This window comes from Anomalospiza imberbis, chromosome 1 (genome assembly GCF_031753505.1).
Source record: "Anomalospiza imberbis isolate Cuckoo-Finch-1a 21T00152 chromosome 1, ASM3175350v1, whole genome shotgun sequence".
Lineage (NCBI taxonomy): Eukaryota > Metazoa > Chordata > Aves > Passeriformes > Viduidae > Anomalospiza > Anomalospiza imberbis.
The window spans coordinates 18,303,881-18,448,059 of record NC_089681.1 but is presented as its reverse complement, the minus strand read 5'-3'; the positions used below and the strand labels follow the sequence as shown (position 1 = coordinate 18,448,059).

Here is a 144,179-nt window from a genome sequence, read left to right as displayed (position 1 = left end):
AATATTTACAAGAAGGTGCCAGTGAATTAAGACTACACACAGATTTTCATTAAAATTTTCTGTGTTTTTTCTGGCCTATAAAATAAATAAGCTCTTCTTCAACTGGTGAAGAAAATCATGATCATTATGAATAAGAGTGCATCATCCATCCAAGTTTATCTTTAACAGTACCCTTGTCTCTCTATATAAGGCTACAGTCATTGTTTTATGAAAATTCCCACTCTTAAATGTTTGTACTGAAAATGTACTGAAAATATTTTGTTTCTTTCAAAACAGATCTTAATAATGAAATTTAATTTCAAAATCATTTTTTAACAATGACAGGATTACAAATGCAAAGCCTGAAATAGAAGTTTTTACAGGTAAAGGCATAATTTCGGTGCAACCAGAACTGTGCAGCAGAAGCCTCAGGCTCCAGCTTAGATCGCAGACTAGCAAAGCACTGTCACCGTCAGTCACAGCTCTCAGGGCTACAGCCAGAGTAGCCCCCATGGACATTCAAGGCAAGAGAGATGGAGCAACTGGGGAAAAGGACAGTCAGATCCCTGTTAGCACTGGGGGTTGGGGTAGGAGTAAGGAGCAGAAGCTGATTGTGCAAAAAGTTATCACATAGCATAGTGCCATTTTATGTCACACTGGATCTCAATTCAAGGCAGTCACCACTAAGATATATGGCTCAGAAATTGAGCAAAACAGGGTTTATATGTTTAGAAACAAGACCTGCATCCATAGCTGACAGCAGGCAAGGCAGGCTGAACTTAAATAAGTTGTGCTAAAATCAGCCAGACAGAGCAGCTACTAATTTCCCATCAGAAAAATGGTGACAGTAATACACAATATGGACAAGAGTGCTAGAGTCTCAGTTAGAAAAGCAAAGTGGCACAACAACAGATTAGCTGTGATCAGACCAGCTTTGCTGGTTTACAGCAGTTCAAACTCCATGATGTTTTGTAGCGCTATGCCAAAAATCTTTGGAATAGCTTGATTTAAATACAGTTTTAAAGTGGGTGGAAAAACTCTTGGTGGTCATAATGACTGCACCTTCAACAAATGAAAGCAAAAAGTTATTTTAATCTGTAATGTTAATCCCTCACTAAAGTTTGCTTTCTTTCTAGGTATAATTGTTTTAACACTTGTGCCAATGGAAGCCTTGCCAATATTTTCACAAAATATTGATAGGTTTTGCCAATATTATATTAAGAAGGACATCTAAGAAATGCAAACATTTAGCAGACTTTTATGAAAAGTGATGTCTGTCCAGTATCTCATACCATTGGATAAAGAAAGAAAACAAACCAAGAACTAAACCTCTGGAGTATATTCAGATTTCATATGACAAAGAGGCTCACTTTTTTATCCTATGAAATAATGAATACAAAATATCATTATTTGCTCTCAGTCACCCAAATATCCTCACATAATCTCTTCATGATGTCCTTATCATGAAGCCCTAGCAGACTACAAGACAAGCACTAAAGAGACATGAACATACAGAAAAGAAGTAAAGGAAGGAAAAAAAAAGGGTGATGATACTGAATTCTAGGAAACCAGGTCAGTAATCACAGTGAGTTCATAACTTTTTCCTTCTCTTTACTCTCTTGTTTGTTGCACGACTGTGTTCTAATTTAGAAGTGGTATGTTCTGAAATGTTTTTCCAGAGAAACAAAGACTGTTACACATAAACACTTACAATGTTCTCAGAAATACGCTGAAAGAGGTAATGCAAGTCAACAAAGAACTAAAATGTAGTGCAATTCTGATGCAGAGTGAATCCCTGAATTTCAGTTTCTCCGTGAAGAGAAAAAGGGTCTTGGTCTGCAAGCCAAGGTTACCACAATCCACTTAGAGGAGCGGGGTGTCGTGATGATTTGTTAACTGATCCCAAAAGTGCAAAAAGGCAAACGGCAGAGGTCTATCAGTTTAATCATAACAAATGTACCTTTATTTAGCAAATGTGATAGAGGGGACAGAAAAGGAAACAAATTATAGAGAGAAAACGGAAGTGGGGATTATAGCTACCACCATCTGAGACAAGGTCCTCAATGGTCCAGCCACATGGATTCGTTGTTGTCCATCGGGGTTTGTTGCATTGCGGTTTGGGGTTCAGGTTAGGGGTTCTGATCTATTAGCTAGCTGTGTTCTGTGTACCCCCGCGCACCCCCTGTGTCTCTTCCCCCCCCACCGTGGCTGTTCGCTCCAGGTCCCTGACTGCTGGAGATTCTGCTGTCACTCCTGTGACCACTCCCCATCCTGCCTGGAGGGTTCAGTGCCCGTCATTCTGATCTCCCAACCCCTGTCCACCCCAGAGCCCGGGGTCTGCCCCAGTCGTGTCCCCGTTGGGTGCCGTGGTCCGCATCATCACCATGGCACCTGCCCCCATTGGGCAGGAGGGCCCCTGTTCTCCTCACCCCGCCCCCGATATAATCCCACACCTCAGAGTGCTCGCGGCCGTTTTCCTCATGCGCCAGCTGGGAGCAGGTCGTGGCACCTCAGTGCAGCTCCCTGCAACAATAAAGGACTTTCAGCCTTCCATGCGTGGGGAATCCAGATGTTCCCTCACTCTTTACTGGTGTCTCTCGCCCGTGGTGGCAAGAATCCATGGCCAACCCCACCCGGACATCGTCACAGAGCCAAGTCCGGAAACACGCAGTGATCCCAGGTCCCAGAGAGATGCGGTAGCGCTCTAGGTGCCAGAGCTGCCTGGCGACCAGGAAAACACCACAAGACGCCACGGGGGTTCACCAAAGTCTTCTCAGAAAGTTACAGTTGATATAGTCTTTAGCCAAAGTGAGTGGCATCTGGCTAGAAAGTGGGGAAGATTGATGGGCCATTGTGTAGAGCCCATTGCTCTGTGAAGCAGGTGCTGGTATGCAGGTACAAGCCACTGCTTGTCACAACCTGCTCGAATGTAGCGTTCTGTAGAAGCACAGAGAGCACACCTGCTAACAGTCGCTTGGCAAGCATCCGCATCCACCTCGGCCAGGCCACAACTCCTGCCAGGGGTCTTCAGGGTCCTTGCAAAGGTCGTGAGGCAAATGAAGGAAACTTTGGACCATCTCTTGCAAAGGTGAATGGCAGAGCTTGGGATCCCTTGAAACTGCGAAGGCTCAGCCTCAAAACCAAGGCAAAGGAATGGAAGAACTTCATCCAACTCTTGCCCATGTTCTACTAACTCCTCACTCAGGATAGAGTACCTGGACATAATGACTTTATTTTTATGATGAAGCCAATTCTGATGAAAATTAATCATGCTTTGAAAAAGAATTTTAAAAAACAGTGTTAAAATGTGAAGTTTAAGGTTTAATACCTCCTCCAAGACTTTTTATGAGCATTAACAACCACTAATGATTCTAAGTGGACAGTTAACTTCTAATATTTAGAGCAAATGGCATAAAATATCCTTGGCTTAAAAATATGTAGCAATGGGTTGATGAGGGGAGACACTGGCAAAAAAGACATGAGTTCAGAAGCTCAGCATTACTGAAGAGATAGTAAGGGTTGCAAAATGTTCCCTGCTATGGAAGACAGACAGTTTGTCTTTTGTTGCTGGGAAAAAAGAAAGCTCTACAATATGAAGGTGTGGAATGTATTAGGGAACAAGTTCTGCACATCAACACCATCTTAAATGGATATAAACCAAATGTTTCAAAGCTGTGAGAGTTAAAACTCAATATTTGTTTTCACATGGATGAAAAGAGATGATTCTTCACTGAAATGGAACCTGAAGCTCTAGAAAGAAGGTTGAGGTTAGCACAATCTCCATCTTGCAGGTCCAGGAAGGACAGTGATGACATCATGCAAATGTAAAAAGAAAACCAAAGAGGAATGGTTAAATTTTTTTTGGGGCATTCTGAGCTTGTTCTGGTATTGAGTAGCACTGAGAATGCTGGAAAAGAATTTTAATTTAACTTTGAGTGAAGAACTATACCCATGAGTCATTGGCATCATATCCTAGCTGGAATTTTTTTGCAAAGATCCACAGGAGGAGAAAGTAGGATTAAGGGATGAGTCCTGTGAGGAGCCTGGGAGGAAGGCATGCAAGGTCCCAAGGGAAACAATACCAGCAAATGTTCTTTGCACATATTACTGCAACATGTTTGAAAATTCAAAGCTTTCCTTAAGGAAATGTACTGAAATACAGATGACTATAAATAAGCTATAATATAGTGGTAAGAAGATGATTTCCAAGATCTAAAGGACGGCTTTTACATAAATTTTCTGCAGTATTTGGATCAGGCTATATGCAACAACCCAACTACTGCTGTCAAGCACTCATGATATTTAACATTACATAGGTTCTTTTCTCTTGGGGTCTTTTTTCATGTTTTCTGGTGTCTCACTGTCTCTAAATTTAATCTAGCCTAATAACACTTTCAAGTAAGTTTAGACAAAGGTTGTACAAGTCCCTTAAACCAAGTATGGTATTTCAAGAACTTTAATTAGAAAGAAATACAGAATTTTTACTCAGGTCTGTAGAAATAGACATAGTATTATAGGTCGGTAAATGTCTACTAAAATCTATAATAGCTTTATAAATTACACTGGTTTATTCTTTTTTAACTTAAGAATATTTCAGTAAGGTTTTTTTGCTTTCCATGGTGGCATTTCCCCATCTCTTATACACAGCTCTTCCACCTACTTGAAAAAATGTATTCTGCAAATGACAGACTATGCTAAGCATGAGACCACATAGTCAGTTGATGTAGAATGAAATGTCAGTCTGCTCTGAAAAATACTACAAATTTGGTATAGTCACAATCAATACTGGATGCTGTAGTTATTTGACATGTATTTAATATACCATTAAGTGGTAACAACCTTTAAACTGCAGTATTTCCAGCATCTTAAGCTGTAGGAATAGTTGGAATAGTCATTCTCAGGTTGCCCTCTGCTGTTTAAGTTTAAAAAGACAAGGCATAGTTTATAGAGCTGTAAAAAGTAGTTCAGTGTAGGGAGGTACACCCGGGACTAGGACAGAAAAAAATTAAACTTGCACAGAGGATTTGTATCTTTTATATAAAGTCCATCCATTATGAAAGGAATCCTGAGCGCCTTATGAAGGGTTCATGAAGGAGAAAATGTAGAAAATTAAGAAATGTAACTTTATTTCAGTGACTGAAAATTTTCTACTTTCCCTGGAGAATCATCAGCTATAGGAACAAATCCTGCAGTTGTAAAACAATTTCCCATCAAAGTCAATGCCACAAATCTAATTCTTAGCAGTTTGAGCACTCAGATGAAATTCCTGGCTAGAAGTATTTGACCTGAGAATGTGGCAAGAAACACAGACTTCTTTTACATCTACTTTATAGGTGTACTATAATTTGGTACAATATGTATCAATTTGTAAAATCCAAGGGCTGCACTACCTAAATAACTGAAGTGAACCCAGGAGCTTCTTGAGCCTCAGCAAAATCCAGTGGTCTATTCAGAGAGGTTTTATACTTGCCCAAAGCATCAACTGGTCTTTAACATTGTAACCAAGGGGAAATCAAATTTATTTGGTCCAGAATGAAGAAGAGAGGCTGGATGTGCCACGTTTAACTGGAACAGAAGTCTAGGGAGGTCCATTGGTTGGAAGTGGCTGCCAGATGTGCGATAGACCCATTTGCTGGCCCAGCACAGTGACTGTGGACATTCAGAACATGCTACAATGTCTTCCTTCTGGGGAGAAGAAGGTCCCAAATGAAGGAGGTTTTGTATTCAGTAATGCTCACAGGAGAACGCAATGCTGTTTTTTTCAAGTGCTTTATCTGGACATGCTGATTTTCTGATTGTATTGTTTGTTTCTTTCATCAGTGAAAATATAAACCTATCAAAGATTGTTTTTTATTCAGGGAGAAAGTAACAAGAGAAGGTTTGGTGTTCATTGGCAATGGAGCACTAGTGGGAAAAAACTTTGGGTGATTTTGGGTGATTCAGGTCTGCTGGATGAAATAACTAAAGGAAACATATTTCTTTAAAAGAGTTTAATTATATTTAGGCTGCTATGAAAAAATCAAACTACTGCCACATGGCATCACTAAAAAAATAGAGAGGCAGGAGGAGGCTTGAATGTCTCTTTTGTGCATTTTCTTCATCAAACTCATTTAGGTTTCTTACACAGCTCTTTTTCTTGTATTTGTTCTGCATGCCCTTTGAATATCTTTATTACTTCAAATTATAGCTACATCTTGTGACCTTAACTTGAGCTTAGCATAGTTTTTGTCTAAGACTGTGTATGCTTAAGGCCACTGCCAATTAACTTCAATATAACATTGAATTCACATCATAAATTCAAGAGAATGTAGTATGTTAAAAGCTCTCATTGCCTCTAAAAAAACATTCTGAACTGACCCAGATGTGCAAGAACAATACTTACTGACTACACAGAACAGGTTCTAGGGTCCTTTGATCTTAGCCTCCCCCTTTCTTTTCTAAACATCTTCAAAAGGCTGCCTTTCTGAAATGAGAAATTCACCCATCCTTATTTGCTGACAGACTGAACAGGAAGGGCACATGGAAGCTCTTCTTTTTTTATTGTGTGATTTGTTTAAAAAGCAAAGGCAAAAGGTCTGACATGTGTTACACTGGGATTCAAGACTCTTGGACATACAGCTCAGTTCTCTATCATGGCGAACTCAGAGGAGTAAATAGCTACAGTTACACACAACAATTATATAAGTGACTTACAGTGCAAAAGTTAATGTTTTTTTCATTTACACTCTAGTAGTCTAACACAATAAAATTCCAACGTGATTAAATCTTGTCTGAATTGTCCTTGTCACTTATAAAAACATGAAATAGACATAGGTCTTGGAATATAGAGAAGTTCTTGTTTATTGGAAGTGGCAATATCTCTAGGTTTTATTCAAGCTATTGGAAAATCTGAAGGTAAAAGTGTAAGTACTTGACTTCTATAGTATTACTCTTAGACTAGCTGATACAGACCTCTTGAGAAACACTGCAAATATTCCTTAAGTCTATCAAGGAAATTAGAAAACAATTACTTTAGACAATTCCTGCAAAACCAACAGAGACTAAAATATGATGTAGGACCTGACCCTTCACAATCATTCTATGTACTTTTTTATAACAGTTCAAAGTGGATATGGTCATAGTCCTACATTGTAAGGTAGTTCAGAGAGTCTTTCATGAATACTTTAAAGTGTATTTATTTCTGCCACACCAGCATCCTTGAAATGTTAGAGTCATTATTTCAACAGATGTTCTACATTTCCAATCATTTTACAAATGAGAAGAGAACCACTTTTCCATCTTCCAAGATGAGAACAGAGTCAATCAGGCAGCTTCTAAGCATGCCTTGCAGATATTAAAAAAACTATTAAAGCCATTTAACAATGTTACTCTTCTGACTCCAGGAAAATAAACCAGATATCGTGATAAAGGTAGCTCTCAGATATAATGTTGTCGGAAATTATGCTTCATAGAAGAGAAAATACATTGATTTATGAAGTTTCAAAATATTGCAACTTCTGAAATGGAACCTTTACACCTAAACACACACTAAAGTACATGTCCTTACCAACTCCAAGAGTTGTGAGATCACATCTGGAGTACTGTGTCTGGTGGGAGGCTCCTCAGCACAAGAAGGACAGTGACACTCAGGAGCAAGTCCAGTGAGGGCACTGAGCCAATAGGGCAGACAGCAGAGTCCATGAGCAGAGGCTGAGAAACTGAGCAGGGCCTGCTCAGCCTTAAAACAAGGCTAAGGGAGGATCTTATTGCTGTCTTCAAGTTCCTGAGTAGAGGATAAGACTACCATGAAGACACACTCTTGCAAATGCACAGTGAGAGTCAAGAGAAACAAATTAGGAACACAGAAAGGTCTGCTTAGATATTAGAAACTTGTTTTTCTATTAAATATTGGGAAAGGTCATCCAGAAAGATTGTAGAGTCTCCAGCTTGGAGGTGTTCTGAATACAGCCCTGAGAAATCTGGTCTAAATAGAAATGCTTTGAGCAAGGGCTCAGACTGGATGACCTCTGGAGGTCCCTAACACCATAAATTGTGTGATTAAGTGGGTGATGTTCTTCGCCCACTATTGTTGCCATAGTCTGAAAACCTGGGTATATTTCTGCGGATTTGAATCCTAGCAGGTTGGAAAAGCATATTGATTTTAAGAATCCCACATTCCAGCAAGAGCTCCAAGTGGTTCAGTATTACAGTCAAGAAACACAGCCTCTACTGTTCTAGATAATAAAGGATTAGTTAATTGTGATGTACAGTCCCAGGAGACACCTTTGCTTTATGATAGCTAAATGGGCAAAATACCTATCCACAGCCTTTATAAAAGTCTGTGCAAGTTCTAAAAATCAATGGTTACTCGAGATTTCTTGACTATCCTTTAGATCTTTTAAATTCTCCAGTGCTTTACATGAGGATGTAGGTTGGTTCTGGATTTCATTTACCATTCTTGGGACTGACCTCCACAGAGACTGGATATGGACTCAATGGCCCTTTTGTGGCTCTTCCAACTCAGGATATTCTATGAATGAATTTACCTTCTTTGTTTGAGAGCTGTTATTATGGAACAAACATACAACTCTTCACATTGTTTATTTACTAGAAATTCTCCTGGCAGTATTTTTTTTTTCATGCAGAAAAGCTATCAAACACCTCAGAATGGTATGAGAATAGCATAGGGTATAGAAAAAGGAACATTTAGCTATTTGGATGTAAATTGTGGCCTGACGTTCTCTAGTGTCCTTTTTGAATTGACTCTTAGACTCTCAGCTCCTTTCATGGATATAGTTTGTCATCATACAAACTATTTACTCATACAAAAAGGAGGAAAACTTGATTGAGTACCTTTTAAGTTCTACTTATACTTCATCCATGCCTGTCCTTAGGACTTAAAAGAAACTGGTCAAACACTCTGAGGATACTACACCAATGGAAAATGCCATTGCAGACTAGTTACACCATATGAATGTTAGAAAGGTGCCAGTGCAGTGACCGCTGCAGCCAACAGAAAGGTTCATATTGACACTGCCAGACACACTGAATTAATTAAAAAAAAAGAAAGTGGAAGGTACAAACTAACTAAACATATAAATGGAAGTCAAGAAAGAAAATGCAGGAATACTGAAAAGAGTGAAAATACTGAAACCATGCAGCTAGCTAACGAAGTTGTCAAAGGCACAGGAGCTGAAATTCCTCAAAAAAACTTTAGTTAAGAGCCAAAGAATGTGTATTTATTTCACTCATGATGACAAGTTCAAGGCATCTACACAAAAGTAAGACTAGTGCCGAAAGATGAACTGACACAGGCTGTGCATTTCATCTGAGAAGTGTGGGTGCTGTTCTTAGAGGAGAGAATCATTCAGAGCACAGAGTTATTAAAGGCAGAACAATCACTGCTCTAATGAAATTATGTACAACTGGTTAGAGGCATACAAAAGCTGTTTCTTTTGGGAAGATAATGAAAGGCTTTTTCTGTTTCAGAGCTGATAATAAAATTGTCTGCATTGAAAAACAGCTGAGAATCCCCAAGCACATATTGCTGTGTACTTTATCAGTTCCTTCCCTCTGAAAGAGGGGAATGCTACAAATAGATACAAGTAGTTCCCATTGCACAAGTTTATTTTCAACATGACTTAACACTCAACATTGTCTTCCTCACTGTATATAGCTGGTGACAATCTTTCTGTATTTACAAACTATATTAGTTGAGTTCACTAGGGGACTGAAGTGTTTGAATTGGAGGCATAGGAAATTCCAGGAATTCAAGATAAAAGTAAGCACTATTATACACTAAACGTTCATTTATAAACTGCTGGATGGCCTCAGCATTCCATCTGGCCCTCCAAACCAGGGTCTGCTATGGGACATTTGGACAGAGACTAGAAAAAATAATGTTTCGATGGGAATAGGAGAGAGTTCTACTTGTCAACAAGAACTTTGGCTTTCATTTTGCAGATAAAAATGAAACTGTATCTGGAAATATTCTAAATATTTAAAAGTACATAAGAAGCCATAGGGAATTACAATTATTAAAGAACCCTCTAAACTAAAGCTACCGGGGTGTACATGGATTTAATAAAGACCTAGTTCTTTCAGGCAAATTGCACTGGTTTATTAAAATGGGATGTTAAAAGACAACTTTAGCACTATCATTTTTATTGTGAGAATAATTATTTTTGCTTTAAATTCAGATTATTCTTCAACTTTAAATTAAACTAATTTTTAATTGAGGCAGGTTTAAGTGCTATAAACTCTTAAGAAATTTTTAAATTTACATTAGTTATATTTTTATGCAGTATTTCCACAAAGCATGACTTATTTTACAATTTCTACTCAACTCTGTCTCCCAGCAACATCTATTTATAAACATTCACTAAAGATTTTGATATGAAAACTACAGATATACAGGTTAAAGAGACAATCTAAAAAGGAATATTCAACTAGTATCTTTCTTCTGGCATATTTGAATTCTGAAAAGGTATCTTGTCATCTTGAAGAATATTCTAGTCCTTCATTGATGAGGCTGGGGATGGATCAAGGGCAAAAGACTTCCAATATTCTGCTCACCAATTCTATGAAATCTTATCGTATGTCAGATCTTTAATGTTACTTTTCATTTCATATTTTTCAACTCATTCACATACTATGGAGGAATATAAGAAGGACTTCAGATAGATACACGGGGAAAAAAAAGACAATATTCCAATGCAGTTTATCTATCTATCTATCTCATGAACCATCTGAGAGCTTGCCTAGATTTCATCTTTAAAGACTAAATTTATACCCAGAGGGTGACAGTCACAAACTTGGCCTATGTTGAATACTATAGAGAGGAGCCTATGCATTAAAGGCCTTTTGCACATAGGATGTAAATCCAAGCTAAAGTTTAGAGTTATATTTATGATTTTATTTTTTTCCCTTCATAAAAAAATAAAGCCCATTTAACTGAAAGAGCCATAACAGCCACTTCCCACTTCAGGGAAGTGTATTCCTGTAATTAGTAGGAGGAAAATCTGGTACTTAAGGGTAATTTGCAAGATACGGAAGTTCATGTATAGGGAATCTCTCTTCCTTTGATACTAACTGAACAGAGTTACCCATTCTGTTGAGAGACAATAAAGCTATTTTGGAATTTTATATTAATGTAATAATAAATACATTGAAAACAAACATAAAAAATATTTTATTTCATGATCAGGAACAAGTTGTGAGACTAAGAGAACACACGTATTAAATTAACATAGAAAAATACCATTTCAAAAGTATTTAGTAAGTGCATAGGTATTGAGACACAAATAATGAAATCAGTAAATCTCATGTGCTCTACTACTTTAACAAAAAAATGCCAAACTTTCTTGTTTTTTAACAAATGAAAGCTGAGGCTCTGAAATCATCCCATGCTGAGCAAAACAAAGGTGATTTTTAAAGATACCATGGAACTTTAAAAAAATTCCAAAGACAGAAAGAACATCTAGGCAATATATACACTCATTAACTGCTTAAGCAGCTACTTGCAAAGCAGGTTTAAATCTTTTGGAGCAGGATCTTAAATCTTTTAAATCTACTGGCAAAATATGCAAAATATTACTATTAGAAGATGTTAAAACAGATGTTCCACAACAATTTGTCACAAAATTTTAAAATATTTTATTAAGTTCATTTCTTTTTTGAACAGTCTTTGAAGTACAGAACAACATTTTTTAAAAGCTGTGATTAATAGGCATACTGTTTTATTTGGATTGTTTTGTAAATCATGTGAGGCTTTTTTCTGTTCCTGTAATGTGACAACTTAACTCCTCTCTTATGTCAGAGCAAACTGAAAAAAAATATCCATAAAAAAAGAAAACTCTCTTTGGACTTGTAAATCACAAAGGATATGTTGGCATGATGCACATCAGAAAAAAACTGTAGGTGCTTTCTGTTCCAAAGCCTGGTGACTGGAATTATATTACTTCATTGGAAGTAAGGATCTTACACCTAGTTTACACAAAACCTATATTTTAAATATTGAAATGTGATGATGCTGGACATATCTAACTGAATGTGATACATTGTGAATTCATCACCACCTTGTCCTGTGTTGGCCATGGGCATTTCCTGAGCAATTAACCAACTTTCAGTGGTTTATTAAGTTTGGGGAGCCGTTCCTCCTGCCATGTCTGAGTCCAGAGGCAGCAGGAGTTCTCTGAACCAGCCACTGGTATCTTGCTGCCCCATCCATCTGGACATGTTTATAATTCTGGAAACAAATTCCTTCCTCTTGATCATTTCCCATGTTGGTGAACACCAATATGGAATAGCCATTAGCACTAGAATTAGATAAGTTTTTATTTCATAGATTTCCTGATGCCAAGAAGAAAAGTTACTTGTCTCATACAGGAACTGAAGGGAAAGTGCTTCAAAAAAGCCATTTATTGTTAATTTTTAAAATAAGTGCCTTGGTTTTCCTTTTTTTTTTTTTTAACCATCCAAACTGGCTTTAACTGTTGAAAAACACCACAATTTTTTTTGCAAAGTACTGAGTTTTCAAATTAAACTTTTATATCAATTTACAGTTGAACTCAGTATGTCTCAAAATTGTCATATATTGTCCCCAAACATGACATAAGCATGACATTTATTCCCAGAGCACTAGCTAACAAGGAGTTAAACAGATACAATGAATTATGTATATTAATTACACTAATTACCAGTATTACTAACACCTGTGGTAAATCTAGTGACTTTTCCCTCCCCAGTTCCCTTAATTTGTAAAAGAGCAAATATTTCTTTTCATCAGTAACATAAAACAGCTTAGCCATATCTTAACAAAATTACTTGAGAGTTTTCTTATCCTTTTGTGAGTCCACTTTGCAATACTTTCCCTAAAGTGTCTGAATAGCATACTGACTCTTCTATTGGAAGGTCCCTGTGAGAGTGGAGCAGCAAGTTAGGCTGAAAAATGGCCAAAGTATTTCGCATTTGCATTCTTTTTGTCAGCAGAAATCCTGAGTCCTGAAAAGTTATAATAAATCAAAATCTTTGTCTGGTCCTCTGCAAACAGAGTAAAGAGAACAATGCTTTTAATGACCTACTGGTAAGTTAGTTGAGGTCACAATATTAATTAACAAGACAGTTAACACCTGTGAGTGGCTAACACAATGACCAGGAATACAGAAAAGCCTGAAAATCTTTATTTCCAGAAATATTCACATAGCTGTAGAAATCTTATTTCTTTAGGCAGGCTCCTACTAAACTATTAATTATTCAAAATTTGGAAAGTTGTGAGAGGGAAAAAGCTTCCAAGTGCATGTGATGCTCATGCACTGCTATGAATTCAGAATGCACTAATCTGGAAAACACATCCAAAAACCCAAAGGGGTGTCTGCCTCTCTGTGAAAGTTCGCTGATATTATGACGGAACATAAGACCCAGAACGTGCTTAGATGCTGTATTGTTCAGCATCCAGTGTAAGTTTTAAGGGTGCCCCAATACAGGCATAAAAAGGGTTGACTTTACTCTTTCAAGTACCTATTATAAAGTACCTATACTGGGATCCCAAGCCAACTGCTGACACATTATACCCTGGAAACTGAGATGCTTAAATATTGAAACCATTTAGGTGATTTTATGAGTAATGATAAAACTGTTGCTGTGTTTTCCTTCTTTAGTTCTACATTTATTTTTACTATTATTGCATAAAGGATATTTAAAGTATATACATTGATGAAAAGTACCACTAATAAAGATCTTCCCCTGTGTCAATGTAAAATGTATTCTAAATTTTATTCTTTTTTGAGAAGGACTAGTTGCCTTCTAAAATACACTTCTCTAAAAATTCTCTAAGTGTTTTAAATGAGTATTTGCATGCTTCAGTTTATTCTGCACATCTGGGATCCCTTTAATCAGTCATTTTTTTGTGAGACCATGTGGAGAAATGATAGTCTTGTTCACACAATATTACATTAAAAAGAATGTGTATGGTTGCTTCATGAAAGGAATTAAAAGAGCCTAGGGATGCTGCAGTTGACTTCATAGTCTGGTTACTTGAGGTTTAACAATTCTTGCTATTCACAGCTGTCAGTGTTGCATGTAAGTGTTATATTCCCCATTGTTTCCCAACTCTTTGTACCTTTTGTAAGATTAATACTTTTTAAAGGATTTTGTAAGACATGCAGCTGGTAATCAACTATGATTAAAGAAGTTTTAAAAGGCACAGGATCCCTTTAATTCTTCATTTGCACAAAAATTTGTTTTTATATTTTCCCTAGGAAGTTTAAAATTGTAATATAAAAAAAGGAGAAAGTTTCATTTCCTAATTAAAAATTTCCATTCACTTCAGTAGTAAATCTGAGCCTGGAACAACAAGAAGTAGCTGTTGCTTGGGGAGTGAGGAAACTGCCCAGACAACTCCAACAACTGTAGCTTCAAAATATGGTCCAGCCTGGAAAAAGTGTTGCAGTTTCCTAACCCTGAACATCAGCATCACCACTCTATTTCCAAAGACCCAAGAGGAAAGGTGAAGATAGAGAGAGGGATGTGTATGAGGAGAGACTAGAGCTTGACAGAAACTTCAGCATTTTTTCTCTCAGTATCAGTTTTAGGGCAAAAGGGAATTAATAGAAATTTCAGCCAGCATTCACCAGCAGACTTCCTCCTCCAAACTGTTAAATCCCATCCTGGGATGGATGAAAGGATAGATGAATGAGTGGATGGATGAATAGATTTTTTTTTCCAGCAGAAATTTCTGATAAAAATATCAAAAATCTAGTTAAGCAAGTTGAGAAGTGACAACAACTAATTTCCTCTCTTGTCTGATATGAAATTCTGACAATGAGTTTGAATTGTAGGATAATAAGTTTTGAAACTATGGACTCCTTTTTAGTGTTCCATATTATGCTTGAGAAGAACAATAGTTTTGCTTTTTAAAAAATAGATTTTTACTCATGTAATGGGGAAGATCATTGCATTTTGACATCAGATTCATGTTTCAAATGCTATAACTGCCAATGTTTGTGGAGCCTAAACCATGTGCCTTTTCCCATTTGGGTATTAAGTCATTCACAAAACTCAGCAAAGAAGCCCTTTGTAGCAAAATAATAGCATGTTTTTATATTTTCTCCTAGAACTAGCAAGAAGTAGGAGGGAAAATTGTGTAACTGTTCCTTTAACCAATGTGCCAAAATTAAAATGCTTTCCATTTAACATGTGATATTTCCAGCTTTTTCCACTGTTGAATTACCTAGGAAAAAAAGATTTCCTATGAGTAATATCTCATTAAATCGAGATGTCCTCAGAAAGTTCTGCAGGCTTTTACAAATGAGGAAAAAAATTAAAAAAAAAAAAAAAAAAAAAAAAAAGTGAGAAAATTTCCAGAGCTGAAGAAAATCCCAGCAGATCAGCAAGAGATTTGAATTCTGAAAATCATCACACCAACAAGGACTTACAAATATTCTCACGTGGAGCACTCAGAGTACACTGCTGGAAATGAATCTTACATCACTCATGCAAGAGCTATATTAAATCAACAGCATTTGCAGTGAGGCTGGAACACTAGAATGCTTTCGTTCATTTGGTGTCCACTCTAACATCACCAATTCTCCAGTAATGTTGTAAGTACAATATTGTTTATGTAAAAATCTGTTTCTCTAACAAGTATTCTGTTGTAGATTCACAGAACAGTCTGAGTTGGAAGGGACCCACAAGAATGATCAAATCCAACTCTTAAATGAATGACTTATGCAGGGAGCAAACCCACAGCCTTGGTGTTATTAGCACCATGCTCTAAACAGCTGAGCTAATCTCAGGATGTAACTAGAGTAGCTCTTAGTATCATGAACAGCTATTGAAGAGCATATTTTGTGTTTTTTCATTTACTCCTGTAAACACAAAAATTAGAGCCAGCTGCCAGATTAGTTGAATTAAAAGGATGCATATCACTTTTATGTTACAAATGAAACCAGATTATTTTTTAAAGAAAGAAAGAAGCAGCAAGTTATTCCTTGAAGACTTTGTGGAAGATTTATTGCAAATACACAAACCACATACATTTAATGCAACCACAGCTAAGATGCAGTATATATTGTTTCATTTCTCATACAGATAGTTCTGGCAGATACTAATTATCCACCCCAAAACTACAAGTGTCTTTAATTATCTCTTTGTCTCTAAAGCTGACATCATTGCCAGTAATTAAACTCAAACTAAAACTTTTTAAATATATGTCATTATTATTAGTAGGTACAATACAATTTTCCTTACCTTGTGTTTAAAATACAATTCTACTATTCTTACAAATTATTCTGAGATTTTTCCTTTCTTTTCTTGATTTTTCTCTTAAGAAAAGCCCAGCTTGGTAATGTTTTGTGAGACTAGATGCACTTCTAACATTAAAACAATGACTTGCAAAGCTGAATTAAATCATTGAAGACAAAATTAAACAAAACAAGTGCAGCTGGATTCAGCTGCCTTGGCTTGGATGCTGTCACCTCTGCATGTAGCTGCCTCATCGAGAAAATATTTGCCAGTATAATGTGGTAACAGCAGCAGAGTACACACCAGCACTAGCTGTATTCTAGCAATGAGGTAATTTCTTCAAAGCACTGATCTTCAAGCTGTCAATGAGGCTATGCCTGCAGCGGTGCCTTCCTTCCCTGGCTTTGTGAAGGTTCTCTAGCCATCTGCACTCTGGAGTTTTCTCATGTTCCTCTTTCAACCACCTTAAATAATCGTACTCTCACCACACGACGTGTCTTTCTCCTGGTGCCTTCCAGCAGTGTGTTCTTTTGTCCCCAGCAGGTGTTTGTCCCTGCCCGGGCTGGCGGTGCCTGCCCCGGATGCCGGCGTGGAGGGGCTCCCTGGAGGCGCGTCCTGGCAAGTCTCGGAGAACCGTCTGTGCAAGGGAGGGTGAAACGCAGTCCCCAATGGCCTACGAGCCTGCCTGTGATTTTATGACCAGTTTGCAAGAAAGAGTTGGCTCACTTCCCAAACTGTTAGGATCGCACCATAATTCTGGTGAGCAACAGGAGCTTCGGATTTTTGATTCCTTTCTCTGATGACTTGGGACAAAAGTTTAGCCTTTAGTACAAAGAGTTTGCAGGACACTTACTTTCTGTCCACCTCCAGCAGTTAGAGTAAGATTGTATTTCCCACGGCTATCCCATGAAGTTTGTCCCTTGTATTCCCAACAGTATCATAGGAAAAAAAGATCCTGATTCCTGCAATGCATGTCCTCTGCAGGCTCAGTGCTCTGAGACATTCACCTGTCACTAACCAATACAAAGCTATTACTTCAGAGTCCAACCTATCTCTCATCTGCCCAGCCACACTTACAAATGAGATAGGAAGCATTTATCTTATCAATCCATAGGAAATAATAAAAAGTGTGAAGAGATGGCCATAGCTGTACTTTCTAATGGGGAGATGGGTTAAGGGCTCTTTTCTTAGTCCAGTTCCTTGAGATGATGCTAGCCAGTATATCTACAGATTTTTGCTTGACATGAGATGTGGAGCAAAATATGCAGAAAACAGACTTTCCATCTTTCAGAATGCTTTCTCTTGTGATGAAATGAGGGATAACAAATGTCCTTTGATTTTACGTCTTGGTGCTATCCACCTGCCAACTGTTTCTCTCTGGAAACATTACTATCCATGAACTGTATAGCTGTAAGTATTTCCAAATTTGAACAGTATCATCTCACTAGGTTATATCTAAGCTTGTCCCTGAAGTAGACAGAGTATTTTGAATATTTGATTTGTCATGGCTGGAGTAATAACATTTAAGTTTGTTGTCCTTCTCTTGATGCCTGCCAAAGATTTTCTCTTGCTTAGAACCAGGCTTTCTGTTTCTTCTCACATTGTTACTGGCCTGCTGCTTCCCATCTCTTTTGCTCTTTCACACCTCTGTGGGAAATTTCTATAGCTCTGGAAAACTTATTGATTTTCTGTTACTCTCTTAACAATTTCCTTGGCAAGGTGCTCTGAAACTCCTTATCTCCCTGGGCTCTGGCTTTTGATTATTTCTGGCATGGGATTGGAGGAATGACATTCTCTCCTCAGTTTTGCCTAGGAATTTTGAAAAGGAAAATACAAAAGAAACATGCTTAAACAAAGCTTTTTTCGGTGTTTGATGTTAGACATTTTTCCCCCTGTTGACTTTCATGTCCTTGACATTGAAAAAGGGAGATGAAAGAAAGAGATTTAACTTTCCTCTAGCCCTTTTCTATTTCCTCGAGCACATTTCTACATTAAAATTTCATTTTTCCTGTTACCTGCTGGTGTATACTTAATGGCACAATTATTGTTAAATACTTAGAGCAGCCAATGTCCCTGCCCTGAAGACAAGCTTTTCTGATATAGATATATATATGTGTGTCACCTGTGCACTCACCCTGTGTTACCAGAATGAACAAAGCTGTGGTAAAAATTAAGAGGACAGAAAGTGAGGAAAAAGCATCAGCTTCTGTAACGAGCCCCTTGGACCTTGGTCCTGCAAGGAAGCCCACTGCTGGCCGGTCCTCAGGAGCCCAGATAGTCTGAAATCCAACCCTACAAATGACGGGAGGACATTCGGAGCGCTTCTGTTCTCGTGGGTTTATTGCAGGTACAGCGAGGGAAGGGGGAGGCAGGAAAGGTGCAGGGAGACAACCTCACGAGAGGAGAGCTGACTCTGAGAGCCCCGTCCAGGGGAGGGGTCAGGGATTATAACCAAGGGAGGAAAGGCGGGGTCAGGGTACAAAAGAACCAATGGGATAGGATGGGGTGATCGGGGAAAACCAGTGGGAGAGGAGGAGAGGTGTGGCTTCAGCCAGAGAACCAATAACAGCACATAGAACGGGGAACTCTGTAGAACTGGGGATGGTACAGCTGGATGATAGACATTAACAGGGGAGGGTACAGCTAATGATAGGCATGGGGGAAGGCGGGAACCCTAGGGCAATGCTTTCCCTTACACTGCTGTAGTATCCCAGGGCATCCCTGTTGGATCTTCCCCTGGACCACCTTCCACATCTCCCCCCTTTTTATTAATTAAATAAACGTTCCCCAAAGTTTTATTGATGGCTCTCTGGAAGCATTTCAAAGCTGTTGTTACAATGAGGATAATTATGAGAACCCACAGCAGTCCTTTTATGATCGATGCAGCCCATCCTGAGATGCCCCATTTCACCAGCAGTTGGTTGGGAGGATCCGCAGCCGCACTTTCCACTTGGAGGGTCTTAACTTAGTCTTGGATCCGTTGGATGTTTGTCTGAATTGACACACTCCTTGATGACAAGTTGAACCAGCACATTCCGGTGAAGTCCTCACAGCCATGGACATGGGCAAGCAGTAGAAAGTCAATGGCTGCCCAGTTTTGAAGTGTTGCATGCCTAGTGGTTTCCTCATCCGCCAGCAGGTCGGAAAGTGCAGTGGACATGGCATTGGCCTGCTTACTCAGCCAACCCCCCAGGTGAGAAATCTCACCAAGGGCCTTGGCTGCTGCGTACCAAGGTAGGAAGATAGATGCAGCGACCCTCTTAGCTTTATTCCAATTATAAATTTGGGAATCACAATTTGGGTCAAATTCAGCATAGGACCTTTTTTGGCAGGCCAATTGGTTCTCTTTCCTCCAATTCATAATTTGGGTTTTGTTGGGGGTTAGTGTAGTAAGCTGGCCAAGGCTGCAGGGACCCCCTTTGATCTTGGATGGGATCCCTGCCCACACGCTGTCAAGGCAGATAAGAAAGACCCCCCAAGGGAGCACCCTGGGAATCGAGGAGGACTTGGATATAGTGTTGCTAATGTAGTTGCACCAATTTACTGCATTGTATCTCTTGTCATGCGGAGATACATCCTTCCTAGTGATTTCGTGGGAGCCAACCAGGTGGGATTTAGTTATCTCTGCCCAATCTTGCTGTGTGGGTTGGTAGAGGAACCTCACACAGAATATGGCTTGCGAGGAGCCCAGTAGGTCCAGTTCCTGAGGCTCCTGTGGTGCATGTGGTAAAATCCTTGTCCACTCGTCCCAAGTGTCCCCAGGGTTGGGTTTCTACCTGCATAAGGGTAGTGTTTGGGTGAGAGGGGTACCCCCACCAGGCAAATGGACAGCGGGTCATCGACACTTCCCATGGCCAGGCAAAAGTTGTCTTGTTGTAAGAACTTCACCAGCGTGACCCAGACATCCTCGCGTGGCTGTGGCACAATCCATCCTGTGGCTACTTGGATAGCAATAAAGATGGTAATGGTAGTCATCAGGGGAATCCCTCTGGGCACTGCTGGGGTTGTTATAGGTGATTCCATTCTGTTTTTTTAGGGGTGGAAATGACATACATTACAAAATGCACTAATATGCTTCAAGATGTCACCTTTTTCCTCCCTTATCTCCTCACCCTTTCTTCTCCTCCCCCTTCTTTACTCCCCCTTCTTTAATAAAATAGGGGCAACAAAGGAAAAGGTAAGTAGGGAAACTAAGTTTGGTATTATGGGGCTAAAGGTTAAGGGGTTTTAGGGAAGAAGTAAAAGGGAAAAGATGGAGGAATCCAGGGTGAGGGAACAAAGGGATTCGGGTCCTGGTAGGGTGGTGGGAAATATCTTCTCGTGATTAGAACCCTGGCAACGAGGTTAGGTGTATTCTTTTTCCTTCTCCGCCAGGCCACCGCATCGTCTGAAATATTCTGCGTAGTCGTGGTAGGTGGTGCAGCCGTAGGTACTTGTTCTTCTGATGGTGTATCCAGATATGGCTTTACCCATTTGCTGGGGATCCATCTTGGGCCAGTCTCTGTTGAAATACAACCATACCCTCTTCCCCAAGTTATTAAAGGGTATGGCCCTTTTATTTCCTTTGACTCGGGGTCCCTGAATAACACTGCTTTCCCTTACACTATTGCAGTATCCCAGGGCATCCCTGTTGGATCTTCCCCTGGACCGCCTCCCACAAGCTTCAGCTTTCTGTAGACAGTTCTGAGTGTCAGGCTGCCAAAAGTACACTCAGCACTTTAAGGAGAAAGGCAAATATTTTTTTGATTTACATCTGTGTTTAGGTTATGCTTTTCAAAATGGAATTGAGATTTAAGTAAGAGGAACGTAACAATTATGTAAAAGGCTTTTCCTTCATCCATCATTTACATGAATGTAATTTTTTATCTTAATTAAAGAAGTGTAGAAGTCTCATTAGCTAGTACTAAGGTAGTTGGATCATAGATGAATCACAGGTCTCAAAATAGACAAATCTGACCAAAAAAAAAAGGAAGTATTATTATTTTGATACCATATATGTATGCAGTAACCAGCATGAGATACATCTACACTTTGTTCCAAGTACATTTGTTTGCATAGGAGAAAGATCAAGGTAGAGAGCACAATTACACAATATAATATAATATGATCATAGCCTTTAACTTCAGGAGAGTGGACTTTGGCTTCTTCAGGGATCTGCTTGGAGAAATAACATGTGATACTGTCCTGGAGAGAAGAGCAGTCCAGGAGAGCTGGTTGATTTTTGAGGATCACCTCTCCCAGCCTCAAGGATGGATCATCCTTATGTGCAGGAAATCAAGCAAAGGCATTTTGCAGGACTCCTGCATGGATGAACAAGAACATCCTGACAAAATAAAAGTATATCATAGAGGAGGTGGAAGCAAGAACAGATTAAACAGGTGGAAAATAAAAACAGTCTGAGCATGCAAAGATGGGCAAGACAAACATTTCTAGAGTTAAATCTGGTGAGCTGTGTAAAGATCAGGGAGAAAAGCTTCTACCAATTTATTGGTATCAAAATGAAGATATGAGTAGGAGAAACACAGACCCACTTCTGAATGGAATAGGGGTCCTGGTGACAAAGGGCATGGGATCAAGTTGCCTAACACCTTATTTACCTTGGACTACATTGGTAAGCCCAGCCTTCAGGAATCCAGGGCCCTGAGGCATATAAGAAAGTCTGGAGCAAGGAAAACCTACCCATGGAGGAGGAACAGGTTAAGCAACATTTGGTCTATATGCAAGTATATGCATATATATATGAAAGTCCATGGGAGGTGATGGGATGCACTGATAGATTAAAGTGGGGGAAGACCAGAAGAAAGTACATGTCAGCCCTGGAAGAAAGTAAATGTCACTCCTCTCTTAAAGAACTGTGAGAAGATGTATCTTATAGCTTATTCAGACTTACCTCAGTTACTGAGAAGGTGATGGAGCAAATAAACCCTATAACTGCTGCCAAACATTTTAAGGACATAAAGGGAAGAAGTTAACATGGGTTTATGAAGTGAAAATCATGCTTGAACAACCTGACACCTTTCCACAATGAGTGGTTCTATGGACAAAAAGATAGCAATGGATGTTTTTTGTCTTGACTTTAGTTAGGGTGGTAAACTTGTTGAACAGGAGTCAGTAACAGGCCTTTGCACCAAAGGATGTCAACAGCATCATGTTCTATCTCAGGAAAAGAATCAACAACTGATTGCCAGAGGTGACTCTGCCCCTCTACCCAGCACTTATGAGTCATGTCCTGAGCACTGGACTTCCATGCAAAGGAGCAAATTAACATACAGGTGTGAGTCCAGTGAAAGGACATTTATAGGAATATAAATATGTGATTTGAAGGGTTGTCCTGTGTAGGCCAGGGGTTGGACTTGATATCCATTTGTGTCCCTTCAAGCTCAGTATATTCTATGATCCTATGACTATCAGGATATTCTATGATCCTATGAAGTATCTGTTGTACAAGGAGAGGCTGAGAGAGCTTGTACTGTTTAGCCTGTAGAAGAGAAGACTCAGAAGGATCTTGTAAATATATGTAAATATCCAATAAGAGGGAATAAAAATTACATAGCCAGAATCTTGAGGGTTGTGTATTGAAAGGACAAGAAGCAGCAAGAACAAACAGAAATAAAGAAATTCCATTTAGACTTAAAAAAAGGGTAGGGGTTTTTGGTGGGTTTTTTTTTGGTTTTTTTTTTTTTTTTTTAATTGTAAATGTACTTGAACAATTTTAAGAACCCATTCCAATAGAGGTTCTTTGATTGTGTTCTTTGATTCTATGGTTCTACGATTCTGTTCATAAGCCTATGTCCCTGCTTTTGCAAATGAAAATTTTAAATCTTTCAGTCCATTTTAATCTTGGAAATGTAAAAGATTTCTAGTACTCTCACAAAACTAAAAATTCATGGCCAGCCGAGAGTAACTAGTGATAAAAACGGTAGAACTGTAAAGTAAATGTTCTCACCAGCACTTCTAACTGGGATATGCTTCTCTTCTTTAAATACGTATCTGGCAAATGTGAGATCCCAGATACCCTGGAAGCAGTATAAGCAATATTTCTTTAAGCACACATGATGGAAACTTATATTAAACCCTCAAAGCTGAGCAGTTAAAGAAAGGAAACTATGCTATATTTAATTTATATTTGATTTTTGCAAACATATTGGTTTTAGCTGTAGGGCTTTCTTTCTCATGTAGACCAGGCAATAAAATATTAAGTGGCAAAAAAAAAAAATCCAAGTTAGAATTTATTTAGGATCTCCTTAAATTGAATCTTAACTGAAATTTTTAAAAAGCATATTAAGTACCATATTCCTTAACATTAAACCAGTTTATCTTGCAAAGAATATTCAGCTCAGTTTAGTAAGAATAGACTAGAGTAGAACAGAATAGAATACGCTAATTCAGCTGGAAGAGACCTACAACAATATTCAAGTCTAAATGTCTATATTTTTTGAAAAATAATGAAATCTATTTACTGATCTGATGACTATTTCAATTAAAAGAATACACATTCTCTACAAAATAGGAATGATAATGTAGGAGGATATATGCCCACATTCAGACATAGAAAACAAAAAATGCTTCAATAGAGAAATATTGCTCAATTAAAATTTCCCAGCATTTTCTGCGGGGGTATAAAAAAATATTAATCACACAGAGTATGAAAAATTTCCTCATGTGAAATATAACATCCTTTCAGGATTACATTCTTCCTTTGTAAAGAACCATATGTAGATGCAACTTTTAGGGACATGGCTTAGTGTAGATGAGGCACTTAGGGACATGGTTTAATGGTGGATTTGGCAGTGTTAGGTATATGGTTGGACTCAACGACCTTGAAGGTGTTTTCCAGCCTAAATAGTTTTATGATTTAGATTTTCTCATAGATGTGTATTGTCAGCTATTTATCATCAGTTTGTAGAAGTATTTCCACACATATTTTACATTATTCAACTAAGAATGGAAATACAATTTGGAAACAAGGTTCAACATCTAACTTATTAAATTTTTATTAACTTAGGTGGGGCGCAGAGAGATACTTGTAAATGTAGATTGTGAGGATCTTGTAGCAGATATTTTGTCACTTTGAAGTTTCTCTTGTGCTACTAAGTTTGGAAAGCAAGAGTTTGAAAATCAGAGAGCCAGAGTTTTTGGAAGATAATTGTTTTTCTTCTGATGTGAAGTATTTCACATTTAATTTAAAAATTATTAACCTGCTTATGTTGCCTTAAACTGCTGTAAAGGCCCTTTTCCCTAGCCTGCAGAAGCACAAAATTGCAGGACTGGTTTCTTCTGTGCCTGATTAGATGGAGAGACATGAAAAGTTTAAAACCCACAACCTTTTTGCATCACCCACACAAAGCAAATGCAAGGGTCCTAAGGGGTGGAAAGACCTCCATAAATCTGTGCTCCTATGGGAGATGCGCACAACAGGACAGCCCAGCCTATGCAGGAGTGCTCCTGCGGCAGGGTGGCAGGACCGGCACCAGTACCAGCAGCAGCAGCTTTAGAACCAGCAGCAGGAGCAACTGCAGAAGCTGGAGCAGGGCCAGGAGCAGCAGCAGCAGCAAAACTAGGAGCAGCAGAAGCAGCAGAAGAACCAGGAGCAGCAGAAGCAGCAGAAGCAGCACCAGCAGCACCAGCAGAATTGGGAGCAGGAGCAGCAGCAGCAGCAGAACTGGGAACAGGAGCAGGAACAGCAGCAGCAGCAGCAGAACTGGGAACAGGAGCAGCAGCAGCAGCAGAACTGGGAACAGGAGCAGGAACAGGAACAGGAGCAGCAGCAGCAGCAGCAGCAGCAGAACTGGGAACAGGAGCAGGAACAGGAGCAGGAGCAGCAGCAGCAGCAGCAGCAGCAGCAGCAGCAGCAGTAGCAGAACTGGGAACAGGAGCAGCAGCAGCAGCAGCAGCAGCAGCAGCAGCAGTAGCAGAACTGGGAACAGGAGCAGCAGCAGCAGCAGCAGCAGCAGCAGAACTGGGAACAGGAGCAGGAGCAGCAGCAGCAGCAGCAGCAGCAGTAGCAGAACTGGGAACAGGAGCAGGAACAGGAGCAGGAGCAGCAGCAGAACTGGGAACAGGAGCAGGAACAGGAGCAGCAGCAGCAGCAGCAGCAGCAGCAGCAGTAGCAGAACTGGGAACAGGAGCAGCAGCAGCAGCAGCAGCAGCAGCAGAACTGGGAACAGGAGCAGGAGCAGGAGCAGGAGCAGCAGCAGCAGCAGCAGAACTGGGAACAGGAGCAGGAACAGGAGCAGGAGCAGCAGCAGCAGCAGCAGCAGCAGCAGCAGAACTGGGAACAGGAGCAGGAACAGGAGCAGCAGCAGCAGCAGCAGCAGCAGCAGTAGCAGAACTGGGAACAGGAGCAGCAGCAGCAGCAGCAGCAGCAGCAGAACTGGGAACAGGAGCAGGAGCAGCAGCAGCAGCAGCAGCAGCAGTAGCAGAACTGGGAACAGGAGCAGGAACAGGAGCAGGAGCAGCAGCAGAACTGGGAACAGGAGCAGGAACAGGAGCAGCAGCAGCAGCAGCAGCAGCAGCAGCAGTAGCAGAACTGGGAACAGGAGCAGCAGCAGCAGCAGCAGCAGCAGCAGAACTGGGAACAGGAGCAGGAGCAGGAGCAGGAGCAGCAGCAGCAGCAGCAGAACTGGGAACAGGAGCAGGAACAGGAGCAGGAGCAGCAGCAGCAGCAGCAGCAGCAGCAGCAGAACTGGGAACAGGAGCAGGAACAGGAGCAGCAGCAGCAGCAGCAGCAGCAGCAGTAGCAGAACTGGGAACAGGAGCAGGAACAGGAGCAGCAGCAGCAGCAGCAGCAGTAGCAGAACTGGGAACAGGAGCAGCAGCAGCAGCAGCAGCAGCAGCAGAACTGGGAACAGGAGCAGGAGCAGGAGCAGGAGCAGCAGCAGCAGAACTGGGAACAGGAGCAGGAACAGGAGCAGGAGCAGCAGCAGCAGCAGCAGCAGCAGGCGCCCCGCTCCCCCGTGGCCTCGGGGCGGCACTCGCGCTCCGCTGCCGGTCGCTCCCAAGATTTGCGTCTCTGTCATTCCCACCCTGCAGGGCCATTTCCCATCAGAAATGAATCCTATTTTCAAAGCAGAATGTTTCTTAGAACTATCACCGGAAAACTAATGGAAAACAAAAGAGCTGCGCAATATCTATGCAGTAACTCTTATGCTTGGTCTGGCCGAGATGGAAGGGCCAAGAGAACAGCATCCCATAGTAACTCAGATTTTCTAATTCTGCGCAAGAATATTAAAATAAAATACATGCATATACACATATTACTATTATGATCTTTTTCCGAGATAAATCTGAAGGGTCAGTCTTCTTAAAAATGCTCTTACTCTAATACACAGGAGTGGGGACTGGGGGGGGGGGGGAAGGGGGGGAAAATTAGCACATTATTATGCATTTTAATTTCTTGGAAAAAATCCTCAGAGAAGGTTTCCTAGATTTTTTTTTTTCAGTTTATATTTGTGTATGTATGTATGTATTCTATTCGGGCAAAACCCCCAAATCTGGTAAGATTTCTTTGAGAATTTTTCTGGATTTAACAGATCTGACTCTTCTGCATCAGAGTGGTTTTGTAAATGAGACACTGTTTTTTTACTAAAAGCTATGACGGAAAAATCACTCACCTCTATTTAAGATGCAGACAATTTTTCTTCAGTTAAATAATACTTGATTTGCTAAGTAATGTATAATATGAGGGAAGTAGAAATTGTGCTTTATTTTGTGCATAAACTGAATCTGAATTCACAAGAATTCTGAAGTCCAAACCAACTTTGGCATGTGCAACTGCTGTCTTTACCATATTTTTATAATGTGATGAATGAGGAATAAAGTGTTCTTTCCTTATTATTATTTGCACAAGAAGGGCTTTTTTACAATACGAATTTAGACAGAATGAATTCAAATTCTTTATTAATAGATAGATTTTAATTTAAAATATCAAGCAACCTTGCTGCCTCTAGAAGATGTCTTGTACTCACAAATTTTCATTTGATTACTATCAAAGGAAGCAGTGGTCAATTTTGATCAACTGCCTTATTTTCAAAAAGTGTTTATTGTGATCTTGTTCCTTTGAGAAGATCTTTTGAAGGTTTGTGTGATGTGGGTTCTTAGTGAAAATTAATCTGTTAAACTTCTAATGTAAAACTGTTAAACTGTTAGCAAGAAGTCATACCTGAACATAGTACCTGTTAGATAATAATGTTCTATTATACCCTGCTGAAGAGTGACAGGCTGTTTAGAGATTACAGATGGGATGAAGATGAAGACTCCTTTTGACTAAGTATGAAAAACTAGTAGTAACCTTCTCCAGAGTGCTGAGAGTCCTGATGTCTTCCTGTGGAAAATGACAGCAAATCAGTGTAGTGAAGCTGGACAGCAGCTCATCCAGAAAAGTGTATGATGATTAGAAAAGCAGGTCTGGTAACTGAAAATTAACTGGACAGGATTAGATCTTACAGCGGGACACCTCAAGAGCAACTCAGAGCTGGCATTAGAGCCCAAAGGCTTCACAAACCACAGACCAGAAGCTTTAGGCAACCTTGATGATATTCCAGGATAAGAAAGGTTGGTAAGCTGTGCCCCTCAGCAAGCTCCCACAAGTACATGAATCACAGTGTGCAGAAGACAGTTAATCATTATATCTTCATTAATGTGTAGATGATAACATTATTAAAATTTAATACATTTCTAATTAAGAACCTTGTATGATAGATGAATGCAGTGGTATTTTTTCATAAGACTTGAGACTAAGGAAGAAGGAATCTCAGGCAATCAAAAAAAGCTCTAAGGATTTTTATTCCTACCTGAACAAAAATTGCTGAGTAAGGAACATGCTGAATGGGGATCTGCTTATTCAAACTAAAAAATAATAATAAAATATTGATATTTTCAAACAACCCTTTCAGAAATAGAATTCTATTGCATTAATAAAAAACAGGCATATTATTCTTGAAACGTAAGAGTGACAATTAAATAAATGATAAAAATTAAAATCAGGAGAACAGACAAAGGGGTAGTCAGGAAATCTTAGGAGGTGATGAAATAGTCCCTATCTCTGTCTCTTGAAGGCAGTAAGAGAGAATGTTGTAGAAAAGACTGTTATTAAAAAGGAATAATTTTCACACTTCTTGAAGACAGTATTTGACATCTATAACAGAAGGGGCTCCAACACAGCTCTTTGCTGCTGCTCTATCTGCATCATGTCCCTCTCCAATAATATGATCCACAGAAGTCCCTAAACACTCCGTGGCTTTCTGCAGGGATGGAGATGAAGCCTGTGTTCCCTTCTCAGTTTTCTTTGAGGACTTGCCAGGCCTTCTCTGGGTAATAGGTCTCTTCTTCATATGGGCTGTAGGTCTGTAGTTTCTAAGGGACATTATGATAATAAGCTGAAGAACATGCTGGGCATAGTTTTCATGTTAACAAGGTTGAAAATGTTTCTGCTCAGAGTTTTGGAATGTTGTTGCCCTCCTTCTCCTCTGGGGTGGCTTTTTTTTCACAAGTGTCTTATCCAGAAGGGTCTGGACAGACTAGAAGAAATGAAGTGCTGCTATTCTCTTGGCAACACTTGTTACAGGCATGGAGGGCAAACAAGAGTCAGTCAAGCCCTCTGAGTTCTGTGTTGTTTTCCAGTTTACATAACAAAGCAAAACATCTTTTTTTTTATTCCTATTCAGCTTTATGATACAGAGAAATCTGCATAAAGTTGAATGCAAATTTCACCATTCACATTGCAGAATTCTGTTCAACAAAACACTCCATACTTCCTCAAAGCTTTACACAATTTGAGCCATCTATGTCTTGATTTAAATATTTACCTCTTGAAGGTTCAGCTTTATTTAATATTGCATTTATTAATGCATCTTTGAGCTAATACATCTTTCCTATTGTTTTAGTTAAAGTCTTGGTATCTTCCATTATTATAAATATTTTTGTTGTGCAATGTCTGAATATTTCCACTTATTTTGTGCAGAGAGCCTGAATTAAAGGACAGGGGTAGGAGAATTTCGTGACCAGATAGCAAGTCAGGGAAAATGCAGGAGAGCAAGCACCATGAGCCATGACTGAGGATTTCATATGGAAACTGAAGATTTTGAAAATACTAAATTCTTCAAATTTGACAGCTGCTTGAGTGTGCAGCATTAACCTTAAGTAAAGATCACAGCTTTCCTAAGTATTGCAGCAGACAATCAATTGCAGCTGATATCCAGAAGAGCACAATTTTGTGTATCATGCAAAAGGGAAGTGAACCACCACTTTCAGGGTGGCCAAACTCCTCCTTCACAGTGTGTGCAGCAGTGATGCTCAAACTGCAGTCTGCTTAAACAGGCCTGGTTGTTTTGGTAAGTCTTGACCTTCCCAGATCTCCAGATCTCATGGATGAGAGAGTTAGAGGCTCAGTTATGCAAAGTATACTGTCTGCAACACTTCAATGACCACCCATGTCCTCTTCACAGACATGGACAGATTAACTCCCAGTTATTGTAGTCTGGGCACCATGACCAGAGCTTTTGGTTTTTTCTCATGAAGGTATTTCTGCCACTGACCATTTAATTTGTTTTTGCTTTGGGGACAAACTCCTTTCTCTTTTTAAGGTCATGACAAAAACGTATCATGTAGATATGGCATTCTCTGACAATTCTCCAGCTGGAGCTGAACATGTCTCTCTCTCTCAAAGGCCCAGGATCTCCAGAGGGCTCCCTAAAGAAGTAGCAGAAAGCAGCAGAATGGCTGCACCACTAGTTGTGTGCTGTTACTATTTCTTAAAATCAAGAAGAGAAATTCCTCTCTTATCACTATTTTTTATAAGAAGAATAATCTGATCTAGTCAAAGTGATCTATACACAGATGTCTAGTGAGCAAGAAGAGTGTTAGAGAACATTGCTTGGGGCACAGATGCATGAATCTTTTGCCCCTTTTTTTTTTTTTTTTTTTTGGTCTTTTTGCAAAATCTGACCCACAAATCTGAGGAAGAAACCAAAACATGAAAATCTTCTTGATGGGAAAACCACTTTCCCTCATACATTTCCCTCTACCATCATGCCTCTCTCTGACTGCTTTCCAACACAGACTGATGGGTTGAACTGCAGCTCTGCACAAACACGTTTCCTTGCAGAACACCGGACTCAACACTTACCTGAGTGACTGATTCTGGAGAAGAGGATTAGCACTGCAATACCACACAGCTGGGACAAGTTACAGTAGTTCCTACTTGTTGAGCCAGCAAACCTGCAGCACCATCTCATGTCTTCAAGCACTGTCTTGTGGACTTTGGGAGCCATGGTTTGCACTGGCTCTGCTAAGGCATGTGCCTCAAGGACTGCATGTTCAGCCAAGACACCCTTAAAAACAGGCTTATAGTTGAATGGATTTGAATTTAATCTTACCAAAGAGACAGAAGGGTATCATCAGAGATCCTGTAACACAGGAACATTTAAAAACTTCAATTTTTGTGAAATGAAGCATCTGTTTCTGTTCTAGGTTGCCATTAAACTCTGAAAAAAATATTACTAGCTACCAGCTGACACAAATTTTGAGATAAAGAAACACCAAATAAGTTCCTTATTAGAAGTAGTTTCATTATTTTCTTTTTAAATGCTATTTTTCTATTTCTAATCAAATATTGGAACTCATTGGTTTCTGCAATACTCTTGCCAAATGCTTCCTTTTAGACAATATATGACCTGGAAATATTTGCACACAACCTCAGATAAAATTTCAAGGAAGCAAAGAACCAAAATAAATGTTAAGCTGCCAACAAAACCAATACAGTTGATTTCCTTTACTGCCTCCTTATAAGGGTAGCTTTATGATTTTTTTCAGTTTGGAAAAAAAAATTGTTGTCTAAAGTCCTAATCTGTTCAGGACCTTTTTATTACTTCTTTAATCTGAATGTTGTCAGCAGTTTCCTCATCTTGGCACTATTTGTCATGTCAAGCATCTGAGGGTTTGGAGAGTTTTGAAATTAAAACTGCAGCTGTGCTCATTTGAAATATGACTAAAACAGTCTGCCACTATTCTCTACAGCATCATATGTTAGCTCAACATGTTTTTTTTTTTCTACTGCTACAAACTTTTTGATATATATCTCTGTTTCTTTGTCCCTAAGTAAGAGACCATGAACATCAGGACCAGTCCTGAAAACTCTCTCAGGCTGGCACAACTCCACAAGCCAGAGGTTTATGAATCACTTTTCATCTGATGCATGTTAATTTTTCTTTGTAGGCTGCCTTCAGCATTTCTCAACAAATTTTAAAAATAATTTTCAGGAATATTGCAAAACAAACACATACAGAAAAAATAATTTTCCTTGCAAAATTGGGACCTCAGGCCTATCAATTCTATCAGTCTATTTCAACCTGCATGGTTGTGGGCAAAGTACAGATTTGGGGAATTTTGCTGGAGTGCCAATGAACACAAATATCTGCTTACCAAGTCTGGTGTTGAGAAAAAGAACACACATGCACAAAAAATCCTTCATAAAAACCCCTACTCCACTCTTTTCCTAGTCTCTATTTTCCTTCCTTCTGCTATGGATTATATTAAATCCAACAAAATCCATCCAGTGAGATGATGAGCCACAGCTCTTCACAGGTACCTGCACCAGTCTGAGCTGCTTACAGGATTTACTGTGTCCATACCCCCTTCAGCACAGAATATTTCCTACTCCAAGAGTGCATTTCTGGTCCCCAGGAGCTGTAGATGTCCTTCTAAAATATTTTTGAATGGCAGCACCCGAGGGCTTCTGGGTTAACTAAAGTTTTGATCACGGGTGGGTTTTACCGCTGTTGACAACACTTCTTTCAGAGTCAGCTGGAAGAAGCTGTGAACATCATAGTGTAGTTCATGGTCTCCTCACACAGGTCACTACATCCCTCTGAAACCTAAAACCTGCAACTTATGTCGACTAACATGCCAACAATAAATTCAGAATAAATTAGTATGTGTTGAATAATAAAATGGTAACTTTTGACAAAATATTGTGAATTGTTACCAGCTCTGATATTTATGTCATACCCTTATGCTTCACACTGCCAAATATTTCTCATCAAAAGAATCCTTTAAACTTGTTATTTATATAAACTAGACATTTACATTCGGAGGGTTTATTTAAAAAGTACTTTTGCCAATTAACAGATATCAATCTTAATTCTGGTTAACAATTTGCAATCAAGTATCTTTGAATCATTAACTGAAATAAAGAACTCCAGGTAGAAATAGTATTTTCTTCCTTTTTTTTTCAAACCAAAAAAAGCACAAAAATTAAAAACCTTGCATTTTCTTTAAAAAGCTAAGTAACAATTATGAAGCTCTCAGCCTTCTAAGCAGCAATTTGCATAATTGGCATTGAAATGGCTTTGAATATGTAAGATATTGAGTCCAAGCCGGTGGCTTCCAATGCTGCTGAGAAGTTCATGTTTGCACACATGCTTTCTATCTCCCCCATGATCCTGAAATCCAGGACTGGTTGGAATAATACTTTTGGAAAAAAATGTGGTGATTTTCAGAAAGTCAGGGGCTTATTAAGCTTATACTAGTTTTTGAGTTGTTGTTGTCACCCACTAATGAAAAACTGCTCTTACAACTATTCCTTTTCATGAAGTCAGGAAAAAGGACTTATTCCCCAAGAAGGCAACAGGTTTACCTACACACACCAAACGGGAAGTAAAGGAGAGCTCACCTAAAAGGTCTGGTTTTAAAAATAAAATCTTGGTGTTCACATTTACAAAGAAAATACTGCCCATATTCATCCAGGTGTCTAATCTCCAACTAATTATCTAAATGTGTCATATGCTTCCCTGTATGGCATATAACTGAGCAGCCCTACAGACACAGCTAGGCATAGCCTGTGAGATATCCTCCTTTCCTCTCAACCTCTGTGTCCTGTGCAACTGCCATTTTTTAGTTCAATGCATACACCATATCATGTCTTACTGCTGCTGTTAAACAGTTGTTGAAGATATAAGTAAAACACACATTTTAGATGTGCTTTGGTCTAGGGTCTAAAGTTAAATAGTATCTACCCATGGAGAGGCTTCACTGACTAACAGTGCTTGTGAGCCTGTGCCTCTGATTACATCTGATAACTTCCAAGTGGGTTAAGGGTAGGATTCTTGCTACCTTAAGATGATATCGTTCTTCAGCTTGGGATGAAAATTTTGGACTATGTCTGGTTTTATCTTTATCTGCATCTGACTACCATTATGAATTTTCTCAAAAAAATGGGATAATATCTTAGGATACCAGACGAGACTATTTTTACAGATTTGTGCCTGCTCAAACTCATGGTAATTCACTAAAGTTTCTATGTGCCTCCTGGGAGCTCACCATCCAGTGAACAAAGTGCAGTCTGATAGCTTCACCTCAGCAAGATCTACAAATTCAGCTGCAAAATCTAACAAAGCACCTGCACTTAGATGTCAGTTCGACTCCTAAGATTGATGCAATGTAGCAGTACACGACATGGTAAGCATTTGTTTCTGAGGTGCTGTCATTTATAAACTGCTGAACACAGATGCATTTCCATCCATTTCATTTCAGTGACTACACATGGATGACAGTGAGCACAGCTGTGGACAAGGGCTGGTGACAATTGCTGAGGAGCACGTGCAGTGCCGGTAGCTCGGGGTGCAGTCGGTGCCAGCTGCAGGTTGAGCTCTGTGTGGTGACAGTCCCAGACAATAGGCCAAGAACTGCTGACCCTTTACACAACAAATGCCATGGGGACTGCAGCCTGGCCAGGGCACCAGACACTCAGAGACTCAGCAGGCGCCAGTGACCCCCAGGTTTTTGTGGACTTGGACTATGAGCGTATAAAAGCTCAGGGGTGTTTTTCTTCAAGGTCCCTTCTGGGGGGCAACAGCTAAAGCTGTTATTTTGTTATTTAATTGTTCCACCATGATTAAATTATTTAAAGGATCCCCACATCTTATCTTCTGTTCTGGGGAACACGGAGTCCAGCTGGTCAGTGTGAGTGACTGTGTGAGTGTGGGGTGTGTAGCCATGAAGGGGCCTTGGTTCCAGCTCAGGTGGTGTGATGTGACAGTGACTGCCAGAGTGGGTCCTGGATGGTTAAAGAGGGAAGTTTCCTTAATAGTGATGATCCCTGGAATCTGTGGAGTAGGTGGGTGGGAACTCCAAAGCATCTGGTTACCACAGTTAAGTCAGAGAAGGCTTGTGACTCAGTCCTCAGCCATGCTTTCTCAACTGTAAAGACACATTTATACCAGAAATAAAAATTGCCAGCTGTGCACTGACCTTCTTTCTGGCCATATGCACACCTAGTCGTTCAGGATGTTACAGAACAAGCTGTATTTCTTTAAAAAGGCATCTATGCAACAGTGGGGGAAGACCTTGGAAAATTCTTTTAACCTTAACAAAATAGTGTTTCATCCCTTGCCATGATTAATGCTTAGTTTTGTACTGTACATTGCACAGTAAATGATATAACTTTTCTAATAACTTTTATAATTAATTGTTTTTATTAACTTTCTAGTTAATTGCTTTAAATAATAATAAGCAGTGCAATTATCCACTCTGTCACATCCCACTGTAGCCATCATTTAGCAGGGTTTATGATAAGCTGCTATTGTGGGAACACAGTTTGGGAATATTAATGAAACTCTAAGCTTTTCTAAAGCAATTGTAATCAACCTTGACATGCTTCAGGATCTAGAAGGAGGTTAACAAAGCCTTGGGAGAGAGCTGTATTGCTGAAATTTGGCACAAGAAATGCAGAATTCATGGGCCACAAGGACATTTTTCAGAGCCATGAGCTAAAAAAGAAACTAAATAGGACAATTCAGCAATTGTCCTGAAACCCAGTCTGTGCAGATAATTAGCATGAGAAGTGAGAAATCAATAAACAGTAGGAGACAGAATACTAATTAATGAAGCAAATTATGTAAGTTATAGCCAATGAACATTAATTTGTTTGCTAAAATGTATAAATAATGAAAAGTTTTGAAAGTTTTGCTTATGTTAGGTGGAACTATCCCCATGCACCCGCAATACTGAATAAAATAGTGCTGACTTTCTAGCCTATCAAACTGGTTGGAGAGTTTATTTCTAAAGATCTAGATGATCTTTAAGATTCCTTCCAACCCAAACCATTTTATGATTCCATGATATTGCACTAAAGAAATAAAAATTGGCCTGCTCTATGTTTCAAGTCCTATTCCTGATCTTAAAAAATCAATCATAGGATTCAAGACTGGTCTTGAATAATGCCTTGGTGGTACAGTAGTCCAGGCTGAAATGCACACATTTTCTTCATTGTTACCAAAGAGTCCATGAGCCGTAAATGGTCTTTATTTGCTCAAGAAGTCTTCATCTATATTTTTATCAGTTTTTTGCCATTTTAATAGGGCAAAGGTAATTTTATGCTCAGGTTATTTGTGGCATGTGGCATTTTTCTTAAAACTACACTAATATTTTTCAATTCTAGTATGGTAAAAAATCATTACTTTTCTAAGAAGTGGATTTGTAAGTTTCCCAGAAAATATATCTCCTCTTTCTTCTTGCATCACACCTAAAAAAATGAAACAGACCAGGGAAAGAATAAGAATTAATATACTTATCTAGAATGCATGTGCTACCTACTTTCTTAGAAAAACATCTGGATTTTCTTCAGAGTGTGCAGCTGTGTCACTTGAAAATACATGCCAAAACATATCCAAGTCAGCTGCATATTACAAAGCATCTGCAGCTTTGGGCTTGTGGGAATCCCTTGAATTATGGCAGAGCACCAGGGAGCAGGAAGAGAGAGGAAGAAAGAGTAGGAAAAAACCCCAAATCCTTGTGCTGCACTGTTAACATGAAAGAAACAAATTAATCCAAAATTAGTGTAGAAATGAAAATATATTCCCTCATTCAAACAATCAGCATTGCAGAACTAGAGTTACTTACATACAGAAGAAACACAATTTTGTTCATCTCATTACAGGTCTTTAAAATGCTATCATTCAGCCTTTACACATATTTATCATTAGTGCATGTAAAATTAGGAATAAGAATATTTATTCTACATCTTTCTTCCTGTTGCCAAACAAGCTATCACCTTGTCATTAACTGTCACAGTTTCAGTTCAAAGTCAAATATACCTTTAGGGGATAAAAACCTTTTACCTTCCCTGCTAAGATCACTGACTGCCTTCATTAACAGTCCTAAGAGAACTGATCAAAGATTTTTATTTTAAACAATCCCACTGAACAGGGATCAAACTGATTTGAATTTTTAAGTTCATTATAAACCAAAAAAGGGGCAGAAAACAAATTATCTAAACTGTCTCAGCAGAGTAGCAAACACAACATACTTTTCCATCAAAACCTAAAAGAGAAGCTCTAACAAGTCAAACCAATAGTTTCATGTTCTGTCTCCAAAAGTGGCAATGGGCAATACTGTGTAATACCTGAGCCATTATCTGCTGTCCATTCATCTCATACTCCCTGAGCATCTGCAATCACTGGATCAGGGATGGTCATTATATTTACCTATACACTTACCTATTCATGTGTGATTATACCTGTGAGAGGTTACATACATGCCTCTCATCATGTGTTTATAGACGTTTAGTCCTTGATTTTCCCTTTTATTCTCTCCAGAGAGAAAATATCTGACCACAAAATAAATTACTAGGATCAGTCTTAGAGTTAGAAATCACATGCCCTAGCCAAAAGACTATGCAGACTAGAAGACATTTATGGCAGAAAAACTGTTTGCTGCTCCTGCTGAAGCCAGGCTGCAGCACAACAAGGAGCATGAGGCCAAAAGGAGAACACCAGGCCATGACAGAGAAAACCTGTGGCTGCATTCCATGTCCCTGAGACTTTTCATGTACCTTCCACAAGACAATTGAATAGAAGACTGAAACAATTCTGGAGCAAATATCAGGAGCCCCATTGCAGTTGTGGCCCTTAGCTTCTGTAGATAGCAACCAGGTCCACTCAGAAACAGCAAACAGAAAGTCTCACTGCAGTTTCTGACCAAAAAAAAATTTATAATAAAATAAAAATAATAAATAAAATTTTAAAAAAAAGATATCGGGGAAAAAATGAAACCAGACAACCCCAACTAACGCCCCAAAACTATTATCCTTCTCATAAAACCCCCTTAAAGTCTGAAAGGAAGCTAAGAAACAGTTGCAAGTCAAGATATATCTTCTAACAGCTACTGTTTGCTTTCTTGGTCTGAATTTCTATTTTGAAAAAGCACAGGAGTAGAACAAACCAGCCTAATTTTTAGTGTTTATCCATTTGTGGTCTATGAACTGTTAGTTAGCTTCATCAGTATTGCCCAATTGAAATAAGTATTACACGAGTGTCACTGAAGACACTATTTGAAAACAAGGAGGCTGGGAGCATTTTTGCAGCTGCACAACCACAGATACATTATTGGCTCTTCAAGTAAGTATACAGCTTCACTGAGGTTGAAGACATATGCTTATTAGACATAAACAGAACTAGTTTGCATTAAAAAAAATCAGTTGAAGTCTGGAAGAGTTTGGCAATGGACTAAAGGCTGGGCTCACTTCGGAGGCTCTCTCTAGTCACTCTTTTCTTACAGTTTTTCACTTCTGAGAGGAACTGCACTTCAAATGTTGGGCTGCTCTTCCCCCACACGTCCTGCAGATCAGGCTGCTCTAATACTTCCTAAAGTTAATGTCCTTTCCTCAGTCCTGAGGCTGAGGCTTCTCATAAAAGAAACGGTGCCAGGTTCAGCACAGAGCTTTCGGTAAAGAACTAAACAAAAAGCTGACAGTGGTTTCTGGGTTACACTTTCAAAAGGGTACATTTTGTTCTTCTTGGTGTCAGTCCAAAATAACTTCAGTCTAGAGCTTACTGGAATTCATGCTGGCTTACACCATTGGACGTGAAAGTGAACTGGCGTCAAAAGACAAATGCATTTTGATGGTGAAGAGAGAGAGTTTGAATTAAAAACTCTCATATCCTCTGGTAAGTGGTAGCATCAGCCTTCAGTAACATCACCCACTTAATAGCATGGCACTTGTGCCGGAAATATCTTGTTATTTTTATTCTATATATTATATTTCATCAGCACGAAAAAGCTGAAGCACTGAATTTGATTTTAATTTGTCTGGAAAAGATCTGTCTTCTCATTTATGAGGCTTCAATCAGGATTTTAGCAACATTTTTGTTTAAAAAGTTAACAGGGCACTTAATTGATCTTTGGTTTGTTTTTAGCTAACATGGATGAAAATCTACCTTTTTTTCCCTGCTCTGAAGTTTTCCGTAACTCATACTGACAAATGAAGATGCATCACGTAAGCTCTATAACTACTCACTATTCTTTTGCTGACATCTTTATACTGAGCATACAGGTGTAAGAGAACAATTTCCTTTTACTGACATTTGTAACATGGAAAGTTTGCATTACCATAATGTGGAATGCAACATTGGTTTTTTTTTCCCCCCAGGAATAAACAGAGACATAACAATAATTTCTCACTGACAAGATGAGCTGAGATGCAATAAAGACCAGTCAGCCACAAAACAAATGCTTTAAAGATGCACCTGGGGTATTTTTGTTATTTATCTTTTTTCCTTTTTCCTTTTTCTTTTTCCATTTTGTTTTGTTTGGTTTTGTTTTGTTTTAATTTAGAGACAGATATTAGGAGGCCAGGATAAGCTAAGGCAAACTGAGAATAGAGAGATCCTAAATACACAGTGCGCTATGCAATTGTCTTTTCTGGGACATGTGAACAAGATATAAAATAATGTATAGTTTTGAAAAAACAATTTCTACTCATCATAGCAACGTAACAGCATTTTAAAACCAATGATTACAGCATATAAAGTTCTTTGTCCTCCTAATTTGAATCTTTTTTTAGTTTAAAATAAGTTTTCAATAGTGAATCACTAAAGTAGGGCATAAAAGCCATGTGAACACAAAAGTTACACTGCTGTGAAGCCTTCTGCTGTTTGAGAGAAACAGACTCAAAAAGCAGTAACAGCTAGGAAAGGGGGAAAAAGGTGGCATTTGTACCTGTTCAGTTGCTTACCAGAAAAGAAGTACGATCTTCGTAAGTCCACTTCTGATCAAATTTAAAGGAAATAAGAGGCACAGTGGGCACAGGCTGTTTTTACACTATCCAGCTTTGAAAACCTGATCTTCTTCACTTAATCAAGAAACAGCATCTGAAGATAACTTCAAGGTAGCCCTGTTCCAAGCAAATGTTTTAACTAGCTGATCTCTCAAGGTCATAGATTCATCAAATCATAGACTATCTCAAGATGGAAAAGACCCATATGGATCACTGAGTTCAATCCCTGCTCCTCACAGGAATACCTGAAACTAATCCATATTACTAAGAGCACTTCTTGAATTCTGACAGGCTTGGTGCCATGACCACTTCCCTGAGGAGCCTGTAACCAAACACCTTTTCAGTGCAAAGCCTTTTCCTAATGTCCAAGGAACCGTTCTTTCCAGCCTCCAAAGTATGATCCTCCAAAACCCCAGTGCTATGAACACTCTGACAGGTCCACCATGCAAAGGCAGGATGTCCAGGACAAAGGAGGAATTACAGAGGGCTACTTAGGGATAATTTTTTTCATTCTACACTCCCAAGAAAACTCTTGGTGTGAAGGTGACTGGGACAGGAGAAATCAGTGTACATCTAATGCACAGGGTCTTTTCCAACAAAACAGTTGTATGAAAAACCCTCACATTTTTTTACTCCACCGGAAGCAAATCTGCATCTCCCCACCTTCTGCAATTTTTCTATACTTATGAAATTCCAAAAGAATAGGCTATTTGAATTAAAAAGGACCAAAAATATTTTACTCAGGAGTTTGTGACACCATTTTATTGTATTTTGTAGCATTCTTTCTATGACATGCCTAATACAATATTTGTAACCACTACTGAAAGGTTTGTATGAGGGCATTAACTGCACTTACAGCCAAATTTGATAACCAATAAGCAAACAGACAGCTACAGTTCTCATTGTCCTTTTTTTTTGAAGTGAGAATTTTATGTCCAACACAGCATCCTATGATTAGAATAATCTTACTGTCTGTAACATCGTTGTGTTCCACATAAATATGAACATACAGTGAAAACCTCACGGTTGAGTGGAAGTCCACAAGCAGTTTGATGGAACATTCATATGTGTCTAACATATGTACATTTTGGTAGTAACACTGTCATAGCTAAATACAGATATATTTGTGCTTACAGATGCTTTATTTCCCTAGTTTATTTGAAAAGCACATAACCCATAAAACTAAAGCTGGAATTTGTAGGATTTTCTAAGGTATATGTCAAAAAGAGGCCTGTGAAGGTCTGGGGTCTGTTTTGCTGCTTCATTTTTTTGTGTATGTTGTATGCAAGTTTTAGGTCTCAGAGTGAAATTCTCTTAAGTGACACGCATTGTAGTGTAGGCTTTCCCTGTCAGGTATCCAAAAATCACCTTGAATGCTAGCCCAATAATGCTAGATTACCAAATTACATATCCTGTGCCATTTTAATGTTCTACACAGAAAATTTTCTCTACTTCTCCTTTCCCAAAAAAATATCCCAAAGCAAACGACAGCTGCAGAATAAATTTGTTAAGTTTCTACAAACTGGGGAATTGGTGTTTTCTATACTTCTAAATAGTTGACCTTACGTGACCTTTATTTTGTTTCTCTCTTATTCAGGGAGAAAAATTATTTGTTTTCTTATCTGACTGTGTCAGGACTAACTGAAATAAAACACTGCATTACATTGGAAAAAAAAAGCAGAACAAAACAAAACCACCCAAACTGCACATACAGTTTTAGATACCAAGAACTTTACAAGTAATTTCTCTACTGACACTCAAAACTTCTATCATCATCATGCCTCATCTTAAAAAAAAACATTAAACTTCTTTTTCTGAGACAAAATACATGGAGGCTGAGACAGAAGTTCTGAACAGTAGAAAGAATTTGTGGATTACTAGTCTGGCAAGTATACTTCAGAGCTGACACTCCATTGTGAGGGTCAGTGCAAGGCAGTTTTGGAAATGAGTGTGCTTTGCAAAGGAGAAAAAAAAATCCAGTTTGTAACTATTGAGGAACATAAGATAGTTAAAACATAGCAAAAAGTAAACATTTACTGGATTATTTGAAGTACATTACTAGAACCAACAGGACATACCTTTAAACATGTATAAAGTATTATACATAAAAATGCATAGATGTACAGTAAATATGTTCATTTATATGTAGACAGAGTAATATGTACACAGAAAGTCTGTTGTGCTTGGGTGAGTCTAAGCAGTGAATCCTGCAGCCCGTTTTTCTTAAAGCAGTTTTATTACACAACTGTGTCAACGTAGCAGGTGTGAGAACAATGTACATTAACACTAAGCAGGTAAGTCACACCCATTTACTATTGAAATGTACAAATATTGGAAACAAAGGCCATAAATGCAATTGTACCTACACCTCCAAGACTTCCTTTTTCCCCTATTTATTTAAATATGCACAAGTCCACCTACTGGTGCTGAGTAGGTTTCTTTCCTTGTCAACATGTTGACCAGGCACTAAGAACAAAATCACTGATGCACTTCAGGACCACTTCCACAGATCCAACTCAGTGCACTCCTGACCTTGAAGTCTTCAGGTCAAAAATGAGAGGAAAAATAAAATAAAAAATATATAAATAAAACAAACAAGCTTGTGGGCTTTATTTTCACAAGTTATTTGCCACCAATACTGTCAAAGCAGCTGATTTGTAGTGCATCCATGGGCAGGAGCATATAGCAGCTTTTGTGCACTTTGCAAAAAAATACATTAAGGAAAACCAAGTCTTACTGGCTTGTTTTATCTGTTGCTAAAAAGATGCTGTGCTGCTTCTGAGCCCTTTCCATCAAATTCTTTTTCTTCTTTTTTTTGTCCTTCGTTTTTGCTGGCCTTCTCCCTAAAACAAAAAAAAAAAAAAAGGAAAAATAATAATAGTAATGAGTCAAGTAAAGAATCCAGAAGTGACAAAAAAACCCAACAAAAACAACTCAGTGGTACAGAAATTATCAATAGGGACTGCAATGGTAATGCTGGTTAAAGAGCTTCAATCATCAGTGAAAACAAAAGTTTTCAGTGTGTTACAAAAGGAAGCAGGATCCCTGACTGTCATCACTTGTCCACAGGCACAATTTTTCTGGTATGAGTAATCATGTTGATGCAGGTTTCATTTTTGGCAGGGTAAGTTACACAAGCAACGTTATGCAAGTGCCCAAGGCCCAGAGCCAAATGAGAATGCAGGCTCCTTACCCTCTGGAAGCTGGATACATGCCTTAGACCCTTGTGTAAATTTGCTTGAGTGAGTAATCCTATTTAAGTCATGTCCAATACATCTGTGATTTCGATGAGATATTTGGCATTACAGCCCAAGAACTTGGTTGGATGCCATCCTACCTGCTTTGGCTGAGATAGTACCAGAACTGTTGCTATTGCTTATTAGTACATTGTGCCTAATTCTCACAGTATATAACTGTGCAGAAACAAAAATTCAATTACATGCTTCTACTATTAAAAGTTCATGGAAAAATAAACAAAATTGGGAAATCACCATCAATTCAGAAAAAAAGTTTACGAGCTTTTTGAACGAGAAATTTTTTCCTGTTCAGCTCCAATAATAAATCAGTGTCCTTTGGTTATCTCAGCAAAGATAGCATGGACAGAAAAAATGTCAGATACAAAGGCCCTCATTGAGCAGTGCATTACCTTTTAAGTATATGCTTAAATCCTATCAAGTCTAGTAGGATTTAAGGAGACGACCAAATGTTGTCAGATGTGAGAATGGTCTGGATTTTCTTGGCAGTATCATATACTAAAATATGTGATCAATAGTAAAAAAATAACGTTATTAAACTCTGGAAGCGCCAACTTTATAAATTTTCAGGAGCACTTAATGAACTTAAGAAGACAGTAAAAAGAAATTCAATTAGCAGATTACACAAAAATATGAAAATGCATTTTTCATCTACATTGTGAGTATGTTATTTATTGGGAAAAATGTCTGCCAGTCTGGTTCTGTCTTACATCCATATTGTTTATTAATTAAAAAGGCCCAAACCAGTGCAAAGAGTTTTTCTCTATCTGATAATAATACTGAATAAATCTGATTATAAAATTATCAAAATTTATGATTCATTAAAAATATGTACATACTTCAGGTTACACATTTGTAATACACTTTCTAGGCTACTATTCTCTAGGAATTATTGGAGTACTTGTATATAAAATGGGACAGAACATTAAGGTAAGGAGCACATGAGTTTAGTCCATATTAAAAATCATAAGGGTCCTTGGAGTTTACTTCTGTTTCTCATTAAAGTCTGGCATTAAAGTTACTATGGCATTTTGCCATTTTTAAATCTAGTTAAGCCTGCACAATAAATCCTCAGTCCAACCAAGCATTAATCAAAGCAGCTTTTAAGTTAAAACTCTTTAGTAACAGTATATCTAATGACGAGGCAGGCCTAATGAGGTCAGAGGGAAGGAACACTTGACACAAAGTGGCATTACAATAAGGTGGTTTGAATTACAGAAATTTAAATATAATTTTTTTATGGCATTCTACTGGTTGGTATATTTTAAGGCATCAGAACTTGCATGAATATATCATTTAACACTGTAATCTAACTTGCATTTTCAATATGCCAAATTTTTTTATCCAAATCTTTGAAATGCTTATTAAGCAGGAGTAGATGAAGGGAAATAATATGAGAAAAGTGACCAATTCTTCTGGTCAATTGATTCTTACAAGACCAGCAGAATCAACAGGAGCTTTACTAGAAATTTCCTACCCTGTTTGTTCAGTGATCTTACCTTCTGAGGTTTTTTACTAAACAGACCAATCAGTAAAAGAAATATAAACTTCAGTCAGTGTCTCATCTAATTTCTCTATGACCTCTTCCAGAAAACTATATTAATTGCTAACTCGAAGTTTAAGGTACTGAAAGATCCTATTATTTTTCCTTTGAGCTGATAAAATAACACAGAACACAGCTGGTATCTCTGTCTAAGCCTTAGAAAGTAGCTCCTGCAACACAAACATCAAACCAAATTGCCAGCACACTCCCCATACGATATCCTTAAAATAGAAAAGAATGGGACTAGAGCTCAACGATTTGACGTCGCTGTGCACCAAGCACATTGCAATGCTTCCGCTGCTCTGCAGCACTTGTCTCCCTCCCTGCTTTTTTATTCCAAGGGACACCAAAGGCGAATTAACTTCTACCCGTGCTGTGAACTAGCTATCCATGCAGAGGCAGCATCCCTGAGCCACTGATAAATGATATTTTGTTCTTCTCTTAGGAGCTCTTTGGCTGCTCACTATATCTAAAATTGCCGCTCCCTGTATCCCAATTGTTGTACAGATTACGTTTCATTATTTTCAGGACAATATTAAACCACACAGAGAAAATCCAGATGATTTGGTGATGCTAAGAGTCCCAAATTCCAAATGTCATTTAAACCAGAAAACTGAATATAAAAAGTATTTCTTGGGTAACCATCAGTTCCCACACTGTTAATAGAATGTAACAGAGATTAGAGATTAGCAAGAAAAAACTGATTATGAAGACTAGAGTTCAAATAAAGTATGCTGCTGAAGTCCCCATGCATAACAACTTTTATTAAATGCAGATTTCAATTACAGTGTTTATTTTATCAGCAGAAGCACAGTGAACAGAAATATCTCCTGAATATCTTGCTACAGACATCTTTTGAAGAACATGATGTTTGTCCTCTGAGAAGATCTGTGAGCCAAGCTATCCCATTTCCCGACTGGAGGGCAGTGGGACAAGGACAGATAACAGAGGACACTGTCCCCTGGGGCCAGGATGGCAGCAGCTACCTCTGCTCTGTGTCACGGGTCAGGTGTGGGCAACCCCATGTGCAGGTTGTGTGCACAACCTTCCCACACCTTGCCACGCTCACTTCCTACTCCTCAGAGCAAGAGCCCTGACCCCAAGCTTGTGTCTCCATAGGAAGCAGCAGGGCTCTGCCATGCTTGTCTGCGTCATGCAGTTGAAAAGGAGTGGAATTTTTTTAGCAGCACTGTATTACAGTCCAGAACCTGCTGTGGCACAAAAAAAGGTAATTCCTGACTGAAGCAAATGAGGAGAGTGAGCGAAAGCACTCTGCCTGTTTAGAGGGGTTTTATCGCCATCAAAAACTATAATATTTTTGTACAGAACATAAAGTGGCAATGCAAGAGAACTGAAGAGGGATTTCTTACAAGGAAGGGCATGTGGTGATAGGGCAGGAAAAAATAGCTTTAAACTGAAGGAAGGTTGGTTAACATTAGATATCAGGAAGGGATTCTTTACTGTGAGAGTAGTGAGGCAGGTTGCCCAGAGAAGTTGTGCCTGCCCCAGCCCTGGAAGTGTTCACAGCAAAGAATAGATGAGGCTTTGAGCAGCCCACTCTAGTGGAAGGTGTTCCTGCCCATGGCAGGGGATTTGGAAATAGATGATCTTTAAGGTCCCTTCCAACCCAAGCCATTCTATGGTTTATGAATATCAGAGATGTTAAGTCTGATCCAATTACCCTAAAAACCTCTCCTGATCAGAAGCAGTATAAAAGCAAGCAAACAATCCATTGCAACTGCCTAGAATCCACAGTCAGCACTGATCTTTTAAGTGACATTACATCCTTCCTAGTGGAAGGATGCTCATCTGCTTGTCATCTGGCAATGCACGTTGTTTCTGCTTTCTGGGTTATAGGTCTCCAGATCAGGCCTCATCTTCAATCTTTGTTTTATGACTGCTGTCTTTTTTTTTTTTTTTTTTTAAGACTTTGTTGCTAGCAGCAAAGGTATTAAATGGAAATAATTCATACAAAGAGCAGGATACCTGAGCACTGTTCAGGTTATTGTATTCCTATATTTATTTTGACTGTGTTTTCCTTTGCATACTAACTAGATAACTAGCTTTTCCTTGGAAAGCATTTTTTATCTCTGTCTAAAAACAGGATCCTCAATTTCTGTTATCAAAGTCAGCTCTGAACATGATTTACATAATTTGTTTAATTCTCTGTAAAGTCATATGTATACACTGAAATGTATAGGGCCCAAGAGAGATGTGAAATGTAGCTGAATTCAGTGTTCCACTACCTACCAAAAAAAAGCCTTGAAAGCCAAATCTATCATTCTTTATTGCACATTTCTGCACAGGTTATTTCTGTAGAAGCAATATTGGTAAAGCCAATAATTTAAAGTCTTTATTCCAATTTTTAAAAATTTAGTTTTGCAATTTGCTTTATAAATTACCAATGAGTAAGTCCTTATTTTTTAAGTAACTTATCCCAATGGGTGGCATCTTTACTGTGTTATTAATTAAACTTTTATTTGGACCACTTAGTTCTGGTAGGTAGCTGGGCAACTAAAGTGCTATGCAGTGAAATATTATCATTAGCTAACCATGTATTTTAATGGCAACATATAGGTAATGCTCAAATAACATATAGGTTATAATGCAATTATAACATGAATTCCTGAAAAAACATTATTTATGCTAATATACCCAGCACACCAAAGAATAACAGCTGTTACTTTGTCTGTACATCAAAGAATAACAGCTACAAAAAAACAAAAACAAAAACAAAAACAACCTTAAGTTGGATTTTGCTGGATTATTTTTCTTCATTTTATGTTGCTTTTGTACCATTTTATCAATGTTCCTACGACTCATGCACTAGTGCTCAGTTTTCTGGTTTGTCTCATCCCCCAAGCTGAAAGATGCTTGGAAATACTGCATATTCCTTCTGCATGGACCCACCTGGTCAATTGGGGATACACATTACCTGGTTCAGAAGGAACCTTTATCACCTTCTGACAGCTGCAAAGGCAGCTTTCTCCAGACAGAATTTGGGCAGCAGATTCCAAACACCCAGGGCAGTCCGGGCCCCCCAGAGTTAAAAGGCAGCAAATGTATTCACAAGGACTCCCAGCCACATTTCTTGAGATTCTTGACTCAGCCAGACAGCATCAGATCAGTGTCTGAACTGCCCTTCATCTGGTGTGTAAACACTGCTGCACATACTGCTGTCCTTAGGAATCCTGTCCATTGGGAGTTTCAGCAAAGAAAGCATAGTATACAGCCACATGAGGGCAGCAAATTTAAAACAGTTAATAACAGGGAAAACCAAAACAACCATCTGCAGTTTTATTTCCCAGTGTAATTTCAGCAGTCTTACATAGAAATCATCATATTAGAGCTTCCAGAATGCTTAATACTCCCTTCCTTGTTTAGAAATTTTTTCTCTTCTATTGATGATTACTGAATGATTGTATTTACATGTGTGGGCCTGTTTCCCTTCCTTGGATTTTCATACACAGAACTTTCACTACTAGCAGCAAGGCACAGGGGAATCCTGAGATAAGAGCAGGCCCTGCTAAATACAAATTTTATTTTTTTCTTCCCTTTCACTTGTCCTCTTAGGAGCTAAATGCTGCACGTTTGTACATCATGCTCCTACAGCCACACTTCTACCAGAGACCTCGTGTGTGGCAGCATTTCATCCATGTGGAAAGCCAGAAAATTTATTATCAAGACATATCACTGAAGGATATCAGGGAACAAATGACAGCAGTGGAAAGATGATAGATACTCAGTGATTTACTGGTCAATGAGATCAACTCAAGAGAAAGATGGCAGGTCACAGAATCGTAGAATAGAATCATTAAGGTTGGAAAGGTCATCTAAGATAATCAAGTCCAAGCACCAATAAAGCACCACCACCATGTTTGCCACTAAACCATGTCACAGTTACAGAATCACAGAACCATTTAGGTTGGAAAAGACCTCTAAGATAAAGTCTAATCAACCACCATGTTGCCACCTAGACCATGGCACTAAGTGCCATGTCCAGTCTTTTCCTGAACACTTCCAGGAATGGTGACTCCACCACCTCTCTGGTTTAACAACCCTTTCTGTGAATAAATTCTTTCTGATGTCCAGCCTGAACCTCCCCTGGCACAGCTTGAGGCGATATCTTCTAATCCCATCACTTGCTGCCTGGTGGAAGAGCCCGACCTCTACCCGGCTCCAGCCTCCTTTCAGGTGCTTGCAAAGAGCAATAAGATCTCCCCTGATCCTCCCCTTCTCCAAGGGAGATACCCCCAGCTGCCTCAGCTGTTCCTCACATCAGCTTCTGGAGGAGCCCCTCTGGCAGAACACTGATCATGCACAGACCCACAAATGCCTCATTTGCACCATACATCAAGCTACACATAAATACTGACTGCAAAAATCCAAAAACCAAACAAACAAAGAATTCAGTCCAGAAATTATTCCCCAGAAATAATTTATTTTCCAAGGCTTTTGGTTAAAAATTCTGGATACTGAAATTGACAGAGAAATGTGCAAATTATTAAGAAATCTTATAAACACACACTCAATGGAAAAAAAAATTCCTCACTGCTACAGAGTCATCCTCCTCCTAAAGCATGATTTACCAACCAACACTGACAAGTGGCCCACAAGAAGGGAACATACAGAGCTTTAGTAACTTTGCAAACCACAACCCATGGGCATCTCTACCAACCTCATCTGCTACTGAATTCATGACAGTTTTCCTAAGCTAGTTTGTGGTTCTGGATTTTTTTTTAATGCCATAATATTTAGGTTGAAATTTGCTGTGCTCAATATGTGCTTTAGGAGGAATATGATTTGGAGGAAATCGGCCAAAGTAAAATATCTTTTTGGACAAGGAGTGAAAGACATTTTGTCTTGGATGGCGACACAGGAAAAGAAATAGGCTTCGGGAGATGCAACAGAAAGGGTCAAGTGTTAGAAACCACTTCCTCATTTTCCTGGGTGAATTTCTGATGTTACCAGAAGGGATGGAATGATCACACAGAGTACATCAACTGCCCACAATACCATTTCAAATCCCTGAAGGCCAGAATGTGTAAAGGTGGGTTAATAAACATTTGCAAAACACTAAAACATGATAACAATGGACACCACAAAAAGTAAAGAATTCTTTAATCATTCTTTCTTTATTAGCAAGGGCTAAATAATGTTCAGCAAATGAGGTCTTAGAACAATTACTGAATAAGAATAGAAAAAATATCATAACGTAATTACAGCCATCATCAAAACAGATGAAAATAAGAAGCAAATGGAGGCACTTCTTCAGCTTTGAAATGCCTGAGCTTGCAGGCTTACTGGCCTTCTTTTATTCTTTTTGGTGTAATACTGGTAGCTGATGGTATAAATATATATTCCCAGCCTAATGAAATTAATAATAGACTAAGAAGTGGAATTCACTTATGCAAACACAGAGTTTGATGTTTTGCATGCATTCTTGCCTATTTGATGTCAGCTTTCCTGAAGAAATCAGAAAAATTTGTCTTGAATAAACCTTGCAACTTCTACACAAACCATTACAAAAGCATTCAGTGCAAAGCCGATCTGAGTGATATCTTACTCAGTTCCTGACACCCAGAATCCTGATAGTTTATTTTCAACTTAATAATGTCACAACGTTAGGTAAATTATTGTATCTGTCCCAACTAGCACTTAGTGTTGTATATACTAGATATTTGCATACACTAGACAACAGCTACTGAGATGAAAGCTAATTTAAAAGATTCAAAGACTAATTCTTCAACTAAAAGAAATATCAAAATATCTCAAGTTCCTGCATCTAAATCCTGCTAGGTTTTTGTTTTGACATATCCATTAAGAAATTAAAGGCATCACTGCTTAGGACAAGAAGAAGCAAAGTGAGGTATTCTTTTTCTCCCAAACTACCCATCTATTTTTCGTCCAGCCTGAATACAAACTAACTAAGCAATGCTATCTAATCTGATGTTCTTTCCTTCTGGACAATATGGTGTAATCAGACAATGTCATCTGTTAAAGAAATACTGATTCCTACACAAAGAATGAATTCACATGTCACAGCCTATTGAAAGTTCAGTATTTTTTTCCCTCAACTTTAGGGCAAATTAACTGGGAAAAGAGTCATCTTTCACAGCTGAAATGCAATGCATTTCCCGCAGTGCATTTTTCCAGCATATACAGTAGATGGCAGTGAGATATGAACTGAAAACTGGTTTGCACTCCCAACATTTCCAGGAATATTATTTTTTATTTGCAGAAGTATATATTCATGAAAGAATATGGAAAGTGAAAGACTTAAAATACACAAACATTCTCAGAGAAGAAAGCAAGAGTAAGCACTCTCGGCAAAGAGGAAAATCTGTAAACTCAAGGGGACATGGAAACTCTATGAAACTCTCATAGAAGACCCCATGTTTAACTGAATACACAGATGTTCAAATGTTGGGTCCCACTGTCCTCTCATAGTTCCATGAAAACAGGCGAGTCTCCACTGCAGCCAAAATGTTTGCCTAATGTAAATTTAGCTCAGAATTCAAACAATATGAATATCAGTTGCATGCAGGGTACTCACTATTCTTATCTTAATCAACACCATGTCAGATCAGATAGTTTGCAAACAGAGCCAAGAAAAATATTTACAATGGAAGGTTTGGGCTTATTTATTTTCCTTCCTTTTACAGAGAAATATAAAGCAAATTTCAAAATAATAATTAAAAAATATTATATACTGTTAGGAGTATGCATACACATGTAAATACATTCTAACCCTACAGGCAACATTTACAGCTAAAAAATAATTGGTTTGAACTTCTCTAGGCTTGACTGGATACTAATCTGACTTTAAACTCCTTCTTCTCACTATTTCAAAATGGATTCTTTATTTTTCTTCCTGTTTCCAAGTGAATTTAATTAATTTAATTTTTATCTCATCATATTGGGAATAAAAAATGAATTTTATTGAAGCAACATTTATTTTTTGCACCCTCAAGGTTTAATTTCATACTGGAAATTGCATTTTATTCAATTAAGGGTTTCTTACAGAGAGGAAGATTATACTGAGAAGCTAATTTTTTTTTAGAGATATATTTTCTTCCGTGGAATACTATTTAGTTATGAAGAGTTAGTCCTTTTTAAATTCCCTTCAAGGATTCAGGTCAAGAACTGAGGAATAAATTTGTTTCAGGATTATTTTATTTTATTTTATTCCTTGTTTATAACTGAAACAGCTCAGAAATTATTTTAATTATCTCTCAGGCCCCTCTTTAAGTATTGCACAGTAAATCCTATAGATGTTCAGGAAGAGGCTAAATTAAACACCTGACTACAAACTAAAGTATAGTCCAGCAGGAAGACTCCTTCTGAATGATAACTGAAAGTGAATATGAATGTATTATTTCTAATATGGTGTAAAATTATTGCCTCATTCTTCTCCTGTAGTGAAGAGTGCACCAGGTGAGCTGCTGCACCTGCACTGCTCCCTGACACTCACTGGATTTATGAGCCAGGGTGCTCGGGATGTTCCAGTGCCTGCCTGAATTTGGTCAGGCAGTCTCTGTTTAGGTGTAACTCCACCACTGAATACAGCGCACACTTTTCCCTTCCCCACAGATATTTGATCAGATCAGTGATCCAAATTTAGCTTTGAGGACTTCCCTTCACCTGTACATCCCACACACTGTGGCCACAGACTTCTCCATAGTAATGCTGAGCCTACATTCCTGAATTCAGCAGTGCTACAGAACATCTCCAGACCCTACCTCAATTGTCTGAACTTCGATCTGGAGCAGCCCTGTCCTTCCCAGAGAGGCAGTGCAGGCCAGGGCTGCTCCTGCAGGCACCTCCCTGGCTTGGGAGCTCTAAGCTGAACAATATGGATGTGTCCCAACCTGTGCCTCTCCATGCAGTGCCAGACCCCAGCAACTTCAGTGAAATACCATAGAGATAGTGACTGTCCTCGAACTGCAGCCAGTTAGGAGTTGCAGGATGTTCTGAGTTGATGGCTTTATCCCTAAATGTGTTACAGTAGGCTTCCTGCTGGCTTAATGAGAAGCCCTTTCCCAAGACTATGAAGCCCTAATAATTCATACCTTCATACCTTTTCAAAGTCTGTTGATTAAATAATAAATACATAGGCAAATAAGATCCTATTTGTCTCTTTTACATACTCTTCTACACATTATATTAATATGATTGAAAATGTTTTATTGCTTACAACTTAAGATGATGCAGTGATTACAAATGAGAATTGGGGTCAAGAGAATTTTGAGTGGGATTTCTTACATAAACACGAGAAATAAAACATTAGTTTCATATGCTGTTGAGGCTACTAAGTTGTTGAAGAAATTTGTCCAATCTAAATCCAAAGACAAGAGGAGATGGACGGTCCAATATTTTGGTAACTGTTCTAGCAGTTAATTGTTCCACCACCAGAATTTCTGTCCAATTCCTAACTTGAATTTTATTATGCAGGAGTTATTTCTCATTATTCCTTTCTGTCCTAGATCAGACTGTACATAAATGTTTGTTCATCACCTGAGAAGTTGAACATATGGCAGATTTTGTGCACCTTTCTTTAAAGTTTATTTTGTAGTCCTCATATAGTTCTTTTTCACTTGTAACTGCAGTTTCCAACCGAACTGTTTTTCCAATATCTTCTATAAAATACAGGTCTCAGTCTGGATGTCAGAATTCTGAAATTTATTTATTTTGCTTCTTCCTTATTCCTAAAGTTATACAGAAAGGAATTGCATTTGAATTTTTTCTCTATATATTGTAGTGGACTCAAATGATTTCTTTTGAGAAACACTGTTTTTTTTGGATGCCATTCCTCATCCTGCAGTGATGTTTTCCTAGTTCTACAACTCTTTGATTCTCCAGAATCACTTTGCATTTAACTATATGAAAAGTAACTGTGATTGCTTTACAAAGTAACCTACATTTTTCTTTGGGTCTACCCCATTGGACAGTTTACCATTATCCTCAGATTATTTCTTTTTCTAAAATATGTTTATATAACTGACTGAAAGAATAAGTAATGCTTACAGATATATCTAGAGGTCATCAATGCTTTTTCCTAGACATCCAGCCAGCAAATGTTTTAATTTTATTTTCTGGTAAAGATAAAGAAACTTCAATAGGTCTATTAATGTTTGGAGTCTGAACACACTATGGTATGGTATGGTATGGTATGGTATGGTATGGTATGGTATGGTATGGTATGGTATGGTATGGTATGGTATGGTATGATATGGTATGGTATGGTAGGGAGACCTGGACATGACTCCTGTGATGCTTCTGTTAGCGTCATTTCTACACCTGCAAATATTAATCAAAAAGGAACAACTTTGCAGAAGCTTTTCATATATAAATATACAGGCTTAGTCTCACAAAAAGAAATTCTACTTTTAAAGTAATTATGCTTGATTAAACACTTCTAATGGCATGACAACACCAAACAAAGAATACCAAAACAACCTGGGCTGGACTTAACCATATGCCTTTAACACCTTTCACATCAGAAGCTGCAATAAGCAAAATGTGATCTCTCAGGGCGGTGCCACAGAGCCTAAGTCTGTTATTTATCTTCACTATTGAAATGCATGTCTAGGAAAAGCTATTAGAAACATAACTTGAGCGCATTTTCAGAATGAAATCAGTGTTACTACAATTACAGGGAATGCCCCTTTTCTGAATCCAGCTGCAGCTGCTGGGTACATTTTTGTCTGAGCTCTTCCTCAGTGCCCACAGCCCCGCAACTACTACTCACAGCTTTGCAGGCAGAAGAGGGAGTACTAAAATTGTCAGCCCATGGAAGCAAAGTGTGCCTGCAGGAAGGCTTAGCTCCACCTGTGCTGCTGGAGACTGGATGGACAACTGTGCACGTGTGTGCCCTTCTTCGGACAGCTGTGCACGTATGTGCCCTTCTTCAGACAGCTGTGCACTCCTGTGTCCCTTCTCCAAACAGCTGTGCATGTGTGTGCCCTTCTTCAGACAGCTGTACACTCCTGTGTCCCTTCTCCAAAGAGCTGTGCACGTGTGTGCCCTTCTTCGGACAGCTGTGCACTCCTGTGTCCCGTCTCCAAAGAGCTGTGCACGTGTGTGCCCTTCTTCAGACAGCTGTGCACTCCTGTCTCCCTTCTCCAAACAGCTGTGCATGTGTGTGTGCCCTTCTTCAGACAGCTGTGCATGCCTGTGTCCCTTCTCTGGACAGCTGTGCCTCTGGACAGCCATGTCCCTTCTCCAGACAGTTGTGCACTCCTGTGTCCCTTCTCCGGACAGCTGTGCAGTCCCATGTCCCTGCTCTGGACAGCTGCAGGAGCACCTACAGCAGGCCAGTGCAGGCCTCATGTACAGCAACCACCCCAATTTGAGCAAAGGCTGATCTAAATGTTTTTTCACTAAACTGAAATAAGCCCATGACAATAAATTTATCCACAGGAACTATTCACATGCTTAAATATGCTAAATAATGAGTATGTATTTCAACCCTAAGTGCATCAGTGTTTAAGCACATTGTACTTAAAAGCATGTATTTTTTACATTCAGCACTAACCTGAGGAACACAACTAAAAAATGCCTTTTTTCCCCTTCCAGAGGTAAGAGACTGATTTGCTAGGGGAATCAATAAATGGTCTGCAGCATCTCTGTTGCAGCAGCCTGAGAGCCTGAGAGCAGCCTGAGAGCTGTAGATGCTCTCAGCACCACAGCTGGCTGTCTTTCCTCTCAGATCTCCCTCATATACACAGCAGCTGGAGACACATTTGGCACCACACGATATAAGAAGCAATATAATATCGTGTCCAATAATACATGTGGAGTGGACAAATAGGTTCTCTTCTTATTCTTAGATATATCTGCAAGAAAGACAGTACTATAACCTCTGCCATCAGTTTAAACAACATGACAAAACTAAATTGAAAAACGAGTTTTTCTTTAATAAAACATTTTAAAGTATATATTCACTGGAAATTAAACTAAAAGTTGAAGGAAAATGTGTGGATACTTTCTTAAGAAGAAAAGGAAGAAGAATACATGAAATAAACACAGAATGTAGCTTAAAGGCTACTTGCCATAAAAGGCTTTTCCTGACTGGAAGTTACAGTACACATGTGCTTAAAAAACAGATGTACATCAAAGACTGTTGATTAGAAGCACAGAGAGAAGTAATTATCAGTTTCATTTTTTTTTTTAAGAAATTCTTTATTCTAATACCAATAAAACCCTAGTATGTACAGAATGATTCTATGGGTTTAATTAAGCATATGAAAAATATAAATGCATGTGCTATTCCAGCTCCACATCATCAGATTCTTATGGCTACTGTGGTGAGCATCTAATATATGTAAGATCTTGCCGTTATTATTTTGTGGCAGTATTAGCTTAAATTCTGAAACTGTTCAAGATCTATTTTTTTATTATTAGAAATGCCTAATGCTAATAATTCTTTGTGCACCAAAGGTACTTCCACCAGTAGATAATGAGGCTGGCTGTCAGAGACTGGAATACAGTATAGCAGCACTAACCACAATCCTTGCTGAACTGGTGGCCAGCTGCAAGTGCTACACTTTATGAATAAAATCAGTAACCTGGTGTGGTGGGTGGCATCCCTGGCCATGGCAGGAGGGTCGGAACTAGGGGGTCATTAAGGTCCCTGCCAATCCAAACCATTCTATGCTTATATGAAAATAAACAGAGCAAGAGCACAAGTTTGAACACTGTCCTGAAACACTAGCAGGTTTCCTGGCATGTTTCTTGTGCCAACTGTCTTCCAAGAATGCTACCTTCCTGTTTGTCTGTTCTTTGCAAAAGATTAAGAGAGGATGAAACATGTACCTGAACCCTTGAGACTTCACCACAAATTTACAACAGTTTTTCAAGCTGAACAATTTTTACAGATTAGATGCATGACTGGTAAATGCCTGGACTGGAATACATGGTCCTAAAATCCAGACATGCAAGCTGTGGTTTAACCCAACAGGCAGCTAAACACTGCACAGCCATTTTCTCACTCCTCTTCAGTGGGGTGGGGGAGGAGAACTGGAAGAGGGGTAACATTATTCATGGGTTGTAATAAGGACAATTTCATTGGACAGAAAAGGAAGGGAAAATAACAATAACAACATCAACACCCATGATGGTGATGGAATATAGAAAACAAGTGATGCAGAGTGCAATTTCCCAGCCAGTCCCTGAGAAGTAGCTTCTAGGCCCCAGCCAATTCATCCTGGTTTTGTTGTTCAGCATGATGCCATATGGTCTGGGATATCCCTTTGTTCAGGTGGGGTCAGCTGTCCTGGCTGTGTCCCCTCCCAGCTTTTTGTGCCCCCTCCAATTCCTTGCTGGTAGGACAGCATGAGAAGCTGAGAAGTCCTCGCCTTAGTGTAAGCACTGTTCAGCAACAGCCAGCACATAAGTGTGTTATCAACATTATTCTCACCCTAAATCCAAGCACTGTACCAGCTACTAGGAAGAAAATTAACACAAATGTATGACTTTGGCTGCATACTTGGACTGGCTGATATCGTTTTAAGTGCTGAAATGAACTATTAATTTGGATCAATCTCAGCTAAGTGATTATCAGCTCCTCACATTGAGGTATGACTGATCTTTACCAAACACTAATTATTTCATCATGTCATCAAATACTCATTTCTTGGCCAGCACAATCATCACAATCCATTCCATATGTTGATTTAAACTGTCCTGTAAGATTAATAGTGGATGACAACTGGATCATTTAGGGTGTGACATACTTATCAAATTAGTTACAAGCATCCTCTCAATTGTTTATTTTCTCTGCTGAGACAATTAAACCACTATTACAGCCAGTTTCCTTCTCCCTGAGACTGGAAGCCTTTTCTTCTCCTCATTTACCGACTTCACAAAAATCCTTTCAAAATTCTGTCTGAATGTATTATCTTTCCAGTTATGTGTAATATCTTCCAGTTTCCTTCTGTAGCCAAATAATTACTTACTCCCTAATGCTAACTAGTTATTCTTCTTTAAACTTCTTTCCCCATATACAGGCTTTGAACATGTGATTTCGGTTGCTGCCCATTTCTGTGTAAATAAACTTTAGGTAATAGCTCTTTCCTCAAACCTGATTTCAACAGGAAATGTAAAGCACTAGCACACAGTTGAAAAGAAATGTTTGTACTACAGAATAAGCAATTCTCACTAGTTTGTCTGTCAATTACAAGCAATTTAAATCTGAACAATTATTTGATTATTAGTTAGAAATTGCCAGTGTTAAAGCTTGTCTCTATCAGAACTATGGAAACATCCCAGGTAAGAATAATAAACCAGATTAACTCTCATATCTCCATGATGAACATTCACAATTTGCAGTAATCATTATTCATATGTAATTAACTAAACCATAAAATCCTGCCACCAGCACTTTAAGCATGATATCTAGAAAAAAAAAAGTTTAAAAATGCACATTAGGATATAATATCAACATCATACCACAAGTTATAGAGTTATTTATATATTTAGATTTTCGTTGATACACAGTTAGTTTTTCAAAGGAAAATATCTTAGACATTTGAAAATTTCTAGAATAGTGAAAAAATTTGACCATTTTAAACTATGGATCTACTGAACAGACAAAACACACAGAAACATTTAAAAGCGATTAGTAAGGTAAGAGCAATAAACCAATTATTCATTGTCAGGAAATGTGTCTATTTGGATTAAGTGATCATAATATTATTTGTTTCCAACAAATACAATTCTCTGATCTTTAAACAAGACATTATATTTAAATACCTCTGATTTTATAAATTAGATGATTGATTTATTTTTAAATATCTGGATAAACATACAAGCGAAATTTTTGTGAATCAAGACGTTCCAAGCCAAGTCTCAACATTGAGGGATTTTTTTTATGATTAAGTATGAATTCCTGGAAAACATGGTTTATCATAGAAAAATTGGCAAAACTTTCATAGTTTTTGCCCTAACAGGCGCCACTGTAATGGGCTGCAGATCTATGAATAGGCCAAGTACAGAAGCTAAAACTAATACTGAACAATACAATATGCTACTAAGTGGGCAGATAGGGTTTTCTTTTTTTTTTTAATTATAATAGATGGGATTGATTTCATCCATAATTTACATAATGAACAACTTAACTAGCCTGATCTCATCATTTCTCAAAAACGTTGTTTTGATAAATGATTCTCTTCTGAAATTTCATCTGGCAATGAAATTTTGGTCATCTTTGAAGAACTGATTTATTCTCTTCTTATGCTCAAGAATTACTACTTGGAAACATAATTGAGCTTTCAAACAACAGACCAGATATAAGTTACTATTGCTAGCAGAATTTTGCTCATTCCATGCTGGCCATAAGTCTTGAACAATCACTGAAACTCAAATTTCACAAATCCTTAAAAGCCTACGTGCATAAAGTTATGGGCTGCAAGAGTCAGCTGGTGGCATCAGAATAAAAAAACATGAAAGTGGCTGCTCTGGGTGAACCAAGGATCCACCAAAACCACTACTGCAGCAGCAGCCCAAAACTAACATGTCAGTAACAGTATAAAAGTAGGACAAAGACATGTATTCCCTTTCACAAGATGCTTCCCTAACACACACGGGGCCTGGCATGTCCATGGCCATATGGAGGCACTCACTGCAGAAGGGCGTGGAAAGAGGTTTCTGCTGGAGAATGTTTGTCCTGGTAGAACCCTTGTAAGTGAAAGCCTTGGCCTGACCTTCCACCACTCAGGAACTTCTTTGCCACTTCGTGATGCTAATCCTGCAAATCAGGTTAGGACCATGTATCTATGACACTCTGACTGACAATTTTTCAGCTGATAATAGATCAGGACAAATTTTTTGCACAAATGGACAGCTGACTTTGCATGAAACTGAAAATGTATGAAATCTAGGCTTATTAAAAAAGCACAAGACATGGATTGAACCTGCAAGTCTCACATGCCTGAGACATGAGAGATCAGAAACAATAAGGGCAAATGTGAACTGCTATATGAGATTACACTAATAGAGAGTAAAAGAAAGAGTGGAGGTACAGCTCACCATAACAGTGTCTTCATGCTAAAATCAGGATATTTATTATCTTATGCCCTGAACACCAGGTCCATTCCTGACATGATAGGTCATGGATCTACTTCTTTTGCAATGCCAACCTATAGCATCATGTAGCCGTCAAGACGCTGCCACTTCAGACTTGTAGCTCCATAGTGTCATACAAAAATGTGTGCATGACTCCATCTCTAATTTAAATGCATTACAAATCAGACACATAGCGCCTGCATTTCGGTTTTCTGAAGTTTCCTACTATAAAAAATAATTGCAGGGCTTTCATGTACCACAGTTTGGAAAGATTGGCCCAGGATGGTAGCTACAAAACTTAAAAGCACGTGGAGATATTAATTTCTGAGAAGATTAATGGTTAAGACTTCTGTTATAAGCTGACTACATCAGACAACACACTGATGTAAGACTTCTATCATCTTTGGGAAGGAAAACAGAAAATTATTTTCACTGTGATTAAATGGGGTCAGAAAAGAGAAAGGCATCTGTTAATATTCTGTTGTGAGACCAGCCCATTCAGACAACTATTGTGCTAATGCAAATGGTAACAGTTTGTTGCAGATGTGCAGTGGAACATAATACAGCCAAATCCTCTGGGCTTTTTGAAGTAAGAAACTATACACAGAAGATGTTGATGTGTTTAATAACCATTATAAAAGAGAATTTTAAGCACAGTGCCCATTGCTTCAACCACCAACACTGCAAAAGTTCACTTGGAAATGTGATTTTGAAGAAATTAAAATGTAGATCAATTCCAAAATCAATGTCCAAGTGGCTAAGGGAGTTCAGGTTTGTGTATTGACATTTCAAGGCAGATAGAATCTTTTTAGGGTCCAGTCACTTATTATATTGGTTTTTATTATTATTGTAGCAGAGAGACAAGAGATAGAGTGACTATAAAATAGGGGAATTACTTTAGGATAGTAAGAAAGAGACAGAAATGGTGCTAATGTCTCAGTTGTAAGAAAAAGCATCCATAGTATAGCAAAGAACTACATTCTACTTTCAGCTACATGAAGTAAACTGCAGACATTTTGCTGGCATTATATATCTCATGTAAGTTCTCACTATTTTTTTCCATAGTGCTCTGCCAACTTCAGAAATTTTCTCTACAATCACCCTCAATGTTCCAGTGAGGTGCACAGCCTCCCATCAGTCATCTAGTCATATAAATTGCCCTTCCCTGGTAAAGCAATAGACTGAAAATGTCAGGTGGACTAAACTGTCAGGTTCTCTGAATTACATAGCATGAAAGCAAATGTTACATCACTATTTTTAATGAATAATGGAGAACTGTGTAATTAATAAAAAAGCCATTAACTTTTTACCTCTGGCAATATGATTGCTTTTAAGATAGCTAGTATAAAAATTTTGATTAATTTACTACCACTTCAAATTTGAAATTGAACTATGCATAGCAGAGAATGGTTGAAAATAAAAAGGACTTTGAGCTTAAAAAGAAATGTCAACTGGTCCAACATCTCCTGCTCAAGCAGGATCTTGCCGAGCCATTTGCCCCAGACTATGTTCAAATGGCTTTGGAACATCTCCAAGGTGGAAGACTCCACAACTTCTTCAAGCAACCTGTGCCAGCATTTGTTTTCCTCACAGTAAAAAAGTGTTTCCTGATATTCAGAAGGAACCTCTTGGGTTTCAGCTCATGCCCATTGCCTTGCCTCCACTCTCTCTTGAGGTATTTAAACACATTGTAAGATCCCCCTGAGCCTTCTCTCTAGGCTGAGCAGCTTTGCCGCTCTCAGCTCTTCCTCACAGCAGAGACAATCCAGTCCCTTCAGTCATCTTCACTGAACCCTCTCCAGTATGTCCATGTCTCTCTAGTACTGGGGAACCCAGAGGTGGACACACTATTCCAGCTGTGGCCTCAGCACTGCTGAGTAGAGGGGAAGGATCTCCCTCATTTCATTGGCAACACTTCTCCTAATGCAACAAAGGACACCATTAACCTTCTAGGCTGTAAAGGCTGTTATGGCACATTGCTGGCTCAAATACATAAATAAATTGAGATTTCTTATTTAAAGGTTAGATAAATATATCCCATCCACTTAGATTACCTACTAAATACAAAGTGGTATCAAAATTATTGGGCAGACTGATAAAAATTATCACTCTAGATTAGTCATATCAATTCATTTATTTTACACAGTTTGAAAGAGCTTGCAAATTTGAATGAATGAATTATAGCATTAATGAGTAAACAGAAAAGATGTACAGAGTAGAAACCCCTGTTTATTGAAGAAAAATAAAGTGCAAGCATAGGAAGCAGAAGTAAACAAGGAAGTGGGGAGGAATATGGCTAAACAGGGAGAAATGTGTCAAAAACTGAAGGAAGAAGAAAACATGCAAGGCCCCAGAAACAGTTTTGGAAGGTGCAAAAGTGCTAGAAGCCTGGCAGTCACTCGACACAACCAACACCATGACAGAAGAAGGGTTGACATGTTGGCATTTTGATGAATTTATGTTAAGTGATGCTTTTTGTAATCATCCACCAAAAAAAAGTAGTAAATAATTTAATATAATGCTTTTAAGATCAAATATTGCAATTATTTTATGGAGGGCAGAAAACTCACATCACTATGCATGTCTGCTAAGCTCAGCAGCTTCAAAAATGGAGGTTTTGGTGAAGCTACAACAATTTCATGAATAGTCAAAATTGTGATTTTCAATATGCACTGTGCTAGCACCTGTGTAAGAGTGGATCTATCTCTGCACAAGCATCTTGAGTGGCGAGTCACTCCATCAAACAAGAATATCAAAACTTGTCTCAGTATAGGATTGAAAAAATACACATTATTTGAATGGAATATTATGAAATACTATGAATTTTCTTTTTTCTTCAAGAGACTTAAGAAAACATATCAAATTTTTTTGTGGTTATGGTAGAGAGCTAAATAAAAAAAAAATACCCAGAAGTATGAATATCCCAACAAAAATGCACAGTGTGAGCAACTGCTATGTCTCCTCTCCAAACTGCATTATTCCATTGAAAATAATTTATTTTAGTAACCAAGAATTGGAGTTCTAGGGTTATTTAGTAGCCACATCTTGACATTTAGAAAAATAGCTGTATATCATGTATCACAATTATACACAGTACAATAGCAATATAATAATACAAAACAAAATACAATCCATTAACCACAATTTGAATATTTTCATATACTTCTGCAATTCCTACTCTTAGCCAGTACTGGAAGCTCCAAAATCCTGGAAAAAAAGTTTGTTCTTATGGCATGATTTTGAGAATTTTACATTCCTTTAAAACGGTAAGATAAATTAAATCATGATCAAGACTCTTTGAGATGACATAGAAAGCTAAATATTCTTGAGGTCATGGTTAGGATTCTAGGGCTGTGGGTTAATATCCAGACTGTATTGAAAGACATACTGTGCTACCATTATAAGTAATTCACAGGTAGATACAACACAAAAATCTCTATCCTTCTTCTATTCCATCCCTTGATTTAAGCCTTGCAAAAATAGAGCATTAAATACTTGAAAATAAATTGTGTATATTTTCACTGATATCAAGCAATTCCAAGAATAGTGCAACAACATTGTTATTGACAAACTGTTTGAAACTCCCATTTCTAAACCAGTCAGGGAGGGCTCCTTGTGGAGTGTTCAGCACATCTGACCACGAAGTTATTTGTCTCGACTGGGCTGATATGTGTAACATAATCAGAAGCATTTCATAAATTAGGACACTGCATCTGAGGAAAACATGAGAATATGATTTTATGGGACTATTTGTAATCTAACATTTTACAATCTTGAATTTTAGTGTGAACAAGCATAAGACTACAAAAATCTCCCAGCATGCTCTGCAATATGATTACTCTGGGCAGACAAGACTAACTTTACGATGAACATTTTCACAAGCCCCTGAGGGATTTAGAGCAGCAAGTCCATCTAGAAGTCAATAAGGCATTTTTATAAAAGCTGAGGGAACCTTTGAACACACTCATGCCTCAGAAAGAATACTCTTCAGCAGCAAATGTTCAAAAGTGCACAGCGCTCCGCAGGGCATGATAATAACAAAATTGTTATGGAACAAATTTTTGAAAGCCTGAACAGCAGCAGCTGTGTATTAAAAGAAAAACTAATAGTGAAGGATTAAAATTATTCTAGCTGCAAGCATCTCTGGAGTTAGGAAATACCAGGAAACCTGGGAGCACACAAATACTTATAGTTTTGTGCTTGTACAGATATATATTTTAGTACTAATATGGTATCTAAACAGATGACTATTGTCCCAGTCTCTCTAGTGTGGGGGTGCTAGCTTTTTGGGATAAAGCAGTAAGTTTTAGGTGTAAATGATATGTACCAAACTTAATCAAGCACACACAAAATCTAAATTCCCATATCTTAGCTAAATGTGTTGAGTGGTAGAAAAATAAAGGCAGAATAATAAATGTTGGCTCTTGAGGTACAGTCACTCAGTCAAAAATATTTCTACATTTTATTATTATATACACAATTAGATACTCAATTTCCTGTTTTTTTTTCCATCAAAATAAAGCTAGACTGTAATAAACACTGTATGAAGAAATGAAGATCTAGATGTGACTTTTATTATCATTATCTTTATAAATTTGGTAGAAAAACACTCCAAAACTTCCAAACTAGGCAAAGTACCTCTTGCATTTATCTTCAGAAGTGTAACATAATCATAAGTAAAATTTAGCTCCTTTTTAATGGGAAAATATGTTTGCTAGCTAAAATGAGATTATGGAGCTTGTTTAGTATTAACTTCTGCCAAGAATAAACAATGTTTCTCTGAGTTACTACTGACTCATATGGCTAATGGCAGTAACTATTATCACTTCATTTTCTGTAAAATGGCTTAGGCTTGAAACCTCCCACACTTGACCTCTGTGATAACTCATAACTGTTAAACAATCAGCAAGTGCTTGCTTTCCAAATCTCATACCTGAGTTATCACCATGGTGATAACTCTACCCTTCAACAGCACTTTAAAATGAGTTTTTTTGATTTTAACTTATGCTCAGCTGAACACCATATTCACATGAACACTGCTGTAATAAGACAACTTCAATCAACTCAGCTTTGAAGAAATGTTTCTTTTTCACATTTAAAAAAAAGCTATGTTTTACTAGCAGAACATAAATATAACTGAAGACTGAAGTATTTTTATCTGAAACAGGAAATTGCTGTGCTTAATACAGGATTTGGAAAGACTGACTATATCACAACCGGGTTTAGAGCAATCTCTTTTTGGACACACAATTATACCTATTCAAGACAAATGAAACTGCTGACAGGAACCAAGGAAGTAAATTACCAGCTATTATTTTGCTCAGTCACAATGCATTGCATTAGCTCATTTTTTAGAGCTTAATAGAGAATATGAATTTCTAATCTTCTCAAATTAGCATGCCAGATAGTGCATTGAAGTGTTCCTTCACTAATAACACGATTTTTTGCTGCTGACTAGGTTTTACGTAAATCTGTAAAATGAAATACGCAAATGAAACCCAAATGTTTTCACACAGAAATACATCATTTTTCACATTAATACCAAAGTGAGACAGTGTTTTAGCAAACACTGAAAAACACCACCTCTAAACATGTTCCCTTTGGGGTTGATGTCAGGTAAAAGTTTGACAACCACATTGAGTCAAAAATCATAAGCCAGTTGCAAGTAAAATTTAGAACCACTGGCTTTCAATGGAATAATTAATTTCCAGTGCTTTTCATTTAATTTCTGGAGTTGAAACATTCAAAGTGTCCATTTTCTCCAACTTTTGCCTGCAGCTATAAAGACTGGAAAAACAACTAAAACATTAAAAGTATTATGTAGTGGTTCCAGCAGCTGAGCTTTAAGAAATGAGGAAACTGGTGACAAAAATTACACAAGAAAGCAATACAGGGAACTACCATTAATGTCCTCACTACTACTTTATTCTCTAAATCATTTTAGGAAGTAATAAGGTAAAACCTTTTTATAAAAACTCCTGCAAGTGAACATGGTAACCTTCACAGTTCAATGAGTTCTCCTGAAGGAAGTACCTGAGCTTCCTCAAAGTGTCCACAAGGAAGAAATACCCTCACAGATTTCAGGGCAATTTGTACCTTTCCTTTGGCAGCTGAAGCATTGCTACACTGACAGCATTGAAGTTTCACTCCCTAAAAAAGGTGTCTTTCAAAAATCACTCATTTTTGCACACGACACTGTTCTCAGAAGGTATCTGCTACTCTTTTGTCTGCTATTGTCATAGAACAAGACAATTAGAAAAATTACTGTAAGTAGAACAAAAGGTAAGCACACCAATTCAATTGCTATTGAGCTGACACAAAGACTCTACCAGTTCTAGAGAATTTACACAGCTAATTGTCCAACTAGATGAAATTTTGGTTCGCACAGAAAAATGAAACTCCTATCAATAGATCCACTCCCTTCTTTAATAGCCCTGAAAGATCATACAGAGATGCTGACTTGAACAACTGTTAAAAAAGGAATATTAATTTTTAAGTGGTTGTTTTGAAGCATCTTGTTCCCAGCTTTGAAGTGCACGCACTGATGCACAGTTATAACTCCAAGTCCAGCAACACTGTTTAAACTCTTATTCTATACTCAGTTGAGGAAAGTGTATCACTTTTTGGTGTTTTTTTTTTTATTATTTCTCTAGGACAACCTTCACTAAAATCGAGAGAGGTTCTAAAATTGCTCAATGAAGTGAGAAGGAATCTAATTATATTTTGGCTTCTATTTTACATTCACTTTTAAGTTCTGAGGTCCCATTACTTCATGGAACAAGTAATAATTACAAAACAGATAGATTTGCTTCTCACTTAAAACAAGCAAGCAATTAAACTTTGCTGGCTTTGATGGGACTTCTGATTTTTGGCAATAACCATCAAGAAGTTCATGCTCATCAATTTTCTGAGAGATTAATAGCAACTCATCTATAAAACTCCACCAACCTATTCCAGATAAGCATCTTACCCAAAGAACTAGGAGGTGAATGCTTTATAAGCTTGTGTCACAGTTCGAGATACTGTAAACCTATGACAATGTAATAAAAGGGGGAGAAAGTTCCTCTTCAAGAAATTTAATTTCTTTTATCTCTCTAAAAAAATAATTCAGCTGTTTGGAAGGAAACTAAGAGAAAAGTAAAATATTATTTCACAACATACTCCATCCAAAAAACATTATTCTGGAAGAGACATATGAATCAACTTTTTTTTTAGAGCTTGAAATTTGAAGAACAATTACTTATATAATTAAAAAATTCCACTTGAAAGAACTGTTCAGCATGTTATAAAGCTTCTCTCAAAACACTATGCTGTTTTTTGGGTCATCTCTATTTCTGAGTTTTGCAGAAATAATAAATCCTCTTCTCTTTTCTTGCCACAGCTGCAAGAAAAAAAAATGAACTGATCTCCCAGGATTTTTCCATTTATATGTCTATGGCTCATTATCCAGTGGCGTCCCCTGTTCTCAAAAGAGGAATTATTGCAGCGTATGTTCAAGCTGGCACTGGATTGCAGACACGATTAACAAAGTCTGGTGGCAGAATAATCATGTGCTGAGTGCTGGGAATTACAGCTGATAGCATCTATTCATCCCACAGAGAACATACATAGAATCACCTTCAGTGACTATGAAAAACTGATTCTGACCTCACATCAGAATGTCAGTAATTTCTATTATTACACTGACACAATCTGTAATGATCTTGAAACAACTTCCTTTTTCTTCAGACTCACCTCCCTTTATTTTGCCACAGTACTTTCTTTTAGCTGGAAACCTCCCACCAGTTACTCCAGTTGCCTAACCAGAGCAATGACCTGAAGCCTGACACAGGACTTGCTCAGTAGATATTTTTCATCTGCCAGGTTTTTATGGCCCAGAAATTTCTTCAGCCGTCAGTTATCAAATACAAAGCCTTTTTTCCTGTTGTAAATACACTCAAAGAGTCCTACTCATATATCACTCTTAGTGCTATATGGCAGAGTTGCAAACTGAATTCTAGCGCATATCCCCTGCAAAATGTTTTGCAATGCTTAAGATTGTCCTCTATATTTGACCAAATTGTGGTTTTCTTTGCAAACCCTAACAGAAGTTTTTTCTTCTTGTTTAGGAGTTACAAGGAACAGATGGTAAATGAGGACATAACAAAATAATCTAGTCCATAAATTCAGAGCAAAAATAAAAAGCCAGAATTCAATCATCTTTTTGGTAGCTTATAACTAGCTTTGTTTTAGAAGCCCTTTAAACATTTGTCATGTCAAGTAGCAGATAAATGTAGCAACTTTGTCAGTATTGAAGAAGCTATACTATAGATGCAATCTAGCTTCAGGGCAGCTATGCTAGATCTGATCAAAGCTGCTTGGCACTTGCCTCTAGTCAACAGCTAAGGTTTCATTGTGAAACATTAAAAGCAATGAATTAAAAGAGTGTGACAGTTTTTATAGTACTCTTTCTACTGTGCTGAACTTTCTGTATAAGTACAGTTGGCAACCCATTCAAAATGTTCACGTTTGTATCTGACAGAGGCAGAGTAATTTAAGAGCTGGCTGCAATTTTCATCAGGAGTTACTCTAGCAAGTGCCATGGTGTTAACATAGGATATTGATGTCATTGGAAATACCTGTGATCTTTATGTTCTATGATAGCTCAAGCAGCCATGTTGGAGTTGCATGTCCCTTGTTTGAACTTCTTAAAGTTTTTAATAAATCTGACATGATGTAAAGCACCTGCTTTGGTGTCCTACTGCTACTGCTGCTCTTTGCAACTAGATACCTCTGACTTGGTACCAGGTTTGCAAAAGTCATCACGCTTATATGTTTGCAGCTAAGAATGCAAAGGAATGCTCACAGAAAACCAATAAAAGGCTTAAAATAGACAAACATATGAACAGCCAAGATAATACAGTTGTGTAAATAGAATAGTCTTAAAACATGATCTAAAATCTTGCTATTGTGTCTGCAATATTTCTACACAGTAAATAGATGTGCATACTACATATGACTGAAGTGTTAAACTTGAAGGTGCTATGTAAAGCTCTATAAACTCAGCCTGATTTGAACCCCAGTAGCCTTCTACCTGATACATACTTTATAAAGAAACACAAACTGATAAACTCTCACATTAAATGGCAAAGATGATGTAAGATACTAACTCAGTGGAGGACACTTTAAAACAGACTTTTGGGGCCCCTTCAAAATCTAAACAAGTTTAGACACACAAAATAAATATGTTTTAGATAGAAGATTTATTGCACAAAAGGGCCCTGCATTGTGTCCATCATAATTAATACTGCTTCTGTGTTTGATCATTTGGTGCACAATATTTATACTGACAAAGGGAAAGTATTGAGAGATCTCCATGGTACTGCATTGCTCTTTACATGCTCCTACTAATTTTAGGCTAATTTATTCTTAAGACTGTGATCAGAAAATTATTTCAACCTACTCATTTTAATGGGTACAATGCCATGTAACATCAGTGCAGAGTGGGGATGCCCTGTCCATTATGAGAAATTCTTGCTTTCTCTCACTCTTTTCTTATACTCAGGATCCCACTCCTTCACCAAACATGATCTGTAGTAATTTTTGTAGTTCTTCAGAATGAACCAGGAATTCAAAGTGTTCAAGAGGAAGTTCTTTGCATTCACCTTTTGTGAAGTAAAATGTACTACAGGAATCAGTGGTGTCCAAACTTTCCAATCTGAAATAAAATTATCTCAAATTATCTCAAAAAGCTCTAAAAAGACAACAACAACAACAAAGGCAAAACCAAGCAACAATTTAAAAAAAAAGAATGGCAGATCTGTTCTTCCATTCCCCTTCTTCTATTGCCCTTCTTCTGCTGCACATGAGAGGTAAAGATGCAGACATATCTAGAAGCTTTCTGTGAAGAAAAATCGGTGCACTTGACACCAGCTTAGTCCTGTCACTGGTGGTCACACAAGTGAGAGCAGCTGGGGAGATTGTTCCTTCACACATTCCCTCTTGGCACTCCCCCTTCACTCCTCTAGTTCTCTGCTGCAAGTTAATTAAATTAAATCTGGCCTGCAGCAGAGTACTGGAAGCTGCTGCATTATGCATCAAGCAGAGTGCCCTTCCAGAGTTATTGTGAGACTCTGTAATAATTAGACAGGAATAAATCCCACAAGAGAGTGAGTCCCCCAAGTGATCTATGCACCCGTGGAGCAGATCACAATTCTTCATCCCAAACATAGTACCTCATGACCTGAAAACATTATATCTGCACAGCACTATGCCAGATCTAATAAATCGCATGTCTCAGCAGGGACCATTAACAACAGCACAGCGTCATGGTGACACTTTTAAGCTCTCTGTTTCTTGAGCTACTTTATGCAGCACTGGCTTAGGAGTCTCTGAAGTATACATCACTGTAGAATTGCACAGTCTTTGTTTGATTTTAAAAGGCATTGGAAACCATTCAGTGAATCATCATGTGTAAATAGGCTTTACCTTCTCCCATTGGCTAACAGAGCCATTAATTAGGAACCATATGTCTGTACCTTCATGATTTTTTTCTAAAGGACCAAAGAAGAGGAAGAAGCATTCACTTTATTTCTCAGATTCTTTCCTCTCTCCTTCTCTTTCCTGGATTCTTTGCTCTCCACATTTGTGCTCTCTGGCTGGAGCATAAGAAGTAAACCACTTCTGCTGAATTTAGCCTGAAGCTGTGAGGCTCCTGTCTTAGGCTACCTTAGCTTGCCACAAGCTGTCAGGCAAGCAGTCCACAGAGCATTCAAAATGATACTCCAGAATAACGAAGCTGTTATGAAGGGTAGAGATGAGACATCACAATCACAATACAGCAGTGTAATGAGTTTCTATCTTAACAGTCAAGCAGCTGCAATTAGCTTGTATACACTGCTGGCCTACTGCACGTGGGAGGGTGATCTAGATAATTTGCATTGGTACTGGATAAGGAGTACTGCACCTGATGGTCACTAATGCAAATGATAATTGACAACAGTGACACCAAGACTGGAGGAAACTTGGGCTGCTCTGATCACACACTGGTGGAGTTTGTAGTCTTGATGGATATAGGTCAGGCAAAGTTGGGATCCTGCATTTTAGGAAAGCAAAATTCCAGCTGGTCAAGGAACTAGTCAATAGGACCCCCTAGTCCTATTTCTGTTATTCATTAGAAACCCCTGGTTTCCCCCCAGGAAACTGCCCTCAGGGACAAGAACTGGTAGAACTTTAAGGATGCTTTCCATAGAGCACAAGAGCTCATGATTCCCAGGTGTAAGAAATCAGGAAAGGAAGGCAAGAGAGCAGCATGGCTGAGTCGAGACCTACTGTTCAACCTAAAGGGCAAGAAGGAAATGCATAAGCAATGCAAGCAGGGCCAGGTGTTCTGAGAAGAATATGGGCTCTCTGCCTGGTTGAGTGGAGATGCAGTCAGGAAGGCCAAGGCATAGCTGGACTTAAACTTGGCAGGGGATGCAACGAATAACAGGAAGGGCTTCTATAGGTGCATCAGCCAGAAAAGGAAGGTCAAAGAAAGTGTACCCCCTGATGAGCAAAACTGACAAACTGATAACAACAGATGAGGAGAACGCTGAGGTACTCAACAACTTTTTTGCCTCAGTCTTTACCAGCAACCTCTCTTCCCACACCACTTGAGAGAATAGACTGGAAGACAGAGGGAGCAAAATCCATCCTACAAGAGAAGTTCAGGTTCATGACTGCCCGAAGAACCTGAATGTACATAAACCTATGGAGCCTGATAAGATGCATCCCAGAGTCCTGAGGGAATTGGCTGATGTAGTCGCCAAGTCCCTCTCCATGATGTTTGAAAAATCATGGCAATCAGGTGAAATATCAGGTGACTGAAGAAAGGAAAACACTATACCCACTTTTAAAAAGTGCAGGAGGCAGAACCCTATCAGCTTTACCTTTGTGCCTGAGGATACCAAAGTCAGGATGTGGCCCTTGTACCAATGCTGTGAATACAAATACTCTCTGTATACCCTAATAGGTTTATTACTTAAGAAGAGACTTCTGTACAAAGAAAGCCTTATTGAACCTTTAAAAACTGAGAAAGGCTGATTGCTCTCTAGTCATGCCACAGCTGAGGCAGATGGCTCTCCAGACCTGACATACCCGGGCTTGTGGATTGGCAGAGGATATGCATAGAGCTGTGCCTAACTGATTGATCCTAAGGGAGGAACATATAATCTCAGCAGGTGAGCATTTGCTGGTTTCTCAGCTGTGACTGAAATGGCTGACACTATAATGTACAAAAATAGCTTTTAGGTCAAGAATTAGAAACGAGTATGTATATGACTTCTCCTCCTACAAGTGGATTGTGGTTTCAGAATGAGCAAGAGACAAAAACAAACAGGAGTTACTTGACAAGGGTATGCACAATAAAATCCATCAAGTACCTTTTATGGACAAATTCAATCTGTTGACTTGGATCAGCCACAGCTCTTTTCAGTATTTGTATTTCCATGTGGATTAGAAGCTGGCTCTCCTTCAGTATTTTCAAACAACCCTGAATTGTATAATTGCCATGGGACCATTCTAACTCATACTCTGGTCATTTATGAGGATTTACACTCTGGTACACTCAGTTACTCATTAGAAACAGATAACTCCCATAGGAGACACTGCATCACTCAATACTCATGCTACTTCTGAAATATGGTATATTTAAAGAAACACACATGTTAAAAGTACTTATCTGGTCTAAGATATAATAATGGCAACAAATAAATAAATTGTGCCTATTACCTTTTAATGATTGGGAAAATTATGTTATTGTCTTCCCAAGAAAATAGTTCCTATTACTTAAATTAAAAAGGAGGACTGAAGGATAATTTATATTCAGAAGGAAGGGAAAAATGCACTTGAGTTGGCTTTTCTTCACTGCCAGTAATTCCCTCGAAAGCCTTTAAAAATAAGCTGAACATGTAGCCTGCCAATATGATAAAACAATACATAAATTTCCACGGGCTGTATCATCCTGATAAAGTATGTAGAGTCAAAACCTTGTGCTCAGTATATATAGTCCATTACAAGATACGCTTTGGGCAGTGGTGCTGAAGAGGAAAACTAAAACAGAAATCAAATTACAACAATGCTTTTCTAAACAACTGTTTTGCTACTGTCATGAAAAGTACCTTCTACAGATCACTTTAGACAGATTTAACTTCTGGTTTATGCATTTTTAAATTCTACTTCATTCAGAGAGACTGAAGTCGCTTAAAAGCTTTAAAATGTAATCTATCAGTTAAAAAAGAAAACCAAAACCACACTTCACTACAACAGCACTCCCAGGAAGTTTAGGTTAGCTATGTCTATCGAAGTTACAGGTTTCAGTATAAGTAAGGCATTATCGCACCACATTCACAGAAACCCACAAATTTTAATAATTGTAATTGTAACCCATAGTAGTATTTATCCAGACAAAAACAGCAAAAAAGTTGTGTAGGAGCACAGTGACATAGTAACAAGCTGCCTCAACTCCCATGCAAGAACCACCATCCCATTTTCAAGGAAAATACAAACCCAAACACTGAACAGTTACCTAAATGACATAAATGCCAGAAGGGTTATTTTCAATAAGTGTTGATGTTGTTTCAGAGCACTTAATTGTTTAACTGCTTACTTTAACTGACCTGATTCCAAACACGTAGAAAAAGGAGGATCAGTCAACAGTTATATCTTGTTCACAGAGCTTAAAGAGCCACTTCAACATTCAAGAAATGTGATGTAATCTAGTAGCAGCAAAGAGGAGGAGGATTCCTGCAAAATCTGCCTGTTGGTCCTTAATGGATAGTACTTGGTTTCAGAATTGAACATGAATGCTACCCAAACTGACATTCAAGTTTATTTGGCTTATAAAAACAATTACTAACTACTTTTCAAATATAAGTCCAATTGGATTGCATTTTCTCTTTGGAAAATAACTCAGAATGGATTGCTCCCAACAATACAAAAGAAAAATAACAGCTATTGTTTAAAAGTCACAGTAAGTTTATTCATGAACTCATTTTAATGCATATGAATCAAATGCATGTATAATATAGTTTTCTCAGCGTCCCCTCCCCAAAAAAAAGCACAAAAAATATCCATGTAATTTTTGTTTCTAAGAAGAAAGGTTATAGAAAACATGATATTTTAATGCAGGAAAGGAAAATCAGAGTTTCTTGCTTCATCTGAATTACTTTATAGTATGCCATCACCTGAGAGCTACACTGCCCAACTTTTACCTGCAAATCTAAGAAGCATCACGTATAGAAGTGCTCCAATACACATGCATGCATGTATATCTGTCAATTAATGCAAATGTCATGAAAATAAAACTACAAATTTGCTGTGCATTTCTATATTTTCCACTTCAAAACAAATAAAAACAGTAAGTTGTAAATCATAATCTCTGAAATAAGCATATGAAGAGGAACATAGCTAAGTGCAAAAAATGGAGACTATTTCATGTCTGAGGATTGTAAGAGTAATGGCTAATCCTCATTTCACAATGGACCTGATTTAAGCTGGACTAGATGACCTTCTATGTTCCTTTCCAACCTGAAACTACTTATGATTTGATTTTCACTGTTTTCATTGTTACCAGAGATTAAAAATTTTTCTGCTCTTCTTAGAAGCTGGTATCAACTTAATTGATGATTGATGATATAACTATAGCTCCTGCCTATGTGCCTTAATTAAAATACATAGTCTAGTTGCCGGCACTCCCACTGAAATGAGCAGTATTATGTGTTCATTTTCTTCAGGATCTAGATTTCCTTTACAATTAGTTTTCATTGGCTGAAGTCCCTTCTGAATGTGATCAGCTAAAGAGTAGAAGAAGACCCACATTTTAATACTTGCAGCACAACATTCTCTGTGCAAAGTAGATGTTGACAATCCAGACAAGCAGAATCTGCAGCTGACAAAGGCCTGTTTCCTGAACAAATGTACTAACAAGCATGCCAGGCTCTGAGGGTTAAGACACACTGTGAAACAGTTCTTGTTTCCTGGAAAGCCTCCAAAATATGTCAGACTACTATTTTGTCCTCTCTTGCTCCCACTTCTTTGGTCCTTTGTGGAATGGCCATCAACTAAAATACTCACAAAAATATATCCTCATTACTATTGTTTTCTCGCCCTGCACTGTGCAATTAAGTGTTTTTGGTGGAGTTTACTTCTTGTAAACTGGTGCTGAAGCTGGTTTTCCTTCTCTCCTTCAAAAGCTTTGAGCCATGATTTATAAATGAAAATGATGGGTTGGTTATATTTTCAGACAAACTAAGGATAAGTCTTCTTGTCCAGAGTGGCATGCAAAAAAAACATCAAGGAGGGAAACCTGCTTGGTGACACCAGGATTCTAGCAGAGCCAGCACTCAGAGGAGTTACACTTAATGTAGCTTCTACATGTCTGGTGAGTGCAAACTAGGGCAGATTTGGTCCAGTGCAACTGCAAAATTAACAGAGAGCTGCAGCAGGCAATGACAGTATAATTGTTGTATATTCTATGTACCACAGACTTGTTTAAAATAAGTCTTGTAAATCCTAATTTTAATCTTAAAGTGATAAATAATATTCCAATGTCTTAAAGAACCATGCAATGCTAACAAAGTAGTACAATCTGTTTGTAAATCTCGTCATCTTTCCCTAAAGCACAATGGTTTCTGGTTGCTACCATCTCTGGTCAGATCATGCCTAAACCTATAAAATAATCTTTTCTAAGTGGGTTCATTTTCTTTTATGTCTAACTTGACACATACATGTATGTCATGACTTAACTAGCAATGGAATGAAATCCTCAATTTATGAAAAATGTACAAAAAATCAGACTTTTCTTTAAGATGTAAAAAGTCACAGCAACTCCAAAACAGAGTCTTATAGCTGCATTTCTATAGTTCTGCTGGTCTTCCAATGTTTTCTTAGACTTTCACAGAGCATTAACTTAAAATAGAAGTACATTGCATAACAGATCTTTTAGATCTATGCATGATTTTGAATTTAGAAGTTTGCAGCATTCAGCCAAAGACAACTAAGTGAACAGGTCAAATAGTAACAAATAAATCGAGAAATCAGCACTTTGAACTAAGCTTTTATCCTGGTTAAGGCTAAACTTGAAAAAGCATGAAACAAAGGTTAGCATTATATTCAAAACATGACACATACTTTGCATAGAGTTTCAACTAGAATAAAATAGGCCAAATGAAGATATTTTAACGCTATAGCAGCCACAATAAAGATTTGGGTTGCTCCTATTCCCTGCAACCGGTCATTCCAGCTTTTCTCTAATTCAATGCAGAAATTACCAGAAATTTTGCAAAACCCAAACAGGAAGAACAGTGTTCTTTCAGCACATACCCACAGGAGGTACTGCCATTCAGACAGAATCATTCAGACTGGTCCCCAGTCCAAACATCAGTAGGATTGAGATCCCCAGTCCAGCATCCTTAGTAGGAATGATACCATTCAGACTAGATTGTTCAAGAGTTTTTCAAGTGAGGTCTTGGAAACTTCCAGGGATGGTGCCTACACAGTCTATTGGAACAATCCAGCCAAATGCTTGACAGTCCTCATGGAGGAGCAACAGTTCTTGCTGTTCTTTAACCAGCCTTTGCCACATAGCTATCTGTTCTAGTGGCAACATAGCATGACTAATAGGAGACATAAAATATGGTGGTTATGTTTCCTGAGACCCAGCTAGAGAGTGCCCTAGCCTTGACTCAAAGGGCAGATGGTGTTTGTAGGTATTTGGCACTGAGACAGAAGATAAGTGCAATATATAAATTAAGGTCTCAAAAGAGTCCCAGCTTACAAACTTTTCAACATTGGGTACTACAATGTACATGTATCAAAAAGCTCAAAAGAATGTCATCAACTGACTGATCATTTGCTGAGTTCTGGTGTTATATTTATTTTGACTGGTTTTTATTTCACTTATGAGGAGAAGATTCATTGTAGCTGAAAGGAACCTCATGAAATTCAACAAAGTGCAAAGTCCTGCATCTGGGAAGGAAGTGCTCCCTGAAAAAATATGGGCTGGATATGGACTGTCTGGGGAACAGCTCTCCTGGGAAGGTCCTGATGAAACTTGAGCTAAATGTGTGCCATAACAGCCGTGATCACTTCCTTAAACCTGCTGACCTGTTAATATAGCATGACAGCAGATTAAGTGAAGCGACCATCTCCTTTTATTTGACATTCATCAGACCACATCTAGAATACCATATGCAGCTTCGGGTCCCCTAGGTCAAGAAAAGAAAAATATTGATAGTTTGGCACACCAACATGGTCATGAGCTGCAGTGTTTACCTTGTGAAGAGAGACTGAAAGAACTGGGTTTGTTGAGCCTGGAAAACAGAAGGCTTTGATGACCTAGAAGGACTTCGAGGTGCTGGTGGGTGAGTGGCTGGACATGGGCCAGCAATATGCACTTGCAGAAGTATTAGTTTGGCATAGAGTAATATTCAAGTTTCAGACAGCTTGAAGAACTGCAGTCTGATGAACAGTAAAACAGCAGAGAGCTGCTTTGCTTGCTAATGCAACACTTAATATGAATAATGAAATCAATCTGCAGGTTCGAGAGTGTACAAACAAAAGAGCAAAAATTACTGAGGTAAACATGAGCAACATACATAAGAGGTTCATATATACCATAAGAGGTACAAATAAAATATTTATAGTAAATATATAGGAAAACATTAAGAGAGCAAGATTTATCAGTCTATTGTACATTTCTAACTGTTGATTACCCCATCTTTTTTTTTTTTTAATTCTGGCTTTCTCTCTTTTTGAACTAAAGAGGAGAAAACTCCTTATCAAGAAGAGACCAGCATGGGTAGAAGGTGGCCTGAACAATCCAAGTCTCCTTTGTCTAAGTCTAACCTCTCAAAGTAGAATTCATATTACAGTCAAAGCCATGGGGTAACTTACACAACGTTAACAGATACACAAATGTGACATTTCCATATGGTAATAACAGTTCAATCAATAACTATTGACACTGAGAAACTATCTCTAAATAACAAATATGAAATCAATGCTATTCTTATGTTGCTGGCTTCAGTAGGAAAGAAGTTAAATCATCTTTCACTTGTATTCGAGTTTGTATCTCTACAACTCTGCAGATACTTCTGACTTATCAGAAAGTGGTAAGACATTCATCAAAAACTGAAGTTGTATCACAGCTATATGACCAGCTGGGTAGCACGTTAAAAATATGAAACTGAAATAATTAGTAGGAAAACAGAATTTAACTCTCCTTCTTTAAATCTCCTTCTACTGCAAATGCATAAAAATATGTTTTGGATGTTTCCCTGTAGTGTGGACCATAAATAGTAACTTTAAAATAAAGAGAATTAGAAAGCACATGAGAAAAGCACTTTATTTGACCCTATTCTACCAAAAATATCCTTACTTCCTGTGCTCAGATTAATCCATCATAATCTTCAATCATCTTAGCTGTATAATCCAATACTTATTCTCCACATTTGTGTGAATTTATGTACTGAGAACATTGGGATGAAAGGATTTATTAACAACCTCTCAACTGACATTTACAGGGGATTATGGTTCTTCAGTACCCCAGAAGTAATAACCTTACAAATTTTTTCAATTATTTCTTCAGTTTAAAAGTTCAGTCACAAAATTCCTAACATTAGGAAAACATCATATTTTTAAAGACTCAGAATCTCTTCCTTAGCAGCCAGAACCTGTAAGCTGTGCCTGTGCCTTCCACTATGTCACAATGATCAAATAGGCAATAAAACATGTTGAGTGTCTAATAGCGCAACCTGCTAACTAAAATATGATAATGGAACAGGGTCCTAGACCAGCCCTGTATATAGTATAAATTAAAACATACTACAAAGCAGGAGTTCTATACAGGACATCCTCTGTGGCTTCCTCACCTTCAGAGATAACCAGGTCTGGGGAAGACTCCCCCATGGCACTTAAAACACTATTAACACTCTCCCAGGAGTTTCTTAGGAGAGAGAAAGGAGCTTACACTCTGGGAGGTGTTTTCTATGATGGCACAGAAGCAGTCTTAAACATTGTATTCAGTGTGGACAGTTCAAATCTGCAGTTTTGTACACATTTATTTTTATCTCTGAAAAGAAATGCAGGGAATTCCACACCATGGGACGAGAGCACTGTAATCTTTAGGATTTACTGAAGCCCATGAAAAAGTGAATGAATACAATGCAAATGAATGAATACAATACAATTAATTTATATTTGCAGAAACAACTTTCCTGATATGTGGTGAAAAAAAAAGCAAAGATTTGATCATGGATCAAATCTTAATTCAGAGACAATATGGACACTAGGCAATAAATATCCTCACTCTTAGGAAAGCCACTGTGCCTTTGAAGAGATAAATTTGAGATGAAAATCTTTAAGCAGTGACCTGAATTGCTAGACAAGAAAATTTGAAAAAACCTAAGAGAATATGACATAAAAACGTATGAATGTCCAAATTCATACACTTCTCAAACTATTCACAACCATTTGAATAATTTGTATCCTAACTAAATTATCAAGACTAAACCCATATTTCTACTTGCTAGGAGTTTTTATAGAAGTTGGATGCTGCATCCATAAAATACCTGCCTCTATACACACTGAGTACATAAATGACTAAATCTGTACCACATGATGTTGAAAAAATTCTGCAATTTTCTCAAATTTTCCACTGCAAGATAAACTGCCTGCATTTGAAGGCAAATGAAAAGAAAGAAAACACTGATTGGAGATTTAGTAGAACTTGTCATAGGCCCTTTTTATTTCCTTTCATTTCAGCAGTAAAACATTTCCTCAGTTGATCTCATTACTAACCCTATTTGGGCTTCAGAGTCTGTTAAAGTAAGTGGATCACTCAGCAGGCTGCAAGCACTGGTAAGTTGCACTACCTTGATGCCAAGGCAGCTGACTAATATTCAAGGATATCATGACACACATACCACAGCAGCCCAAACCAACCTTCATGTTTACCTCTTCTTCTTCTTTCCTACAGAGATGTTCATTTTGTAGGTTCCATTCTCGAATGCCTTTGAGAATTTTATTCAGCTTGCAGATTAACTGTGCTGTACGATGCCCCCTGTACCACTGTGACTGTGCCCTACGTGTGCCCATGTGTGTATGAATATAGGGAGTGGAACAGGGAAGGAAAGTACATCACAGACTGTCAGCCTGGATAACAGAGAATCAACTTTATATACTCTTCCAGACTGTCTTGCAGTCTTAGAGACAAAAAATGAAGCTTACAGAAATTTAATCTATATCCATAAGATAAAACTCTATGTATAACATACATACAAACTGGTAGGCAGAATGTTCAAGCCAAGACAGACACCTTCAACAATCCCAGAATGCAAAGCAACTTATTTAGGTACCTTTTCTAAGACTGTTTCAGGTTTATCTTATTCATCATGTTAAGGCATCCCTCAGGATTCTTCAACTCTTTATTTTTTTTTTTTTGTTTGTCTGATTTCACAGTTGACCCAGCTAGCAGTAGGAGGTTGGACTAGAGATCTCTTGAAGTCCATTCTTTATTTAACCCTGTTACTCCAAAAGGAATGGCATCTTCATCACCTGCTGATCACCCACATCTCCTACAAATTTTGAAACCTGTTTAAATTGTCAGGATCCATACCTGAGAGGTTAAACTTTTCAACTTAAAAGATAAAAAAAACTCTCCAGCAGTGATATGTCTTCAGTTTGGTGTCTACAAAAACAAAGCCCAAATCTGAAACTTGATTTCCTTTCTCACATCAGCATCACTACTTAAGTCTTGCAACACCATGATAAAGACATTTGATTTTATTTACTTGGGGCAAATGCCATAGGCTGGTCCCAAGCTGAAAATCATGTTATCTATCACTGTTCTGCTTGTATCACATCTATCACAGTTTGGCCTCGCTTCAGAATATTTAAAACAAATATCATGTTCCAGCTAATGGTTCCAGCTAACCATGTGTAACTAACTTCTTTTAATTTAAATACCCACTGTATGTGCCACCTGCAGAGAGGTTTAGAATCATAGTCTTTCCTGCCATGAGCAGAACAAGTAGCTCTTCTACCATGAGCATCGTTTCCATGCTGAAGCTCAAACTGCAACCTGTTACAGTTCTTCCATGAGGCACCTCTTTGAAAAACCCTCAGTACCACACCAACAAAACCAGAGTGTCACAGTCTGTTGAAGGACTGATTACTCCCATGCTGAGCCTTCCCCTGGAGTCTCTCTATCCAGACTAGGACTGATGCACTATGGCTGCTTTCCAGCCTTGGCTGGTAGAACAGAGACAGAATTTGGCCTTCAGCTCATAAAGATTTTTCAGGCATGGGCTACACTTACCTCCTGGACAATGCCTCATGGCCATTTTACACCGTCTGGATTCTGCAATGGTTGGACATGGTATTGTGTCTTTTGCTGGCTTCTTCACAATTTGCCTTGTTCTTGTTTCCAGACCCCATTTAAATCCACATGTTTTGTTATTTCTGCTGCAAGTTCCCCACTCACTCCATTGACCCACTTCACAGCCTTCTGATAAAGCAAAAGAAAACACAAGTAAGCAATTCTTCTTAGTTTTTTTTTGTTGTTTTTTTTTTAATTAGAATACAATGTACATTGTTAGAAAGCAACACTTGACAGTTTTACCATTAGCAGGTAAAAAGCTAGAAACAAAATTAAAATCTCTTACAGAATCTGAATCATTTCAGCCAGCATCAACCCAACCAAAAAAAATCAGAATATCAAACTGTACGTTTGATATGTTATGACAGTTCCAAATATTCAAAAACTCTCCTAAAATAATGAGATTGACTTTTTTTCTATCTAATATATAGATCCTATTTTTGTCACCTGGGTTTGAAAACTTCAGAAGTTCACATTTCCAAGTCGTCCCCATCATGAAATGCAAGAAATACTCTTGAAAGAAAGAGTTTGTTCTGACACAAGTCCTGAAATCTTACGAATTCTTAGTTGCAAATCTTCATAAATGTGATTTTATAGTTAAGAGGACAGAACTTTCTGATGCACAAGAGAGTGACATTCCCAGTGAAGCGTATTTAAGAGTTTGGAAAAATTTACTAATACTATCAGTAAAGAAATCAATATTAATTCATTGCTGAATATTTCCTGATAAGAAATAGTAAGCATCATCATAAAGGAGTGCCATATTTGAATATGGCCACCTGGCAAAAGAGCTACTTGACTCACCCACACATTCCATAAGCTCTTCCAAGGCTGCAAATCCAGTGGGACATCCTCGAAAGCAGCGGCCTCTGTGCGAGTAAAAGCCACTTTTGCACTTGGTACAAAAGTCTCTGCTAAAGCAGGAGTCGCAGTTTTCTATTCTGCATCCTAAATCAAAAGTATCATAAGGAGCAATGAGACAGCAAAGTTAGGGTAAGACTAAAAATGAAGGGACTTATAAAGCAATAAAATAGCAAAGCTAGAAATGCTACAATACTGTCATCCTGAAATCCACCTGGTATATAGACAGAAGCAGAGGTAACTCTGTTTACCACATTTTCCTCTATGTCCTTCTAATCCTACTTTTTCGTAAATCAAACTGTAGATAAAACTCCTAGTTTAATTATATTTGAATTACTGACATCTCTTTGGAGGAAAAATGTTCAGTCTAAATTATTTCCATTTGTAAGTAATTTCGATGAAACTGAGATGCAACAAATTATTTTGGGAAGTATGCATGTATTATATGTGTTGTCTTCAGTTTATAATTTATTAGTGAAAGCAGGATACTTTTTTTTCTATGAGTTTACCCTATGAATAGATGAGGGGATTCTTTCACATAGTATATCTGATGTCCGTGTCTACACATATGCATGTGCAAAAAGCCTCAATTTTGCTGGATTTATCTCCTCTCTATTATTGAGACACTTAATCCACAAAAAATAACCATTCTTGAATTACTAGGAGACATACACCATAATGAATAGATTAAAAATTTAAAAACACCCAAACAAACCAAACCAAACCAAACAACTATTATCTTTATGAAATATTGTATTTCTCTGAAAATTTAAGAGGAGTATGACCTGCAATATATTACAGACTCAGGTGTAGGCTTTTCAGACATATCCTTTTCCATATTAAAACATGTCAATTTGGAAATGAACTAGTTATTAATGATCATATGTATACCACACATACCTACAAAAAATACCAGGGAAAAAATATTCCAAAGATTAAAAAGGATAAGCCATTACATTTGGAACAGTAATGATGATTTTATAATTAATTTTTGTAAAAATCTAATCCTTCAGCTAATGAAATACAATACATAAACTACAATAGCTCTATCCTCTCTTCAGCTATCTGAAGCCACAGGAAGAAGCAGTGTTCATTCATGTTATGCAACAATATAATAATAACTTTGGTAATTCTGTCATTCATTTATTCTTCATTCTTTTACAATGGAAAAAAAAAGCACAAACCATAAGGTCACTATTCTGAAGTAGCAATTAGTAAATATCTCCAATCAACACTTCAAATTTAGCCAATATTTATGAAACAGATTTTAATATTTATTCTGGAACTTCAGCAGGCCAAAACAGGGCATCCCACAATACTTAAACTGTGTGTGTGTTAGTGTGGTTGTGTAAAATTTTTTGTTAGCAATTAGGGAAATATGAGGCTTTTTAGATCAGATTTCTTGTGGCATTTGGTAAAAAATTAGGCAGATTGAATGAAAAGAAAAATGTATATTTCCAGTGGTGTTGACCTTTGCTTGGTTAAAAGGAATGTGAGCATCAGTTTGAAGCTTTGCCCTGACAAAGATAACTTCTACTGGTTCTATTTAGACACAGCCACATATAACCTGAATGCTACCAACTCCTGCATCCAACATTTTTCAAAGGGGCTTTTAAAACTCAAGTTCATATAAGCAGCACAAGTTGGGCTTCTTGTCCATACTTAAGGTTATAGGAAATTCCTTAGAATAACAATTTCTTTTTCACAAGGGTTGAACCAGTCCCTAAAGAACAAAATCCTGGTCAATGTCTACACAGTGATTCTGCAAAATCACTTTCCTAGATTAATGAATTGCAAGGCAAACCAACTAGGTGAGCTGCTCTGGAGTTGTACCACAATACTTTATTGCTAATCCAGTTTGTTACACTCAAGGTGTACTGCAAGTATTTTATTAAATGCAATGCTTGAGTCAAACATCCTGTGTATTTAAATATTCAGAAAAACATTTGCCTCTTGCCCACCCACCTGAGACGCTTGAAAAGAAATCAAGGTTTTTTACAAATCGTGTAGTCCCAATGACAAGATACAGACCAGAACATTAAAAGAAAAATCGGCATCTTGCAACCCTCCCTCACATCCAAGTGACACAACCACTTTTAAACAACATTTTAACTATTGCTTTCAGAAAACATGTTGGGAGTAACATGCTAAAAGCTTTTCTGTTTGTGTGGAAGAGGGACTAAAGGAAAAACTTTCAACAGAAGCTACCCTTTGATATGATACAGACATGCTTGGCAGGTGGAAACTAGCCTCACTTTGCACTGGGGATTCCCTCCATAAAACTGTAATTCATTAAATGAATGAATAAATCCTCTTTCAGTTTTGATCATGCTTCAAAACTCCCATCTTGTTGGTATTTTCTGCTTTACCTGCAATGCCAGTTTCCTTTTACACAAGGACAGCCGAGTCCTTGAGATAACTATCTTTTAGAAGCTTTTAGAAGCCTTAGTAGGTGAAGGTTGGGTGAAGGTTGGATGATGGTTGGATGAAGGTTGGGTGATTTCCACCAAGACAATTTATTTTCATTTTCTTCCTATGAAAATAAACTACTGCAAACATGAGAGGCCTATTATTTAATCTGTATCAGATGAAATTTAGGGAAAAATACTGAAAGAGTATTAAGAATACTGTAGGAATTCTGATATTAAAATATTAATTCATCAGAGTGATATTCATCATAATGCTTCGAGTTACTGAGTGCTAATCATAATGACAATTTAACTGTAGCTGAAAACAAACTAGGAGTGACAGCAACCTGACTCTTGCATAATTTCACCAATCACCATGACACTCCTTTCAACTCCTGCTCCCATCCCTCCCATCTAGTGACCACCAAGGCTCACTAGAGCAGCCTTGATCCTACAGATCCAACTTCACACTGCCATCCTGAAGTGTCCACTGGCACTCTGCACCAATCTGTCATTGACCAGCAACACGTTCTGTGCTATTTTTTTTTGGTAATTGAACACCCTGACTGCTACACTTGCCATGACAACAGTCTCAAATGGTCATATGCTCTACTATATAGTATCGTTCAAGCAACAGCATATTCATGAAGTCTTGCTATTTTGTAACACTATTAAAAAAATTCATTACCTTTCTTAATGCATTAAATCAACCACATGTGTTTAATAAATGCTCAATTTGTTTAAAAGTTTCTCTTTATGTTGTTTTTACTGAAGGTGAATAGAAGGGGAAATAACAATGTTGGGCCCACCTAGGAGAAAGGGGGAGAACTTAAACAAATAAGTAGCCAACCAAAGCTGAAGGGAGTTGTAATTTCTAATCTCTGAGTGGTTTCTCCTCCTAAAATTATAAAGGTTACTATGGTCATGGACTCAGTTGAAAGGTTCAAAATGTGCATGATCCATTAATCAGTACAACCACCAAACTGACAGGTTTCATCATACTTTTTCAATTCTGTTCTGTTTTTTTCTCATGAGATTATCTCTGTCAGAGCAGTTCAGTTCAAAGTCATTAATTATTAAAAATTTATTGGAAAATTAACAAAGCATCGCTCATCTCTCGGGCATTGTTCTGCAGAAGAGATTCAACACTTTCCAAGTTCATGCTCAAAAGGACTGAACTCATACTGCAGTGTTCAAGGTGGAAATCATGTCCAGCAGGAAACTGCATTGATTTCTAGAGACAAGCAGTCTCAAATCACTGTTACTAGAAAAATAGTCTAGAACCACTTAGCAAATTCGAGGAACACATACTGCTTACATGTGGAAAAGAAAATTTGTCTTGAAATCCAAAATTTCCATCATTTTAGAGCTGCTGCACTTGGCTGTGGTATTTCTTGTGTTACATTTGGCACTGACCAGATTTGACTTTTAAAACCAAGACATTTTCTATAAAAACATGTTCTATAGCTTCTCTAACAAAAATGGGAAAGTGTTCCAGTAAAAAAAAAAAAAGTTTAAAAGCTTATGTTCCTATGAAGACATTATTAGGGCAGAAATTATTTCAGTTTATATAATTCAAGCCCTATAATTCCCATAAGGATTTTAACATAGCCAAAATTTTGATTATTTTTAGCTGAGATACTACTATCTGAGCAATGGAATCTGTAAGCATACCTAAGAAGAGCAAGTAGGAAGAAACCTATTCAGTTTTTAAGGATGTTTATTTCAATTCAACGTCAATCAATAAAATGTTTGTATGTCCACAATGCTTCATATGTACAAACCAAGATCACCAAACCAAGAAAACAAAAGAGAAGTGATGTAGTTAGTTACACTAACATAAAAATATACAATACAAAAATCATCAGAGGGGAACCAGGACTGGTCCATAAATGCATCATTATTCTCACAGGAGGAGACTGTCAAAGACATGAGGGTGAGATAAACATCAAGTGCTCAACACATGCCAGTATGGGTTAGACAGAACTTGCATTTATGCTTCTCAAAATCAATCCCGTTATTCAGGGGAAAAGGTCACTTTCCATAAGTGGTAAAACCAAAAAAAAAATTACTTTGAATCCACCCTCCACCTTCTGCAATTAACTTTTCTATTTTTTTTTTTTTGCAAGAAAGTAAAGAATACTGCAAATACAGACTACTTTGCCTTTCTCACAAGCACAGTACAGGCTAATAGAAATAAATCAATCTATTTCCTAAACCTATAAATATACTCAAAAACATTTGTACATGGGAAAGTATTTACAGCCAAGTTTTTAAAGTTTTCAAGTACAGAAGTTGTTGAATTTACAAATGTGTTAGGAAAATTAAGGCCAAGATTCTAAATTACTTTACAGAATGGATACATAAACCATATACTGTCTCATTTAATTTTTTATGAAAACTTAACCACCTGGTACAGATTAGGCAGCACTCTGCAATATTACACAGCAGTTGGGAATACTATATCCATGGAGCCCACGCAGGGAATGGGGAGAAAGAGGTGGGATAGATTGGGAGATGTCCAAGCATGGCCATAAGTGCTCCTCATCTAGCCAGACTGCCACTGAGTGACCTCATGTGAGTCTCAAGATTATGTGTGATGTGAAAACCAGCACACGCTTTCTCACAACTCTGTGTTCCCAATGACATGGCACGGCACTAGGGGAAAGGTGCCACACATTTAACAGACACTCGATTATTGCAGGAAAAAAAGAAAAGCTATTTCTCACTTCAGGTTCTTATGTCAGGTGATCTGATTCTGGTTAGACTATGACAAAAACATTCTCCCCCTAAATAGGAATAAGAGGTAACAGCAGTGATTAATAATCCATGTGGGAAATACTCACCACATGAGCATATGGAGAAATCGATACAAATCAGCACAACTGCCAGACAGAGGTGAAATAATGTGAGATACCAGAGCACTTGTGGATTTTAACAGTTGTGCTTCTAGGCACAAACATGCAAACAGAGAATCTTGTTGCACATTAGCAGGTTGTAAATTTCCAAATAAATTGTTTCACTAAAAGTGAAAGGTTATTTGTTTGTTTTTAATAGTACATCTGTTTTATTAAATTAGCAACACTTACATATTAAAGCATGTCTGGCATGAGGTGTCTGGTCACCTGAAATTTGTGTGGGAAGAAAAAATATGACAAGAAGCCCACCCAGTGTTTATACGGACTTGTACCTACATGTTCAATTTATTCTCAATCCTTTTTATTTTCATATAGCGGGAATTTGTTTCTTAAAACTAGAAGTATCTGCATGAATCATATATTTTTCCCTAAATTACCCTTCTAATAAAGTAATAATAATAACAATAAAAAATAGGTCGATTCATCAACTAGTTAATCTGCTGAATGTTATACATCTTAGAATGAGCTGGGACCTTCCTTAGCAAAGAAGTTTTCAGATGATCTTGAGACTTCTGTGAAAATACAACTGTGTTTCACAACATATCATCTTAAAAACCGACCATGAATTATGGCCCTCGGACAAGAGTGTAAAGATTCAAGAAATTACTCACGTGAGCATCTGTTCATGTCCGGCGTTCTCAGTCCGTAGTACCCCGACGGGCAGGAGTGCAGGCATTCACCGTACTGTCTCATCCCTTCTCTTCGCAGGAAGAAGAATAACTTGTGCTGGCATCTGATGCACCCATTATCCTTTGAACAAGATAAGCAACCTTTGCAATTTGGATTTGGCCCATAGTTAGCTGTAAAATAAAAAGATAAATTACACTTTAAGGTCATTTGGAAAGTATTTTGGCTGGAGGTCCTCTATCCTCTAAAGTGTTGCTCATCTTTTGCATGACTACAAAAAGTTTTGAAAGGAGGGTTCTGAAAACCTCACTTCAGAACTCACTTTCAGACATCTGCACTGGCAATGAATAAAAAGAAACATACTCTCTACTTTTTTAATTGTATGTAGGGCAGTTTAATGATTTTATACACATTTAAAATACAGGCACAGGCAAGCAGAGACCAAGCTTTATAAAGCTCACAGTATAAAGTTAGATAAAAATGCAATGCTGGATTCTAGTTTGAAGATGGGGACATAAGCACACAACAGTAACAAAATATAAGAACTTCAGCACCCTGATATATGCACATGGAATGATATGCCCATGGAAATTGAGCAACACCACTAATGCAATTTCTGATTTGTGCAGCAAGCAATATTCAGAGTACAGAAGCCACTGCAGAGCAGGTACAGCACTAGCAATGTGTGCTGTCCCCTCTCTCTCAGGGTCCTAGAACAGCTGTCTTCTTGCAGACTCTTCTTGACCTGAGTATCAAGACAAATTTTTCAAGAAAAGAGAAGCAGTTTTAAGCGCCTTCTTCTCTAGGATGAAAACCATATGCCATTACCAAAGGAGCACGTTTAGTGCAGGTTACCATTTTAGGTCACCAGCTGCTGTGCATTCAAAGTCTATGTTCTGATTTTGTTGGATTTTTTTCTTTTTTTCTTTTAATGTTGCTTGGCTGATAACTGCAACACAAACTTCAGCCACATCACTCTTTGTTCTTGAGAGCTTTTATTATCCTGCTTTCCTGCAGAGTTGCAGAACACTCCTTTTTCCCCATGGGCTGTCAAGTCCTTCTCAGGTGCTGGGTCAGCACAGTAGGTTAGCAGAGAGAGGAAGACATTCCTGAAATCAGCACAACTTTGCAGGTCTGTTTTAAATATTAAATTGGCTACAGGACTTCACATAAATTTGCCAGTTCAAACCTGGTTTACCGAAAACAAAAGAAAAATATTATGCAACGAAGGAAAGTGTGTTTGGGGTCTCAAGAGGTTTTTAATAGAGGCCACCCAGGGAGCAGCTCACCAAAAAGGCCTATGTTTAATTGTTGTATTTTTTAAATATTTAAAATTATTCACACCCTTATGCAGTGATCTGCTACTTTTACCTTGTATGACTGGATAATTGAGGTTATTCAGCTGATGACTTCACCAGCAGAGTCACCAAAAAAACAAGGAAAAGCCCACCACCCTCTGGAACCAGTAGCTGATAAGCTTTACTCTCACCTTCACACATCTGTACACCACATTCCAATTCCCTCTCTGCTCCCATCCCCCACACAGGACTCTCTAAGTTCAGCATGACAGGATTCAACTCCAATCTTGTACAAATAATCCTAGTGGGTGGCAGGCAGGACAAGAAGCAATCTGGTGTGAAACAGCTCAGTCAGTGGAACACTTTCTGAGTGCTGGAATTCTCTAGTACCAATCTGACTAGGTGAGATCCTCTTGAAGGGAAAAGAATCCTTACCCTTCACAGTATATGTATGATTCTTCAGCATTCTGTTAACCCTTTAGTAATGAGACACCCTAACAGACCAACTGCCTTACACTCCTAAAACAATTCCCACCTTCTGTTGCCTAAACGACTTGAGATATAACTTCTCCTACACTTCATCTCATAACTATTTTCATTCCCAATCCACTTCTTCAAAGACATACAAGACAAACAAGTTATAAACTAGTCATGGATACATCTCTCCTCTCACTGCGGGCAGGGATTGCCTTACTGTAACCACATCAAATAATATGTGACCATGTACACAAAAGCAATTGTTGCTTAACACATAGTGGGCAATCCTGTAGACTTCTGACTTCTTTTTTAGTCTCCTTGGATGTCACTCTCAGTAAATCTTTACCTCCAGCTTATTCAAGGTTCCTCAGAGAAACCTGTATTATAACAAAAGAGTTAAAAGGAATAAAGCAAAAGTAAGGATGCAAGATGCCTGAACTTATTCACTACTCAGAGTGTCTTTTGGAGTTCAAACAGCTGAAATAATGTATATGATTTTGATTTAGGGCCAGGTCAATTGTTGAACAGCATGAATATAGCTAAAGGCTACTATATACATATACATATACATACATGGACATATATACATGGATACAGATAAATGCTATACATATGGATATAGCTAAAGATCTTTTTCTAACAAGATCTTTCCACAGGAGTTAGCAGGGCTCACTGAAAGAGCTTTAAAGATATTTGAAGGGAGAAAGGATAAAACAAGGCTTACTGAAGTCTGAGAGCAGTACGCCAGTGCCTGAGAGACAGGGTACTAGCAGGGTCTGTCAGTCTCCTGTTCTGGCAGAGGAAGGGGCATTTTGGTTCTCTAGAGCTTAGTGATGGTGAGGATAGGGTTGAGTGGTTTTGAGTAAGACCTGGGAGAAGGCCAACAAGGCAGATATCATGGTGGGAGTCTGCAACAGACCCTCTAGCCAGGAGAAAGAGGCAGATAAAATATTCTCTAAGTAGCTGGGAGAAGTCTAACAATGACTCACCCTTGTTTTTATGGGGAGCTTCAACTTACCAGATGTCTGTTTGAAACACAGCACAGCAAAGAGGAAAGAGCCTAGGAGATTCCTGTAACATGAAGGCACATAACTTTCTGACAGGGCTGGTGAGGGAGCAAACTAGGGAAAGTAAATCCTGGACCAATTGCTAGGGAATGGAGAACGACTTGTGGAGGATGTGATGGTTGGAGGTCACTATGCCCATCCTGAGCATAGTGATCACTAAATTGTAAGTTTTTGGTTCTTGGTGAAGTAAGGAAGGGGGTCACCAAAACCTCTACCTTGGGGCAACAGAGTTCAAGAAGGCGAGAAAGTCTTCAAGAAGGAAATCCTAAAGACACAGGAGCTGGCAGGTGCCACATGCCAAACGATGATCCAGGGGGAAAGAAGACTAGCTGAACAGTGAGTTTTGGCAGGAACTCAGGAAAAAAAGCAGAGTTTATAATCTTTGGAAGAAGGGGGAAGACAATTCAGGAGGATTGCAAGGATATAATGAGATTATGCATGGAAAAAATTACAAGGGCCAAAGTTCAATAACAACTGCATCTGCTACTTCCATAAACAGTAACAATATTTCTATGAATGCATTAGCAACAGCAGTAGAGCTAAGGAGAATCTCCATTCCTTACTGAATGTGGGGACAAATACAGTGACAAAGGATAAGGAAAAGGCTGAGGTACATAATGTCTTCTTTTCTTCAGTCTGTAACAGTAATAAGACCAGTCTTTTTCTGGTACCCAGCCCCCTGAGCTGAATTACAGGGACAGAGAGCAGAATGAAGCCCTCATAATCCATGGGGAATGGTCAGCAATACCACTTAGACCCATCCAAATTTATGTGGATGAAATCCACACAAGGATACTGGGGGATCTGGTGGAGGATCATTTACTGGTCAGCCAGGGAGGTCCCAGCTGACTGGAGGTTGGCCAATGTGACACCCATCTAGAAGATGAGTCAGAAAAAGGATAAGTGAACTACAGGCCCATCAATCTGACCTCAGTGCTAGGGAAGGTCATGGAGCAAATCATCTTAAGTGCCATCATGAAGCACACACAACACAAGCATGTTATCAGGTCCAGCCAGCATGATATGAAAGGCAGGTCCTGCCTGACTGACCTCATCTTCCTTTATGACAAGATGATCCATATAACAGATGAAGAAAAGGCTGTGGATGTTTCTACATGGACTTTAGTAAAACCTTAGACACCATTTCCCACAGCACTGTCCTGGAGAAACTGGCTGCTCATGGCTGGGATGACTCTACTCTTCATTCAGTAAAAATCCAGGCTGGATGACCGGGCTTAGCGAATGGTGGTAAACAGAGCTTGCCACTGGTCACCAGTTGTGCTCTCCAGGACTGAGTGCTGGGGCCAGTCCTGTTTAATGTCTTTATCAATGATCCAGACAAGGTGTTGGAGGCGGCCCTCTGTCAGCTTGTAGATGACATAAGTTGGGCAGGAGCGTTGATCTGCTGGGGAGTAGGAAGGCTCTGCAGAGGGATCTGGACAGGCTGGATCTATGGACCAAGGCTGAGAGTACAAATTTCAGTGAGGTCAAGTGCTGGGTCCTGCACTTGGGTCACAGGTGCAACCCCATGCAATTCAAAAGGCTGGGGAAAGAGTGGCTGGAAAGCTGCCCACTGGCTGAACATAAGCCAGCATGTGCCCAGGTGGCCAAGAAGTCCAGTGACATCCTGGTCTGTGTCACAAATAGTGTGGCCAGCAGGACCAGGGCAGTGATTGTACCTCAGTACTGGGCACTGGTGAGACCACACTTCAAAATCTGTGCTGGTCTTATAACAAGAGAGACACTGAGGAGCTGGAGCATGTCCAGAGAAGTGCTATGTTGCTGGTGAAGGGTCTGGAGCACAAGTTCTAGGAGGAGCTGCTCAGGGAGCTGGGATTGTTTAGCCTGGAGAAAAGAAAGGTCAGGTAACACATAATTCTCTACAAATACATGAATGAAAGGTCTAGCAAGGTGGAGTTCAGTCTTTTCTCCCAAGTAATAAGCAATAGGATGAGAGAAAATGGCCTCAAGCTGTGCCAGGGAGGTTTAGATCGGATATTAGGAAAATTTTTCCATGGAAAGAGTTGTCAAGCCTTGGAAAAGGCTCCCCAGGGAAGTGGTTTAATCACCATCCCTGGAGTTATTAAAAAAATGTGTAGATGTGGTGATTAGGGACATGGCTTAGTGGTGGACTTGGCAGTGCTGGGTTAATGGCTGTATTCAATGGTCTTAAAGGTCTTTTCCAACTTAAACAATTCTATGATCTTGTGGAGCAAGAATTAGGCTTTAGATACATGTAGATTTCTTTGCCATCTTCTCTCATGGATCTCCATGAAAATTCTGACTTCTTTGCCACAAAATGTGTCTGTAGAGTTTGACTTTACTGTCCAGCTTTGTTTTATTGCTGCCACATGTTACTCTTCCCAAGAACCGTTTCTGTCTATTTCTGGCAAGCTGTCTTTATCGATAACCCTTTTTTCTTCAGGCAAATTTAATTATGCTGACTCCTCTTGGCTTCAGCTCCATGGAAAAGGAGCTAACAGCATAAAATGATCTTCCATTATCCTATTTGTTCAGGAAATGGATGGCACATCTTTCACACCTTAAAGTCAACTCAAGTTCAGTTATATATTAATTCTGTAAATTTTATAGGTTCCCAAACCATGACATCTGGACCCTCCTCCTTCTTCATCTCCTGAGCAGCCTTAAGAAATTATTTTTTTATTTCTATAGCTGTATTTTTTAATTTCTTATAGAAATGCTCTGAGATTCAAAACTTGTAAACTGCTCTGAAATCCTCAGATATATTGTATTTATTGTTACTTAAATAAATAATTATTTAATTCACACATTGAATTTGGACAGTGTTCAAAATCGTCACTTAATTAATGGTCACATATTGATTAATTTCCCTGTTGGTCTCCTAGCTTTTTTCTTTCTTTAGCACATTAAGAAATTAAAAACCACTGAAGAATTATAATGGTGAGGGGAAGATTTGTATATGATAGTATGATTTGTATATGATAATATGGTTTTTCACAAAGAGCAAACTCTGTGAAAGAATGTGAAAACTTCCCACTGTGCTGCTTAGGCATTAAACTGAATAATTTCTGGGTAATTTGTACATAGTAAATTACTGTAAAATGTGTACCACCAAATTGATCTTCTTCCACATTGTTATTGCTTGTTTTCTTTTCAGAGCTTCATGGGAAGGTCTGAATTCTGCAACCTTTCCATTATTTCAATTTCTCCCAGAGCCAGGGAAAATTGTGATATGATCTAAACAAATTACTTGGACAATGAACATACACATTCACAAATCAAATACCATAGCACTGGTTTTGGGGTCATGTAAGGATGCCATCTTGAAGATACCCACCCACTTAACTGTGCCTCTTTTGGCCCTAAATACATAGGCCATAATTAAATCCTATTAAATTCTCCTTGCCTCAAATTCTTCCCTTCCCATCTCAGTTTCTTAACACAGCAAATTGGATGTATTGTTATCACATACAGCTTTTCCAGTTCACATATAATTGCTCTTTGAAGAGGAAGCAAACGCCTCCGCTTTCAACAGAAACATCTATACACTTCCTTTTTAATTTCTTCATTACTTCTTTTCCCCCCACTATATTCATTTGCAATAAAAAATAAAAAGCTTATAAAACATGGTCTATCACATTCCAGATTACTAAGTGCCTCACATGCAATGTAAAACATCATGCTACTCATCCTTATTTCAACCCTGCCAGGAACACGCTCCTCATCTCTGTGTGCCAGGCAGGCAGGTCTCCTCCAGCCAAATCCCTCATGGAGACTTTGCTCCTTCCACAAGGCCCACAAATGTTAACCACTGTCAGAGTGCTGCTGTCATCACATCACAAAACTGAAAATGCACACATGCTGTAAGTTAGCACCATCCTCTGTCTCTCAAAGCATACGATTGCCTTGGTTCTCTATTAAGACTGTAAGGTCCCTGCAGCAGGATTAACATTTTGTACAGCCACATAAGTATGCACAAAGGTGTGAACACTGCATATAAACACAAGCACACCTTAATACAGGTAACACATTTTCTATTCCTTCTGCTTCTACAGCTATAGTCCAGAGCACCTCTATAGTTAAAGAAAAAACATTTACAGACTTGATTCCCCATGCAGTGTCTTTATTTTAAATCTGGTATTAAATTTGCCAAGTTTCAAAAGGTTACTTGAGAACACAGACTAGTACCCAAACACTGAATGAAACACTTCTGAACCCCAAGGGTGTTCAAAGTTTCATGGTTTGGATCCATATCAAATAAAATCAAATATCAGCTAATTACTTTAACTCTTGTCTAGATCAAATGTATTTAAGCCGCATTGCTGAAGCAGTTTTAAGTGAGTTGTTATGACTATTTGAAATCACAAGAGAATCAAAATGTGTCTAGCCCGTTCCCCACAAGAATACAAGTTGTTCTGTAAGCAAGAGAACTTAGATTATTTGACTTTCTGTGATCTTACTGTCCTGCAGCCCATAGTACAACTGCTTCTAATTTGTGTCTTTCTTGGATACCCATTTGTTGGGTGTTACAAAGCTCTTTTGAACCTGGTGCTTCAGCTCACCACAAGAACCTGGTTATTTTTATGCTTCTGTAAAAACCAGGCTGAAATAGACAAATGAATCCAAAACCAGCTGGAGAAAGAGGAGATCCTGGCAGAGAAACAAGCTCTAAAGTCGTTCCCTAAACAACATTTCCTTAGAGAGCCAGACTAACATGCTCACTATGTCCCTAATATCACTTGCTATCTGGTCGCTGTGTCTCTCTTTGGCAGTCTTTGGTCTTTTGAGCTCTCTGAAGTCAGAAACTGAGCTTGCTGATACAATGGCCTGCTTAATGACACTCTCACCCTAACTGGGATTGCAGCCACAGGAATGCTGGTAACTGGATTTCAGTACAGATCTAGCAGAAATGTCTCCAAGACATTTACCACTGTAAACACGAGATGTGCAGATGGGACTCAGAGGAGGTGAGGAACTAAAAGACCACTACAAGCTGCACTTATTGCAAAACAGAAGATTTCATAATCCTGAATTCAATTAATGCTTTGAAGATATCCCGTATATATCTCAATAAAATACATTTGTGCTTGGCTTATGTCTTCAGGGGTGCCAAGGAATTGAACAAAAAAATACAGCCTTATAGATAAACCAATACTACATACTATATCAAGGCACTGAGACTGTAACACTGCAGGTCCACTACAGCTGAAAAACATCTGACTGGGTATGAACAGAAGCTGGCCATGAAAAATACATATTTTTCATTAGAACTTTGTAAAAGCAAAAGTAAGTTTTAGGCAAAAAACTTCAATTAAAAAAAAAAGACTAGTTTGTTTCTATTAATTATCTTTTATGAGAATTTAAAAATTCAAGGTCAAAGGGGATTTTTATGAACGATTAGGACAATGCCCTGTACAAAGAAGCCACAGAACTTTTGCTTTACTGAAACATATCATTTGAGAAACCATACAATCTTAATTTTTAAATTGTCACTGGTAAGGAAACCACCACAACCTTTGTTAAAATATCATAGGGGCTAATCACTCACACTGTTGAAAATGTGCAGTGGAATTTTAAACTTCAAGGACCAACCACTGGACCTTTTTATATCCTTGCCTGCCAGTTTGTTAACAGTTTTTCAACATTTTTTTTTCCCCATTGCATATCCTCTGATCAGGTCAAGTCCAAGCTTTCTCATGGGTAAGACAAACAGAACAAGATTCCAGAATGTCTCACCGCAAGGCAAAGTATCCAGTCCTTTGATCAATCCATTACACTTTTATCAACAGGCTTATGGATACTCAAAAAAAGCTCAGCATTAGAAAAGCAACTGTACTGATGCCAAATAAAGAAGTGATATAACATCTCTACTTTTCCTAGATTTTACTCTCCTGAAACACTCATGTGTTACGTAAATTTTTTTGACCATCAAGATGCCATTTCCCAAGTACCATGTTGCTCTGGGTAGGATGCAGACACTTTTTTTTTGTTATACAGTGTTCCTTCTCAGGGCACCAGGCCTTCACCACTCAGGATCATTTTCTCTAAAGTTTTCCACAACTGAAAAAAATACACATTCCCTACTCTACCTCTGAAGACAGATTACCTGTAGGGCAGCATTTCATTTCAATGAGTTTGGTATAAATCTCATCAAATTTTGCTTGTAAGTGAGCAATTTTGCCTGCTTGTTATTCCTTCACTTCCTTTGGAGGTCTTCATTATATTTTCAATATCACAATTTTATGCTTAAACTACTCTCACTTATCAGCTCATTTCATTATTTCATTATTGATATAATGTCTTTCTGGTTAGTCTAGTGCAAGCGTCTTGTCTTCATTCCATCTATACTCAAAAGACAGTGGCATTTTATTCCACTTCCAAATAAAAGCACTTTACTCTTGCTATACAACTATCCAGCTGAATACTTTCTGAGCTTTCTGTATGGTTTTTCCCACCACCGTGACATGGAGAATCACTATGAGGATCAGTTTGATCTAGGCATTAGCACCATTGCATACCGACTACCAAGTTCAGAAGTCTACTTTACCAATAAAATGACATGTATGTTGGTTTCAGGATGCTTGGTTACTTAGATATTTTGAGAACACTTCTGATTTCCTTTCCAGCTGGGATGAACTGCTACTAACAGAGGTATCTCAACCATCTTTCTTCATTTGACCATTTGGAGCTTTTAAAGGTATCTCTCATAGTTCACTTTCTGGATACCTATTGTCATCTGGAAACATTTAACTCTTCTTGTCCTCTTCTGTTCAGTGTTCAGCCTACCAATCCTCACTTGCCTTAATTCTACTCGATGCTGCTTCCTTCTTCTATTTGGGATGTGAATTCTCTTTCACAATTTCTCTTTATTTAGTTCCTAGACATTTCCTTGTCCCCTGAAAATGGAGCAGTCTGGTTGATCAGGCCTCTTGCATTTCCCCAGTGTTTCCCCACTCAAGGTACTTGTCTTTCCAGTATGGAAATCCAGAGCTGTCACCAATTTACATTTTATCCATGGGAAGTTAATTCTGTCTACAGGATGGAAAAAAAATACAGAACATCTGTTGCAGGTCACAAACACCACCCTATCACCTGCCTTCCTAAAAACAACTATAGAAATAGACAGAGAGAGGAAAGTGTCATACTCCCTGGTGCAATGTCCTAGGAGGTGTTAGCTTTTACTGATACTTTCTGTTCACAGATTCACCAGTTTTATTCTAGATCTTCCTGTTACAACTGAAAGTAATTCAACACACACACTTGAAACACTGGTGATAAAAGGTCCTAGTATCACAACCATGGAGTATACTCAGAGACAAAAAAGGTAAAATAAAATAAACTTAAAAAAGCTCAGTCCATTGTGTTCATGCAAACAGGACAGCTATAGAAACTGTCCAGAAAAAAAAAAAAAAAAACAAGCGTTACCAACCAACTGATTCACAAATACCACTCACAGGTCATTTCTTTCGAAGCCTAGTTCAGCCCCCATTCCCCATCAAGTACACATTTTGGTATTCAAAAGTCTTACATGATGCACATCCATGTGTATGTTGCCAATTTCATTTCTGAGTTTTAATTTATAGGCCAATCCATTTCAGATACGGTAAGAAATTACATTATTCCAACAAATTAACCAGCCATTTCTTTTAATCAGCTGAAGTTGCTGATTTGTAAAGTGGCTGCTTCAGTTTTCATCACACTGAGAAGAGTCCTTCCAAGATGACCTCTTTCATCTCCTTATGAGTTGATAGATTGATGAGTTTTTAGAAACCCTATAGGTCTAACAGTACTGAAGCACGGACAATATCTGCCAATTGCATACTATTTGCACAGCTCTGGGCAGTTTTGTCTAGTCCATATATCAAAAGTATTTTTATTTTATGGCATCTTCAGTCTCCATAAAAATATTCATAATATAAGCTTTGCATAAACTTCCATTGGGTTTTAGGATACTTTATAAGTCCCAGATAATGTGATGAAATGCCAGTAGCTTCATGTATAGTAACCTCAAGAAATTCCAACCATAAAACTCAAGAAGACTTTTAACATGCAGTACTTTTGAAGGATAACTTGTCTCTCAAGTGCTGTTATTTAGATTTTACATTAATTACACTTACTCCTTTTTCCATGTCTATAGAGTAAAATGTACTAATTCCCCAGAACCACTCCTTAAAGAGAAACTGCTGTTCTTCCTCAAATCCTAGCAATTCAGACAGGGAGGAAGAGCACCACAATCACTGACTTTGGCCACAGCACAGATTATTTATATCTGATGAAGACTATACAAATCAAGTGATGGGACAGAGGCCAGACAGCCAGTCTGCTCTGCCCCACAGATCTACCCAAATGATCAGCTCTCTATGAAATGCCTTCATGCAGTGACAGGGTTCTTCTGTCTTAGTGGAAAGAGGGCTGGGGGTAAAATAAGCGGAAACTGAGAAGTTACATTCACACTCTAACATAAATTGTAGCACTGTGGAAATTACAGGGTAAAATACAGCTGCTGCTCCCTGGATGGAATGCTTCACAATGACTCCCCATACCCATGATCTGCAACCAAAAGGGATGGAATGGAGGGTGGAGAGGAGTGGAGACACGACAGCCAGGCTCTGTAGAAATCCTTGGAGGAAGGGGAATTCGGTGGTACTCTGCAGCTGATAAACTACGCAGCACCTGTCAGCCAGGGGAGATAGGAGAAGGTGCCCAGCTGCTGAGTCAGCAAGTGTGGTGAAATTGCTCTCTGTGGATGAACTCAGTTCATAGTAACCTAATTATAATGTTAATCTCCATCCAAAGTTACCCGACTCAAAGATATGATCACCCTGCACTAAACAGGTGTGCTATTTTTTAATTGTATTTTTAAGAGCAAAGCAAGATAATTTTGCACCACTCAGTAACAAAGGTATGTATGACTGGAGCCACTCAAGCTCCACCTAATCATAAAGAAATAGTAAGTAAGTTGAGAATGGGGAAACACTAGGGAAGACTCTGTTGTAACTGCTGGGAGCAGTCAATGGCCTGAACATCTTTTCCCCTCTACATGGACACCTATTGGGTAAGAACCATACTCTATGAACACTGAATACTTTTATTGGGGATTAGCAATATTGTTTTGAATACATTTTTGCAGTCAGATGCTACCACTGGCAATTCTTGAACCTTAACCTGTCACAATTTTATATTATTAAAGAGTGTTATTCTGTAAACTGTTAGTGTTGAACCCTTCATGGGCACAAGCAGTCACTGGCAGCAGGTAACACACTCAAAGTGGGAAGACCCACTGAGGAGTCTCCTTTATGCTGCTGGTGTGTGTCCCTGGCTCAGTCAGTTCCATCACCCTCTGACCCAGGGCTCTTCAGTGAAGGCTCCCTGTAATGGACACTGACAGACTGGTTGGGCACAAGGGTCTCAGCTTTCCTGGAACACTGACAGACAAATTAAATACTAAGGGTCGAGGAAATCTCCTCACACTAAGGGTTGAGGAAATCTCCTCTTTTCATGGGACAGTGCAGGCTGGTTTCAGTGAAGGGACAGCTAGAGCTCCCTTCCATGAGGCCACCACGCAGTAACTCACCAGTGTCGGCTCTGCTGCAGACAGTGTGTGTCTCACCAGGAGCGTGTCTACTGAAGAGCCTGGCTGCTCAGACAGGGAGCCTGCACAGAGCTGACGTTGAACCATCTACAGCAGAAATTGTGGGTTTTCAAAACCAATTGCTGTGTTCTTCTAAACAAGTTTTTGAAAAATCACATTCCTCAGCTGAGGCTTTATTTCTTTTTCACTTACATCTAATTACTATGTCTTACCCATATATGAGGCACAGGAGCTCCTTCTAGGCTTTGTATGTGGGAAGAGATATGCAGGGAAGACAGTACATGAAAACCACCATGTTTCCCAGCTTATTTCAAGTGGGTGTTTTATTTGCCGTCCATTGAAAGTAAATTTCATTGCGAAGCATGAGCAGATGCTCAAACCAAGGCCAGTAGTTACATTTCTAATACAGAAAAATAGTCATGCTTCTTCTTGAAGCTAGAAGAAGTCTAGAAGCTAGGCTTACTATACCTTGGACCAACTCTTTATATATAGTGCTGGTGTGAAAGCTGCAAAGGGAAACAAAACTTAAACACTTTACTCTTTCCTCATAACACCACGCTGGTGGAGAGGCCTGGCCAGTGGAGTCCACAATGCAGTGTTTTTTCACCTCTCAGATGGTTAAAAGTCACTTGGACACCATTTTCAGCTTTTTCTATTTCAGATTCCCATGCTATAGTCTTTCAGAAATGCAGAGGCTGTCACAGCCTATTCCTTAACTACAAAATTGCACAGAAATGCATTTTTCCTGTGTACGTATTCTGTGCCACTATCTGATAGCACATTAAACACAAATTTCACCCAGCATATTGCTGGTGCAAATCAACATCTGGAACACAAATCCTATTGAAACAAAGTCCCAGGCATTTTCAAAAAATTAACTTTTTTCCAAGTATTTTAATATCTAGAATATTTCAGCTAGCTGCTGTCAATAAGAGTCATCTTAGCATGCAGGTGAATAAACAAAGATTTAATTTTTCCCCTTTGATGGTGAGTTTACTTTGTCTTCCATTGTAAGTTATAACTTTTCCAAGCACTGAAAACTGCAGGGATCCAGTATAGAGGCATTCCAACAAAAACACAGTTCCAAATCCAGATCCACCCAAACCACAGAAGACAAAACATTATTGGCAGCACAGAAGCTATGGATGTGAAGATCCAGAACACTCTGTTTAAGACACAAAGTACAATGACACACAAGAAGACTTTATGCATGATGGATGATATTTCACTTTACCTTTTCATACTTTTACTGAAAAATTCCTAAGAAGGTAACAAAGGCTAATGAACAGAAAAAAAATGCAGTTAGAGAAGGAGTTTAAGCGAAGTCTTTCTTTTCACTTCTCAGAAGATGAAATGAAATATTTTAAAAGTCATAGATACCAAATCTGGACTCATACATATTCCAGCAGAAATAACAGAAGAAAAGACTAAATAGTTATTTGCAGTTATATTAGGTACCAGTAAACTAATGACCACACCTTAACTATTGATACTGTCACATTTTATTGCTCAACAGAACTGGCACATAAAGGAAATTATTAAGGAAACAAAAAAATGCTTTTGTCGATCTGTAACAGTGAAGAACTTGCCTTAGTTCTCCAGATTATACAGCAGTGAACACTCTAGGAAAGAAGAAATTCAAGGTTTAGATAGCTGTGAATAATCTGGAAGATTTAATGTCCTTAGATATAAGTAGCTAAGTAGGGAACTTAAAAGTGCATGTAAGGTTATATTCACAGTATCAGAAATTTTGCAGAAGGAATGTTGCACAGCTCATAACACTGAGCAAAGCTAGCTCTGACCTAAGCTTCAGTGAGGGTCTGTACAAGTAGATTTGCCAGATGTCCAAGCCTGATGGAGGGCACCAGGGCTTCAGGCTAGGCATCATAAATTGAGAATGATGCTCTGACCACACAGAAGGAAAGTGCTCCTCAGAATATTGTGGAGGACTAAGCCAGTAATTTCCTGGTAGATATGATTTGTGAAGAGAAACTGAGTTGGGTACTGTGTAGATGCAGCACTGCATTTCCTCAGTACAGCAGCTAGCAAAGAGTAGATAATGATTATGTTTGCACTAGAAAACTGATAGCACTTAAGTTTCCATGTTGTCTTGGGCTGAATCAATTACAACTCAAGTCGAAATTTTGTCAAAATTTTCCTGAAGCACTAGGCAACGAGGAAATACTGTCTTACCCTTGCCCAGGAAGGAAATTCAAAGTAACATGAATGCCGTGATTATTCCAAGAGCTGCTCAGTTTGAGTAAGTCCAGGACTCCAAGTGGTGTCACAACACTTCTGAACAGTTTAATGAAGGCACAGCCATTTCAAGCCCCAAATAGATAATTAACCTGGTCTGCCATCACACCTGACCCTGCTTTGAGCAGGAGATCGATGAAGTCCAAAGTCCTGCCAGAGAGGTCACTTTCACAGGACTTACCCTATGTCCTACAACCTGCATGTGAAGTATCAGATTTCACTTCTTGCCTGAAGAAGGAGGCAGCTTGAACTACATGATGTGAAACACACTTTGATGGACGAGGAAGAGATAACAAAGCACATGAGGATATGCAAAGTTTTCTGGATGTCCAGGTATATTCCTTTACACAGGAGTTCTCATGGAGGGAGACAACAAGTACCAATGAATGAAAAAGAAACAAAGTATTTTAGATGTGTTGTAACTGCAAATAAGGTAAAAAAAAGGGTATCTTCACAGCTGGAAGTACCTTTCCCACACAAGGTGAGTCATCTGAAGAGACAAAAAATTGCCTACGCGAGGAAAAGACTTTTAGGTAGCAATGTAGCTCAGCTCAAATGACATGAAGTTCAGGAAAGAACAATACAATATCCACTACTGGCCAATAGCCTGCTAACAATTCCCCACAGAGACAGCTCTTGAAAAGAGCAAATACATTAGTTTATAAATTACACATATCGTCATACTTCAGGGCCCAGCCAATAACCTTGAAAGGTTACCAACTTTAACGTGCATCAAGCAGATACAGCTTCCCAAGAACAAAGGAAAATTATTTTTCTTCCTCTGAATGATCAGAGAGACTGACCATAATGAGGAGGAAATAATATGCTAGATCAAAACTCGTGTCTAATTCATGTATATCTCCAACATACTCAGAGTCAAGCTAGTTATCAGATTACATACAGATTACATACAGAAAGGAATTTTCTTCCATCAAATCAGCTCAGACTTGCAGCATGTGGCATGGTTTACTAGCTGGGACTATCTGGGCAATTTTCATTTAGTTACTTCTCACTTTTCCAAGGACCAGAAGTGGTTTGTGGCTGCTTGGTCACTGCTGTAGTCTGTGACACATAGTTATGTAACCTTGGAATTGGAGCGCTTTGTGCCAGTTTGAATCTTTAGGCTGCATGCATCTGAGTAAAAGGTAATAATACTTGTCAATGCATTTTAGTAACAGTCCTTCCTTGTTGTAGCAAAACAAATTACAATATGCTAAATAAATCACTTTGTTTTTTATTCCCTTTTATTACAAAGGCTGTACCTCTGAGAGGAGGAATGAACTAGCTCAGTGAGCCCTCAGTTTAGAATACGACACCCCTAAATTCAAGCAATAATTTGGGCATCGCTGTTTTTATGACTTGGGTGAATAGCTTTAGCCTTTCTTACTCTTCCCTCTTTCTTAAAAGTGAGATAATAGAACTTCAGTATCCTCGAATGAAAGACGGTCAGCGACTTGAAGTTACATGGGCATATATCTTATTTTAAAAAGAGAGAGAAAGAAGAGTTCAATCTATTAGAAATGGAACAATTTCATTTCTGGAGCATTTCATAAAAGAGAAATTAATCCTCCAAAGGTCTTCTATCAGTTCTCAAAACATTTCATTCTAGAGACCACCAGATGTAAAAATTACAAAAGTCACTGAAATAAACAGCTATTGAAAAATGCAGAAAAATTTTCCAATGAGGCACTGAAAACTTGGAAGATAAATAGATATTCAAACAGGTTTTTTTTCAAGATCACTGTACATGAACAGACTCTAATCATTTCAACTAAGACAAAAGCAGTCAGGAACGCTCCAGTTGTAAGTCCCTGATACAGTTTTCTGAATGATAAATGTTTCCTGGTAGATTTCCAGAAAGAAAGGATGGTGTAGTACAGCCTTGGTGCAGCTATGGTCTTTAACTCAACCTGCTCATGATTACAACTCCATTACCAGACATTTTGACTCAAAGTAATTAACTAGAAGAATGAAAAATTCTCTTCCCAGTGAAAGCAGATGATATGAGTTTTCTGTAAAAATAGGCAAAAACTCTCTCTCTAGAAAGCTTGTGGAGAGCCTAAATAACAACACCTGAGTAAAGAAAATCCTAGCCACACTGTTATTTAACACACTGTTATTTAACAAGAGAAGCCTAAAAAATAGTAGTACTAAACATGCTCTCCTATTTATTTGTCCAAAGTCCCACATTAAGACCTAAAACTAAAAAAAATTAACATTCTTCATTCACAAAACTATGTGCAATAGAAAAAGCCTTCATGTGGGTACATCTGGGCTCTAGAATGAGAAGTCAGAATGACTGAGAACAAATTTACTTCATTGCATGTGAAATGAAAGCTCATGTCCTGGGAAGAAGAGTGCACTCAAATGACCCCTAATAAACCTGTTTTCTTCACGATTATTTCATAGGAAGAAAGCAATATATTTAAATACATTTCTCACTTTGTAGATCAGACTTAGTTGAGTTTTTAGTTTCTAAGATTTTTAGGGGGTATTTGTAATATATAAAGCTGCAGCTGAGAATCATAAGAACATTTTCATCTCTACCACCAGATATATTTTTAGGAAGTCATAACACATTTTTTGCCTCTGCAAAAACATGATTAAACACATTTGTATTCAAATGTCTATTTGAACACTTTACTTAAAATTAAACCTCAAGATACATAATCTCTATAGTATTGGAGTTTTGCTTATTTGCTTTTATTATTTTTCTGACATTGTGAATCATATAGAAAACAAGCTATCCTAACCTCAAGTATATTTTTTAAAAATTGAATAAATTAGGCAGTTAGAATATTCTTCAAAGTACAGTTCCAAAACATGATGGCTAAACCAACAAATCAGTGTTCCACAGCTGAGTCTCAAGGATTTGCCAGAATAATTTGCTGAAGTTATGAGCATGTGGGTGCATCTGTGTACATATTCACATATACACATGCATTTATACTCCCTGCCAAAACCAGCCCTACAAAACAACTAATGAAACAATAAAAAGGGCTTGTATTTCCCTCAAAGGTTTTGACCTCCCTATGCTTTCTTTCAAACTACATTTTAAAACATGGCCTTCATAATTAAAAGATGTAAGTAAAAGCAGAATATAGGTTGCAATTTTATTTCATTGCTCTTAAATATACAAGAAATTTTTGTCACAATGCTGACTTTGCAAAGCCAACAAGACCAACAACCAACATTTAACACTATGGAACTAGAATGACAGAGAATTAATGCAAGACAGTCCCATAGAACGTCTTATCTTTTAAAAGATTTTTTATATTTACAAGCTTATATTATCTATTTTTTAATTTTGAAATCATCATGCCTCAATATAGTACTATTCACTGTTACTTATACACTCATTTTCTGCAGATTACAATCATTAAGATACAGCATAACCCTAAACATGAGGCAACTCCTAATTTTCGTGCCCTCTAATGCCTAATAAGTAACATCACTATCTCTTTATAGTCAGGGTGATGGGACAAGACTTGATAGTCCAGCTCACTGAGATCAAGCACCTGGCATCTGCTCCACAAACAGACAAGGATGGGAGCATCAAGTCCTGTACAAACAGCAACTGCCAGTGCCTCCACTTGGAGCTGTGAACTCCTGAGACTGCACCTCTGCCTCCACACTGGGCATTACAGGCAGCCAGCCATAAGAAGTTTGTGATTACAGCCAACCTTTTACCTGCCTCCAGCTACTACCTCTTTCCAGCTCAGCAGAAGTATTGGCCCATGTGATTCTGGCCCTGAATTTGGGGCAAACCAAAATCCAAGTTAGCTTTGGGGCTGTTTTCCTTTTAAAGAAACTTATCTTACATTTGCTTGAACAAAAAATGAAACAGATAAGTTTCATCTGATCATGTTAAAAGATAAAGCAGATGATTTAGAATTATCATGGCAAATGCAGGAGAGATACTCACTCATGTGTGATTATCAGAGTCAATTATTTCACTGCAGCCAGAGGAGAAATTTTATTCTTGAAAACAGCTTCCCCTTTCTGCAAGCTTTCTGTAGGGATTGTTTGATGATGCAGTGCAGTCAGGTCAGACTAGGATTCTGGCCAAAACATATCAAACCTCCTGAAAAGAGGTTTGAAAGGGGAGAGGGATGAGGGATATATATACACACACATTAATGTATATAAATAATGGTACCTTGCTATGCTTATTCTCTCCTTCTCCACTCATATATACACCATTCCCCATGGAGCTATTAAACTCAGTACAGCCCCTTAAAATTACTATAACCATCTGATTTTTATAACTTCCCACTCCAGGCTTTCATTAACCCCAGACTCACTTGATGCCAAGTCTTCCTTCCTGGAGCACCAAGGCTATGTGTGGAGTCCAGCTGGCGAGTCAGGGAGACGTTATAAATTGGAAGAATGTGCTGGAGCTACTTAAAGTTGTGGTGAACCAAAGGAAAAGGACCAATTGCACAAAAGATTTAGGAAATGGATAGAAGGTGTTAAAATATCTATCAAGAAATTAATTTGTGAAATGACATCCAGAGCACAGACAAACCAAAATCATCCACCCGGACCTGATTCTGCACAGTGACCCATAAAAGCAGACCCTGAACAACCACCATACACGTATTGTCGTACATTTTCTGACTTCTAGAAATGCAGCACCAACAGAAAACAGCAGATTTCCTAATCTTGTTGATGTGCCTCTTATTTCAAAGCTGACAGACTTTAATTGCTTTTCAGCAACAACCTCATATGGCATGGCTTGGCTGGGAACATATTTTTATAGCCAGTTATAGCTCCCTATCTCCAAATGGAAACATTGACAGGTTTCTAATTCCAAAAATATTTTCAGGAGCCATAAAAACATGAGTCTGCTTTAAAACATAACCTGTGACCTAGAAAGTCATTCTTAACACTTTGTGTTTCAACATTTTGTGTGCTTTTTCAGGGTTGGTTAAATGTAAAAATTAGAAACTTAAAAAGAATCCCAGGTGCCAAAAGAGCAGTTTTGATACTCGGGGTTGTCCCAGTCCAGGTGCAGCACCAGCACTTGGCCTTGCTGAACCTCATGAGGTTCCCATGGGTCCATGTCTCAAGCTTGTCCCAGTCCATATGGATGGCAACCCTTCCCTCAGGCATGTCATCCACACTGCTCAGCTTAGTGTCTTCCACAAACTTGTTAAAAGTGCGCTTGATCCCACTGTGTCAATATTGAAGATATTGAACAGTACTGGGCCTAGTTTGGGCCCCTGAGGGATACCACTTGCCACCACTGTCCATCAGGACACTAAGCTGTGGACCACACATACTCTTCACAGCACTGTGAAATTATCTGTTTACACAAACTCACACAAAATGTTCTGGTTACTCTAACTCACTCACTAAATAAACCTTAATTCTGGAGACATGAACTCTGCCCCATTAAAATTCAAATAAAATCACCACAAATGCTTGACTCTGCAAACAACAATGTATCTGCCAATTCAACAACGACTGTTAAACGGAGAATTGATTAGAAAAATAATATAAAGTAGAAGAGAATTGTATATGTCACACTATTCTTCTACACCACTAGTGTGATGATTTTCTAAACAAAGTTTTCTAAGGTATTCTGTTCCCGAACTACATAACTCTTTAGCTGAATCTACCTAAAACTTCAAAATCCTGTCATACAAAAACAGTCATTCTCATTTGCAGGAATGTTGAGAAAGCATTATTCCACTTTACAGATCTTCCTGTTTCAAAATCAGTGCTTCATTCCAGTGCAGAATAACATAGGAATAAATAATTCAAAGATAAGCCAAGTTCTGGTGCTGCCCATCACCAGAGTATTTCATTGCACCAAGAGCAGGAACATGGGCACTTGGGAACTGGTATCACAGGGGTTCCCAGGTACTCATGCTCTTCCAGCATATTTAAGGCTAAAGGGAAGCCCACATGGCTCAGCACCAGGACACACCAGTCTGCTCTCCCCACAGTGCCTGGGAAGCCAGTGGAAAAAGCAGCCAAAATCCTGACAGCCCTGGAACATTGTGGTAAAGTGAGAGCTGCAGTGCACAGGAGCTGCCGCAATCACCACTCCAAGCTCCAGCCTCCACAGCATCTTTCCCGACTGAAAAATATTGCCCCAGGGAAGCCCATCAGACTAACAGGGATTTATGTGCCAGTGGTTTCTGCAGTGATTCCAAGATGGTCTAGACTGAGTTGTATGTAATGACCTGCTGACTGACAATACTTAAGTACACCCACATTTATTTGTAGACTAACAGTCTTCCAGCTATTGTGTTCATTAGTAGCCGTGTCTCCCTGACTCTTTGGAAGCAGACAGGCTGCAATAGAGTGCAAATACAAACACAGCACATATTTTAGAACCAGCTTATTTCTTAACCATATCTATTAAATTTTGCTTAGTTCTCCACCTCTCCTTCTCAGTCAACAATAAAAGATAAGGAATTAAGGAATTCTGACTTACAATCAGAAGAAATTATGACTATTACTAGATAAATCATTTTAGACCTGAAACAGCACATCTGGAGAAACAAATTAAGAAGTTACTTAGGATATACTTTACTGCTAAACTGGAGTAAGACTAGAGAACATGTATTTATCAATACATAGTCTACATAGAAGTTCACATACAACTACCATCTCCTTTAAAAAGCTGCCTGAACTCTTTGTCTCCCTTAAGAAAACAGAGCCTTAATTATAGCTTCCTCCAACTGTAACACTCTTAGCTCTTAAATCCTTAGTTTTACTGCCAGTAATTGAAAAGTGTATGGTTGCTGTCCAAACAATGGAATTTCGTTAAAATATAAGAACTTTGTCAAGAAAATTAAGTACTTTGGTATTGCCAAATTACCATTTCCCTCTCCCCTTCACCTCCCCCCACTCTAGGTCGCTGAACTAATTTTGAAACTTAACACCTATTGTGCTTGGCTTTGTCCCAGACAAATTAACTTGAAATCATAATTTACCATTTATGATGCCTTTTCAAAAAACATTTGACTACTGAATCCCAGTCAGATTCCTTTTCACAAGAGTTTGCTTGAGCAAACATGGCTTTAGACACCAGGAAAACAATTTATACCAAGAATCAGAGTAATATACTGAAATTTTCTGCAAAAGTAAATGCATTTTCATTATGTAAGTGATAAAGTATATGACTAAAACTTGTGGGCAGTGTTTTGATTGCAGGCTAGAAGCATTATATAGTTAAAAAACCTTGTTAAGTAGAGGAGTGGGCACACATATCACAGAAAACCTACCTTAGCAGTCTTCTGTTTATTAGTCAATTAAATTACATATGCTTTGCACCCAAAAATGGTTAAAAAAACCCACAAACAGCGCACAGCAAAGCAATGCTGGATGTAGACTCTGCAATGTTATATCACTTATAAAACAAGATCCTTGAACTAGAAACTGCATTACAGCCACTGATACCTCAGGAAGCTGCGGTTTGCTGCTTGGAACGCTTCATTCATGTATTATTTTTAGGAATGTAGACATCTAAATAAAATTTTGTATGGACACAAGGTTATCTTAGGGTGAAACTTAGTTTATCATATTCAAAAACACAAAAGAAAAGGAATAGAGAACAATAAGTGATAGGGGGACAGTCTTTTGGAAGAATCTGGTGATTAGGAGAGAAAGAAAAGCTTTTCATAACTCTCTCAGTCCAAGTTGTGCTCATAGAAATCTGTACCACCACGAGGCTTAGAAGGAGTTACAGCTAAAGAGGTGATCTTTTCAACACCACTTATTTTCAAGAATGGATTTCTTACCCATAAATAGCTGGTTAAAAAGCAAGAAATGCCTTGGCTAGTTATGAGCAAGCTGACGAGTTTTTCTGGGTTTATTCAGCTAATTCTTTTCATTTCTACTTAAAAATGAGTATGATCTTTCTCATAGCTTTGTTCCTACTGATGGCACAGGTATTGATAGAGTCCTCTGCACAGACAAACACACCTAAAGCCTTCAACTGGCCCATCAGAAACCTCTTTGTTGTACCAGCATCTGCTTATACTTCTCTTTTCCTCATAAAGGAAAGTTCCAGACAAATGCTGTCTTACCAGGTCCTCCTGCAGACCCTGTACAACCACCTAGCAAAACATGGATCTCTGTGGAACAACCTGCATTCTCTAATTAGGTGCACAGAGAATTAGGAATATCTCAGTTAGGAAGCAAGACAGTCAGGCATTTACATGTCCAAGTACCAAATTAAATGGGTTCTGTAGCAGAGAAGCAGGTCACTTCAACTTTTTATCCCACTGGGCCATAAGTTGACTGGTCTGAGAGAACATGTGAACATCAAGGGCATTCAGGAGGAGTTTCAACAAGTTTTTAGGGAGATGGGTGTGCAACAATTTTACAGGAGAAGAACATGTATGGGGAAATATAGACAAAAATTTCAAAAATGAAAATTATTCCATCACATTCACACCATTTTCCTGCTATTCCACCTTGAATATATCACAAGCAACATTACTCCAGGCCAGGATGCATTTGACTTGAGATTTTTGCTTCAGTTCTTTACTGTATGAGATGCATGTTAACAAAGGAGAAGCAGAAATTCAGTAACAAGGAAGCCCAGGTTACAGTTCAAGAAGTTTCGTATGCTGCAGATAGGTTCCCTATCTTTAGTTCTACTTGACAATAAAATAGCAAATAAGTTTGTGTAGTAAAATGCTGAAAACCATTCCTACTACCTTCTTTTATAATTCACCCCCATGATCTTTGCTTGGCTCCACAGTCCGACTTTTTTTGATAGGGAGGCTGTGGGTTACACATCTAAACTCTGTACTGAACCAGTAGAACATTTACCAGCATTCAGCTGATTTAGTCATTTAAATCGTAGGAATTTTATATACTTTGGGGATTGCCTTTCCGCTGTTTGCATTTTAGAAACGGTGCCATTCCCACCCCCATCAATCCCACTGTGTACAGGAAGTCACACTCCTTTTCTATCAGTGGGATTTTATGCTTGTGTGTGTCTGCATCTGTATCCAATGTTAAACCACTTCCTCAGGCTTCAAGGAAAGGTTCTTGAAGAAAGTAGTGCACAGAAGAGTGGATGTAGACCAAAATTCTTATGCAAAAAGGAAGATAAAATAAATGCCAAGGTAAAGCCAGTGAAGGAGTTTGCTAACAGTCTGTTTCATGGTGCTGGTTGATTTCAGGTCCGACCTATCCCAGCTCAGATGCACAACTGACAATAATCCAAGGATTATTGGATGAATTCTTCATAATATGAAAGCCCTCTTAATGCTTTTAGAGGTGCTTCAAATTTTGTCAAAGTATGTTCTCTGGCAGTCTGCAGTTCTGTGCTTACCTCCTAAATGTCAGCTGCCATTTCTACATGATGTTGGGACAGACTAGCTAGTAGGATCCAGCTGGAAGTTAACAAGCTGAATCTGGCTCAGTGCCTTTTCCCTGGAGGAGGCAAACCAGCCAGCTGCTTCTCACACAGCTGGGCTGGGAGCATCTGCCACCCTGCAACGTCACAGCCTTGGAGAAACCTGAGCACTGCAGTTTTCTCAAGTGGAAGAAGGGAGTCAGCAGAACTACAAGTTGCTGTTTATCAGAGGGGCAATAAGGAGAGAAGCAGCAGAGCTTGGCCTCCAACACAGCTCAAGGTTGCTCTGAGTTTCTCATGCTGCTGACTCACAAGAAAAAACCCAAACCTAGTTCATATGCCCAGTGGTTAAGACCAGACCAACTTAGGCTAAATAGAAACTTGACCCTGAGATCTCCCATGGTACTATGTTACCTGTAAAGTCCTCAAAATGGAAGATCAAGAAAAAAGCTCACTGGAATCGGATCAAAAAGGCTGAAATTATTAACTGCTAATGCAAATCCTCAAACCTTCCCTCTTGCTTTGCAGTAGTAAATGGATAGATGACACTTCACACAGCTTAGAGATATCTTGAATGTTTTTCATTCCTTTGGAGAGGAGCCTCAAAGCTGGAAAGACAGAGGGTTGCCAGGCTCTCTGAGGCACAGGAAGTGTTACTGGAGTCCTCCTAGGCAGCTGCAATATTTCTGCCCATTCATCAGCTGTTCCTCAAAAGCCTCTGCAGCTCAGGAGATCTCCCTCCAAATACCCTTTTGGCTTAAACTGTTTCACCAGCAGAAATTAACAGGTTATGGTGAAGTGGGATTTAGAACAGGAAAAAATAATTTAGATATCCTGAACACATCTAAAAGTGTCATTTTTGATAAAGAGGATTGATCAACCAATTGATTTTTTTTAATTGACCTCCACCTGCTGGCAGTAGGTATGTTTCGATACAAGAGAATGCAATGAAAAGTACCTGACCTTAGAAACAGGAATTAATACAAATTTCAGAAAGCAATGCCCAGAAAGGAAAGCTAGACATACACACACACTCAATCTCTGTGGCTGAGCAGGTACTGGTAGCAGAGATGCGCTGTTCTAGGGAAATGGGAGACCATGACTCAGTGTGACTGAAGAGGAAAAAAGGCAGATGAAAACCCAGACTGACATGGACTCCTACTGCAATAACCCAAATCCCTTCATTCTCAAATAGAGTAGATGATTAAATAAAACTACATTTAGTAAAACAGGGAGTTAAATATATTATTTTTGTTACAAAGTAATTTGGAGAGTTTAAAAGCAGTTACTATATCAGTTTAGTCTTTGAACTGTTTAAACAAAGGATTAGTCTCATCTTCTTTTGGCTGCTGCTCTTGCTGAGCAGCAATCTCAAAATTTCATGTATCAAAATAAACAAATAAAAATGCATCCAAAAGTGAAAAAGAACATCCAAATGTATCTAAGTGTCTTTGGAAATATCATGCACAAATTCAAGAGAGAACAGACTGGTTTTTGATAAACTGATACATAAACTTCTGACTGTATCCAGAAAGTGCACAAATGGAAGACCCTGGTATACAGCTGGAGAAAAAAGAAAAAAGAAGTCAACGTTTCTAAACCACAAAATAACATCTGCTTACATATGTGGTGCAGTTTCAAGTATGTTCCTGTGACAGCTCCCATCTTTGCATACTTATTGCGCAAAGCTTTTCCACAGATTAAGAAAGCACCATGATGGATAGACAAGGCTAAATTCTGCTCAGCTCCACTGGTAGTTGGAGGACTTCACTACCAACTTAATCCACCTCACCAAGAAATTTCATGAAAACAGTTCCAACACATTCAAAATGGAAAGTGTACTGACACTCCTTACTTCCATTGGTCTTGAAACCAGCCTTGACTAGATATTTAAAATCAGTTATCTTTGTACACATTTAAATTTGTTTGGAAACATGAGTATGGAAAGTAACTTTCAAAGTTAGAGCAGAGTTTAGGCAATATATGGTACCTAACACACATGCTTGGGACAATAAATCAATTAAGCCATGTCCCAGAGATCTGTTCTTTCACTTGACATCAAGCAGCAGGTACCTGTTCCCTCCTCGACAACTGAAGTGGCACAGTGGAATACCCTAACCCTTCTCTAGCTGCACTGAGTAATATTTACTAACAATTGTTAACAGGAACAGTAGGTGTTTGAAAAAGAACTAATTAATCTAATGATGTATAAGAAGTTGCAACACATGCCACTCTAAAAACCTTACCTTAATGTACAGGTGCATGCAAGTCTAATATGTTCACCTGCATGTGATCAGTAACTTTGCCATGAGCAAAATTACACCCTCAGTTATACGGAATTAGATCATAAAATGGGAATTTTCAGTTTTCCACTCAAATACCATTGGAAATCCCTATTTTTTGTAATAGAGAGGGGAAAAAATCCTAACACTCGAGAAACTAAATAAAAATTCCTCATAGAAATAAAAATTAATTTGCTGAACATATTTTTAATAAATCCTTCAAACCCATGAAACATGAGTCACACCAACTCTCAACTTTTAAAAAGCACTTTACAAACTCCCTTTGATCAACACTGGAGACATAAAACCCACCTACAAGGTCAGCTGTAGAGAACATCAAGAAATACAGGGGCCACACAGAAGCACTTGCCTACACAGACAAAACAAATACAACACATATAAGATTTCAACACATTTTCAAGTCTTTTTAGAGTTGGCAAAAAAATACATGTTCCCTTGAGTTTCGTTGAAACTATAAACTTTACTCAGGTCTCAGCTTTGAGTCTGTTGAAATAACTGTGTTTTCCATAGTGTATTTTGTGTTGACTACAAATGTTGGAAAAAAATACATATGCTCTTTCCTTTTTATTTTTTTCTTTTTCCTCTTTGCTGTCCAAGTCAGTAGGTGAACACATGGGACCACGCAAAGAACAAACTATTGCACACTGTGGAAACTCTAAAACAAACACATCACAGTGTAAGTGCTAGAGATAAAGAACAGTAACTACAATCAAAATAAAAAAATAGGAGCTAAACAGAAGGCAGAAGCCAGTCAGGCACCAGTGCCAAAAGCAAAATAATTTAAGAGCCAATCCATTGCTCCACCTTTCTACCGAAAAAAAAGCCCAGGGTGTTAACTATATAGAGCCAGACAGGAACCAGAGAAAAACAATAACCTATTTACACATACAGAATATTGTGGAGAGGTTAATACTGCTGTACAAGTGAACATACTAAGTTTAGAAGCTTAGCAGAACATCTTTCTAGGCAATCCAGAAATTTAACATACTATGGCAAGATGCTCCATAAACAATACTGGTGAATAATTTGAAATTTTAAAGTTGCTTTAACAGAATTGGAGACAAGCAGTTTTCTTCATTTGTTTAGGTGTTTTCATCAGCTCATTGATAGTTGTGAGAAAAAGGATGTCACTCACAGAAGTGTGTTAACTTTGTGCACTTGAAGGCTTGCAGGATATAGATTCCAACTTTTGTGAAGGTCGGGATTAGAAAATACAGGAATGAAGAACAGGACAGGACCTGTGCACGTTGCACAATGTAAAATACATGTTTAGGTTTCATCTTAAGAGTGTTTTTCTACCATAGCCCCTTATCATAATGAAATGATACTTCAAAAAAAATCACTGAAATTTCAGTTTTTAGACTCTATCAAAACTTCCCAGATGAGAGCCCACCCGTGGGGATCCCAAACCTTGACAAAGATATTTTATTGAGAAAATCACAATTCAAAATTTTTTGTTGCTCTGTGATATTAAAACAAATGTTCTGCTTTACTAAAATTTGTAAGCTGATTTAATTTCCAGCACAGAGATCCTGGGTCATTCTTATGTCATAAACAAGTACATTCTAGTAATAATACTTACTGAGCTGGGGATGGAATTCACCTCACCTAATTTCAGCAGCTAAAGCCTTAAGAATTCATTCTTAGGTCAGCCCATTGGGATAAGACAAACTACCCTTGGAGATGCTCATCACGTTCCACTGACTAGAGAGGAACCTAAAAGCTAAGGGGGATGAGCATCCCTGCCGAGCTGCCCATTTTGTTTCACTGACTAATGGCTAAGTCAGACAGAGCCTAACCTTGAGATGGCTACATAAAATGAAATGTGTCCCGCTCTAAACTTCAATCTAAGCCAGTGTTGTACTTTGCTGTACAAAGGGGGCTACGCTTCAGGGGTAGGTGCAGAGACACTTGCCAGTAGTCCCTGCTTATTAGGCAGCAGCTCCAAAAATACCTCATTTACATAAATATCTAAGTAAAGAAATTCAGAAGCTGAAGTAAAATGTGGATTATTGCTATTATTATTTCCCTAGAGGTTTTAATGTATCTTTTTGCTGTACATTTGGCTGGGAACTATGATCACTGATCAGCACATGAGTTCATAACATCTCCCTGAAGCTACCTCTAAAGACCCCTTTTATTGCAGTTTATTAATCACATTTAAAACTCCTTAACCATGTAAGAAAATTACTTCGGGCTTAAATTTCAGTACAATTACCTTTCAGTGGTTGAATTTCCAGCTTTGAGATTTAAGGGGATTTTCTGGTGTTTAATGCTTTTTTGTACATATGTGCCCTTAGCATTACTGTACAGTTATGCTATAGGAAATGAGGGACTTGTACTTAGAGAACACCAGCTTCTTGTTAAATTCAATCAGCAGACAAACAACTGTGCCTTTGTCACAGAAGCCCAAGTTCAAATGCATAAGGATCAGATAATGAAGAAAAAAATAATCTTGTATGACACAATATGCTTTCACTTTATTTAATAAGTGAATGCACAAGTATCTAAATCAGATGCTCTGGAAGCAAGACAGTTTAAATGAGTGTATTTTATAGCCTAAAATACGCTTAAGCAGTTGCATGTTTTAACAGCATATACCACATTAAAATTAAGTTAAAATCAGATCCTTTCTGTAGTCTTAAATATAAAAGAGAAGAAAACAAAACGAAAAACAAATAAATGGCCTTAAGCTCCAGAAATAATTTTAAAGTTTAAGGCAGAGGGGTTAAAATAATCAGACTTCATTTTCAGAAACAAATTACCATCTCAACATCCTTGTCTTTTATGTTCTGAATATGTAACAGGAAGTGGGAATTGTTAGAGGTATGTTCAACTATGCCTAAATTATGGCTATAAAGCCAGCTAGCCTAGTTGTTAGAGAACTTCTAGTTAGAACCTACTCAGATTACATGCAGATAATAAAAAGAATTAAGCTAGGAAGTTGAAGGGGTTTTTTTGCCCAAGTTATTTAAACATGAATCCAATTACTGAAGTTTCATGGAGCAGCTGTCTCACTCCATTCAGTTTTCCCTAAAACAAAGATGATATGGCTGTATTGCAGTGCTGAACAATCCTGAATTAATGTGGGCAAAAGAAATCTCTTCTACAACATTCTGCTGTGGGAGGGGCTGTGGAAGAATCCCTTTTAACATAATAAAAATTATGATGATATAATGAATAATTATTATGGGATTTTATAGCTGGAAGGCATGGTAGTTATTTCAAAGCCATTTGTAACCAACAGCCTTATAAAAAGCTAGAATGTATTACATATGTGCAGAAGGTAATTGCAAGCATGTATTCAATCCCAACATCTGAAATAACTAATGTATTATGTTTGTTACTACAGTAACTACCGCTTGATGAAAAAAGTGAATTTACAAATAACTAAACTAATTAACTAATTAATAATCATCCCTTTTTGAAAGGAGAAATGATGACTTATAAATAAACTTCCATGAGAGGAGACCGATCCTGACCTTCTCTGATAGCTGTATCGTTCCCTTCCAGCATCAAACTTTTTGGTGAAATGCAGAACCTCCAAAGGTATTGCCAACATTTAAGATATGCGAGAATGGGACCCTAAATATACAGGTCCTGGGTTCCTGTGATAAATAAAAGTGTAAGCAATAGCATTTCTTTCTTCTCAAAAAAAAAAAAAAAAAAAACAACAACAAAAAAAAAAACTATGAAGAAAAAAATCGATGAAGCAATGTCTAAGTTTGCAGTCAGTTTGTATAACAGCCTTGAAATTTATGGGTTACTTCACAGACCAAGAAGAACTGTTCACATTTTTTCTTTATAGAAATATCAGCAATTCCAGTAAGTTTTGAGGAAACTGTTTTACTTCATTATCACAAGGAGTGATATCAACAGTGATATCACTCAAGAAGTGGCCCATATGCCTTTTTTGTCCCTCCAGGAGTTAAAAATAGGCCCCCACTGGTGTTACTTCGATGTAGCAAAAGAACATTTAGTTTGGTAAGTGATCTCCCTGTCTTGATCTCTGCCTGTGAGCTTTATCATCTTATTTTCCTCACGCTCTTTTGCTGATGAGCAGCGAAAGAGTGGCTGGGCAGGCATCTGACCTCTAGCCAAGGTCAGCCCACCATGCTTGGACACATGCAGCCATCCTGAGACATAGTGCCAATATCCATGTGAACTATGGAAGTGGGAGATGCATCTGAACGTGGGGCAGTTGCTTTGAAAAGAATAACTATATGCTCTGAATATGACTTTGAGTGGGTCAACTACATGTAGTAAAACAGTTCCTTTCATAGTTAGTCTACTATTTAAAAAAATAGCTTAACATTTCATGGAATTAATAATTCAATATGAAAGAAATTTTGAATGAAAATAATTAAAATATTGAAACTTATTCGTTTTTCAAAAGAATCTTGGAAAAGACAATTTTTATATGCTCCTTTTGTAAAATTTTTAATTTTAACACCTCAACAGAACATAGTAAGAACTTCAAAAGTATGCAGTAACTACCTTGTATGTGCTCACATACTTACAAACATACACATTTACATACACTATTCTGAAAAGCACAAATTATTTTAATTCAAAAACAGATGGTTAGCTACCTGTCTAGGCCCTTTTAATAGAGCCATGGCCTTTGTTTTCTACCAAAACATGCTTGTCTCATTAGCATTCACCTATGCAAATGTCCAGAATTCCTGCAATCAACTTCCATCAATAGTTTCTGCCTGCCTCCTAGAAGATGTGTTGGGGCAACTGGGCAGTTTTGATCCACAGAGCAGCAGACCTGGACAGGTGTGAATGGAGAAGCAGAATATCCTGATGTGATGTGAGTGTGCATATTTCTTACTAACCTGTGCCCCAGGAGTGCAAATGAAGGAGGGCAAATTGCTACAGTTTTTAACATGCTTCCCCATGGCAATATTGATCGAGAGTCCAGTGGTCAGATTTTCAGTATGAAAGAAGACCATAGGCTAGGTCAGGCAGCACACATGTACAGTCACTGGGTTTGGAAATACTCCCAGGTGTAAGCATGATTTTGGGGCAGGGGGAGACGGAAGGGAAATGGTGGGGGGAAGGAGATGCAAGCCATCAAACCATTTAAATAATGTGGCCCTAGGCTAGCTACCCATTAGTACCTTAGCTATTTATAACTTAGAAATTATAAACAGAGCTGTTTTATTAAGTGCTTACCTATGCAACAACTTTTAAGAAAAAGTTATTACCATTTCCATATCACAAATTATCACTGATAAAAGAAGATTGCATTCTATGTTCCTGTTTCCTAAATACATCTACTATTCTGGTCTTTATTCTGAAAGAGCATAAACTAAGGTATGCATTGAAACAATTGTTTTAAAATGCAAGTGACATACTTGAAAAGCTGCTGCTTGTTCAAAATTAGTTCTTCCTCAGGAGCAAGGATATTGCATTTCAGTTTCCAGGAATTTAAAGGGACAACGCAACCAACAGTGAAGCCTGTTCATTGTAGCAATATAAACTATATTCTTGTTAGTTTGAATCCATTAATAAATTAATCTTTGTCAGAAGAGTGTCTATAAAGGAGGTTCTTAAAAGACCCTAAGGACATTGTAGCACTGATGGTTTACCATTATGTGGCATTACAAAGTTTTACTTAACCAGTTCTAAAAGCAGACATATGGAGTCCATTAAACCCCTCTCTTTCTTGTGGTGTAATTCTGAATGGCTGTATTATACTACTTATTTAAAATATGGATTGTAACTTCCACCACCAATTAATAAGAGTTCTACACAATGCATGCAATTTATAAGATGCACAAACTTTGTCCATCAGTACCTAAAACTTAAACATTCTTGAGAACTGTATTTCAGTTAACTGTTACAAATAGAAGATTAATATGATGAGATTGAAGTAACTTTGACACTGATTAAGTCAGGGACACTCAATTTTGTTGCTGTTAAAGTCAATTAATAGGTGCTTCTCCTGTAAATCCCATGATATTTTGAGTAGTTTGGGGTTTTGTTTTTTTTTTTTAATTTATACATTGTAATCCTCTGTTACACATGCATAATCATTCTCAACCACAATATTCCCAAGTAAAGAATTTCCATTTAGTTCTTAAACAAATATTTAAAAAAAGAATCTCACATATGAAACTAATCAACTCAACTGATTTCCCTTCCACAATAAAAACTCCCTTCTTCACTGTTCCTTCCACTTGGTGCCACATTCTGCTCGCTTACATTAGCATTATCTTTTTCCACCTTTGTTTCCTTATTTATACTCTTTAGGGATTCCTGATTGAAGTATTTAGGCCTTGATCTTACATGTGGTTCCTGAATGTAGTGGAGTTTATCACAGACCTACAAAATACCTTGTACTATACCTTACTTCAAGATAAGGGTTACAATAAATCAACCCAAGAGGCAAGGAACAAAGTACATGCTCAAGATTCAAGGGACCATGTTCTTGTAATGCATCCTACCCAAATAATGAACAGCATAGAAGTAAAGTTTAAGAAATAGTTAGAAAAATATAGCTGCACTGCACTTGTATGCACACACACATATCTATATACGGACTGTCAATCAAAATGTATATCAGCCAAAAACACAGCAGAGGGTAACTAAAAAAGATAAGCACAGGAAAACTTCCTTATTTTTATTTAGCCTTTTATTCCTATGAAATGTAGTTAAAATGCTAAGATTTATTAAATTGCTCAAGTAGTTAAGAAGGAATATTTTCAAATTTGTAAATGGAAGCAAAGGAACTGTTACTGACAACTACAAATTTTCAAGTCCATACAACCACTAAATTCAGCTTAACATCTGCTAAATGCCAAGAAGTTTGAGCTTTTGCTAGGAGTTCCAAGAGAATCTGAAAGTCCACAAATAAAAAATCTCAAACAGATGCTGCCCATTAGAAATAGATACATGGAAGAAAATGAGAGGGAAGAGAAGACCATACATTCCTGGCACTGGAACAGAGAGGTTGCCCAGAGAAGTTAGGGATGGCCCATCCCTAGATGCATTCAAAGCCAGGGTGGATAGAGCTCTGAGCAACTTGGTCTTCTGAAAGGTGTCCCTGCCCATGGCAGGGGGGTTAAACTAGATGATCTTTGAGGTCCTTCCAACCCAAGCCATTCTATGATTCTATGATTCAAGACTGACTGCTCTCCTCATGTGCCAACCTGCAGCCTGTGAGGTGTTACAAGGCCACAAAGATGAGAATGTGTAAGATTCTTTACGGGGCAGATCCACATCGCACTGAGCCCATCATCTGCTCGGTTCAGATCAGGAGGAGACCAAGAGCAGGTGATCATATCCTGGAAGATGTTGGTGGTTAATACACATCAGCATCTGTTAAACATTACAAATACAACTAGGCTTAGATGAATGTAAGGCTCCCAATTAAGTGTTTAAATCATACTATCACCTGCAACTTCAGTGACACTTTTGCAGCTTTTTAATTCCTGTTTTGGCCTCATTGGCTTATCCTGAATATGAAAGAGAAAGATCCTCTCCACATGAACCCAAGAGAATACTGTCCTTTGAAAACCGGCTCTTACACTTTATGTTCTTTCTCCAGTTATGAAACCTTGGATACTTCATACAGCAATGATATAACCAAGAATTAACAATCAAATATAACACACAGCAAATATTCTCAGATGAGTCACTGTACTCTCTACATTCTTGATTTGTTGGTTTCTTTGCTGAGCAATAATCAGCTAATTACTGGGCTAACTATAGAACACCAAAATAGTTACATCTGCTCAGACACAGCCACGAAGGAAAGAAAAGATTTCTCATTTCATACTTGAGTTAAAATGAAAGTGTACATAATGATAGCTTTTAAGAGCTCTCATTACAACTTTGCTTCAGCTATTCCAAATTTTTGACACGACTATGTCCTTTATGTTTTTGAGAGGAGTGCATAGCTCTATTAACTAATGCCATAACCCTACCTTCAAGGGTACTCTCTCAGTTCTTGTAATACATTTGAGCAGCGTTGGGTTCCCTCGTTCAATATCTGGAAAATTCCAATAGATCAGGTAACATTACAAAAACAGAAACAATCCTTCTACAGAACATTTGGTATGATTTTTTTCATTGCCTTTGCATCCCACACACATAAACTGAGCAAGGAATAACATCAAATGCTACCATGGCTGTTTACTGGTCTTTTAGACATGAAAGTCTACCTGATGGACAGGACAGAGCTGTCCACCACACAGCACCCTGAGATTCATAGCAAACATCTCTGTACACAGGAAAGTTTCTGGAGTGTCCTCCACTGCAACAGCAAGCTGTTAAAATCATCATTGTATCAACACAGAAATGTATCTCTCCCCACTGACAGTTGTTCAAATGGTGCATTTGGCAAGAGTACTTGACAAAAAGGCGACTGGCTTTTGTTCAAGGAAAGCAATGCAACACAGACAACAGGCAGGCAAGACATGCTGCAACAACAGCTATTAAAAATAGAAGGAAAAAAAAATCCTAAACTTTTTCTGAGGGTTCTCACCTTTTTTTTAAGGAACTGTAAGAGGAATCTGCTACTGTTACAGCTACAGGTAGGGCTGCTGGTGGATATTCAGTTTCCAATTATTTGTTACAACACAGCTGAGAGCAATTAGACAGTTTACATAGGACTGGTAGGAGCCCAGTCCACATTATGCAGACCATCAGGTCCTGCAGCCTAAACATAATTCTTGATTTAATGGATAAATGAATTTTGATAAACCACTTCAAATAGAGGAATGTTTTCTGAATCTGTGTGCAGGCTGTTAATATAGTTCTATGAAGTCTCATTCCAAAGAGATCACAGCACACTTTGTCAGATCCAATAAAAACTGCACCCCAAAACCCCACATCAATGATCTTGGTACAGTTTTCTGGGGTTGCTTGTGAGCTTCTAGAGTGACATCTTGTTTGGCAATTATTTCTCTTTTCACCGAATGATACTTTCTATGACAGTTGTCTGCTTTTCATGAAAAAGGTTGTTTTTTTGGTTTTTTTTTTTTTCCTATTTCTTTGCCAAACCTCAATCACCAATATAAAACACCTTTTTGTTTTTCTTCACCAAGTATACCGATTCCTTCACTCTTTTTCCACATTCTGTGCTGTGGAAGGAGAGTGTTCTTGGTCCTAAAGGAGAGGTCTGAGGATTAAGAAAGGGACAAATTAAGGCTACAGATTCACTGTATCTTTTACTGCTCAACTGCCAGTACCATGGAACTTGTCTGATTCTTACAAAAGCCACTAATGAAGACCTGAAATTTCTGCTATGCTGACTCTTAAGACAAAGAAAATAATATAGCATCACAATAATGTAATATACAAATTTTGCTGCATTATTAAATCAATATTTAATTTATCATTAATTTGGTGATTTCAAAAGAATGTCTCCTCCATTTATAAAAGGACTGTTCTTTCACTTATGCAAATGTACTAAAAGTCTGTCTAGCTTGGAAGCCAACACACAGAAATATCTTCAAGACAAACTCCATGGAGTAGAAAGGGAAACTTTATAAAAAACCATGATGACTTTCAGTATAAGCAATACAAATCTCTCTCTACAGCTTGATGTACTCTGGGTGAAAGAACCAATTTCAGGACAACAGGTCCATTTATGGACTTCAAAAACTTTGGAAACACCACAAATCACCACTGTAAGCAGTTGTGTGAGCAGATAGTTTGGTCCTGGGGCACCTGGCAGAGAGACTCTGATGGGGTCCAGCCCAGAGCTTCAGGTTTCTGCAGGGTTGGAGTGGAGGCAGTGGCTGAGCTGAGCCCTCTCTGCATCCTGTCCTGTGCCAGAGGAAAGGCCTGTCCCAGGGCAAGTGCTGAGGGACAGTTTTACTCCTGGTGCAAGTCCAGCTTAATAGAGTAGGATTTCTATAGGAGTGAACATATCCTGAAAGCAGCTGTGAGTCCAGCCCACACATTTTGTGCACCATGTGGGAGCTTGAATTGATTTAATCTGGCAAAGAGGATCTAAAAAGGGGTCTAAGCTGTCCTTGGCACCCAGTGAAAAGTTTGTTAAGGGTTGGTCCGTGTTGGCCATGTTTCCAAGCTCTCCATGGGGATGTCATGCCAGATGAGACGGAAAAAGGCTGGGGAGCTACTGGACAATGGCTTACACAGGGAACTCCAAGCAAGTGCAGAAATGTATTGCTGAGTTTAGCCACAGTAATGGAAGAACCACTAATACCAATTATAACTTGCATATTTCTCGTAGCCATGGTAAGGAAGAATTGGTAGTGGCTGCCCAGGGAAACATTTGAGTCCCCATCCCTGCAGGTATTTAGAAAACATGAGGATGGGGTGTTTAGGGGCATGGTTTAATGGTGGACATGGCAGTGCTGGGTTAACAGCTTGACTCACTGATCTTAGAGGTCTTTTCCAAGGTGAATGACTTTATGATTCCATTGTATAATGAGGACTCTTGATCAATATTCTTTCACAAATTTCAAGCAGAAGTCTAATATGTTGACAACCCAAGAGGAAAACATTGCATGGGAAAATTAAAACTGTATTCAAAAGGCTTTCAAGCTTCCTTTCCACGTGCATGCTCCCCACAGATAAGATACACACATTCCAATGAGGAGACCAGTGTTTGGAGGTTGATTTTCCCCACTGAGCAACTCATTCATTGACAACTGAGACCATCACCATCACTTCCAAAATCTTCACAGCAGATGCTATGGTATCATTAGGAATTCATTCTTTCTCACCTTTTAAGTGATCTGAACAACTCTCAGATTAAATTTGGGAAGGAAAACCAGTTCCATATTAAAAGATTGTGGCAAAATAGAACAGCTTGGATTTACTGCTTCATAGACTAGAATTACTTTTTATTATTATTCCCAATGTAAAAAAAGCAGCCATTCTCATAACTGAGGAGTCTTTTTCTTCTGTAAGATTTACTGATTAATTCTTCTCATATTCTTTAGTTTGTCCTGTTTCTTGCTTCAATGAAGAATACTGAGCTGAAGGCAATAAAGGTACTGGCCCTGTCTATTTAAGCTGCAAACAGCCAGATGCAACAGGCATCAACATATAATGCCAAAGAGTTGAAATTTCTTAAGGTCTTTTGCTCTTAACCCCAACACAAACCAACAGCAGATGAGCCTTGTCAACAATTTGCTAGTTGCTTAGTGCACTCCAACTATCATGTTCTAGACTGCACACTACATATCTGGTTGGCATTAAAGTGCATAATGAAGAACATATTTGCATCCTGTATTTTTCCAATTTTAATCACTATATTACAGGCTTAACAGGCTTACAGTTCATGTCAGGAGCCAAATTGTTCTAATAAAATATGAAGCATTTATCTACTGAGAGGCTGAAAAGAGCAAAGTTTGCTTATTGCCAAGTCTGAAACAATGCTAACTAAAGCATGTGTTACTAAATCTCATTCATGCCCATAAGATTTTATATGCTAAGACCAAGATGAGTAAATAAAATTCAGAAACTTGAAGGAAATCCCATTCTCTTATTTTTATTGAGCATTAGTAACAAGCTTGGCTCTGTACTGGAAATAGCCTGTTTTCCAGCTCACTTCAGCTACATCTAAGACACCTAAAGCTTCATTATAATCTATGTAAGATGTGAAAACTACTGGGCAAATAAACAAAGGAGAACAGTCCTACCAGAACCCAGGAAAAGCATTGGATAAACAAAGCCTCTTCACAAACACATCCAACTGTTGCAACATTTCATCTGACACTTGTAAACCAATGGTGATTTTCTCATTCCACCCAGGTCAGCATAAGATGAGCAATTCATCTCACAGGGCCAGAATTCTCCCTATGTCTTTGCCCTAAGAAACTTACTTTTCTTAGTTTAAGCAAATTGAAATACTATGCACTAAAGTCCAAGCATGAGATTCTGACCATTGTGTTGCTTCTAAGAAGAAAGCTTCCAAAGAACATGCCAGATAAAAGCACTAAAAGAAGAAAATATGTAGTGCTAAGGAAAAGATCATGCAAGTTATAAATATGCAAACAAAAAAAAAGCATGTAGCAGAATGCGAGCAAGACCAAAATACTAGACAGCAGAATTGAATTTATTTCTCAGATGTGCAGAGTCTTCACCATTGTAGAGCTGCTGCAAGACTATGCAAGGAGCAAATGTCTCATTTTCCAGAAAAAGAAATGTAGATATAGGACATTTTCTGAACAAATTCACCAAGGTCACATATGTTGAGAATCAGGAAATGAAAATATACCTTCTGTGCACCTGAGAGAGTTCCTTATCACTGCAGTCATTCTGCTCTGAACATTTAGCAAAACCAAACATAATCATTGCAAAACCATAATGAACAGAACTCTTTTAAAATCTCAAATTACTGGATTAAAAAAAAATATCAGAAATTCCTACAAAGTTATCTTGCAAGACAAAAATGAACCAATGAAACCACTCTCAATAAGGACAGTTTTTTTGGATTTTGGGAGACAAGAAGGTGGTATTCCAAATAAATATGGAATTTTCAGCAATACACTCTGAGAAAATGATGGATTTGCAGGCAAACAAAAGAGTTCATAGACACTTGGACAAACAGTCAAGGAAGAATAAATGTTATTTATGCTGCCATAGCCACACAGGGCTGAGAAGAGGAGTAGCAAAACAATTTAACTAGAAAGTGGAAGGTAGAAGAGCAGAATAGGTGTCTTTAAACATAGTAGAGAAACACTGGATTGAAAAATTAGAACTCTGAAAATATGAAAGTATCTGATTCAGAAAAAGATACGTGAAAAAGACAACTCAAACTGGATGTTTCCACACTAAACAAACATACACTTAGCTGCAGGACATCACTTTAATTCAATCCAACATCACTGAGCTTTACATCCTGCTTGTACTTGCCACATTCAAAACATCCACCAAATCTTCTGTCATCCTCCCTGTTGTCAACCCCAGGCACCAGAGTCTGAGACTTCAAAGATGATGGACCAGACTTAGGAATCTTGAACTAGAACAGATGGAGCATATTTGCTATTCAGATATATTCATATTGCTATCTCTACATCTTGCAGGAATACTATTAAAAATGAAATTAAATGTACTAGCTTCTGTATTTCAAGTCCACTTAAATCACAGCAGGCTGGGTGTCATCCTGAAAAATGACACTTAATGACTACAGGGCTTTTGTAAATTCAAATGAGAATTCCCTCATAAAGAAGATAAAAATGCATTATATTTACCTGTGTACTCTGAGTGCTTACCATTCAGTACATTTCAAGCAGAAATTAGAATTAGTATTTGGCAAGGGCCTATTGATTTTTTTCATAATTCCATGGAAATGCAAATACAGTCTTTAAAACAGACAGGTCATATGTTTCTAAAAAACTAAAAGCTACTTGGCTGACATTACACAAATTATGTTTGCAATGTGAATAATGAGAGAGTGGAGAATTAAAGAAAAGATAGTGGAAGCTCTGAGGAGGCAAAGACAACAATGTTATCTCCTTTTCTTATATTCTTAATACAAGAAATACACATTTCTTAATTTTGGGAATACCTTAAATTTTTAAAGCTATATTTCCACTTTCAGATAAGGTAAATTCAGTAAGGTGTTCAGCTTAGTAACTCTGTGGCCTCTTTGAGACATCTTCATATCACAGCCCAGTTCTGAGGTATCTGATAACAGTTACCTCAGTTTGGAAGGAAACAAAACATAATTTTGGGGTTTTTTTGAGAATACATTACTCCTTCATATAACAATTAAATCAGACTCCTAGAAATACCTACCTTCAATTGAAGAGCTCCATCCTTTGTATCTGACAGTTTAAATGTCAGGATAAAACCCCATTTAAATACTTTCAGACACTTACCTAGTAATGAAAAGAGGCAGTAGTAGTTTCTGCACCCTGCAGAGCACTGATGCAGAGTCAAACAGATTTTGCTATCTCAGTTCTGATAGACATGACAGCACAAAAGACTTCACATCAGATAGAGCCAGCACTTTCTAAAGCTCCTAAATCATTGCCATGAATGCAATGTTCTACATGCTGGTGTGTGCTCAGTCAATAAACTTGGAGGCAGGAAACTTATTTATGTGCTTATTATCCTTCATAATAACTATATAAATGCCTAGAGATTAACACTCTAGGACCTGTTAGCCATGCATATCACTGATATAATTTAAACTGCACTGTGATGAAACACTACCCTCTGCACCAGAGGTACTGAGGCACTGAAGGGAAAGACAGACCTGCAGTGCCTGCTTCAGCGGCTCAACATTTATTTAAGAAAAACAGAAAGAGAAAAAAAAACCTGTAGACACATGCAAAAATCCATTATGGGGTGGTGGGGTAGAAGAATCTGGTTTTAAACACACTGACCAGATCTGTTGGTAAGAGAACCAGGCACCTTGGATTCAAATTTCATGCTCTCACCACTAAACCACAATCCCTGCAGAGCATTTAAGTAAAGCTGTAAAATGGAACATCAAACAGCAAATGCAAAGCTCTAGGATGTACTTGAATATTATCAAGAGCATTCAACTAATCAAATTTCTTCTTAGCTAAACATACATAAACAAAAGAAAAATTATTCCACACAGTAGAGTATCATGGGGATCTCTACATGATTACTACAAGGACAGTGTTTCTATTACAAACTAAGAATGAATGAAAAAAAACAACAAACACACACAATAACAAGCAGTGATAACTTTGTTTGTGGCTAAATAAAATGGTTAAATCTTATTCACAATTCCATAATTTAGTGGTATGAGATGCAAATGAAAAGAAGGTTAACTCTAAATAGTTCTGACATTAAATCATTGCAATGTAAGTCTCTTGAGAGACGTGCTATTCCTCCACAGCACTGCATCTCATTGTGTGCTTTTTCTCATTACATAGCCACCAAACTTAACTGTGACTTAAGGTATTTTTAAGATCAAGCCCATGCTATGCTGAACCCCAAAAATATAGACTCAATTACCATTTTGTATAGAAACAGAAACTCTGCAACAAAAATTTTACATGGAAATCTTTATCCTAAGCAAAGGCATTGCTCACTCCAGCAGCAGCCAGTGCTTTAGAGGAAGGTATCAGAAACCTCCTGTTGGTAAAGGCAAATTCATCTCCCAGCTAAGAGTATTCCCAGTCTGTGATACTCAAGTCTATATCTAGAAGCATGAGATTAATTCCTCTAAAAAACCCTATAATCATAATAAGAAAATTTGTAATTTTTTATTGCTATGTAGAAGTATTACCTACTTTACCTTTCAATAGTCAAACCTCAGATTTAGCAGGTATGGCTATAGGGGCCTGCTGTGGTGGACATCTGTCTAGTTGCATGATGTTGGCACAGTCATTTAATTTTCTTCAAACCCTGTCCCAGTTTTGTAGCAGACTTGAGTAAAAAAAGAACATCACTTGTGGCTTGTTTTTTCAGAGGTACTAAGCATCCCCAGTTGTCATTCTCTTTTACTTCATTTTGTAACCTCAGGACTCCATTTCCACACCTCAAAGAGACACCCATCACTTCTGAGAGGTGCATGGGAAAGCACTCTGAGCACTCTAAAGCACCATCACAAAACAGAAGAACACATGTAATCATGTTATTAAGAGTAAGGTCACTGGGTTTGCTAACACCATATAATCAGAAAGCAAATACCATGGTGGATGAAGTACCATTGCTACTCACTACTCCACTGGGTCTTCTCTTGGAATTTGAAGTGTCAGTGCATGTATTTGTTTTGAAGCTGTCCACATCTATGGATATGACCTACACGTGTAGCTGCTTATCAGCTAGAGTGTATACACTGAGCTCCCAGCAAAGATAAAAGCAACAGAATGCAGATGAAAAAAATGTTGACTTTAGTAATTAAAGAAAGCCAGCTGCAGCTAATAAGGAGAAGGAATGTTAAACTGAGACCTTCTTATTTTTTTTAAACTTACTACAGCTGAGACCCAGAAGCCAAGTAAATCACTAGACTCTTTCACTCTATGACTGCTGGTAGGGAACTGTGCATAGAAAAACTACTGTAGTTGATCTGGTAGGAACACAAGCCCTAAATGGAGGTCTTCGTTCAGGTCAAGCTTTGGCAAATTCTAATCCTTCTCAGGTGACATTACACATATTCAACCACATCCAGTTGATCTCTTCAAATATTTTCCTTCCTCTCCTCCTTAAGCCTTGCAGAGTGTGTTTAAGTAGCACAGACTAATGTTATTTTACCCAATGAGCTTCATGTTACATCAGGTTCAATATGCAGCAGTTTCACTTAGTGCCTGCTTGGAAAGCTGTTAGAGAAAAGCCCTCTTCCAAAGCTGAAATAAACCCCTACATATTGATGCCACTGCTTATTACAATAACTGAAATAAAAGTTGAAAGCAGCAAGACTTTTTCCAAGAGTCTGATGAAAGAGTTAAAGTAATTAAATAGTTCTCATATATAGGATCAGCAAAGTGACAACAATATCCCAGAGCAAGCACCATCTCAGAAATATCCACCATGCCTGAGGCAGGCTGACATCACCCCCAGATTTACAACAAAAATAAGGGAGACCAGAGTTAGGTCTAGTATCTTAATTATTACATTCACAGGGCACTCTTTGGTATCTGCAAATATTTGAGAGAAGAAAAATAGGGGAGCGAGAACTCACGGGATGGAAAATTTGCATGACATAGAATACTATTTTTATGACAAACTGTGCTACTGCTAAATACCAAGAAGCTTCTCTGGGTTGATTTTAGTATTCCAACAACATTAAGGGGATTGCAACTGTGCATGATTCTGTTACTTATCCTAACAATTCCTAAAGGGAATGGATTGTCTGTTTCCTCTCCACAGCTGGCTATTACTAAAAAGAAAAAAGCAGGCTCAAGCCAGGTACCCAATACATTTCCAATCCATCTTTCACAGAATGGCTGAAGTTAGAAGGAACTTCTGGAGGCGAAAGGAACCATTTGGTTCAATTATCCTGTTCAAGTAGGGCCAGACAAATGCAGCTGCCCAGGACCACATGTGGATGACTTTTGACTATCTCCAACAATAGAGACTCCACAACCTCTCCAGACAACACATATCAGTCCTCAGTCACCTGCACTGTAAAAAAGTCTTTCCTAATATTCAAAGGGTACCTCCTGTGTTTCAGTTTGTGCTCATTGCTTCTTGTTCTGTCACTGAGCAGCAGGCAAGAGCCTGTCCCTGACCTAATTGCACCCTCCCTGTCAGCAACATTGATAAGAACCCCTTTGTGCCTTCTCTGGGCTGAACAGTCCCAGCTCTCTCAACCTTTCCTCACAGGAGAGATGCTCTAGTCCCTTAATCATCTTTGTGTTCCTTTGTTGAACTCCCTCTAGTACTGAGGAGCCCAGAGAAGACCACAGCATTCAGCTGTGCTTCACCATAGCTGACTAAAGGGGAATGATCCCCTGCTTACAGTTACTCTTGCCGAGTCAAAACTGAACCCATGCCTATCACATTATTAGTGGGCATTGTGTAAACTGAGATGCGAACCAGGTCTGAACTAGCTTGCATGAAGGGCTGAAGAACATGTCTGCTATAGGAAGGGAATCCAGGACAGATTTCTGATTTCGGCTCTGGTGACCTTAGTTCAGAGGCTGTCATGTCAGCAGGGCCAGCACTGCAGCGCCTCACCTCAGCTGGGATGCTTAAGTACCATCTCAATATAGATAAAGCAGAAGATGATGGAATTTTAGTACCCATTCAAAAGAGTCACAGCCACATGTTTGGCAATGGAAACACTGTGTTAATTGGAAGGTTTATAATAAAAACATATGGTATCTACCAAAATTTTTGAGTAATTCCAGAAAGAAGAACGAGAAAGTCAGTAATGTCTGTCTTTACTAAGCACAATTGCTGTTTCAGTTGTTTTCATCCTGCCCATAATGTTTTGGTATGGACGTGATGGGTGTTGTCAGCGCTGCGATACACGTGCAGATTAATCTGTGCATGCACAACAGCCATTTGTCTGATGTGGCTAGTTTGGGGTTTTTTGGTATTCCAAAGGTGGCAACCATACGGCCGAGAAGACCATACATTACTGCAGAGTATATGTTTGTGTGCAACATATTTCAGCCAGCATTTCAACTCAAAAAAGAAAATAATGTGCTTGGATCAGGAAGTTTATATTTTATGGCAGCACTGCAATTCTCTAACACAAACACACTTGTCCCTTTGCAGTGTAAAAGCAGTACAAGTATCTTCCAAGACAAAAAGGCACCAACATTGTCTTCAATGCTGCACATGGTCCGCTTTGGAGTTAGTGCTCATGCAACTGTCCAGTGATTAAAAAAAAAACCACCAACATAAAAGCTAATATCACAAACATTACTTATCTTTCATGTCCCTTCCTCCATCTCACTATATCTATGTTTGGGTCCGATTTTCACCACAATGGAGAAAATCTTGACAAATCTCACAAAAAATATAGACAAAATTTACTGCAAGGTAAATTTGAGATTCAGTCCCTAAACCATACACTTTTGATTATTTTTAGATTTAAATCCTGGAGAGAAAAAATATTTTTACAAACAGAAAATCAAAGTAGAAGTACTTTCATTTTTGGATCTATGTTAATTGTACATGAGTTTTGCCATTATCCTTATCAAATAACACACATAATTCCACTGAAAGTGTGAGGGGCAGGGTGGTGTTTGAAAGGAAATTACAGACCTGCACACTTCTTCTAAATATTCTGTGCACAACCTGTAATTGCTTACTTTTCTCTAGTTAGTCTTATGGCCATCCCATAAATTCACCAAAAAAGGAAGGAAAGGAGACAACATTTCCTCACAAAAAGACAAAATCTTAGAGATACATCAAGTACTTGGCTCTACTGAAATTTGTACTTCAAAAATAAATACATAACAGATTAATTACTGAAACAAAGAACATGAAGAGGTTTTGTACTTCTCACCAGATCTTAACAGACGGGATCTTAAAACTCACCCACTGATCACATAATCAAGGCACCTCAAATACTAATTGCTTCTCTGCTTTTCTATAAAAATTAATATCTTCCCCACACTATATTTCTATTCCTTCTTTTATATCCTTTTGCACGTCACAGTTTGCACATTCAAGTACACAAACAAGAGGAAATTTCAGAAAATTTAACTGCCAATCTTTAGTATGCTGTGCCCTAAAATGGAATTTTAAGCTTAAATTTGAACTTAAGTAACAAGTACTTGCATCAAGACAGGATAAGATTAAAAGCAGAGCTATATAAGCTCACTGGAGTGTTTAATTCAAGAGTATTTAGGTAAAAACACAAGGATGAGACAGTGATCTCTATACATCCAGATGATGCTAGCAGCTGCTCCATAGACCACAGTTTGACAGACAAAGGTCAGAGATGCATGTAGCTGTTTGAAATCAAAGCACTAAGACATAGAAATCCCAAAGTAAGGACATACAACTGAAGTCTCAAATCCTTTTAGGCTCCAAGGGTGATCTACAAAGGAAAATATCATTCTATTCCATCACTTCACAGGAATTACACTTGTCATCTCCATTCCATTCACACCAATTAAGTATTTTGAAATAGTATTACATATTACATATTACCAATTTCTTCAAATTCCTCCATCCCATCCACCCCCTCCACTGCAGAAACTTCATTGGAAAGGTAACATTAGAGTGTTGGTAAACTTATGCTTTCATTCTTGCCTCTCCTGTGCTTGACACTGTGTTGCATCACCATCTGCCTTTTTGGGCACCCTGATCCCTTTCAACTTCTTTTCTCCTCAGAGTTTTGAAAAGTATTAGCAAAAATGGACAGGAGCCAAATATAGAGAATAAATTGACACAGTTGGAATTCAAGTCAGACTTACCAGTGACCTTACTGCCCACAGATATGCAAAGCTCAGCAAGTGTAACACTGAAGTCTGACCAGTAAGTGGCCATCATGGATGGAGCTGCCTGGACAAAGCCATCGTGTAGGCAGGAAAGAGAGCTCTGCATCTGCCTTATGGTGCTCACAAGCAATTGATACTTTGACACCTCACTTCCTAAGATGTATTAATTAGAATCCAAGAACCAAAAAGTCATACAAAGCCTATTCCATCCTCAACACCAAAAATTACTTGGGAACAGGTTTAAACCCACCACTGCTGTCCCAAAAAGTGATAGATTTACTCTTCTTGCACAAAATTACTTTGCAGCACCACACTGACACCAAAGCATTACATCTGCTAAACACTTACCACAAATACAATGAGTATACAAGCCACGGCAGCGCCTAATTTCAGTTTCTAAAGCAGCCCATGATGAAAGGATCAAGCTGTTACATTTGTGCATTACCAACAGCCAATACTTATGAAGTCATGCTCTTCACTAAGAAAAGGATTAGCAAATACTTGGAGCCTAGACAAATACAGAAGGTTCTCCAACTATGTCTGAACAAAACTTTGAGGTGAAAAGAAAGGGCATGCTTGAAGAATTGAATTTATTAAAAAATACCTGAAATTAAATCAATCTCTAACACAGGAGAGATTAGAACTTTCAGGGACAGTATCTGTTAAAGTTAAGAGCTGCATCAATATTTAATTTTAATATAGGTGATGGATCCTTTCTCATTGAGGGCTGATTTCAGTTTACTTCTGGGGCTAACACTGAAGACATGTACAGCCAAACTACACTTCAATTACAGATAAAGGTAATCAAGTAATCTTACATTTATTTAATTAGGGTTATGCTTCATCTGATCAAAGGCAGGCACCTACCATAGGATGAGTTAAATTGCACCAACAGTTTAATTGACTGCACCAGTTAGCACTAGATTAATTACAAAAGAACATGTGGACCTTCATGTTCCAGATAGTTACTGGTAGTCACATGAATCCCACCCCAGAATTCAAAATCAAGGGTGCATTTTTTGGAAAGGATGTTATGGTGAGTTATAAGTTTTCAATTTGGAGGTACAGTAAGTTGGGCAATGTTTTCAGCCTGTGATGATTTGCAGGTTTGATTAGACAGCCATCTAGTTAGCTAAAGTTTTTGGTATTAAAAAAATATCTAGATGATCAGAAATGAAAAGCAGGCCTCCATGGGATAGTCAGAGTCTTGGCAGAAAGAGAAAGAGAAAGAAAATCCCAACAAAGAAACAGCCCTTTATTTCTTTATTCTTTGAATTTTGATAGCAAACACCTCTTCCACTTTCTACCTTTTAAATAATTTCATATTTTCCATATTTTTAAAGGCAGCTTATGTAAACAACACTATGCTAACACACTTTAACATAGTAATTATGCTGGCCTGTATATTGTAAATGATACATTGAATTGAGAAACTGCATTCTTTCTTTTATCACCATAATGTCCCTATATTATTGTGAAAACTCACTTTCAGTATCCGTCATGCATTTTGGCCTGCTTTATAGTGAAAGTCTTCAGCCAAGCCTCAGAAAATGTGTATCCCCTCCATGCCCCAAAAAGGGAAAATATACAGTTCAGACAAGTTTATCAAGCATACAAATCTAAGCTTTTCATAGTGTAAATCTTACAGCAAGTTTTAACATAAAAGCATGTACACAGACCTCAAGGTATGATCAGGCACATCCATCTAGCCCTGCATCCTAAACCCAAGTGACCTATAATGGAACCTAAAGGGATGGATACAGGCAAGGAAAAGCATACACACCCCAACACTGTGCCAGAACACGCTCCCCAATTCTAGCTTCCCCAGTGACAGGTCTCGGGACACCCAAGTTGTCAAATGCATAGGACCTGCCCCAAGGTATCCTGTCCAGCCTCTGATTGCTAAAGAGAGCCACATACATACATACCAAGCCCAGAAGTATATCTTAAATATTATAAGCAGCACTAAAAACCAACTTTGGGAAGCTGAATCAAACACCTAAACTTAGATGTCTATTTTGACTGTGAATCCTGCTCTTGGTGCTTTGAGCATTCTCCTGAAAATCTTCACAATCTGTTTGAGCATTGCTTATCCTCAGTAACACTGCATCAAAACTGTTCAGTATTCAGTCATTCACACAGAAATTTTTATTTCTGTCAGTATAAGAAACTTCCTCAGATGTAGCCAATAATAGTCATAAACAGCCAAAGGTTTAAAGGTTGTAACTTTTCAATGGGTAAAGTGTTAGGATATTCTAACTGCTGTAGTAATGATGTACATATAAAGAATAATTAGTAACTATCCTAAGTACAGGTCTGAGGAACAGAAGCTACACTCCAAAGCATTTCTCCTGATCATGAGTGCCTGGAAAATTACTACTTGTGTTAGCACATCTCAGTTCTTTCAGAGGTTCTGTTACAACTGCTTCATGTCACACCTTAGGAAAAAAAACGTATCTCAAAGTACTGCTTCCACATAGAAGTTTAAGTCTTAACCCACAGATAAATAAATTAACTGTCCTCCAAACATAAAACATTTGAGGTTTCAACCTCAAAGAGAGGAGGATAGAACAGCTAGAATATTTGGATAATGCTAGACAATTAAAAGATATGTAGTATGACCTTTTTTGAGGTAAATTACTCTTTAGGAGCTAGTGCAGTCCTTGTAAAAGAAGATGTGGTATTTATTTCTGTCAAGTATTTCCAACATAGTTTCTTTTCCCTAATGCTTAAATCATCCATCTTTCCCAAAGCTTGACCATACCATATAGCTGAGACAGGTTCCAAGACTGTCCCAGGTAAGTACCTTGTTAGGAAAGCTAAATCACAGTCCCCAATATCCAAGAAGGTTTTTCTTCTAGTTGAAAATCTCTGTAACAACTTTCTATAATAATAACAGATTTGTGGTCAAGATTCCCATCTTACATTAAGATGACAAAGATTTAATCAATAAAATTTTGAACCCAGTGATTATGCCCCTCCATATATTCATATTCTTCAATAAACGCTGTGCACAAAGCTATACTGAGGTCTGAAAAACACTTGGGAAATTTCCTGCCCCAGGTATTCCTCCTGTTTCCACCTGTGAATATTTTGCTATCACCACTGTCACTCATTATTCACACATTGACACAGGTATTCCACCTTTATGCACCTCTAACACAGAGTGTAAGCATCTAGGAGATAAGTATTCACCTTAGCCATGACACTCCATGAATAGGAACTAAATGAAAAGACAAGTATTTTACAGCCACAGGTTTTGAGTTCTTGGATATAAGCAACTTCTGCTTTAACTATGCGAATATGCCCCATTCACATCTTTTATTACTCCAATGTTGGTTTTACCAACTGTAGAGAGCCTCTCTGTAGACGCTTGAGTCTTCCCATCAATGCAGGCACAGCTATCACATTGACTTTTTTTCCCTTGGGGAATTTTGTTAGCATCTGATTTTTGATGGCTGCTTATAATGATCCCTATATTCTCTTATGTCAAAACTTTTGCAGAATACCATCACACTTCCCTGAGAATCTTCATTTCTATGTACTCCCATTTTGACTTGTGGTACTCTTTGGAAAAGTTGTTTTCATTACATCTCAAAGGGAAAAAACACTGGTCTTTCATGTACCCTGTGATATTCAGTGAAATGCTAAGACATGAAGCTGCCCATCTTTTACTGATTGCTAAAGAAAAATCAGAAAAATAAACAAATTTTTGTTGAAGAAGGCTTACAAGAGAAACAAAAAAATCAAGTTATACAATGCAACAAAAAGAAAGATTAGGCTAAACCAGCTGTGATATTACACCACCGAGCTTTAAGCTAGGTAATCCTTAGATGGGTTTTCAAACATCTTCTGCAAGAAAGGCAAAAAGGCCTTAATTCTGCTCAGAGCAGTGACTTCCAGAGGGAGAATTTGGTGAGGTGTTTTAAGGAAAGTAAGGTTCTGTTCTGAGCAACTACGCAAAGCAATATTCTAATGAGCTGAAAAAGTAACTAAGAGCAGCAGTGGAACAAGCAGAGTCTGTTGATTATTACATATTTATCAAAAAAATTTAGTGAAGTGACATTGACTAACAAAACACAAATCAATGCAAGGTAGGAATCGCTTTCTAAACTCTGTTTTATTATTCTGCTTTTACTGCAATGTTGCAAGACTTGATTTGGGAAAGAGTTGCAAGCAGATGGTGAATGAGAAATTCTGAGAACATCTCCCCAAATTTACTTAAGTCTTCTTTACTAGAGTATTCTACATCAGCAACAAATCCAAGCAAATGCCAATGCAGGCATATACACTTAAAGTTTATTATACATTTAGCTGCTTTAAAAAAATCAGCTACACATGATATTTGCCCATAATTCCAGACTGAATGCAATTGATTCCTACCACACAGGAGACTTAATCTATGCCAAAAATTGTATTTCATTAAGAAAACGATATTATGGAGCATCTGAGATCATGTAACAGACAAAACAGAATGCCAGAGAAATTTTAACTGCCAGTACCCCACAGTGACTGCCTGATTATTTGCAGATGGGATATGGAAAAATTGTGAAATTATTGGAATTTTGAGTCCTGTATGAAAGCATTATTTCAGACTGGATGTGTCATGGCAAATACCTATTATAATTTGAATACATACTTAGATTGTGCTTTCTGTGCTTAGAACTGGCTATGCTTACTTCTTTATACTTATTAACTGAAAAAGACTGCATTCTTCAAAGCCCAAAACAAAACCCATAGGTGATAGCACAAAACAGTGCCAGTAAGTCAACTGTCAATACTGATCGTATTTATCCAATAATTAAACTAAAAACTAATTTAAATCGATCTCCTTTGGAAAAGCCAACTGTTGAACAAGCACAACAATTGGTCTAGGGTCAATCAGTGAACATGAGATCAATTAAAACCAGCTTAAGTTTTTGTAAGAGGACAATTCACACAACTTGAGTTAGATGTCTATTCATTTCAGTACTCCCACAATGCAGCCCTTAAGCTCTGTTGTAAAGCAGAAATACCACTATCACCCTCCGCTGTCTAGCCAGCACTCTAAGTAGTTCCACATTTAATTAAAGACACAGTATACCCTTTGTTAGCACAGATAGTCTGGTCACTTTAAAGGACTGCTATCGTTTTAGCCACACACACATAAATTAAACTCTGGAAGCCATCAAAACCAAACTGCCTTACAATTTTATTTGTACCTACTTTGAAGGTGATATATGCATGAAAGTGCAAACTATTTTCTTTTCACAAATAGTTTTATTACTATTTGTAGCAACTTAACACTGGAGATGTTAAGTCCCACCCCTTCCAAATAATACCACTAAAAGTGCAATTCTTTCAGAAATGCAAATTTCTCAGCAGTTTGAGCCACCTGATTTCCAGTGAACTTTTAGAAATGCAAAGGGAATGCATGGCTGAGAAAATAACAGGAAAAGGGATAGAAAAATAATTCAGAATGTGGGTAATAAAACATTTTATAATAAGGTGAACCTCCCCACCACTCAAAAAAAAAAAAAAAAAAAAAAAAAAAAAAAAAAAAAAGAGAGAGAAAAGAAACAGACGAAGCCTCGGCCAGGCTGCCAGCCGGAAGGCGCTGCAGTAACCTCTCCGTCCACACGGGAGCTGTACTGGCATATCGCACCGCTCCGGCTCCCAGGCTCCGGCATCCCGACATCAGCGTTTAGGGAAACCGATGAATCCCCAACGCCCCGTTTATCTCTTTTCCGCAAAGGGTTCTGCACGTGTTCAGCAAAGTTGGCGGCACAGAAATGCCCTGGGCGCTGGGCAAGGCGCGGTGCGCTCCGCCGCCGCGGCTCTCCCGGCGGCCAAACCCCGCGGGAGCGGCACGGCGGTGCCGGAGGATGGAAGGCGAGAAGCTGCCTTTCTGCCTCGGAAACGTCCACGGAAAGCAGCCTCAAAGTCCGTCCCATGGACACGCGACTCTAACTGCGCGGGCTAACAGCGATCCCCCGGCAGCCGCGAGCCGCTGGACGAGGAGCGACGGCGACATCAGCGACGCCCCCTGCCCGCTGCGGCCCCTCCCGTGGTGGGCAGCTCCCAGCGAGACCCCGGCTCCACCGGCCCCGGGGGGAGGACACGCCGTGGGGGCCGGGGGCCGTGCGCCTACCGCTCGACATTCTCGTGCCCGGCTGCTCCGGGCTCCGGCCGGTCCCTTCCCATCGGAGCTCACGTCCACGCCGCTCCTCCTGCTCCCGGCGCGACCTCCGCAGCAGGAAGGCGGCAAGCAGCCCCGCGGAGCGGTCGCCACGCCGGCATGGCCCCGCGCCCCCGGGCTCGCCCCGGCTGCCGCCCCACGTGCCGGCCCGGTGCCCGCGGAGCCGGAGCGCGGCTCACCTGCCGGAGAGCGGCCCTTCCCCGCAGGCGCTCCCGCAGCTGCCCCGGCCGGCGTCCCGGGTGAGCAGCCGACGCCACTCACCTCTTTTGCTGCGTCTCCAGCGGCCGGGCTGGCAGTGGCCGTAATCCATGCAGTTCAGGATGATCAAGGCAAAGGAGAAGAGGCGAAACTGCATCCTGGGCCGCTGGGGTGGGCAGCCTCCTCCGGCGGCAGCGAGGGGCGGCGAGGCCGGCGGCGTGCGGGGCGAGGAGGGGCCGGCGGAGGGTCGCGGGGCAGCGGCTGCTGCTGGGGTCCGCAGGAGTTTACACGCTTCTTGCCGCCCTTCTCGGGCGCTGCGAACTCACCGCCGCTTCCAGCATCTCCCCTGTGCAGCAGGGAGAGAGAGAGGTGAAAAGCTTGGACCTGGGCTCTCCTGGTTCTCCACTGCTCTGGCTCTCCCCAAAAACAAGCAGACAGAGAAAAAAAAAACCACAACCCGTGTCGGGGCAGGAGCGGGGCCGCGGAGCGGAGTCACCGAGAGCCCCAAGCCTGTCCCACGGCGGCGGGCGAGCGCTGCCGGCGGCCCCGCGCGCCCCGGGACGGGCTGTCAGCCGGGGGACAGCGCTATTTATCCCGGCGCGGGGCGCTCCCCGCCCACACGCGCTCAGGTCGCGGCACGGCGGGGCGAAGCCGTCCCCCCGTACCTCCCGCGGCGCGGCCCCGCGGCCACCCCGTCCCGCCGCCGGGTCCCGAGCGCGGCTCCGCGCCGCGGGGCAGCCCCACGCGGGCCGGCGGCGGCCGCCGGGACGCGGGCTCGGCGGGGCGGGCGGCGGGGGCTCCCGGGCACATGCAGGCGGTGTCCGCGCCGGGCCCCCGGCCGCCCGCCTCCGCCCGCTCCTTTTATGCGGCAGGCGGGGGCGCGGGCGGCGGGGCCGTGCGGGCTCCGCGGGGATGCGCGGCGGCGCGGGGCCGCGGTACGTGGGTGGTGCCGCGGCCCCGGCCCTCCCGCCGCCCAGCCCTGGCGCCGCCCGCCCCGGCCCGCGCCCCCGCCTCCGCCGGGCCCTAACGCCAGCCGGCCCGAGAGCCGCTTGATGCTTTTGCCTGCAGGCTCTTCCTCGGCGGGCTTCTCCCTCTCCCCGCAAAGCCTCCTCGTCCTTTCTCTTTCTCTGCCCTGCTTACAGCCTGGGGAAACCTAGTTCTCCTCACTTCTCTGAGGAGAGAGAGCCCTGTTCTTTCTCTTTTTTTATTTTTCCTTTCCTTTTTCTTTTCTTCTTGATAATTATGTCTTTCAAGCCTGGATTTAAGACCTTGATGGATTAATTCTGCCTACAGCCCCCCCCCCCCCCCCCCGCCCCTACCCCCCCCGCCCCTCCTTTCCTTCTGGCTTCCTAAAGTCTGATCTCGCACATTTCAAAGTCTCTTCCTTGAAACACCACTTTCATTGTCTTGGCAAGATGGCTCTGAAAGTCCTAAAGTGTGACTTCAGTAAGTGATTTGTACTTGTTTCTAGCCACATCTCTACCTGACAAAGGTATTGTAAAGTTAGTAAAATGGGAATCTCAATAGTACAGATAAGGAAGGCTGAAACAAGGGGGAAACCAAGATATTCCAAGTGAATTTCGTTTTGATACGGGAAGATCTGTTAATTTCTCATAACATCCACTACACTGAGTCCACAGTGCCATTTATTTCTCTGCTCCCCACTCACAGTCTGTTCCCCAGCCAGGTATGGACAGACCGTGACTCTACTTGTGGTTCTCATCCCGTTGTGCCTGAGCTAATGAGCCCCGTAGGACCTGGGGCTCTGTGAAGCAGGTGCAAAAGCTGGGAGGCAGCGTAGATCTGGTACAGCTGGTGCAAAGCCAGGTCTAATAAACTCAGCTAGATCCAGGATCGAGGCTGGATCTGTGCTGGGTGTTTCTGCTCCTCCTCCTTGCCCCCTCCCCCCAAACCCCGTTCCAATAAGTCTGGTGCTGAAATACCTGAGCTGCCTCGGGATGGAGCCAGCTAGGTTCTCACAAAAGCAGATGTACTCTTTCTACAGCAGAGCTGGCCTTAGAAAGAGCATTAACTGCGTTCATGTGCCACTGTGTCTGAGCTAGTATGTCGTGTTAGATCCAAGCTGGCTTTTCATCCATGGCCCGAACAATCTAGCCATAGATAAGTGAAGTCTGACTGTATGGTGTTTGCCATACCATCCTGAGACCTCAGAATTTTTGACTGCATTTATTGCATAATATTCCTTTGGAGCAGAGAAGGATCAGTATCATCAGTTTCCGTACTGAAGACTGACTTACAAAGAGGGTAAATAACTTGCCTGAAATCAAAATGGGCATATGAAACTGTCCTGAATTTCCCAAGCTCTCAGATATCTCTCTCCAGAGGGAGCTGGACAAGCTCGAGAAGTGGGCACATGGGATTCTCATGAGATTTAACATGACCAAATGCAATGTTCTGCACCTTGATTGGGGCAACCCCCAGTACCAATACAAGAGCAGCCCTACCAAGAAGGACTTGGGGGTGCTGGCAGATGAGAGACTGGACATGAGATAGCAATGTGCACTTGCAGCCCAAAAAGCCAAACGTGTCCTGGGCTGCATCAAAAGCAGTGTGGGCAGCAGGTCATCACAGGCAACTTTGTGCCTCTACTCTGCTCTCATGAGAGCCCACCTGGGATGTTGTGTGGTCCCCAGCACAGGAAAGACATTGACTTGTTGGAGTGAGTCCAGAGGAGGCCACCAAGACGATTAGAGGGATGGAGCACTTTTTCAGGAAAGCCTGGGATAATTGGAATTATTCAGTCTGGAAGAGAGAAGGCTTTGGGGTGACCTAATTGCAGCCTTCCAATACCTGAAGGAAGCCTACAAGAAAAGAGAGAATTTTTACAAGGGGCTGTAGTGACACAAGGGGAGATGTCTTCAAACTGAAAGTGAGTATTCTATATTAGCTATTAGGAAGAAATTTTTTACTGTGAGGGTGGTGAGACACTGGCACAGATTTCCCAGAGAAGCTGTGCCTGCCCTTTCCCTGGAAATGCTCAAGGCCAGTCTGGATTGAGCTCTGAGCAGCCTGGTCTCATGGAAGGTGTCCTTGCTCATGGCAGGAAGGTTGGAACTAAATGTTCTTTAACGTCCATTCCAATCCAAGCCATTTTATGATTCTATGATATGAGTATTTTCTGATACAAAATGTTTATTTATTATAACTGTCATGATGGAATTACAGTGTGTGAGATTCCATTGAGTCATGCAGAGAACCAGTATCTTTCAGTGTTGTCATAATCTAAGAATTACAAAGATGTGACCTGTTAACTAATTAACACAGATCTAAGAACTCAGTCAGTCAAGATCAGTCTAGCTCAGTGCCAGTGGTATCCAAGTGGATTTGGAGTGGATGCTAAGGGAAAGAGTGCCAAAAAAAGGCATGTGTATATGTGGTTTATGGTCTTTATTTTCCCCAATCTGCTTACACAGTGAAACTTTTCTGTAAAACTTGTTGTAACTGATGCCATAATTTATTTCAGTCAAGTGTGTTTACTGTCAACTGGAATTCTCCAAGATGTGTAGTCTCACTCATGTTTTATGTGACATGTTGTGTACCCCAGACAGCTAAAAGTGAGACTTTTTACACTAGTACTATCTTTAGAGTATGTGCTTGCGATTTTCTGATGCAGAAATAAGAAGTGCACCAGCACCCTAGAGATCCTCCCAAGCTTTAATTCCAGGGAGAGAGAGATCAAACTACAAGAAGGGGAAATCAAACAAAGGCTTTTGTGAGGACTCGGGAACTATTCTCCTTTACTGTTTCACGTCTACAAACCCATAATTATGCAACTTTGACTCTACAACTGTTTTCTAGAGTCTTGGAGTCCTTTTGGCAAACAGTGATACCAGGACCTCCCCACTAACACAGCTCCACTTCTGGAAGTGTCTGAAATAAAAGTATGAAAGGACTTTCTGACAGGTGTCCTGCTGGCACTGAAGAAGACTGACATCTCTCAAAGTGTGGTGTCAGTGGCCTGGAAGCCAAACCAGAGTCTGCAGAGCCCAGAACATTTTTAAGTCAGAGGCAAAAAAGGCAGGGGCTCCAAGAGATTAAAAATCAGAGGAAGGAAAAGAGCTGGGATGAGTTCTGTAGGACATGGTAGATCTCTGTCTCTGCAGCTTCACTTCAATTAACAGAGAGGAATTGACTCTAGGTATGGCACCTTACGTACTGCAGCTCTAATGAGCACTGCACTCAGTCTAAGGCTGACTTTGTCACAGTGAGGATCTGGGAAAATTATCTGAGCATGTTCAATTAACATAGCCATAGAAAGAATGCTTTAGTCAAGACCCAGGTGGATGATGTGGCAATGATTGAAATACCAGATGATGACAGTCTGGGCAACAGCTTTAG

At 38.8% G+C, this 144,179-nt stretch overlaps 1 protein-coding gene across 1 annotated transcript; it reads right to left on the bottom strand.

The window, feature by feature from the left end:
* Positions 1 to 39,997: 39,997 nt before the first annotated feature.
* On the bottom strand, positions 39,998 to 140,347 carry RSPO2 (R-spondin 2). Its single transcript, XM_068182958.1, has 5 exons — positions 139,884 to 140,347; positions 87,309 to 87,497; positions 81,315 to 81,458; positions 80,451 to 80,639; positions 39,998 to 42,093 (listed from the first exon to the last, which is right to left on the bottom strand). Exons 1-5 carry the CDS (start codon positions 139,975 to 139,977, stop codon positions 41,984 to 41,986), a joined length of 726 nt encoding a protein of 241 aa, XP_068039059.1. The 5' UTR covers positions 139,978 to 140,347; the 3' UTR covers positions 39,998 to 41,983.
* Positions 140,348 to 144,179: the final 3,832 nt, after the last annotated feature.

Bases quoted from the DNA above. Each gene is read 5' to 3' on its own strand.
- RSPO2 (XM_068182958.1), bottom strand. From the start codon at position 139,977: ATGCAGTTTCGCCTCTTCTCCTTTGCCTTGATCATCCTGAACTGCATG. The intron at 81,459-87,308 runs GTGAGTAATTTC...CTTTTGATTTAG, and splicing joins GGACATGAACAGATGCTCAC to GATGCAGAATAGAAAACTGC. The intron at 42,094-80,450 runs GTAAGTGTAGCC...TTTTTGTTTTAG, and splicing joins CATGAGGCATTGTCCAGGAG to GGAGAAGGCCAGCAAAAACG.